The following is a 127,848-nucleotide window of genomic DNA, read 5'->3' on the forward strand; positions in this document are numbered from 1 at the left end:
AATTCGTTGAGTCATACAGCACAGAAAAAAACAGGCCTTTCATTCCATCAATTACTAACTATACTGAACCTATTTACCAGCACTGAGACTGTAGGCTTCTATGGCTAAGTAATTTAAAAGTACCTGCCTACTCCACCTATTCAAGCAGGGCATTCCTGATTCTAGCCATCCTCTGGGTGAAAAAGTTCTTCCTCAGGTCCACTCTAAGTCTCTTACCCTAAACCTGTGTCCTCTACTGTTAGATACCTCTATTGTGGGGATATGTTTCCTACTATCGACCCTATTTATGCCCCCTATAAGTTTGCGTTCCTCCCTCAGGACCCTCTCAGCCTCCTCAAGAGGAGGAAAACAAACCTAGCTTATCCAGTCTCTCCTCATCGCAGACAACATCCTGGTGAATCAGCTCTGCACCCTCTCCACTGCCATCCTATAAATGTGGTGACCAGAACGGTACACAGTATTCCAGCTTGGCCTCACCAATCTTTTATAGAATTGAAGCATAACCTCCCTATTCTGTGCCCCAGCTCATTAATCTGTGCTGCTACCTTCATAGATTCTTGAACTTGTGCACTGTTTCTCAGTACTCCCAAGGGCCCAGCCATTCATTGTGCATGTCCTACTTATGAGTCCTCCCAAAGTACATCGTCTCACACTTATCAGGATTAAATTCCATCTGTCAGATCTGCAGATCTTAACAAGGTCGAGAGGGTTGAGAGCTTCAAGTTCCTGGAAGTGAACATCACCAACAGCCTGTCCTGGTCAAATCACATAGATGCCACAGCCGAGAAAGCTCACCAGTGCCTCTACTTCCTCAGGAGGCTGAAGAAATTTGGATTGTCCCCTTTGACTCTCACCAACTTTTACTGATGCACCATAGAAAGCATCCTATCTGGATGTGTCACAGCTTGGTACGGCAACAGCTCTGCCCAGGACTGCAAGAAACTGCAGAGAGTTGAGGACACGGCCCAGTGCATCATGGACACCAGCCTCCCCTCCTTGGACTCTGTCTTTACCTCTCATTGTCTTGGTGAAGCAGCCAGCATAATCAAAGATGCCACCCGCCCAGGACATTCTCTCTTCTCTCTTCTTCCATCGGGTAGAAGATACAGGAAACTGAGGGCATGTACCACCAGACTTAAGGACAGCTTCTACCCCACTGTGATAAGACTATTGAATGGTTCCCTTGTACCATGAGATGGACTACGACTTCATGATCTACCTTGTTGTGACCTTGCACCATATTGAACTGCACTTTCTCTGTAGCTGTGACACTTTACTCTGTACTGTTATTGTTTTTACCTGTACTACATCAATGCACTCTGTACTAACTCAATGTAACGGCACTGTGTAATGAATTGACCTGTACAATTGATATGTAAGACGTTTTTCACTGTACCTTGGTACAAGTGACAATAATAAACCAATACCAATGCACTATCCTGTCGCCTACAACCATCCCTCTTCACTATAAACAACACTACCAATTTTTGTATCATCTGCAAACTTACTAATCATACCTCCTACATTCATATCCAAATTACCAATGTATATAACAAATAGTAAGGATCCCAGCATTGATCTCTGTTTTCACCACGAGTCACAGGCTTTCAGTCCCAGAAACAACCCTCCACTATTACTGTCTACCTTCTAATACCACCCAATTTTTGATCCAATTTGCCTGCTTGCCCTGGGTCCCATAGACTCTAAACTTTTTTTAGACCAGTTGTCCATGTGGAACCTTGTCAAGGGCCTTGCTGAACTCCATGTAGGCTACATCAACCACACTGCCCTCATCAACACATTTTGTTACTTCTTCAAAATATTTAATCAAATTGGTTCAACAGGATCTCACCCTGACAAAATCATACTACTATTGTTGATTAATTCCTGTCCCTCAGAATTACTTCCAAGAACTTCCCTACCATTGACATTAGGTTTACCTGGCTTATCCCCGCTGCTTCTCTCGAATTCATTTGCTGTCCTCTAATCATCTGACAACTCAACCCGTGACCAGCAAGGATTTAAAAATCTCTGTCAAGGTCCCAGCAGTCTCCTCCCTTGCTTCCCATATTAGCTTGGGATACATCTCATCAGACACTGGAGGTTTATCAGCCTTTGAGCCCACTAAGATATCTAAAACCTCCTTTGTAATCATAAGATGTTCTAGAGTTTTATGTTCCACCCCCACCCCCAAAATCTCCAACTACAATTTTCTTCTCCTTGGTGAACACAGATGAGTATCATTTAAGACCTCACGTGCATCCTCTGGCTCCATGCACAGATTGCCATTTTGCTCCCTCATGAGTCCTACTCATTCCCTGGTTACCCACTTGCGCTTAATACACTTATTAAATGCTTTGGGATTTTCTTTAATCTTATCCACCAGTGATATTTCATGCTTCTTCTTTGTCCTCTGAATTTCTTTTTTAAGTATGTCCCCCTACATTTTCTATACTCCTAAAGGTCTCCCTGTTTTCTATACCTTCCATATGCTTCCTTTTTTATTCCAGGCCTCAATATCCATTGTTTGATAAAATTCCTTTAACTGTTTCTTTTTAAAAGCCACTAATCCAAATTGTTATTTCTTATGATGTTGAGGTGGGGACCAGGCTGATAATTCAGATAAAAGCCAACAGAAACAGTGAAACGATGGCTAGAAAAGTTAATGTTCCACAGAATGGGAGCTGACCTGCAACACAAAACAGACCAATTGAACAGCAAAAAATATCATGCAACATGCAATTAAGTGATCCCACCATGGATATATCAGACTAAAACTCTGCACTCCTGCTCCATCTGGTTGTGAATAGTGGGGTGGATAATTAAACAGCCAACAGAATGAGGCAGCTTGAAGAAGGCCCAGTGAAAGACAAGGCTGAAGCATTTGTCCTTTTCAGCCAGAAGTGAGCAGTAAATGATCCATCTCAGCTTCTGCCTGAGATCCTTGCCATCACAGAAGCCAGTCTTCAGAACTCACCTATCACCCGTCTACATGTACTCTTCCCCCTTCCCCGACCTTCTTATTCTGGCTTTTGCCCTCTTCCTTTCCAGTCCTGATGAAGGGTCTCGACCCGAAAACATTGACTGTTTATTTCCCTCCATAGGTGTTGCCTGACCTGCTGAGTTCCTCCAGCATTTTGTGTGTGTTGCTCCAGATTCCAGCATCTGCAGAATCTCCTGTGTCTTCGGCCATTTTGATTCACTTCTTCTGACATAAAGCAATAGCTGACAGTACAGGATACCACAGAGGCTATGGGACAAGACAACATCTCAGCTGCAGTACGGTCGGATCCGGTTATTTTCGAATCCGTAGGTTCTTTCAGGAGTCCAAGAGCGAGTTGAAAACAATTTGGTGCTTCACAAGGTTTTATTGGAAAAATTTAAAACAAAGAAAGAGTCACAGAACAAATGGCACTAGCTTTACTACTAGGAGATGAGCCGAGGCAAAAGGAACTACAGATGAGCTAGGGCCGGGGGGTTGGGGGTGGTGGTGGAAGAGAGCAAGGGATTGATTAAAAATTGACACCTTTTATACCTGAGATAAGAGGTGCTCCTTAGCTAACAATAGTCCAATCAGGAAACCTTTTAGATACCTGTGGCAAAACCAACCAATGAGAAAACACATAGTCACCTGATGGACAAACCAATAAGCTAGGAAGCGGCCATTCCTTGTGCGGCCACTTGAGGTGTATTAAACACCAGAAGTGTTAAAAAAAAACTACTTATAGCAGTCGAATCCAACAGTACTAATGATGTGCACTGCAAATGTGACTGCATCTCTATCTAAGCTACAGAAAGCAACAATGTGGAAAAATGCCCAGGTTATGTTCGGTCCACAAAAACAAGGACAAATTCACTCTGGTTAATGACCTTCACTAAATCTATTCATAATCTTGAACAATGTGATGGAAAGTGTCATTGATGGTGCCAACTGATAGCACTCACTAATAGCCAGTTGACTGATGCTTAGTTTGGATTATGGAAGGACCACTCAGCTTCAAATATCTTTACAGCCTTGGCCCAAATGTAACGAAAGAGCTGAATTCCAGAGGTGAGCTGAGAATGTCAGTCCCTGATACACAACCGTTAAATTGTGCCGTCAAGCAGCCCAGGTTAAAATAAAGTTAGTGGCCATAAAGGAGATAATATTTCACCATTTGCAGTGATACATTGTACAAAAGAAAATGATCATGGTTATTAATCAGTTATCCCAAACCCAGGATTCAAGAAGGCAGCTCACCGCCACCTTCTCAAGGGTGATTGGGGACGGGCAACTAAATGCTGGCTTAGCCCGTGAAGCCCACAACCCTGGAATGAATAATAAAAACATACTGCAGGAATTCATGAGGACAGTGTCCTTGGCCCAACTATCTCCAGCTGTTTCATCAATGACCTTCCATCATAAGGTCAGAAGCAGATTCCTCACTAATGATCGTGCAATATTCAATTCCATTGGCCACTCTTCAGCAAGTGAATTAGTCCTTGTCTCCACACCCGGACAACATTCAGGCATGGGCTGTTAAGTATCAGAATCAGGTTTGTTTTCACCGACATATGTCGTGAAATTTGTTGTTTTGCAGCTGCAGTACAGTGTAAGACATAAAAATTGCTATAAGTAAATAGTGCAAAAGAGCAATGATGAGGGAGTGTTCATGGGCCGTTCAGAAATCTGATGGCGTAGAGGGAGAAGCTGTTCCTGAAACATTGAGTGTGGGTCTTCAGGCTCCTGTACCTCCTCCCCAATGGTAGTAATGTGAAGAAGGCATGTCCTGGGTCGTGAGGGTCCTTAATGATGGATGCCACCTTCTTGAGGCACCGCCTCTCAAAGATGTCCTCGATGGCGGGGAGGGTTGTGCCTATGATGGAGCTGGCTGAGTCTACAACCCTCTGCAGCCTCTTGAGATCCTGCATATTGCAGCCTCAATACCAGGCGGTGATGCAACCAGTCAGAATGCTCTTCCCCGTATATCTGTAGAAATCTGCAATAGTCTTTGGTGACAAATCAAATCTCCTTAAACTCCTAATAAGAAGACCCACTGGCACCTTCTTCATGATGGCATCAATGTGTTGGGCCCAAGATAGATCCTCTGAGATGATGACGCCCAGGAACTTGAAGCTGCTCACCCTTTCCACCATTGACCCCTCAATGAAGACTAGTATGTGTTCTGCCAACTTCCCCTTCCTGAAGTCCACAATCAATTCCTTGGTCTTGCTGATGTTGAGTGCAAGGTGTTGTTGCGACACCACTCAGCCAGCCTATCTATCTCACTCCTGTACGCCTCCTCGTCACCATCTGAGATTCTACCAACAACAGTGGTGTCATCATCAAATTTATAGATAGCGTTTGAGCTGTGCCTAGCCACACAGTCATGAGTGTAGAGAGAGCAGAGCAATGGGCTAAGCATGCTTCCTTGAGGTGCACCTGTGTTGGTTGTCAGCAAGGAGGAGATGTTACTACCAATCCGCACTGACTGTGGTCTCCTGATAAGGAAGTTGAGGATCCAGTTGCAGAGGCCCAGGCTTTGAAGCTTGTTGATTAGTACTGAGGGAGTTATGGTATTGAACACTGAGGTGTAATCGATAAACAGCAGCCTGGCGTATGTCTTGCTGTTGTCTACGTGCTCCAAAGCCAAGCAGAGAGTCAGTGAGATTGCGTCCGCTGGAGACCTGTTGTGGCAGGTAATATTTGCACTGCAAAAATGGCAGGCAGTCACCATCTCCAACAAAAGAGAGTCTAACCATTGATGCTCCATATTCAATGGCACTACCATTGTTGAAGACCTAACATCGAGATCCTGGAGATCACCATTGACCAGAAAGTTGACAAGACTAGTCACATAAATACTGTGGCCACTAAAACAGGTCAGAGTTTGAATATTTTGCAGAAAGTAACACACCTCCTGAAACACCAAAGCCTTTCCACTGTTTGCAAGGCACAAGTGAGTAATATGTGGGAATACCACTCAATTGCCTAAACGATTGCAGGTCAAATAACCCAAGTGAAGCTCAGATCCACACAGGACAAAGCAGCCTGCTTGATTAGAACCCCATCCACCACCCTGAAAATTTATTTCCTCTATTACTGGCACATTATGGTTACAGTATACATCACCTACAAAATGCATAAAAGGTTCTTACCTTGATTACTTCAACAGCACCTCCTCAATCCAGATCTTTAACAGGAGGAAGGATAAGGTGTCAGATACATGGGAACACCAGCATGTCCCTTTCCAACTTGCACACCAAATAGTCTTGGGAATGTTTCACGGTTCCATCCTGGATTGTTGGATCTGGAACTTGGCACTCCCTACACAACACTGTGGAAGTACCTTCACTGAAGCAGTTTAAGGTGATGGCTCACCACCACCATTTCAGTGGTTAAAAGCTGACCTTGCCAGTAATACCCACATCTCATCAATGATTTTTAAAAATGTCATCTGCATTACTATTTCCAATATCAGAAGATTTGTTTTAATGGGGTGCCCCCCAATTGGTTGGTTTTCCTCAACCCTTTTACCTCAATTGGTAGAGCTGGTGAGACCCCATTTCCCCATTGTTTACCCCAGTGAGCCCCTCTTTCCCCATTGGTTGCCCTGGTGAGACCCTCTTTCCCCATTGGTTGGCCTGGTGAGCCCAACCCCATCAGGGGTAAGTTTTTTTTTTACACAGAGTGGTGGGTGCGTGGAATGCTCTGCCAGCAGAGGTTGTGGGGGCAGATACATTAGGGACATTTAAGAGACTCTTAGACACATGAATGATAGAGAAATGGAGGGCTATGTGGGAGAGAAGGGTTAGATAGATCTTAGAGCAGGATAAAATGTCGGCATAACATTGTGGGCCAAAGAGCCTGTACTGTGTGTAGTGTTTTATGTTCTAAGGTTGTCCATGTAATGCTAAAGAAGTGGAAACCTAGTGTAGATCAAAACTGACCATAGTGAACTTTGAGGCAAGACAGATAACTGATAAAATAAATCTTTATCTCAGGCAGTCTCTCTAGATTGAGGATGACTTACTTCCATTTCAGTTCTACAGTGTCTGAGATCACTAATGAAGCCAATGTGGGAACTGCAGACTGAGCAGGTGGTGCCCAAAGGGGTGGGTAGTTTGTGAGAAGGTGCACTCTGCTGCCCTTTGAACTTTAAATCATTTGGCAATTCAAAGCAGATGCCGACAGATATCAGATCATAAAAACAATGGGTCAAATTGTCCTGGAAATATAATTTGACAATGAAGAACACTCATTTCCAGAACTCAGTCACTTTACAGCAGTGCTGTGATTTGCTTTCGAGAAAGGGCATCTCACTCAAAAGTAAATTATTTAAAGTATTTGTCCATCCTAATATCAACCCTGACTGACCTGCTCACCTATTTCAGAATGCATAAAGAGTTACTTACATTGTTGTAAGTCTGGAATCACATGCAGGACAGACCAGGTAAGGTTTGTAGATATTCTTCTCTTTGGTGAACTGGATGGGCTTTTTTATGAAAAATTTCAGTCACCATTATTGATATTTATTTATTCCAAACTTAATGATTCTCATTGTGAGAGTCACATTTAGTTACACCAGAGGGAAGCCTGCTGTGAAATCTATTTTAAAACCAGATAATTCTAGGAAATTTTATTTTGTAGGCTATTTATAAAACATGATAGAAAATGTAAAATGAAAGATGGATAAGAGTTTTAATTAAAACTGTAACGGCACCAGAGTGAGTTTTAATAAAAAAGTGGCCCAAACAGTATTGTTCTGGATAAATTTAAAACTTAACACAGCATCAACTGTATCACAAAGCACCAGTGAAGGAATAAATAACATGTGGACAAATTTGAGATGCTTCATTGCGTGGAATTAGAATAAGAAATGTTATCTTATTAAAAAAAAAACTAGGTTGGAGAAGTGAGGCAAGAAGAAAGTGATTGTATGCAGAATTCAGACCTGTTTCTCAAACAACATTTTACTTTTAAATTCTATGAAAACTGACCAAATTCTTTGGTAATGAACTGGCAATTGTCATGGTGCAAAGTAAATGACCAGTGTCAACATTATTTCAAGTTTAGTGGAAAACAAATCCATGAACAGTGAAACAACATTATGCTGATACAAGGACCTCTCATCAATAAAGTGGAAGTGTAAACTTGCAAAAGGAACTGCAGATATATAGTATGAAATATTTGAACAAGATTGAAAGGATGCAAATTGCATGTTCCAACAAAAAAATACATGGAAGGCCAAGGTGCCACGGACCAAATTTGAAATAGAAAAATTGCTTGCCAGTAGGATAAAGTTGGCAAATACATAAGGGAGGAAAACTGCAGAAAAAAGTGAGGAGAGTTGCATTTCACAGTGAAAATAAGATCTATAGAAGTAATTACAATTTAAAAATCAGCAATGAAAACAACAGGAAAGTAACAAGAATCTAGGTTTACCCAAGTGCAAGAAAGAAAAAAATTAAGATCCATTAGATGAAGGAAGCTTTCCAGAGGTATTAACAGTCTGACAACAGCCCTCCCTTGGCCAACAGAAAAGTAAGTTCTGGAAAAGTAGTAATATAAACACTTGGCTTTAGATATCACAACTGTCCTGGAGAGTGAAAAGGAAAAACAAAATAGTAACACTAAATCTGTTGAATCACTAGTGTACTGCCTACAGTTGTGGTTACTACACCACAGGAAGGATGTGAAAGTATGAGAGATGCAAAGGATATTACAAAGGTTGAAGAATGAGAGACTGATCATATGGGGATTATTTTCTTTGAAACATTTTGTTTGTAATACATATATGATTTGGATGAAAATGTAGATTGTCTAATTAGCAAGTTGCAAATGACGTGAAAATTGGTCGAATTGCAGGTTGTCAAAGGATTTAGCAGGATATGGACCAGTTGGAAATTTCAGTGGAGAATTGGCAGATGGTGTTTAACCTGGATAATTGTGAGGTGATGGAATTTGGGAGGTCAAATGCAAGAGGAAAGTACACAGTAAATGGCAGGACATCACGAGCATTGATGTACAGAGGGATCTTGGGGTGCAAGTCCATAGCTCCCTGAAAATGGAAATACAAATGGATAGGGTGATAAAGGTGGCATTCAGCACACTTGTCTCCATCAGTCAGGGCATAGAGTACAAAAGCTGGAAAGTCATGTCGCAGCTGTATAAACATTGAGTATTTTTGTGCAGGGCATTGCACTATGGGAAGGATGTGGAGGCTTAGGGGTGCAGAAGAGGTTCAGCAGGACATTGCCTGGATTGCCTGGTATTGGCTATGAGAGGTTGGCAAACTTGGAGGTTCTCTCTGGTGCACTAGAGCCTGAGGGGTGATCTGATAGTATGTAAAATTATGGAAAGTATAGCTAGGATAGATGTCAGGAGTCTTTTTCTCCACAATGGAAATGTCAAATAGAGGGCATAGGTTTAAGGTGTGAGGGGAATAGTTTAAAGGAGATGCATGAAGTTTTCCTTTTGAATACACACACAGTATGCCTGGAACACACTGCGAGGGGAAGTGGTAGAAGCAGATGTAATAGCAACATTTAAAAGGCACTTAGATACGTGAACAGGCAGGAAATAGAGGGATACAGACCATCTGCAGGTAGATGGGATTAGTTAGATTGGCATCATGGTTGGCATAGACATGGTGAGCCAAAGGGTCTGTTCCTGTGTTGCACTGTTCTATGTTCAAAGGAGCTTGAGGTGTATGAGAGGCTAAGACAGGGCGACTTATTTCCAGAGCTGGGCACTGAGACCAAGGGCTACCGTCAACACAAGCTGTACCTTCTTATGACATTCAAGGCAGCCATTCAGTTTGCTGAATCTATGCTGGCTCTCAGAGGAATTCCATTCACTATTTCCCAGTAACCCATTTTCTTACTCATGCCCATCAACTTCATCTTGATTCTCTTACCACCCACTTGCACAAGGGGTAATTTACAGTAAGCAATTAACCTCCTAACCAGCACATTTTGGGATGCGAGAAGAGATCAGTGCACCTGGGGAAAACCCAGGCCCACAGAGGGAGAACACGCAGACAGCACCAGGGGTCAGGTTCAAACCTCAGTTGCTGGACCTTGAAATATCAGCACTATCTGGTTTGCCACTATGCTGCCCATGGTAGTTTTTAAAAGCTGTGCTACAAATTTCTGATTCCTATGAAAGACCCCGTAACATCTCTAGACACTCGTGTCTCATTTTTGACTATAGTATAGCTACTTTTCTGAAAGATTTTTCTGTCACCAGCAGGTGAGTAGTATTCATTCATTTCTATCACCACGCAGAATTAACCTGCAGTAGTACAATGCTCAAAATTAAGTCCAGACTATCTGGCGATGAGTTACAGTGAACTTAAATAAAACTTTATGTAGACTGTTGTGGGATAAGGAAGTACAAATTAGACAGTTACATGACTATAGTTCAAAATAATTTTCCTTGGTCCTGTGCCAATAAGTGCACTCTGGGTGGTGTTAAATGCACTTGGATTTTTTTTGTCAGTTTGCTTAGTTAGTTTAATTCAAAATGGCTTATATCCAAGTAAATGTGAATACAAATCTTCTATAATACATATGCATTCATGTATATTTAAATGCCATAGACTAAGGAGCTGAAGATCTGTTCGGTAATTAGGTATCATGCATTTTGCATTTTCCAAACCAATTTGTTTTGAGAAAAAAAAGTGAAAAAAATGTTCTGCTCATCTTCAACAGAAACAGAATGAAAGACTTTGTTCTTTAAATTCCAGTCTCTGGCATCCAAATAAGGAAGTCTTTTGGGTCAGCTGGAGAGTTGCTGCATCATGTTGACCCAAAGCATCTGACCATACAAGGGAGACAATCTCTATTCAGCTTAAGGAAACTGGTTATTTGCAAGAGGCTCAAAATAGAGAGAAATGAAAATATTAGATATGCAAAACTGTTGACTGACCAGCTTCAACATTCAAAATTATACTTTAGACATGAGTATAATTTTGCACTTTCCTCTTAACAAATCTGCTTTAAACATGAAAAATCAAAACACTGAAACATTGGATGTTTAATCAAAATTTATTTGTATCCTTGGGGCCAGATGTTTTGATGTTAAACCATGTTCTCTAATGAGACAGGACATGTTTAGAAAGATTTACTATTGTAAATCAGTTCTAGTTGTTCAAAAATTGTGCTCACATCCTGCAGAAATATCTTTGGAGGGCAATGTTTCACAAATACTTGAAGATTCCAGCGCAACAGCTTCATATAATCTATACTTGCAGCATCATTTCAATATACATATGGCTAATCTGCATCAGCTTATGAATGTTTTAACCAGACTCATGCTATCTTAAGTGTTCATATATTTAGCATCTTCCGAAAGTGAATTCATGCTTTCATTTACAACCCAATTGTGATATGGATTGCACAGGAAGTTATTACTCTTAATACAATGACAGACTTGCAAAACAGCCAGTAAAGTAAATGCTTTCCATTGAGTTATGTTATGCAGCCTTCATATAAAAAAAATAATCCCTATGGGTATTTCTAATAAAACAAAAGTCGATTCCAGATACAATGATGGCTGTACATGTATCCTTAAGAAGTCTGTACTGTGTGAATGGAGATGGCTAAAACTGTATACAGCAACACTGAATGCAGACCTAAGTGTCCAGGGTAAAATGTAATCAGTATTACAACCAAGTTTCAGGCAAGGCGTAGATTGTTAACTTTCCCCAGCCAGTGACAAAACTTGCATTATATTCATCATGAAACTGAGGTGTCAAAGCTGTAAGTATTAAATGGACATTCAAATAATCCAGTTCTGCCAGTAACTCCACAGGAATTTAAAATATTGACTAATATTTGTACATTATGGCTAAATTCACATTAGTGACTTCAAATACAATATTTCTAGAGTCAGTAGCACAAGGTCACTCGGTTTAACATGCATTTGTAATGAGGAAAAGAATAGGCTAATTCATGGTAGTTTTTGCAATGTTTTAAAACAAGTTTTTTTTAAAAGGTATGGTCAGTTTATATTGGCTTTAGATTAGGTGTGCAACATTTACTAAATATCTATTTCAATACAGCCCAATAGAAAACATTGTAGCAAGGATGTTTTTGAAAATTGCACCAACTTCTTTCAGATACTATCTTCTAACATCCAAGCTTACAAAAGTGGAAAACTTGTTGCCCTGGAATCTAAAAGCCAACACACATTTCAAGGCAAGGGCTGAGGGTTAAAAATTGGTATGGAAAGAAAAGTTAGATGCTACAACTTTATTTGGTAAGCTTATATTAAGGACACATAAGCAAAGAACTTTTCTGCAGGATTATTTAGCCAATTTTAAATAAAGTCCCAATTTTAGTATCTGGATGTGTGGGGTTCACTGTTAGTGAAGATAAATCCAGTTTTTGTTTTTTTCAAGGTGAGGGGTGAAGAGTGGTTGCATCCAGTTTATATGTTAGCCTATCCTGATCATGGCAGCTCTTTAGCAGATAGCTTAAGTATGGAATTGGTTTTTGAGTGCTGTTCTACTACAAATATTAAATCAGCAATTTCATGGGATCAGCAGAAATATTCAAATTACATACCAGCATTCATATGCAAAACTCAATATTAAGTAAATAGTTAGACTAATACAATAACATTCCTCCACTGTACAAAATTATTTTTAGAACTGAACGGCCTAAGAGTTATGTACAAGGAACTGGCAAATCCCTCCAATGAAGTGCAGAGTTGCAATGCTAACTCCAAAACAGAAAATAGTTTTAATTAAAATTAACATGGCTAAAACATGTTTGAATGCATCTACTCTGTCAATTGTTGAAAATCAAATTGCCTGCAAAAATCTATAAACTAATGAAATGTGTATGTACATTATTCTCCCTGTAAGAACAACCCTTATCCAACAAATTAATTCTCCTTAAAATACATTCAGGGAGACAATCATATCCCAGGGCGGGCTGGAAGGGAGGAATACTTCTCAGATCTACAATTCTTTGCCAGGATTATGAATTGTGTACAACTATGCAAAGAAATCCTGCTGGCAAACACTACATTCTGCACTGTGTGTGTTTGCAGTGGTAGAGTGGGGGTGTTGGAGGGTGATGGTAGCATTTCACGTATCAATTTCTTCACCAATAAGTTCCCTGGTTTAAACGTGTTCCAGATGGGACACACTATTCACTAGGAAAGCACCAGGGAAATATCTGTGCCACAATGCTGTGAGCTGGATTTCCCTATGGCCATCATGCATAGCATTGCATCCCAAAAAGTTATTAATTAATTAAATTCTCTCCCCACCCCACATTAGGGTTGAGTTCACTTTAAATCATTTTGTGAGCAAATGCTATTAAATGACATCAGAAAACAGATCATAGAAAAATGTTCCCAACTAAATTAAATCACAAGTAATTCATCAAGTTCAAAAAGAAAAATCAACAGCATGGAGATCCAACACTTTAACCCTTATGACTGTGGCGTGGGTCCTTAACTGTTAGTACAGATCAAATCCATCACAAATTTACAGCACAGTTGCCAAATGGGATTAAAAACCAGGCACGCAACCTTGGTTTTACTGCTGTTAACCTTTATCAACCATTCTAATTTTCTAACTCTTTACATAAACTAAATTGCCCTTCACCAACGCTTAACCATAAGACAGTGCGTTTGTATTGTTTCAATGACAAAAAAAACTCCAGAGAAAGTCCATGTTGTGCTCTAATGCGCAGGAAAGCAGCAGCTAAATTTCATCTTTGACTTCAAAACAAAAAAACAAATAAACCGTTCACTGGACAGCAGATTAGCAGTAATCCTTAAGAATCGAATAAGGGTGCTTGATGTTCAATAATAGACAGCAGTTGCTTAAGTTCTGTTTCATAACATTGCTTTAAGATTCCTGGGGTGCCGGTCTCTTTAGATCTCTGATCTGTTTGACCAAGTAAGTCTTCTCGTCATTGAATTGTTCATCTTCGGTCCTGTCATTCTGGAACTTGCTGAGAAACTCGATGAGTTTAGTCTGGTTTTTCAGCAAGATATCCAGAATTGGCTGAGTCTTATTTGGATTGGCCACAAACACCTAAAGAGAACACATTAGATCTTTGGATTAACATTTTTCAAAGAAATTGCTGAACTTATTTATTTTCTATCCTTACTTCAATCAGATATTGACACATTGTAAATCTAATCTCAATTTTACTTTTAATTAGCAACCAACCAGCACTGATAACTGAACCAAATTCCTTATTCAATAACATTGGGCACACCTATAGACATTGCTGAGTTCAAGGGCTCAATCATTCCTTGCTAACATGGTAACTAATTAATCTAGAAGTTGATGATTGATACCAAACATCCAGTTAACGTGCAATTTTGTCTACCCTTAAACAAGAAAGTATAACGCATTGGCTCTTACATTATATGTACCTGTTGTGAAACAGTCGTAATTGGATACAATGCTGGTTTTGTGTAATACCAAATTTTACTATCCATTGCAGCTGACAGAGTACAATATTGGATGGAGAGTAACAAGGTGATTCACTTGATCCTATGGATTTTCCATTCACTATTGGGTTCAGTGGACAGATTGAAGTTGCCCTTCAATGGATTTTACTGTCATACAGCAAGGAATGAATGTTAGCCTCAAGCCAAGCTTAGCAGAATTCTTTGCTACACATGCTCTAAAAACTGACACTGCCAATAAGTAGTGCTCTTAACATTTTTTAATCCAGTAAACTGTCTTGAACTGTGGTAGTGATGAACCCTCAGCAAGAAATGCATTTAACTCCTAGTGAACAAGAAATGACCAAGTGTTAGCTTCTGTCCCCAACATGCCTTTGAAGTAGTAAATATCAGAAATGTCACCATTGTGAAACCCAACCATCCTTGCAGAATGCTGATAAACTCAAATTTTTCCTCCCCCAAAGCATCTTTGCTGCAATGATCAAATATTCAAACACATGGTCCTTAGCAAACAAAATGAAGATGGTATAATCAAAGGGGAGTATGCAACAAACAGTGACGGGTGTGTACTTTAAAGCGAGGAGGATGTAGGACAAATCTTGGCACCTTGCAGGTGGTGAGGGATGAGTTGATTGCCTGCACAGAGTCAAACAGTGGGCCATATTTAAAGTTAACAGCTTGTAAGGGAACTGCAGACAGGGTTGACAACACAGAGTCAGAGAGAGGTATGTGGTAGTATCCATCATAGGCTAAAGTCTTAAGCTGTGTAAAATAAAAAATGCGGAGGTTATAATAGTGTACAGCAGTTTGTAGTATTTTACATAGTACAATCTTCAATAATTTCACATAATGTGTCACTTTTTGTAGTTTGTATTCATCTTGCTTTTTTTCTATGTTTGCACCATTTTAATAAATTTTTCAAAATAGTTATGGGTCGTACTGTTCTGAGCCCTGACTAACATTACCTCATCTGGATAGGTTTAGACCAAGACACAACTAAACCACTGACACCATTCATTGGTTTTAATAAAAAAGCTACAAGATCCAGAGTGACTCAAAAGGGGCAGAGTAATTATATGCATTACATACATGCACATACCAAGAGATAAATTCAGTAAGGTTATATAATTGGCATCAAACAACTTAATGTTGAGCTACTCACTTTTAGTAGAAATCTAAAGATATGTTTTTGATTTAAACAAAAGAAATTGCAGAGAATTGGCTTTTTCCCCCAAATCCAGAGGGTTGACAAGCTGAAGTATTCCTATGTGTATTTTATTTATACAAAAAATGCTTATAACAAATTAATCTTGTCATTATCACCGAAATCCTTCAGAAAAGTTCTGTTGGCAATTGAATTAAATAAGACCTATGAACATGGAAACAACAGTAGGCAGTTTAGTCTCAAGCTTATTCTGTCACTGTGAGATCATGGATGATCTGTGGTAAACTTCATATATTCCTTTTTACCCAAGATGTCTTGACAGATTTTTGATAGCCATTTAAAACTAGCAATGGACAACACATGAAATTCAATTTGCAGAAAAGCCCACTTAAACAGGAGAAGTGTTTCCCAACTGCACTCTTAAAAGTCTGGCTCCAACATTTTGACAATATATTTCAGTTCTAAACCTCATGCAAAAATAATTCATTTACATCAGTTTTCCTTAAAGTGATAACTATTAAATGACACTTTTACATTCTAAATCCTACCCAGCTCCAATTTATGTAATCTTGCAATTCCAACCCTTAGCGTCTATGTAGTCATCTGGTAAAATTATGTTGTATTCCCTCTAAGATGAACAAAACCTTCATAAAGTATGGTACATAACTGCCACATGACACCTACCCTCTTATACCCTAGCCCCCTCCACAAAGAATTATTAGCCATTTTGACTGTTTTCTGCACGTCTCCATGATATTTTAATATTAAGTAAATGGACCTTCAAATATTTTGGACGTCCATTGGTGCTTGAACGTTCTATCCTTTCAGGTCCAAGGAGATTTCAATTAGCCAAAACAAATCCATTTTCCAGAGTTTTGCCCATGTGTTCAATCAATCCTTTGAAAACTTGGAGCACAAATGTATATATAAATGGTCAATACAAAAATCTATACTTCACAGGTAATACTGGCTAAAATCTCAATGCTGGATTTACTTTCTTACAAAAGGCATATAAATTCAAGTTGGTTTATTTGCTACTTACCCTTATGCTATCATACTATACCTCAAAGACAAACACCTCTCAAATTGCTACTGTAATGTTGATAGAAAGAGCACCCAATTTGTGCACAAGCAGCAGCAATTATGTAACCATATCTATTTTAGTACTGCAAATTGAAGAATAGTGTTTGATCAGGACACAGGTGAACATCCCTATTTGTTCTGTAGGAGTATTATGGCCTTCTAAGCACAGAGACAAATCCTTTGTTTACTATTTGCTCACCAGCAAATATTAATTCATTAAAGTGTCAGGTTACATTGTGCACAACTCCAACTGAGACTTTTGTTCATGACTTCTGACAGAGGCGAGATCCAAAACAATGCTGACCCTTAACCAAGACATAACTAGGTTTTGTGCTTTATAATTTCTTCAACTCTGAAGATAAATGACTGTATAATTTTACCTTAAACACATGGAAGGCCTCAAACTGAATGTTGCGGCTTTTGTCACGCAGAAGATTCATCATCAACTTCAAGTTCTCTGGTTTGCTGATATATTTTGTCATAATGGTGAAATTGTGTCTATCCAGTAAAAGTTCTCCAAGTAACTACATAAAAAGAAATAAATAGCCATTAAAAAAAACTGATTAAATTGACAAAGTGAAGCCACTTAAGACTTACATTAATGGCAGATAAATGAAACTTCAAATTATGCACTGCAAGTACTGAACACTATTACATATGTAATTATATTTAGTTTCTTAAATGGGAATTTCATGTGAAGAGAAAACAAGAATATTTGAACTGCACAAGTGGAGTCCTGATTGTTATTCTTCTATTATAATCATATTACAGTCACACCATTTTGTTTTATTAATCAGCTTCTCAACACTAGCAAGACCAGCATTTATTGCTCACTTAAAAGTGATGGTGAGGCATCTCTGGAACCACTGCAGTTATTTAGGAAAGTGGAAAGTGTTTTATCACAGTACAGACTTAATAAATGCAAAACGTCTTGGCGACTCGAGGCAAGTCACTCACCACTGGATAACCTTTGATCTGTTCAATGGTAATACTGGAGGATTTGATGAAAACAATGCCACTAAGTATCAAGTCCAACTCATGCTGGAGATGATAACTGTCTGCCACCTGCTGGTGCAAATGTACTTGCCTCTTTTCAATCCAGATCCAATTATTCTCCGGGTCTTAAGGGAAGATGGCTTCCTTTGAGTTATGAATCAGATACAGCACTGAACATCCTTATTTTGATCTTCTAACAGAGGGTAGGTCATTGAAGCTGAACATCATTGTGCCTAGGACACTACTATTCAGAACTTCTGCAGCTATAACTTGATGTGTTCAATTAAGAACAAACAGCATTCACTCAGAAGGGTTTTCCCACCATGTTTTTGACTTTGATTTCCATGGGATCCATTCTGCCACTTCATGATTCTTTTTGTGGCTCAAATTAAGAATCTACAGACTGAACTGTAATTAATTTAATTCATATTCAACTGCATTCAAATGGCATTAAAGATATTAAACCCAAGGATACAGCCATCCTGATGATAAATATGACAAGGTTTCTGGTTCATTTTTTTTTTGCATCATTTGAGTTTTGGAACAAGGAATTCAATATAACCCTGTGGTCAATGAAAATACTGGTCTTGAACTTCTGGTTTTCACATCATATGTGCATTACACAGTAGCTATCGCACATAAAGCAGTTACTTAAAACAAGTATTTTCAATGTCTGTATCCTTGCATTGTATGCAATTATGCCTCAAGTGCAAGATATCTGTAGTGATACTTGGGACAATGTTACTTTCCAGCCATCTTTAAATCAGCACATCTTAAATATATTTTGCTGAACTAAAATTATCAAACATTATATTCTGTTGTTCAAACTGCAGAATAACTTACCTTCAGTGACTGCCTTTTTGTGACATAGTTTTCTGAATGGAGCAATTTCTCATATTCGCTAAAGAACTGCAATAAATTAAAGATGATTAACCCTGTTCAGCATTAGGACTTCTAATGTTAAGCTAGTAAGTAAGTATTTGCTCCTATAGCAGCACATACCTACAGAAATACATATAAATGTACTCTAGACCAAATAGCAAGCCGATGGATTTTCATCACGCTCAGGTCCCGACTCCGCAAGGCAGATAGATAGATGCAAAGAATTATCACTAGAGGGCACTCCTGTACAAGTCACAACAGCATTCATGTATTTGAACTGTTTGAATCAACTTTCCCCTCATTACCACAATAGCCTTTTTTTAAAATAATCAGCCAGGTGATTGGTAGATAAATCTATCATTTGATTTTACATTAGCAAGCTCAACATTTGTCTTCAGTTTGATTTGCAAATTTTTTCAGCACTAATTTATCTTTCATAAGGGATAATTCCACATTGTTCTAATACTTATTCTTTGTCACAGTTCATTACTGCAGAATGTTATTTATGACAGATCAGTTGAGAATATTACTCTCAACTGATCTTTGTGTCTACTTTCAAATTTCAGCAGCATCAAATATGCAAACTACAAATCATGAAATATGATTGCATTCTCATGGATAATGTTTAAAAATAATTGGGTTACCTTTATGTCTGGGTATATAAATTGCATGTTAAATCTAGCATCCTCAGTTTGTCATATTATTTATTGGGCCTAATACAAACTTTCATAAAATTTTTGGAAAAAAATTAAACTGGAATTGAAGCACAATGTTCACAATGATTTATACTGAAACTTTTGCCACTCAAAATTTAACATGGTTAGGAGACGGCAGATAATATATTCACAGAATGATAACAATCTTTATAACATGACATTACACAAAAGACCAAGTCTGCCTTAAAAATCAAACATACCATTTTATGGCCTATTGCTGATAGTTTATAATGACTTGTATTAAAACTCTTACCTCCCACATGCAAATGAACAGATTATCAGGGTATATTCTTTTTCATTTCCTATCCACATTAGCCATACGCCAATGCCATGTGCTCTCTATATGCCAAGCTACACAGCAGCTAATTGTAACTTTTCATCACTTGACCCGATGACCTCCAAAAACCAAAGGCCCACTTCAAACCAATTGCAATGATTTTTGCGATCAAATTTGTATCTTTTTAGCATATCTAATTCGATCATTTCTTTGAAGGCCCGCAACAAGAAATCACTTTTCTGGCTCAACTGAAATTCCCTCTAATACAAGGCAAATTCTTTAACATGCAAACATAAGAAATGGGAACAGGCGTAAGCCAGTTGGCTCAAGCCCACGCTACCATTCAATAAGCTCAAGGCTGGTCCAAGCTTTGCCTCAACTCCACTTCCCCACACTCTTCCATACCCCTTTCAGACCCCAGGATGTTTCGCTCTCCCTGTAGCCCTTAGATAATTTTTTTTTAAACATCTCTTTTACTGTGAAGACCAATCCACAATAATTTAAGAATCTCTGCCTCCTTGTGTCCCACTAAGCCAACTATGTCCCCCTTTCCCAATATGTGCCTTCCACCTACAACCGTCTGCCTACTCAGTTAAACCCGTCCCCCTCCCGCTTGCCCACCCTCTCGTTCGCCCTCTCTCACCCGCCCACCCTCTCTCGCTCTCAATCGATGCATGCCTTCCTCCGTCCATTCATTTCAGCTCCACAGATGACATGCCACCCTCCCTCATGTGTTATAGTGCATTTCAAATTACAAAACATGGCAATTCCACTGTAATTTACTTTAATTTACATCGTCGGGAACATCAAAATTCAATTTTAATTGTATGCAAATTAGTTGATCCATTAAGTGATGAAGATCTATTTGAAGTCCATTTCATAGTTGCAAATTAAAATTTAAAGGTACTGCAAAATGCAAATCCCCTATTGCATACCAAGCATTGGATAATGGAAGACTATGATCTCTCAATCTCTTTCTACTCTTCTCTCCCACATGCTCAATGTTTCAAAGATCAACCACTCGTAGCTTTTCTAAAACAAGAATGTACCTTAAATGTCATTTTTAAAATCAAAATAATAAACGAGTAAAAACGTAATCACCATACTCCCTCAACCAAAAGCAGAATACTTCTACTTACTCGATCATAATACTGTTCCAAGAATTCTGCACTCAGTAGTTTGTGTCGTGTAAGTAAATCCTGAAAATGAATCAGACACAATATAACTGAAGTATTCAATTTCAAGAATAAACACAACAGGACAAAATTGGAACGACTATATAGGATCATTTAAAAAAATTACTGGATGTTTTACAATATTTGGAGAATGCCAAACTTGTACCAAATTCTTTGCACTTGTGTGAAACAGTTGTAGTATCTCAGCATTTTAATGTTCTCCATTAAGTGCTTGACATGGCTTGTCAGTGCAAAAATACATAACCCAAAAAGTTGTCTTGGAAAGGATTTTATTTTTTATCTACCTTGAATGTAGCAAATGCATCTGAAGCAATATCAAATGTTGACATTTCCACATATCTGAAGAAGTCATAAAATGGCTCAGTCCACAGTATAATTTTTGCCAATGGTTCATGTCGAATACATTCCCGCAGCATGATGCCACAATTAAGAGCGATTTCTGGTGATTCGTACCTACAAGAATACAATAAAAGCTTTTTTTTATTGAAGTAACACAAAGGATCATTTTTTTCCCGACAAAATGCATTACAACATTTTATTTTACATATCCAAACACTGCTTTTCCCATCTGTACTCATTTGGTATAATTCACTGCATCAAGGCAGTGGATTTTGCAAATAACAACAAACATTTCATGCAACTTCTCACCAGTAATATGGATAACTAATCTGTGCTATAGGAAAACACGAGTAACTTTCAATTTCCTTTCAACTCAGGGCTCCAGAGTAGCTGTTACAATAGAGTAGGAGTCAGAGTCCTAACATTAAAGGTATTCTACTGCATCTTCAGAATGGCAATAAATTCAAAACCGACCAAAGCTATAGAATTTATTCTGAAACAGCTAACGTAATAGCTAAAGCAACACCAAACATGTCCTTCACACATTGATTTTAAATGAAGAGGGACAAAATCAACATGATTACTGACACTCTGGATATATCACCTTTTGAATTTTCATACTATTGGGAAATTAGCAATAAATAATATTTGCTTTCACCAGGACACTTAGCAGGAAATATTGACCAGTCTGTTTTTTGAGCAACAGTATACTGATGGATTTTTTAAAAAGTGAAATAAATAGCAGGATCAAAATATTTTCAATTACAGCAAGTACGTTTCTCAGGTCGTTGGTTCAAGAAAACCATGCTACTATTTGTGACTAACAAGACCAATTACACTCTGCTGCAATCAAAACTGCAATCCTACAATGTCTTTTAGAACCACTATGGAAACGTGTATATTTATCTATTTTTTGCATTTGATTTGAAGGAGTCTGAAATATACAATGATATATCGGCACTTGCTCAGCAGTTTAAAAAGTCAACGGTAAGTTAAGCTTTATAAATTAAATATGCAATACATCATCTTTGCCTAAACTAGAAAAAAAGAACTTAGCTTATGCAATATCCAAGTCCTTTTTCTACCTGAGCAGTAATTAGGCAAACATCATGGTCCACAAATTTGCCAATGCCATTCTCATGCCTGCCAAGCCTTTGGGTTATATTTCAGAATCCATGCTAGTCATTGAGGTGATGATTGGTCCAGAAAAGAATGTGATTAATAGATTTGCCTGTTTTAATAGCCTGTTTGCAGCTTAATCCTTGCCAACGCTTATCTGGAATGAGGACATCTTACAAGGAAATTATTCAAAATATCTACAGCAGATCCGTTGCGTTACACAAAAAAACATAATCCACACACCCTTTGAGTAACATAAACAAAATATTTTGCTGAGTACAGATGTATTCCACTGTGGGCGTGCGTGTTCCGATCTGTCTTCTCAGAATATTGTTAAAAATCTGAGCCACATCTTTCTTGCCCTGTGAAGAGGAAGAAAAAATAAATTAAATAAAGGCCCTGAACTCGTGGAGAAATCAAGACTGCAGACATACCATTGTTTCTCCAGTGATACTGGACCATCATCAGTCTGGGCACCAAGTTTAGGAGGAGGGACATTATGGTGCAGTTATACAAGTCGTTGGTGAGGCCACACTTGGAGTGTTGTGTACAGTTTTGGTCAACCTGTTATAGGAAAGACATTGTCAAGCTGGAGAGTGTGCAGAGAGATTTTGGAGAGTGTGCAGAGGAGATTTATGAGGATGCTGCCTGAAGTAGAGGGCCTGAGTAACAGGGAGAGGTTGGCCACGCTGGGTCTTTATTCCTCGGAGTGTAGGAGAACAAGGGGTGACCTCATAGAAGTTTAGAAAATCATGAGGGGTATGGATAAGGTGGACGGTCATAGTCTTTTCCCTAGGGTTGGGGAGTCCAAAACTAGAGGGCACAGGTACAAAGTAAGAGGGGAGAGATTTAAGGGAGATCTGAGAAGTAACTTCTTTACACAGAGGGTAGTGAGTACCTGGAATGAGCTGCCAGAGGAAGTGGTCAAGGCAGGTACAATTGCAACATTTAAGCATTTGGGTAGGTACATGGACGTGAAGGCCTTGGAGGGTTATGGGCCAAATGTGGGCAACTGGGGATGAGCAAGGAGGATGCTGTGGTTGGCATGGACCAGTTGGGCTGAAGGGCCTGTTTCTGTGCTGTATTACTATGACTACGTTAGCACTCATTGTTTTGTATTCTGGTAGACAACCAAAAGGCAGCATAGGTAAAGTGACATTAATTTAGTAGCACTACACAAAGAATAAGTACTCTCTTGTCACAAAAAAAACTATTAACTTCATCACATAGTGATTTGCAATTTATTAAACTGCATGCAAAACCACCTACACTTTTAGGTACCCAGGTCTCACTTTCATTTCAGAAAGAATATTCATCAACAACCTACAGTTTTTCAATCCAGGGATGATAGAAACATCAGAGCAAAAGATAACCTGGGAACAGCAGTGTAGCACAACCAGTGAATGTAATTTGTGTGGCAGATTTGTTTTTCCACTAACTTGTCTTAATGGGGAAAGTAAAGAAACCCCACTTAGTATCAGATTCATTCATCAAATCTAGAATATTTAGTGATTAAAAACAGACCTGGATACATGTAAATTAGCAGTGGCTAAATTATGTTTTAAATTTCCCATCATTTCAACCGTCTACAATTACCAATTTCCTCAGCACTTTCTTAGTCACTCCTATGTTATCTAACACTTTCCATCCAAGACCATTTGCCAGATCTCGCACCTCACCTCAATCCTACACCCAATATGCCATCTGCCTAATCCCTCTGCCGCCATGGTGATCAGCTGTCCAATGTACCCTTCAGTGATCATCTCTCCAAAGAGCAAGAAGGCTCACCATGAATTCTTGGAAAGCAGGGTGACAGACCGATAATGATAACCCCAGCCCTAGAGGGTTAGAAAGTATTAGTAATTCTGTAAATACAGAATCACTAAGTATATATAGCACAAAAACTGGACAATCGCACCAACAGATTCAAGCCTGGGGACATAAAACATAGAACAGTACAGCACAGAAAAGGCCCTTCAGCCCACAATGTTGTGCCAACATAGCTATTCCCTCCTACCAACAGAATGCCCATATTCCTCCATTTTCCTGTCATTCATGTGCCCATCCAAGCCACTCTTAAAAGCCCCCAATAAATTTGCCTCCACCACCCCATCAGGCAATGCATTCCAGGCATCCACCATGCTCTCAGTAAAAAAAAACGTCCCCCTCACGTCTGTTCTGAACCTACCCCTCTCTCACCTTAAAATGCACGCCCTCTGGTATTGGATCGCACAATAATGGGGAAAGATATTGCTAGTCCACCCTATCTAAACCCCTCATAATTTTATACACTGCTTAACATAGAACACTACAGCAGAGTACAGGCCCTTCGGCCCACAATGTTGTGTCAATATTGTATCCTGCTCTAAGATCTATCTAACCCTTCCCTCCCACATCACCCCCCCATTTCTCCATCATTCGTATACTCCATGCAAGCCATTGTTCCAATCTTTTGCATTCAATCCCATCATACTATCTTGCTATTTTCTTCATTGTGCTTCACTAAGTTCCCCTCAACTACCACACCAAATCTTCCACTCAGTAAAGTGGCTTCTCTTGAACCGTCCATTGGATGTATTAATTTGTGTCTGTAACATCATATTTATGCTCCCCTATTTCATTTGGATCTTGCTAATCTCCCACCAAAATATATTACATTATATCAATGCTAAAGGTCACATCAATTACATAGCATATTTTATTACTTACAAGATGCTGTTTTTGACTGCCATCCTCCCCAAATTAATCATCCTGCCAATTCCATGCCATCTATAAGTTTTGAAACTATTACTCTGATTTTGAATCAAATTGTTTATGCAAACAGCAAACAACTTTGGACCCTGACTCAATCCCCAAAGGACACCACTGCCAACAAATAGTCAATCTAACTAACTACCGTTAACACCTACCTTTTATTCTATTTTGTAGATGCTTTCTATTTGTTCCAGTATTCAACTCAACTTAGAGCTCTGATCTTAATCACAAATCTACAACACTCTAATTTATGAAAAATATTGGAAATTCAAACAATGACCATTTTGTTGACTCTCCAGAGAATTCAAGTTTAGTCAACACAACCTCAATTAGAATTCATGTTAACTATTACATATTCAGTTTAACATGCACTTGAGTACGCTTCCATCGCCTTTCCCACTATCACTGTTAAGCAATAATAAAAACAGAAAATTCAGTAAATGTTTAGCAGGTCAGGCAACTTTTAAAGGGAGAAAATTAACATTTCAGATTCAAAACCTTTTATTAAAACAATTCCTTTCAGTAGAGTTCATTATTGCAGGTTTGTTTTTGAACAAAAAGCTACTTCATTAAAGCCATTTGATTAAACATTTTCATTGAATACATCACTACAATAGTCCCCAACTTTAAATATCTGCAGATGTGTCATCCACGTCAAATGTTTTAAACTCTCCAGTTTAATCAGTTATCTTCCCCTATTCTATCCAAAACATTTTATTGTTTATCTCTTCCAATAACATATTCACCATGTTAACTTCTCCAGCAAATACAGGGCCATTATTTCCGCGCTCTTATTGTCCTCACGAGCCATTTTATTCATGTGTTCCTATCCTATGCTGATGTGTCAGTAAATTACGATTAAAATTTTTATATTCCTTGATGTCCCTTTACCTTCACAAATGTTTATCTTTATTTCCAGAAGGCATTCGATAAAGTGCCACATAAAAGATAAGGATGAGATAAGAATGCATGGAGTTGGGAGTAATGCAGTAGCATGGATAAAGGCTTGGTTAACCAAAAGAAGGCAGAGATTTGGGATAAATGGGTGTTTCTCTGGTTGGCAGTGGTGAGCAGTGTGCCGCAGGGGTCAGTGCTGGGACCACAACTGTTCATGATATACATTAATGATTTGGAAGAGGGGACCGAGTGTAACATATCTAAGTTTGCTGATGACACTACATTGAGTGGAAAAGTAAATTGTGCAGAGGATCTACAGAGAAATATAGATAGATTGAGTGGGCAAGGGTTTGGCAGCTGGAGTACGATGTTGGTAAACGTGAGTCATCCACTTTGGAAGGAAAAATAGAAGATCCGATAAGTTAAATGGTGAAAGATTGCAGCATGCTGTTGTGCAGAGGGACTTGTGAGTGCTTGTACATGAATCACAAAAGGTTAGTTTGCAGGTGCAACAGTTTCACAAGATCACAAGACAAGGGAGCAGAAGTAGGCCATTTGGCCCATTGAGACTGCTCCAAAGAAAAGAAAGGGAAAAAGGAAAAAGAAATGAGAAATGGGGGAATGTCCATGAGAGAGAAAAAACTATTCCTTTCTAGCCCCAATTTCCGGCCTTACCCCCATATCCTTTGATACCTTGACTAATTAGATAACTATCTATCTCCCCCTTAAACTCCTCCAATAATCAGGCCCACTGCTGTATGTGGCAAAGAATTCCATAAATTCACTACCCTCTGGCTAAAGAAATTTCTCCTTAACTCTGTTTTAAACCTGTACCCTCTAATTCTAAGATTGTGCCCTCTGGTCCTGGACTCGCCCACCAAGGGAAACAGCTTGGCTACATCTACTCTGTCCATTCCTTCCAACATTCTAAATGTTTCTGAGGTCCCCTCTCATTCTTCTGTACTCCAGTGAGTACAGTCCAAGAGCCGACAAACGCTCATCAGAAATAAGCCCTTTCATTCCGGGAATCATCCTCGTAAATCTCCTCTGAACCCTCTCCAACATCAGTACATCCTTCCTGAGATAAGGGGTCCAAAACTGCACACAGTATTCCAAATGAGGCCTCACGAGTGCCCCATAGAGCCTCATCAACACTTTCTTACTCTTATACATTATACCTCTCGAAATGAATGCCAACATAGCATTCGCTTTCCTTACTGCTGATCCGACCTGGTGGTTAACCTTTAGGGTTGCCTGCATGAGAACTCCCAAGTCCCTTTGTACTTCTGTATTTTGGATTTTCTCCCCTTCTAGATAATAATCTGTCTGTTTATTTCTGTTTCCAAAGTGTACAATGGCACATTTCTCAACATTGAATCTCATCTGCCATTTCCTTGCCCATTCTCCTAAACTATCTAGGTCTCTCTGCAACCTTCCTGTCTCCTCAATGCTCCCTACTCCTCCACCTATCTTGGTGTCATCTGCAAACTTAGCCACAAAACCGTTTACTCCATCATCCAAATCGTTAGTGTACAAAGTAAAAAGAAGTGGCCCCAACACCGACCCTTGCAGAACACCACTAGTACCCAACTAGAACAGGATCCTTTTATTCCCACCCTTTGCTTTCTGCCTACCAGCCAATGCTCCACCCATTCCAATATCCTACCTGTTATTCCATGACCTCTCATCTTATTAATCAGCCTCTTGAGCGGCACTTTGTCGAAGGCCTTTTGAAAGTCTAAATACACAACATCCACAGCTTCTCCCTTATCCACCCTACCTGAGATTTCCTCAAAAAACTCCAATATGTTGGTCAGGCAGGATCTTCCCTTCATGAAACCATGCTGGCTTGGACCTATCTTGCCTTGCACCTCTAGGTATTCCATAACCTCATCCTTGAGGGTTGATTCTAATAACTTTCCCAACACCGATATCAGACTAATAAGTCTGTAATTTCCTTTATGCTGCCTCCCACCTTTCTTATACAGCGGAACTACATTTGCGACCCTCCAGTCCTCTGGAACCATGCCGGAGTCCATCGATCCCTGGAAAATTATCACCAGTGCTCCCGCAATCTCTGAAGCCACCTCCTTCAGAACCCGGGGATGCACCTCATCCGGTCCTGGAGACTTATCTGTCTTTAGTCCATTTAGCTTTCCTAGCACCTTCTCTCTGGTAATGTTAACTGAACTCAATTCCATTCCTTGAGACCTCTGACTATCCAGTATATTGCTGATGTCCTCCACAGTGAAGACTGATGCAAAACACTCATTTCCTCTGCCATCTCTTTATCATCCATTATAATCGCTCTCGCACCGTTATCAATTGGTCCTATATCGACCCGTCTCTCTTTTACTCTTCACATATTTAAAAAAAAACTCAGTATCCTTTCGAATGTTAACTGCCAACTTCCTTTCATAATTCATCTTTTCTTTCCTAATGACCTTCTTAGTTTCTTTCTGCAGGTTTTTAAAAAGTTTCCCAGTCTTCCGTTTTCCCACTAATTCTTGCTTCCTTGTATGCCCTCCCTTTTGCTCTTATTTTAGCCTTAACCTCTCTCGTTATCCACATTTGTGCCTTTTTTCCATTCAAAACCTTTTTTCTTGGAATATATCTATCCTGCACTTTCCTTATTTCTTGTAGAAATCCTATCCATTTCTGTTCTGCCGTCCCTCCAGCTGGCTTACTTTTCCAATCAATTTGGGCCAGCTCCTCTCTCACGCCACTGTAATTTCCTTTGTTCCACTGAAATATCAATACACCAGTTATCAGCTTCTCCTTTTCAAATTTGAAACTGAACTCAATCATATTGTGATCGCTAGTTCCTAATGGTTCCTTTACCTTTAGTTCCCTAATCACCTCCAGATCGTTACACAGCACCCAATCCAAAACAGCCGATCCCCTGGTGGGCTCATCAAGTTCCTCCAAAAAGTCGTCCCGCAGACATTCTACAAACTCAGTCTCCTGAGATCCACTGCCTTGCTGGATTTCCCAGTCCACCTTCATGTTAAAATCCCCCATAATTATCTTCACGTTGTCACTCTGGCACGCTTTTTCTATTTCTAACTGCAACTTATAGTCCACATCCTGACTGCTATTAGGGGGCCTATATATAACTGCTACCATTGTCCTTTTACCCTTGCTATTTCTTAGCTCCACCCATAAGGATTCCACTTCTTCTGACCCAATGTCCTTCCTTTCTATTATTTTATATCATTACTAACCATCATGGCCACACCACCCCCTCTGCCTACCCACCTATCTTTCCTATACACTGTGTACCCCTGGACATTTAGTTCCCAATCACATCAGTCATAAAGCTATGACTCAGTGATTGCCACAGTGTCGTATTTATTAATCTGTAGTTGTGCCACTAGGTCATCCACTTTATTCCTAATGCTACGTGCATTTAAATATAGTACATTTAGGCTGGTATCTGCTACTGATTTTGCTGTACTTCTATTGTTCAGCAAATTCTCCTGACTTTTCACCTGCCTGTCCTTCTTACCATCCTCACTGCACACTATCATGGACTTGTTTCTATAAACCTCCTCCTCTACCCTAACATCTTGGTTTCCATCCCCCTGCCAGATTAGTTTAATCCCTCCCCAACAGCTAAATTAAATATTCCCACCAGGATATTGGACCCCTTGGAGTTTAGGTGTAACCCATCCTTAGTGAATAGGTCATGTCTCCCCCAAAAAAGGTCCCAATGATCCAGAAATTTGAAGCCCTGCCCCCTACACCAGTCACTCAGCCACGCATTCATCTGCCAGATCTTTCTATTCTTACTTCCATTAGCACGTGGCACAGGTGGTAATCCTGAAATTACCACCTTCGAGGTTCTACTTCTCAACTTTCTTCCTAACTCCTTGTATTCCTCCTTCAGGACCTCTTCTTTTTCTACCTATCAAGAAGGCAAATGGAATGCTGGCCTTTGATTGCTATAGGGATTGAATTTAAGAGCAGGGAAGTTATGCTATAACTGTACAGGGTACCGGTAAGGCCACACCTGAAGTACTGCATGCAGTTCTGGTCTCCCTACTTGAGAAAAGAAATACTGACTTTGGAGGCAGTGCAGAGGAGGTTCACCAGGTTGATTCCGGAGATGAGTGGGTTAGACGATGAGGAGAAATTGACTCGCTTAAATTCAGAAGAGTGAGAGGGGATCTTATAGAAAATTATGAAAGGGATAGATAAGACAGAGGGCAGGAAGGTTATTTCCACTGGTAGGTGAGACTATAACTAGGGGACATAGCCTCAAGATTCAAGGGAATAGATTTAGGACAGAGATGAAGAGAAACTGCTTTTCCCAGAGAGCAGTGAATCTGTGGAATTCTCTGCCCAGGGAAGCAGTGGAGGCTACTCATTATTTAAGACACAGTTAGATAGATTTTTGCATAGTAGGGGAATTAAGGGTTATGGGGAAAAAGCAGACAGGTGGATCTGAGTCCATGGACAGATCAGCCATGATCTTATTGAATGGCGGAGCAGGCTCGATGGGCCAGATGGCCTACACCTGCTCCTATTTCTTAAGTCCTTATGTAACTATTAGTCAAGCATGTATTGCCATCAACTAGAAACATCACAATTAAGATTAGTTAGAGATGAAGCACACAAAAACAGAAAATGCTGGAAATAGTCAGCAGCTCAGGCAGTTTTGACAATGGGTCCCAGACCTGAAACAATAACTGTTTCTCTTTCCACAGGTGCTGCCTGACCTGCTGAGTGTTTCCAGCATTTTGTTTTTATTTCAGGATTTCTAGTATTTGCAGTTTTTGATTTTCATTTATTGTAAAACCACAATGCTGAAAGGAACTGATTTTAAAGTGTTTCAACTGCATAGTACTAAAGGCAATACAATTCTGTCAATCATGTTGAACATTTACCTTGAAGGAAGTGGTTAAAGATAAAGGATCATGTGTGCGCTTTACAAAACCACTGCCATTTTTGTCAATGTTTACTCCTACATTAAATCCATTTCCTCCGGATTAATTAAAAGCTTGAGTTAATTCATGGGAACAGCAAAATTAACAAGATACAACCAACTATTTGGAGAATGCAGGCTACAGATACTTGTATCCATGCTCAAGTGCTATAGATTTTCAGACAACGGAGGAAGTGAAAAGATTTTGGGAACAGGTGGGAAAGTCATCAACCTGAAATGTTTCTCTCCATTCAAAATGTGCCTGATCTGCTAAGTATTTTCAGCATTATTTCAGATTTTCAAATTCATACAACTTTTCTTTTCAAATTACAAAATAAACTAGACTATTCAGCAAAGTAAATGACTTCACATTTCCCCAAAATATCCTCAACTATCTCCTTGGTTACAACTTGGCTTAGCAGTTTACTCAGGTTACTTTTCCACTTAACTTTTTGTGGTGTCAGTCAGCTTTGATACATTGCCCTCAAGCTTTTCTTCTATATCATTAATGTAGGTTGTAAAATTACCCTGGTCCCAATACTGATCCTTGCTGCACCTTACTCATAACAGCATCACAAACTGAAAATGGTGCTTGTTTTCTGTCCATTACTCAGTGAATCCTAATTTTGCAGACCACCTCTTATATTATTTGATATGTAGGACATCCACTGTTTTCCATTCATCTACTGTTTGCAACATCCTCCAAAAACAGATGCATCAATTTCCTTTTGTAAATCCAGGTTGCCTCTACCCAGTGATTTTTTAAGGGTCCTCTGCCACTTCCTTAATAATAGATTCCAACATTTCCCCAAGAGCTGAAATCAGGATAACTGGTCTGTAGTCATGATTTTTTCCTCTTTTCTTGGAAAAATTGTGTTTCATTTGCTTGATTCCAAACCACTGGGGACTGTTCCTGAAAGTAGGGAATGTACAAATCCACCCACTATTTCTGCATCCACCTCTTTCAGAACTCTGGAATAGAAGCCATCAAACCCCAGGAACTAGTTAAATTTAGTCCAATTTCTCCAGTTCCTACTTTTCATTACAAGTAAATCACGTGCTCCCCAGCCTCATAAGACCTCATTTCCCCACTACTTCTTGAAAATGTGCATCATCTTTAAGACAGATACAAAATATTTGTTCTGACGAAGGGTCTTCGATCTGAAAAGTTAACTGTTTCTCTTCCCACAGATGTGACCTGACCTGAGTATATCCAGCATTTTGTTTTATTTCAGATTTCCAGCAACTGCAGTTTTTTTTTGATTTTTATAAAATGTTTACTATCAAAGCCATTTCATTATTCACTATTATAATTTCTCCTGTCATTGTCTCGAAGGAACCAATGATAAAGTCGTCGGAGTTTCAACACACAAGGAACGTGGGGCAAAATTTTCTTGCTACTTTATCTGTATTCCATTTGTCCCCTTCATCAACATCTTCATTTGCTTGTTCTAAAGCCATCCCAAATCTCATACTTTTTGGCATTTTTATAAGCCTCCTTTAATCCAATGATGACTCAATAATATGTAGCCATTGACAATTATGAAATGTTCCATTAAGTACTTATTTTCTAATATACTTAATCCAAATTGGCAATTGAATACAACCAACCTCTTTCAAGCTTGAAGCCAATTAAATTGGTAAAACTATCTCAAACTCAAGTATGTTTTGAACTCAGGTTAAAAGTCTACCATTTGAGAATCCTTTACCATAAGATTGTTTAATTGCCAGATGTCTAAAATAGTCAATTCCATAGCAAAATGGTGCAAGAAACTGTCCAAAGGCATTCCACACAAGTCTATGAACTTCTTTCGTCAATTTGTCTTGTGTACTGTACAAGACTTAAGACCCCTTGACTACTGTACATTGGTACCTCACTTAGCACCCAGGATGTGTCACCAGGTACTAGAGTGCTAATGGAATCAGCACTAAAAGGAATCAATATAGCATTATAGTTATCAAGGTGCATTACTGACAGAGTTGCTGCATCGGGAACCTGGCATAAACTCTTGCCCTCCATTAAGACTCAGCCCTGTTCTGGTGCTCTCTCAGCAATGAAATGAAATGGTTGTAGTGATCTCATCAGTGCATGACCCTGTGCCACTTTGTGCATGGGTCAAATATTATTACCACTGCCTTTCCGTGATTTAATTTCAAACTAAACTTTCAAACTCTCTCAGCATAAACTTATTAAGTCCTATCTATATAGCTTCTGAAACGATTGCAGCACATGAATCCTCAATGTCAATTCTTTTCCACCCGAGATACTTTTAACCTGGGACCAAGCAGGCAAAGCCTTGGCTGCAACTTTAAGTGACAATATTATCAACTATACTGTCACCTATGTATCTTTTCACTCTCCCAACTGAATAGCCTTCTGTACCACAATGTCAGCTAAGACCGTTGATGCCTATTTTGAACTTGCTTTTGCATGTCAGAAAGCAAATTTAATGTCTCACAGAAAATAAAACATTTCAGAAAAAGGTGCTCTCCAGCTTGTGCTTCATTTGTCAAATTTGTCAGAGAAAAATTAATATGTAGTTGTACGTCTTAAAGTAAACTATTTTGCTCTTGAATGCCATTTCTCTCCTCACCTCAAAGTCAATGAGCTGTAAATCTGCTATCAAAGTACTAAGGAGGCCGCTGTTGTACAGCTCCTGAGCAAGCTGTGCCACTGTTTCAGTCTGGGGTTCTTTCTCATTTGTTCCGTACAAGATCTCCTTCATGGCCACGAGATTCTTTGACACTTCTTCTGTTGCCTAATCAGAAAACAAAAGACAAATGATTCTCTGATCAGCAAACAAATATTTTTTTAAAACTTATAAATACCCAAGGCAACGGTACATATATTAATGTCCCTAAACCAAAAGTGCCTTTTACCATTCCCAAAACTTCCCCACACAAATGAACTTGGTAGTCTTAAGTGGGAACATGAGAGATTCTGCAGATGCTGGAATCTGGAGCAATACACACAAAACGATGGATGAACTCAGCAGGTCAGGCAGCATCTATGGAGGGAAATACAGTCAAATAAACTCACCTATCACCTGCCAGCTTGTGCTCCTCCCCCTTCCCCCACCTTTTTTATTCTGGCATCTGGCCTCTTCCTTTCCAGTCCCAATGAAGGGTCTCGACCCAAAACATCAACTGTATATTTCCCCCCATAGATGCTGCCTGACCTGCTGAGTTCCTCCAGCATTGTGCATTGGTAGTTTTAAAGTCTGTCAAAGAGGTTTGTCCTATTTACTGTTTTTGAATCATCCAAAACCAGTTGCACCTACTCTGCACGTCTCATCCTTATCATTTAAATGTCGTAAAAATGATTCCTTTACCTGCCAAGCCATTAAGAAGATGAACAAAACTGCTTGGAGGAGGTAAATAGGAATGGCAGCCAAGTTATTCTTTATTTAAAACAGAATTTGGTGGCAATACTTAGGTCATGCAATATCTGTGGATGGCACAGATACAACCCTACCCCCCAATTCCCAACTGTCCTAATATTTCCAGCAACAAGAGTTCAATTCTGATATCCAGTACAATCTGTGTGGAGTTTGCACATTCTACTTGCGGCCACGTGGGTTTCCTCTGGTTTCCTTCTACATTCCAAAGGCTGATCAACCACTGTACGTGTAGCTAAGTGGTAGATCTGGAATAATTGATGGGAGTGTGGGGCGAATATACTCAGATTAATGTAGATACATGTTGGATGATGTGCATGGATTCACCAGGCTGAAGGGCCTGTATCTGTGCTATTTGACAGTATAACTCTAAAGAGCCAGAATTTCAGGTCATTGACCTTTCATCAGATGAAAGAACATTAACCTGAATCATTAACTTTGTTTCTGTTTCCAAAGATGTTGCCCAACCTGACTGTTTCCAGTATTTGCTGTCTTTATTTTAGACTTCCAGCATCTGCAGTATCTTGCTTTTAAATTAAGATTAAGTTGACAGAGTCATGATTTTGGATTCAAAAACCACCAAATACAAGGTTTTTGTTTAAAAAAAGTCTCAGGTTAAAAACGATACCATTGGTATTTAAATATATAATTGCCTTCATTTGGACTTAACAGTAACAAGTAACAAAAACTCAATCATATAATTTTACATTATGTACTGTCATTCTAGGGAGGGAGAACAGGCTTCAAAGAATTTTTGTAGAGCCATAACTCCTTTTCCCTTCCAAACCACAAGTACTACTGAATAATGGAAATATCACAATGAATTTAGATATCTAAGACAACAGGACTCATTTCTTTTGCTGTACAATTTAAGACAGTACATCACAAACATTCTGCCTTCTCAGAAATTAGTCACACCAATCATGCTATTATTTGATTTTCTGTGAGCTAGATTTCTCTGCAGTAAGCAGTGAAAGAGCATTGTAACAAAGTTATTCAGCAATCTAAATATAGTTCCTAGAAATCTTAGTGTGCACAATGTTCTTTTTGTGCATTAGCCTATAGTTATGAACAGAACTGTGTGTACACAGACTAATAGCTTTCATTTCCTATTTTCACTGAATTAAAAATTGTTACTAAAAAATGAATAACTTTAAGAGTACATTTGAAAATAGTTATTTGACACAATGTGTAATGCACTAGCAGGGAAAGCCAAAAACTGGGCTTTCTAAAAAAAATCCAACAACTAATAAAACAACAGTCATATTCATCTTCACCTTCCCCAGTGCAAGAGTGCCACTTTGGCCATAGTATTTCTTCACATCCAAAGAAGATGGAACAGAACAGCACAGGAACAGAACAGCATGGGAATAGACCCTTTAACCCACAATGTCTGTCCTAACCACGATGCCAATTTAAACTGCATATCTACCACAATTCCTGCTTGTTCACATATCTAAATGCCTCAAACACTGCTGTCATATCTGCTTCCACCACCTTCCCTGCCAGTGTATTCCAGGCACCTACCACTCTCTGCAAAAAAAAACTTGCCTCAAATCTCATTTAAACTTTCCCCTCTCACCTTAAAGATATGACCTCTCGTATTTGACATTTCCACCCTACAAAATAGACTATCTACACTATCATTCCTATAGCTTTATATACTTCTATCAGGTCACCCCTCAGCCTCTAACACTCCAGAGAAAAAAACCCAAGTTTGCCCAACCTCTCCCTACAGCTAATACTCTTTAATCTAGGCAACATACTGGCAAACCTCTTTTGTACCTTCTCCAAAGCCTCCACATCCTTCCTGTAATGTGTTCAAGTCTTATCGCCACAATAGTCCAAATGTGGCCTAACACAAAGTTTTATACAGTTTGACTTCCTGAATTTTATATTCAACATTCTGACTGATGAAGGCAAGCATGTCATGTGCCTACTTTACCACCTTATCCATTTGTGTTGCCACCTTCAGGGAGGTACAGACTTGCACCACAAGATCCCTCTGTATATTAATGTTCCAAAGGGTCCTGCCATTTACTGCATACCGTCCTCTTACATTTGACCTCCCAAAGTGCAATGCTTCACACTTGTCCAGATTAAACACTATCTACCATTTCTCTGCCCACATTTCCAACTTGTTTATATCCTGATGAATCCTTTGAAAACCTTCCTTACTATCCACAACTCCACCAACTTTTGTGTCGTCTGCAAACTTAATTATCAGCCCACCTGCATTCCCATCCAAGTTATTTATATACATCATAAACAAAAAGGTCCCAGCACTAATCCTTGCAGAACATCACTGGTCACTGACCTTCAGTCAGAATAACACCTCTCCACCACTACGCTCTGTCTTCTATGGCCAAGCCAATTTTGAATCCAAGCCTCTATGGATCCCATGTGCCATCATCTTCTGGATCAGTCTGCTGTGGAGGGAACTTGTTGAAATCTTTACTCAAGTCCTTGCATACAACATCCACTGCCCTACCCTCATCGATCATCTTCATCACCTCCTCAAAAAAAACTCAGTCAAGTAAAATATGACCTCCTCTGCACAAAGCCTTGCTGACTATCCATAATTAGTCTATGCTTTTCCCAGAGGTTTTGTCTCCAAGTTGCAATTCATCTGCAAAGTAGTAGGTTAAGGGGCTTGCTTCTTGCGGAAGATTGGCTTAAAGCTGGAGGATTCAGAATACAATGCAACCCTTTCTCTGTCAGCCAACAAGAAGGTTATGAGCCAGCAGTTCAGAAAGGCAAGCAGCAAAACAAGCAGGAAAAATGCAACCATATTCATATCAACCATATCATACATTAAATCTATACAAGTTTTCTCATCAGCACTGAAATGCAAATTGTACCATTAATTTCACTTCATACTTCAGTCGTGACAAAACGTACAGAGATCATAAAGTATTGCACCTAGTTGGAGATAAAATTATACAGAGCTGTTGGTTATCAATTTAAAAGTAAAGGATTGTGAACTCATGAATATATTTTGCCAAGGCTATTTTTTTTAATGTATGCAGCATATTTAAATAAATTGGTTTTAAAAGATGGTGTTCTGGAGACGAAGGTTTCCTCTTAGTCACTTTCCAATACCTTGGGAGGGTTAATTGCCCTACGAGATTGCACTCTGCCATTTGAAATGCATTACTTCAGACTATCCTCATGTCTGACAACACTAAAACAGTTAATCAAGGAGTGACATCCAACTCTTGCTCAGCAATGGAGCATAATTGCATTTTTCTGCTGGTCCGGTGCATATACTGAAAGGAAGGCCTAATTTAAATTGAAAAGGAGAGCTTTTTAAATCAACAAGTACATCTACTTCTCTTACTTGCATACAGGAAGCTACATATTTAGAAAACTTGGTTCCAAATATAGTTATTTTCCAATAACTGATGAGCTATGCATCACATACCCATTTTTGTTTTTAGATTTCTACTTAGCTTGTCAATTTTCTATCAGTTCCTCAAAGTTGAAAGCAACTCTTCCTAACGATTTATTTTGCTGCAGAAAGAAAAATGATTCCTTCCAACTCCTCATCTGTGTTGCCTCATTAGTGGTTACATCATGGTGGAATCTCTCCAGCTTTTCCTACTATATGGAATATAACATTCAGATTGTGATAAAATGTGATCTTTTCTTCAAAGAATTTGGATGGTTAATCCTTCCATAAAGATTTTAAAAGTACAAACAACCACAACAAGGGAAGTCAAAGTGTAAAATACAAGCTTCAAACTATGCTCTTCCTTTCCCACCCTCTCCACCCCCACATCTCTGACGACATGATTAGGAAGGAATAATCTTGACACGGCTAATTTCATATAAGAAACTAAATTCTCCATGCTGAACGTTTCAGAATGTTAGATCTGAGAAGTAATCCCACATGCTACTTAAATACATGCAATTAAAAATAAATTGCTTTAGATTGAAAATGAAGTGCCTCAAATTTATATCCAGAATTGTTTTTAAAGCATCTAATTTCTATTTTTACCGTCAGAAACATCTTCTACCGAGTCACATATCCTTAAGTGCTCTTGAACTGAGTGGCCTGATAGGCTATTTCAGTCACATACTGGTTGGATCAGGCAAGGATGGAAAAATTATACTGAATGATATCAGTAAACCAGTTGGGTTTTACTAACAATCTAGGTTTGAAGTAAGGGTTCTGGATTATTAGTTCAGGCCTCTGGATTACTGCTCTGGTAACAATCACTGGATCACCATTATATCTATACTCAAAAGGTACAGTGTTGAGAAATATTTTGTTGAACAGCATTTTTATATTGAAAATGGGGTCTGGCATTGCAGAAATAAATTGCATTTCAACCCCTAACTCATCCTTTTTCTGAAGAGTTCAGCAATTTCAGTTTACAATTTAATTCTAAATGTCACGATTTATACATCAAAATGTTATAATTGTCTTGTATTAAGAAATTCCCTGTCCCACTCAGATCTTGTAATTAAAATAAGAAACATCCATTTCTCTGATTTTTGGAAAGAAATATCTTTCATAAGTTCAAGCCAATTCAAAAGCACTTTACAGCCAATTAAGCACGAAGTACCCCACTACTGTCATTTAATGCAGACAATAAACAATACAGACAACATGCTGCCAAACTGTATGTGGCAAACTACACAAACCACAATTAAATAGCTGTTTTTTTAATATTTTGGTTAAGAGATAAATATTAGTCAGGATAACAGAATTTCCCTCCACTTCACTGAAAAATGCCACAGGATTCTGAGTCCCCACGTGAGACACACAGTCAGGCATACAACAGATACAGGCTATTTGGTTTACTGTTCCTCTGCTGAATATCATGTACCTAACTATACTAATTCCACTTCCCAGGATATGGCTTGTAGCCTCCTTTGCCCTGGTGTTTCAAGTGCTCATCTAATGTTCTGAGGGCACTCACGTCTTCCAACCCTTTAAGACAGTGGTTTCCCTCTGGGCGAAAAGTTTCTTTAAGTTCTCTCTAAATCTCCTTCCTCTTGCCATAAATCTATGACCTTAAAGGATACATTTCTCCCTACTCACCCCATCTATGCCTCTCATAAATTTTGCAGTCTTCAATCAGGTCAACCCTCAACCTTCTCCACTCCAAAAGAAAGCTTGCTTATCTAGTCTCTCCTCGTAACTGAAATGCTCCATCCCAGGCAACATCTTGGTGAATCTTCTCTGCACCTGTATCCTTTTAATCAATCTCTGCTGTACACCATTGGTCACAGGACTCCAATCAGCAAAATAACCGTCAACCATCACCCTCTGCCTCCTATCACCAAATTTGTCAAAACACCAAGAATCCCATAGGGTCGTCATACTTTGCACCAGTGTCTACATATGGGAATTTATCCAAAGACCTTACTGAAGTCCATGTAAATAATAACCGTGCTACCCTCATTGACATACCTAATCATCCCCTTGAAAAATTCAATTAAACTAATGAGGTAAGAGCCAAGAGCTCAACTTTGTTTCTGAAAAGAAGCACTTCCAACAATTAAAATCTTCTTTAGTGCCTCATAGCTCCAACAATCTAGGTTTTCTGGCCTCTGGTGCTAAGTGGAGTTTGCACGTTCACCCTGTGGCTGTATCATTTCTCTCAGGTGCTCTGTTTTCCCAGCACATCGAAGCTTAAATGGCTATACCATATTACCCCTAATATATCTGGGTGATAGGAGAATTGGGATTTTAGATGCACAAGAATAGGTTATAGGAAAATAAGCAGAGGAATGGGAATGCTCCGAGAGCCAGCACAGACACGAGGGCTAAATAACCTCCCTCTGTGTAATTAGGAACTGTGCATATTTTTATATCATATCTTAGGATCAAGAGCCTGAATCCACAATGCCTAGCTCAGGCAACTGTGCTATCAATGAGCCATGACAGAAGCCAGTTTGATGGAAAATTACTTCCATTCCAAAATAATCATCCTTGCTTACTAACCTAAACTAGTGAAGCTCTCAGTCACAATCACGAAAATTTAAGTTGCGATTTAATAAAATATGCAAACTGCCATTAATAGGCCTCATTTCGGTATTTTGTTATGAGAGTTCTAAATGTCAAGAAAGTGGAACTGAGTGTTGCAATACTGTTTTCCTTTTACACTTAAAGGTCTTTTCAAATTGCAGAACCAAAGGTCTCCCGAGTAATAAACATTTCTCTCCCCATCACTATTACAAACTGAGGTTCCAATCTCATCTTGATTTTGTGCCATGTTCTTATGTAAGCAGCTCAGCTGTATGAAAAGGTGTACTAGGAATGATTAGAGAAGGACACATGCAATTTCATTCAGACCCAGTGAGAAATATACTGCAAATTCCATCAACTGATTGCGCTGGAAGTAATGAATAAAAGCAGTTTTAGTATGAAGGTAGAAAATCTAATACCATTTGATCAGATATACAAAAAACCTTAAAGTAGCGATATTGTTTTGCGAGAGCTAAAGACTAAAAAGAGGCTTGAGTTAGGGCTAGAAAGGACGAAAAAGTCAAAAAGCTGGAGATCCCTTAATAAATTGTATTGTTGTTTAAAAAAAGCTTTAGACTCGTGTTATCAATACATGTTATGATTCATGGAATGTCTCAAGCCCTCATCTTCAGTTGGTGCACCTTAGGTTCGGATGTTTGGAAATAGCTCATTGCACTATGTTTACGAGATTGTAATGCATTCTTTGAGTCATTTAATTCAATTCCATTTGATACAATTCCAGGAGGGGAAAGACAAGTTTTAATTTGTTGCTTTGGCTTGAGTGGACGTTTCTTAAACTGCAGGTCAGTTACTGCACTGAAGCAATTCAGGCTTTAGATTTAAATCCCACTTATACTGGGCACATGAAAGCCAGAAGGCATCTTTGATGCAAAACAAATGAAAATGTGTGAAGATGTACTGATGTATCAACCAATTGATTTTATCTCAAAATTGTCAACAGAACCCCATATTTTTGAAACGTTTACAGCTCATACATGCAAACAAGCTATATACATAATGCTTCTTAAATTAAACTGCACAAAGCAAGATCCATAATCTGTTGAAGAAGCGTGTGCAGTCAAAGAATAATTATCCTAACTTTAAATATGGATTAAAAATATTTGGGTGAGGATTGTTCTGGTGACCTGTTGAACTAAATGCTCAATGATATAAAATTTCAGTACAGAGGTGTAAAATTCAATATTATTTAAGTCAGCTCAAATGCCTGTTAGAGGTAACAAACTAGCAGTTAAGACCTCAATGGAATCCCAGCATCTCATCAGAAGCAACTACTTAAGCCATGATCAGTAAGTGCACTCAGTGGAGGTGCAGTAATCTGGGTACAACATTAATTTTGCATATTTTCCTTAAGCAATTGTTCAAATTGATGTCAAAAACCTGCCAAAATCACATCATATCCACCACAGCCTTAAGCTGGTCACCTCCATCAATACAATCTTTAATTTTAGAAATGATTTAGTGTTTACTTATACTGGCATATAAACAATCCTACCACCTTTATCCACAACCAAGCCTCCACCTTTTACAAATAAAACAGAACAACCCATTAATGTTATCACTATGTAAACTTTGATTTTTAATTGGGTTTACTTAATTTAAACTTAATAATTCACTGTCTCCAGACCAATACCATGCATGAAAATGCTGTGAATCAGAAATAAAGTTGAAAGATCAATTATAGATGCTGCTGCAAGTAAGCTTTTCATTGCACCTGTGCATACTTGTACATATGACAATAAACTCTGACTAATCAGACTGTTTTTAGTACTAGTACTCAAAAGGTTATAGACCTTGTGCTAAACTCTTCAGACAAAAACAAATTCACACAACACCTATTTAAACTGTCAAGGCATGAATGATCTAATAAGGTTGACCAAAAATAATCAATCTGCCATGACATTTTGAAGGTATCAACTAATTAATACATCATGGAACAACCAATTTATCACAAAATCACAATGAACTAGTCATGAAATTTTATGCAGTGTTTCACATTAAGCAACTGTTAATGGGATAGCTTCACACAAGCATCACACTTCATCCAATGGCTCTGCATTTCAAGGGCAAGTAATTTCAAACTGCTTTGATTATTAGATACACGAAGTGAGCTTTCAAAATTATTAGACCATGTGTATAGCAAGAAAGAAAGAGGACAGATGCACTAGCATCTGACTTCCTACTTGCCCTCAACTTTGGTGTTGCAAAGCGCAGGCATTGGAAATCAGAGACAAGGACTCATGAGCAGGATGTTGCCAGCTGTTCTCCAAGGAGGTGATCGCCATGAGTCCAATGAGTAATTAGCCAATGGATTTTCACTTAAGAATAGTTAATGCCATATTAGAAGTCATTTTGGACTTTTTTCTGATTGTCGAAGTCCAAATGAAACTTGTATAACCATTCAATTTGCTTTGAATGATGATTAACTGAGTTTAAGAATAATTTAAACAGCAAAATCTGTTCCAACATTTCAGTGACCCAGAAGTACCCTGAACAACTGTCTTCCAACCCATCACCCCAAACGTTAATCCACCACTGCAGGACTGAAGCTTTAGTATGCACCATCTGCAAAATGTATTGCAGTTATTTGTCAAGCCTCCTTCAAAAGCATCTCCCAGTCCTGCAGTCTTTACCCATTAAAAGCACAAAGACTGCAGATGCATTCCAACACCACCATCAAGAGACTTTATTCCAAGTTGCATACTACTCTGACCATTAAAACAGAATATAAATTCTGGATTTCTCTACTCAAGCACAATGGAAGAAGTCTTTTTTCATTATTGTTGCTATGTCAGCCAGTCAAATCCAGTGAACTAGAAAAAAAGCATGCATGAAAAACCTGCAGAGTCACCAAATTTGTGAAAAAGATAGTTTTGTTACATGTTCTATAGTTTGATCAGGGTTATCATGCTCACAATCAAAACCTCTAGATTACTATTTGTACTGCAATGATCACGGCCAGTTCAAATTCAAATTAGAACATTCCACATTATTTTATGGAAGATCAAAAACCAACTGTCTTTACTGTTGGATTGGAGTCAGATGTTTATTCCAAATGGTGGTTTCTTTCCACTTTTCTCCAAGTTACTGTACTGCATTATACAGATGTTTGTTCACTTGTCCACTTAAGTTTCCAGGAAATCAAACAACATGTTGGGATTAGGGAGGTCCTTTAAATGTATGAATGCCAGGGGTAGCATGGATGTGCATGAGAAGCCTTGTGTGGCACCTCAGGAAATTCACATATGCCATTGACCTGGAATTAACTACACAAGCAAAGACCCTCAGAGAAATTGAAGAAATGTTATTGTCAGACTTCTCATAAATACAACATTTTTGCATGTCAAATCTGTGATCAAATCCATCGAAGTGGTTCATCACTCCCAACAAGCACAAATTACGTCTCAATGTTTCTTACTGAGAAAGATTACATGATTCAACTGTTACTTAAATATAATGCTCAAGTACACTTTAATTTTTCACAACCATCTTTGAAAAATGCTAGTGAACAGAATCCCATAGCTAGTCGGAAGTGAAATGCCATCATACAAGTATTCTCCATTTCTGCTACAAGAGGTGTTTGCAATGACCAAGGACCACCATCTTCTAGCATTTTCACCAAATGCATAGATGCACAGTATGCAATGCAGAATTTCACTATTAATGGAAGGCTGAAATTCATACCAATTCTATACTAGTACTGACTAATATTGCTCCTCTGGACAAAGCTACAAACAGTCCAATTTGGATTGAATACTTTCACCAGGAGTGCAGTGGTTGTAAAGACACTTAACCTTTTCTTCAATAAATAAGGTTTGGGCAACAAATGCTCATCTTCTCAAATACCACAAAATTAATTTAGTCAAGGAGTGAGAATTTTAAAATCATGGTACAATTTAACTAATAACTAATCTAAGTGAGTAAGCACATGAGAGATGCATCAGTACTTTGGATGACCTTGTCTTTACACAGAAGCTGGCCAGGTGAACAATGGAATAGTTCCTAAATAACAAACACAGATAAAGGCTGCATCAGCAGATGCTCTGAGGTGCAAAGTCAATGACTCAAGCGTCAGTACAAAACACTCAAATAAAAAGGTAGGTACTGGAATGAGCAACGAGTCACAATGATTATGTATGAAAGCCTACCAACAAGCTTTCAAGATTAGGAAGACTCAATATTATCTGCTTCCCCTCCCCTCTAGACCAGCCTTTAATAAAGGATTAAAAACAAGTGCACATTCCTAAAAAATGAAGACTTAATACCATTTTTTAAAGCAGTTTGCCAAAGACAGTAATCAGTTATATTTGGAATGCTGAGATTACTTAAGTGTCACATATGCCTCTGACTTGAGCAATATCACTAAATGAGTCAGAAACTGGTGGTGGGGGGGGGGGGTTGGTGGTGGTGGTGTGGAAATGTGATGCTATGCATTCAATTTTGACACCCATCATCAATCTTTCAAGTTATGAATAAACAAAACAGATGCAAGATCCACATAAGCAAAATACCATGGACATTGGAAATATGAAATACAAACAGGCAGCATCTGTGATGAGGGGAACAAGTTAATGTTTCAGGTCAATGGCCCTTTATCTTTCTCATAAGTGAGTGAAATACTATTACCCTCTACCTCCCACAGATGCTGCCTGAACTGATATGTAGATGCAAAATGTGCCCTTTTTATAATGGGAGTATTGTTTACAACTGTAATACTGCTACCGAGGACAATTACATAACAAATATACTGTACTTCTGACTGCCAAGTAATCAACCTTGAAGAACAAACTTGATAGTGATGTCAAATAAAACTGGTGTGAAAACAACACATGAAGATCTGTAGCCAAACTCAAACATTTGCAGTTATGTTCACAGCTTTAGAATGAAGAACTGCAAACTGTGGTCACAGAGTATGACTCAATTGTTTTTAGGAGTTCCTCATCAACCCTTTCCCTGGATGTAGGGATAAAGATAGATAACAAGTGACAACTCAAAAGACCATTTACAAGAAATTAAATCTTCCAGTATTTCTGAGATTTATGAGATGCAATGGCAATGAATAATTGCAAGGAGGAGGAATTTTAACCCTGCAACTAAAGAATCACATTTTTAAGTCAGGATGGTGTACTACTTAGAAATAGTGACATCTCCACGCAACACTGCTCTTTACAGGCTAGGTGGCAGAAATTGTGAATTATGAGTAGCTGCCAAAGTAGTCTTTGCAAGCTGATGCAATGCATTTTGGCAGACACTACACTATAGACAGGTGGTAATACAGTTGAAGACGGCCATTGGCTGGCACTTGCGTAGAAAACAAAATCCACGACACAAGTCCATGCCCCATTGTTGTCCAGATCTTGCTGCATATCTGTAATATGTCTCAAATTATCTGAGAAGTTGCAAATGGAACTGAACACCAACAGCAGATATCAGGACCTCTGCAAATGGAGTGGAGATTATTGATGACGCAGCTGAAATTGGTTAGGCATGTGACATAGTGACGAAGTCCTGCAGCAATGTCCCAGAGGTCAGGCACTTGCCCTCTAGCAACCATTACCATCTCCTTTCCTTAAAGGTTTGTCTCTGGCCAGTCAAGAGATTGTTCCCAACCATCATCAAGCTAAATTTCAATGTCTCTCCTTGGTCATCCACTTAGTCAACAGTGTCTTGTCACTCACACTTTGCCTTTTTCTTTTGTCCAGGCTTAAAGTTATGATCCAGTAGAATTCAGACTAAGGATTAGTGTGAAATTTATAGTGACCAAGTGCTGTTTGAAAGCATTTCCATTGCTTTGCTGATGATTCAGAGTTGGGGCTCATTGAATTCCACTATGCCATAGTGCACTTTTGCTAGGACATTATCTGAAAGACATGAATATGTGCCTGATTAACTATGCTGGGCTGCTGCTGAATTTGTCTGTGGGAGAACACTCCCATTTTAAAAATAAGATCCCAAATCTTGGTATGTAGTACTTTGAGGGATGACTTTCTTGGGATTGCTACTGTCACATACAAATCCAGCCTTATTATCTTACGTTGGCTGTACCCATCCATAAAAATGAAGGCTTGTGAATTAAAAATCAACCACATAAAATGACATTTCAATTAATTAAATTCAAATTCTCAAGTGGGATTTGAACTCATCTCCAGATTAATAGTCCAGGTCTCAAAATTATAAATCCACTAACTACTAGTTTACTGCCCATGTGAGTTTTATTGTAAAATAGAAAAATGTGAAAGATGAGGAAATCAAATCATAAGTATTAATGAAGGATGGCAATATCATAAATTCTGCTGCTCCCATAAACAATACAAACAAATAACTATTGACAACCTAAATGATGAAATAAATATACTAGTTTTCCTATCTGGTCTCCAGGAAACTCTAACCCACATTTTTCTCCATGCCAATACAAATTCATCCTTCACTATCCAGGAAAAGTTCTGTTTTTATCCAGTATGGATCACCCATTCAACATCACTGGCTATACCAGCAGAACATGGACAAAACTGCACGTTCCTTTCACAATTATACAGAAGTTAGAGATAATAAATTAGAGATGGTGAAAATGAGAACTGCAAGGAGTTCAACCTGCATTAATTGATGATCTACAGTACAAAAGCTCAAAAAGCACAGTTGCTGAGTTTCGTGGCTTCAAAGATGAATAAGATAAACTATTTAACCCGCTGTACTTGCCAAAGTTAGCCCAGTTAGATGAGGTTTTATACCAATGGTTTGCTTTGTAATGTATAGAAAGTGTGTCGACTTCTGAACCCACGCTGATTATAAAGGCCGAGGACTTTTGAAAAGCTGGAGATGGAACCCTGCTAGTTTGCAGATAGTTCGTTGCCAAGCTGCAAACAACTTTGGGTGGCAGATGGAATTTAATGCAGACAAGTGTGAGGTGTTGCATTTTGGAAGGACAAATCAAGGGAGGACATACACAGTAAATGGTAGGGCACTGAGGAGTGCAGAGGAACAAAGGGATCTCGGAGTTCAGATACATAATTCCCTGAAAGTAGAGTCACAGGTAGACAGGGTTGTAAAAAAAAAGGCTTTTGGCATCCTGGCATTTATAAATCAAAGTATGGAGTATAGGAGTTAGAATGTTTTGGTGAGGTTGTATAAGTCATTGGTGAGACCAAATTTAGAATATTGTGTGCAGTTCCGGTCGCTGAACTACAGGAAGGATGTCAGTAAGATTGAAAGCGTGCAGAGGAGATTTACAAGAACGTTGCCGGGTCTTCAGGAGTTGAGTTACAGGGAAAGAGCGAGCATGTTAGGACTTTATTCCTTGGAGCAGAGAAGAATGAGGGGAGATATGATAGAGGTTTACAAAATGATGAGGGGCATAGACCAAGTTAATGCAAGTAGGCTCTTTCCACCTAGATTAGGAGAGATAAGTACGAGAGGACATGGCTTTAGGGTGAAAGGGGAAAGGTTTAGGGGGAACATTAAAGGGAACTTCTTCACTTAAAGAGTGGTGGGAGTGTGGAATGGGCTGCCATCTGATGTGGTAAATGCGGGCTCGCTCTTAAGAGTAAATTGGATAGATACATGGACGAGAGGTCTGGAGGGGTATGGGCTGGGGGCAGGTAGATGGGGCTAGCAGAATAATGTTTTGGCACAGACTAGAAGGGGCGAATGGCCTGTTTTCTGTACTGTAGTTTTCTATGGTTCTGTGGCATCCAATGGCTTAATACTTCCATGGGGGGATAAAAATCTGATCAAGAGTATTGAAAAATATAGTGAGTTCTTCCAGAAATCCATAGTGTCAATGAAACTATTGCATGGTGTCATTGTCTTCCTGATTTTACAGGAGAAAAGAGCATTCGACTTTAAGCACAATGGAGGTTTGTCTTACCTTGTACATGCCTATTGCACTGGCCAAGTTGTTGGCTGCTGGGAAATACAACAAGCCAAAAGTCTTCAAGGGCATCATACATCTACCAGTGGAATATAAAGCACAACTCAATGCCTAGATAGACAGAGAAATCCTTTTGTATTAGTTCCATCATGCTTTTGTGCCAGGAGTAAAGGAACACTTGAAGAAAACAGGAAAGACAGAAGGTATTAAAGGCGATTCTTTCTCTTGATACCTTTCAGAGTTAGTATTTTCGCATATTGCCTGCCAGTGTGATATCCCACATGTAGCAGATACATCAAAAAACATGAAAATGCTCTACAGCAAGGATTTCATGCAAAAATTGGTTATCTAGGAAGGTGGTATTTTAGAAATTCAATCCTAGTACACCAAAGAGACAGAATATATAATATAGCATGTGCAAGAAATTCACTGAAGAGTCAAAGAGAGTGGAGTTAACTTTTACTGTCCATTAAGTTCAAGAGTGATTCCTCTCTTGAAGAGGAGTCTTAATGCTTTAAGGGAAGAGGAACCAATTATGAAAGGAGACACAGTTACTGCAGATGCTCAGATCTGGAGTGAAGAAAATATGCTGGTAGAACTCAGCATGTCCAGCAGGATGGTTAAAGTTTCGGGTCAAGACCCTGAGAGTGCAGAGCTAAGTTGGCCAGTATATAGAGTTGACGCAAAGGCTGGTAGGTAATGGATGGAACCAGATAAGGGAGGGATCATGGGTAGATGGAACCAGATCGGGTCGGGGATAGGAAAGGTGAACCAAGGCAGAAGAAAGCCAGGTAGGTAGGCGTGTGGGTAATGGGCACATGGAATCCATCTGCAGATGGCGAGGAAGAGGAGTCTAGGTAATGGGGGGCGGGGGGGGGGGAGAAAAGGGGAGGGAAGAGGGATGGTACACAGGGGGAAATTGGAAAATTCAAATGTTCCTTCCATTGAGCTATAGGCTACGAATATGTATGGAATGTGAAGTACTGTTCTTCTAGTTTGCATTTGACCTCACTACGGCAGTGAAGGCAGCCAAGGACAGACGGTTTGGTATGGGGATGGAAAGGGGTGCTGAAATGACATGCAACATGAAGCTCAGGAAGGATGTCGTGGACTGAGCTCAGGTGCATGTGTCTTCTACATTTGGTCTCGCCAATACAGAGGAGACTACACTAAGAGCACCAAATGCAATTGTCAAGGTTGGAGGAGGTACGTGGGAATCTCTACCTCACCTAGAAGAGGTGTTTAGGTCCTCCTTGGATGCTTGGATGATGGTGAGGGAGGTGATGAAAGGGACAAATGTTGCATCTCCTATGGTTGGGGAAAGTACCAGGGGATGGGGAGGAGTGGATGGAAAGTGATGAGCGGATCAGGGAATCATGGAGAGTGGTCCCTGTGGAAACAAGTTGGGGGGGGGGGGGGTGGAAGGGTGGTGAAGTAGTCCTGGGGTGGAAACCCTTACCTTTTTACCTTGAGAACAGGTGCTGTGGAGACAAACTGGGAGAAGGGGGGTGGCGCCCTTGCAGAAGGTGGAAGAAGGCAAAGTCAAAGCAGCTGTGGAATCCATAGACCTCCTGGGATGGAGACTGGAGACAGAGATCCGGAAATGTCAAAAATAGTTCAGGTGAATTCGATGACAGGGTGGAAGTTGGTGGCAAATGTGATAACATTGAGGAGTTCCACTCAGATGCAGGAAATAGCACCACTGCAGTCATCAATGTCATGGACAAAGTGTTGAGAAGTGCCAGAGTATGTCTGGAATAAGGACTATTCCACATAGCCAACGAAAAGACAGGCATAGCTAGGGCCCACGAGTGCCCACAGCTATACCTTTGATCTGTAGACAGTGGGAGGAATTTTAAGAGAAATAGTCGAGATAAGAACAAGATCCGCCAGGTGGATTAGAATGTTGTTGGAGGCAAACCAGTGGGATCTTTTTCGAGAAATCAGAGGGCCCTAAAACCTTCCTCATGGGGTGGAGATATACAGAGACTAGACATTCATGGTAAAGTTGAAGCAAATGGGACCAGGAAATTGTAAGTTGTCACAATGATGGGAGTGCATCAGAGGTGTTCCAAATGTACGTGGGAAAAGACTGAACGGGGAGACAGGATAGCATCAAAGTATGAAGAGAAGTTCAGTGGGGTAAGAGCAGGCAGAAACAAAAGATCTACCTGGGCAATCTGTATATATTAGGCAAGAAATAGAAGTGGGCAGTGCAGGGTTGGGGCACCATCAGTTTGGAGGTTTTATAGGGGAGATCTCCTGATACGATTAGATCAGTAATGGTCTGCCTGTACATTTATAGTACATATTAGTAGACAGTTTGTCTCCCGAGATGGAGATAGATCCAGAAAAAGGAAGAACACACACAAGATGCTGGAGGAACTCAGCAGGTCAGGCAGCATCTATGGAGGGAAAGGAACAGCTGGTTTTTCGGGGCGAGACCCTTCATCAGGACTCGTGTCCATAAAACGAAGAGAATTGTGGGAAAAATTGCAGGTGAATTTGTCAATTTGTGAAATCCTGGATGTCCTAAGTCAAATCTTCAAACTCTCTCACTGAACTTAGAACAAGAAATCGAAGAATGGATGAATACGGACGCTTCTGTTGAAATCACTTCAAATAACATTGTTGACCTTGAGCAAGCCACTACATCAAGAGGAAGACAATGACCAATCCAATCAGCTGAAAATATCTTGGACAAATGTTGAAAAAATTCTGTAATCATTCAAGTTTTGAGAGTAGCATTCCAGTTCTTTGGCGAGTGATGCAATGGCAAGTCCTCAAGAATTTTCTGAAGATGGCTTAATTTTGGGCAGACATTAACTTGCTGCATAATGCTTCTGCAGCTTGTATGTGAAACCTTCAAGCTCTACTTCATAAACACCAGTGTAGATTCCTCTCCTGAGTCAGAAGAGTTTTAATGCAATGCAGAGACTTTAAATTACAGTATATAATACTGTATTAATGTAAAAATGCATGCAGTACTGCAGTGATAAGATACAGTATAGTGTATTTGTACTGTATTGCATAATATCTCACTGCTGCACTATAACAAATGGATTACAATTCTTTGTCAGGTACTGTAGAATACTGTATTTCATTTCCTTTTACCCATAACCTTTAGTATGTGAAAACATTTAGTTCCTGATTAAGATATGTTTGACTAATTGAAACCTCCAATTCTTCATGGATGTCTGACGGAAGAGCTTATACCATGAAGATTTAATTCAGCTCAAAATGGCTGAATGCTCCTTAAAGAATTCATGTAAATTCTGGTGCACATTTGTCTAAAATACCTTAGACAGGTGCAGGAGCTTGACCACTCCTCTAGAATTTTATATGTAACTATTGTAATTATAGAACTGTAAGATAAAGCATGAAAGTGACCAGGGATTATTTTTGTTATAATACTAAATGACTTCTACAACTTCAGGTTTCAACCTTCAGAGCTCAAAGTTGTATGCATTTGGAGAGCTGCAGAATCTCCTTGGAAAAAATAAGGAACAATTTATTAAAATTCTCATTCTGTATTTTTAAAAAATTATGAATTTATTTCACTTTTAATGGTATTGTACCTTTTCTGCCTTTTTGTCAGAAATATCTTGTTTTTCTAATACTGCCATGCTTTCCTTCAGATTTTTCACAATGTCTGCTGGAGACTTATGCGACTTGCCAAATGGAAATGGCATTGTTGTCAACTGAACCCGACTATTCCACCTGTGAATGAAACAGAAAACAATTTTAGAAAATTAACATTTCAGATTACATACTACCCATGTGTGGAGACTTTTCATAGATATTAACAACATTTCACTTTTAAAATAGGAATTAGCCAACCACTTCATTTAATATAGAACCATTTGAAAAGAATAAAAATGCTGTCATTGCAAATTAATTCTGGATGTTCAATATTTCTGGAGTAGCAAGACAAGTCAACAAACACATGATTTGGTGCAATATATTTACTGATCCATATAACGTTTCAGGGATCCAAGAACTGTACACCTTAGTGAAACCTCCATGAACTGATATTTTGTTGTTAACTGAGCTGATCTTCACAAAACACCAAGACATTTCCTGTGAGATACAGGCAACGCCTTTGCTTTACTGGAGGGGGTGGTTTGCGTTCCTAGTAAACGGACTGCATCGCAATTTTCTGTAATACGAAGCCACATCATCTATACATGCACAAAGAAATGAGAGTTGAGAAATGAATTATATTTACTTTTTTTTCACAAATTCTCTGAAAGTAAATTTTGTTCTGTAGCTCAAATTTTTGGGTAGCAATTTGTGAATTCTGTAATGGTAACTGTTACCAGAACATCTGTAATGCAGAGGTCACCTGTATAGTATAACATAATTCTTACAGCTTTTGGATTTTTTCCAAACGTTGTGAACTGATTTATTTTTTTAAATGTCCTACCCTGTTCCAGTTCAAAAAGTTGTAAACATTCATTAACTTCCGATGCTTTTTCAAACTATTCTGCTGCAACATCTGAAGTGTGATGAACACAAAACTTTTTAGTATACATTAGTTCTTTGGAAATGCACGTACAATTAGTTGTGCAATTTACATTACATTCAAAGTAACAAAGTTGCCCAAAAATCCTGCTAAATTAACAGATAACAGCATTTAGATTTATAAGTGTTAGCTTCATGTAGCTAATTGAGAATCCAATATGGCTAGCTATAAATGATGAATAAAAACCAAGCATTATGCAGTTGTTGGGCCTGCAGAGTCCTGTTACAGAGTACAAATCAGCGTAATGAACGCATACAACCTAATCAGTGTATTACTGTGATAGTCATGTCTGGATGTGATAAAGATGGTGAATATGTAACTAGAGAAAGAAAACCAATTTTGACAGTTTAAAAGGATATTCCAAAAGATATTCAGTGCTCCAACTAGCTAATGTTTTAATTAGACCAGTATCTAGTTCAGAAATGCACGTGAATTCAGATGATTTTCTACAACTGCCTCACCCCAGATTTAGTGACTAGATTTAGTGAAACTCAAAAGGTCAAACTTATTTATCATATGTTTAGGATTTGTGATTGAAGTCATAGGCCTCCTCCCAATGATGAGAGATCATTTATAGTAAATTTAATTACAGTCACCCCAATGTTTTCCAGGAGCTCAGTAACTTCATACATTGTGATTTTTTAAAATCATAGCCTTTTCCCAATGATGAAGAATGTCACTTTCATCATCCCCTGCCTTTGCTGCTAGTGTTAGGTCTTTCATATGTTAATTAGTACATTGTCCATGCCACTTGGTTTACACCCATGTGTAATTGTGCAACACTGCATCATTAATTATCAAGTTACCTGGAGACACATGAGACTGCAGATACTACGGTTCCACAAGATACCTTCAGTAAGGTAGATCCATTGTTTTAGCTTGCTCTTATTCCTGAACTTTTCCCTTATTTTCCCTATTCTTTCTCCCCTTGACCAGCACCTTCCCATTACACCTTTGACTCCCCTAACACCCTCACATTTCAACAGTTTCCAGGTCACAAACAACTCATCTTCACCATGGACATCCAATCCCTTTGCAATTCCATATTTACCGGAATGGTCCAAGGGCACATGGACAAAGGCACGACAGGTTCACCTCCACAACTACATTCGTCACCTAGCTGAAATCTTTCTTAAACGGAATAACTGCTCCTTAATTCTACTGACCCCCCAAGTCAAAGGTATAGATAATGGGAACTCATGAGCTCTAGCTCTGCCCATCTTTGTAGGACATGAGGAACCACCCTCATTTCAGTTCTACTCAGATGCAGTCCCCTCAACTCTTCTTCCAATATATGGATGATTGTATCTGCACTGTATCCTGCACTTGCACAGATCTTCAAATTTTCACTACTTTTGCTGCTAATTACCACCTAATCTCACTTTCACATGACTCTTCCCTTCCTTTTGCTTTTTCTATCTCCATCTCATAGCTATCTCATCTGTACTTCCTTCCACTCTGCTCCTAAGGACTCTAATCCATACCCCCGGTTCTTGTGTTGCTGTCATATCTGCTTGGATGGTGAGGCTTTCCATATCAGTGCTTTTGAGATGTCTTCCTTTTCACTAACAGTACCTTTCCCTCCATTGTAGTTGACAGGGCTCTCAACCACATCTCCTCTATCTCCCACACTTCTGCTCTCATCCACCTCTTAGACAGACCAAGGATAGGATTGCCCTTGCCCTTATCTTCCGCCTAACAAGCCTCTACATTCAACGGACCATCCTGTATTTTGCACATCACCAGACACATCTTCCCCTCCTCTTTCAGCATCCTGATTAAAGTACAAAGGGCTAGAAGGAATGCCACAGGTATATAGTGCCTTTTTTGGGAAAGACTTGGAGGTATGTGCAGTAATGGGCATCACATTTTAGGAAGAATATATTGATCCTGAAACGCAAATTTAGAAGAAAGCCTGAACAATGAAAGCTAATTGTGAAAAGAAATACCAATTTGGATCAGATTTCCCAGGATTTAGAAGGTTAAGGAGTGATTTGATCTAAGTTTTCAAGACACTAAGGAGGAACAGATGTGTAAACAAAACTATTTCTTATATTTGACCAGTTCAATGCCCAAAAGTTAGAACCAAGCTTTCAAAAGTGAAATTAGATACAGTTGTACTTGCAGGGTGGCATAAGTTTGAAAAGCTCTTCCATAAGTCACAATTGATAAGAGGTCAATTTTTAATTTTAGCTGAGCTTGATAGGTTTTGTAAAATGCTATTATGGGGCAAAGACAGATACATTAAGTCACAAACCAACTCAATAGAGGAACAGCCTCCCAATCCTCATTTTAATACCCTTAATCATCAGATGTGAACCTTAATTGCACACATCTTACAAAAAGTAATTAAGATGAAAAACAGAATATGGCAGTGATTTTACGAGTATCGGCTTGTTACTGAGTGGTGGTGGATGCCTGTTAAGTAAACATTAAGTGCTTGAGTCATTTGCATTCTGCGTACATGCAACCAATTTTCATCTAGAATGAGAGCATGCAGCTAAAGAATGCCATCACAACCACACTGGTAGCTAGTTGGTACTTCTTATTTGACAACCCTAAATTATAATAAAACTTAGAGCTAGAAGATTACAGATTCAATTTCAACTAGCACAGTACTAGCCACAATACAACTTGCCTTGGAGTTTCCAAGTTAGGATAACCAATGATTTCCTGCTCCTGATTTTCCACAAAGGTTTCTGGATAATGTGCATGTATGCCAATAAAATGAGCTCTAATTGGCTGTGATTCCCAAAACAAAGAATGGGGCTTGCTCATATTTCAAAATGAAGTAATCTGGAAATAGTTGCTGTTCTCAAGGGAGAAGAGAAAAAAACTTCAATCATTGCCTCATTGAATTTTCATTCATGTTCTGGCTGAGCACTCAAATTATTAATTTACAGTGTAGGCAATAAAGAGATTCAAAACAGAATTTAGGGGAGTAGAGAACAAAAGATCCAACACTATAATTATCACAAAATTCTTTAACTAAATTACATTAAAATGTATAGAATCTATCAAAATCTGAATGGTAAATAGTAAATCAAGTTAATTTCAGTATCCAAGCTAGAGCATCAATAGTAAAAACAGGCAAATTGTTCAAAGCTCCACCCTTCACAATCAATGATAACTCTGATGCTCCTTACATCATTGACCTATTTTTTCACCCCATTTTCAAACAGATAGAATTTAAGTTCACACCCTTCTTAATCTCCTTCAGCCCAGTCACCTCTGATGTTCTTCTATACTGGTGGTTTTCTCCCTCCCCCAGCTTCCTCTGCTCCATTTTCACAAGCACAGTATTTAGAAACTACAGCTTCAGGAACTTCCTGCCCGAAGTACAAGAACTTCCACTGTATGACTACCTTTTTAGAACAGATTTCTTAGAGCAAGTTCTTAACATTATCTCCTCTTCTGCAAAGCATATTTAACATGAAGAAATCCAGGAACATATGCTTTTTTCCCTTAAACTAAAAAACAGATTTTAAAATGACTAATAATCAGAAAGCCATTTAAATACCCAACTGCTGTAATTTTAGAAGCAGATTAAAACACTTCAAAATAACGTTGTGTATTCAGACTTTCAAAAGGCCTTCGACAAGGTGCCGCACAAGAGGCTGATTAATAAGATGAGAGCTCATGGAATTACAGGTAGGATATTAGAATGGGTGGAGCATTGGCTGGTAGGCAGAAAGCAAAGGGTGGGAATAAAAGGATCCTGTTCTGGTTGGCTACCGGTTACTAGTGGTGTTCCACGGGTCAGTGTTGGGACCGCTTCTTTTTACTTTGTACGTTAACAATTTGGATGATGGAGTAAATGGTTTTGTGGCTAAGTTTGCAGATGACACCAAGATAGGTGGAGGAGTAGGAAGTATTGAGGAGACAGGAAGGTTGCAGAGAGACCTAGATAGTTTAGGAGAATGGGCAAGGAAATGGCAGATGAGATTCAATGTTGAGAAATGTGCCATTGTACACTTTGGAAAAAGAAATAAATGGGCAGATTATCATCTAGATGGGGGGGGGGGGGGAATTCAAAGTACAGAAGTACAAAGGGACTTGGGGGTACTCGTGCAGGATACCCTAAAGGTTAACCACCAGGTCAGATTGGTGGTTTAAAAAAAAAGCGAATGCTATGTTGGCATTCATTTCGAGAGGTATAATGTATAAGAGTAAGAGAGTGTTGATGAGGCTCTATGGGGCACTCGTGAGGCCTCATTTGGAATACTGTGTGCAGTTTTGGACCCCTTATCTCAGGAAGGATGTACTGATGTTGGAGAGGGTTCAGAAAAGATTTACAAGGATGATTCCCGGAATGAAAGGGCTTATTTCTGATGAGCGTTTGTCGGCTCTTGGACTGTACTCACTGGAGTACAGAAGAATGAGAGGGGACCTCAGAAACATTTAGAATGTTGAAAGGACTGGACAGAGTAGATGTGGTTAAGCTGTTTCCCTTGGTGGGCGAGTCCAGGACTAGAGGGCACAATCTTAGAATTTGAGGGTACCGGTTTAAAAGAGAAATGAGGAGAAATCTCTTTAGCCAGAGGGCAGTGAAATTACAGAATTCTTTGCCACGTACAGCTGTGGAGGCCCAATCATTGGGGGGCGTTTAAGGAGATTGATAGGTATCTAATTAGTCAAGGTGTCAAGGGATATGGGGATAAGGCCAGAAATCGGGGCTAGATAGGAATAGTTTAGCTCATGGAGCAGACTCGATGGGCCGAATGGCCTACTTCTGCTCCTTTGTCTTGTGAAGTTATAATTTAACTTTTGTCCTAATCTGCAGGTTGGAAATTCTCATTTGAATGAATTGGGATTCCAATCTTGCACCAGGTATGGCCAGCAGAAGACAAAAGAGGCAGATTTCCTGGCATAATGCTGGGGAATCCCACCACTATCAAGCTCTGCAGTTGAACATTAAGTCCAGCAAGTGACAGACGCACAGCCATCTCAATACTTCCAGAACTTAGAAGTCCATATAAGTCTGGGAATTTACAAGCCCAGAAGTTGATGAATGCAAGTGGTTCCCTTCAGAATTACCAGTATCTATAATATTTCTCATAAAACATTGACATAAATGTGTATTTACCAATTTAGCAGAAAAACTATTGTTAATGCATTTGAATGAAGAAATACATGCCACTTGGATGTGTAAGGCAATTTTCAGAAAACACAAAATAACTAAAGTCTTACAAGAAAAAGATCAGATCATGTTACATATAATAGTCATCCAGAGTAACGTCAATTATTCAGCTAGATTCACACCATCTTAAGAGCATCCAATTGAATGGAATTTCCCATCATGCTTTCATCTAAACTAATGACAATAATAAAGCAAATACAAAGCTTCTTCCAGATTAGTGATTACACTTCAAAACTAGTTAATATATAATTGCACCACTTCCCTCTTAAAACAACTGGATTCTTCCTGCCCCTCCCTTGAAATTATATTGTTCTCTTGCTTCTTCTCTTCCAAGCCCTCTCCAAAAACAACCATTCCCTCAATTTTGCATCTATTTAACCTCCAACACTCGTTCCCTTCCTTGCTCCCACATTGTGCATTCAGTGAGACTGTGGCTGATCTTTGCCCTATATTGTTTAATCTCTCATTGTAATTTAACACTCAAAGCCCAGGTATCATTCCATAAAATCTATACCATGGCCCTTCAAATGGCTAATAACATTCCTAAAGTGTGGTGTCAGAACTGCTCGCTGTATTCCAAGTGCAGCCCAGTCAGTATTTGTGCCAGTAGCTTAATTTTTCCTGTGTCCTAATCCAATTACCTTTGGTTATTTTGATAATCTCTATAAAAGTTTCTTTGGGCCTCTACAGTTTCTAGATCGAGCATTTTAAACAGAATACTTTATCATTTAGGTCCAAAGTGAATGACCTCACTTTTGACTACATCAAAATTTATTTCCCACAGCTTTGCCCACTTACTTAATCACTTACATCTGTGTAACCATTTGTTTCCACTTAGACAGCTTAATGCATCCACAAACTCAGTGCATGGCTTTCTAGGTCATTTATAAATACAATGGGTTTTGGCTTAATGCATCATTGCAGGACATTAATTATATCCAGCCAATATTGCGTACCTCCCTGTTATTCCTGCACCCCCTTCATCTGCTCAGCCAATTTCCTAATCAAGTCATAACATGGCTTCATTTTGAGCTTTAATTTTAAACAAAAAATTTGGTAAAGTTAACTTAACATCTTCAAAGAATTAAGATTCCACCACTCTACTTTTGACCAATTTAGTTCTCTCCAAACAAATTCAATATTCAAGTAGGACTTGACCTCCATATTGGCTCTATGATCAGCTGAAAAATTTTAAATTTAGCCACTGTCCTTATTTACAAAGCAAACAAATAGTTCCCAAATCAAGAGGACTTGGAAGAACATCCAAGGTTGAGGGTGGCAAAATTAAGTGAGCTGCTGGATTGCTGTTCTGGTGAGACAACAGCTCTCACTGGACCTTTGGTGCTGTCTGTAAAGAATTTTCATGTTCTTCTCATCATTGCGTTGAGTGCGAGTTTGTCAGTTAATTGGCCACTGTAAGTTGCCCCTAGTGCGTAAGTGAGTGGTAAAGTGTAGGGGAGGGAATTAGTGGTAGTGTGGAGAAAATAGATTGGGGTACGATTAATGTAGAAATGGGTGACTGATGGTCAGCACAGACTCAGTGGGCCAAAGGGCCTATTTCAATGTTTATGACTCCACTACTAATATAGATGAGGGTTCTTCACAATGTTGAGTCCTTTAAAATTCAGCAAAGTATTCTAATCCTAGGGGTTTGTCATTGTAATGCCATTTACATCAATGAAACTACTTGTCTGGTTCTTATCTATTCCAGATGTTTCTCTTCCTGTTTCCATTCTTTTACCACTGGTGTTCTCAAAGGATCTGTGCCTAGATCTCCCATATTTATTATTTGCATGCTACGCCTTAGCAACATCAATTGCTATTATGCTAAAACCTTCAACATATCTTTAACATCATCTGACTATTACAAACTCCTGTATAACTGGACTTCCCTTCTTATTCTATACTTCATAAGTTAGAAGCCATCCAAAACCTACTGCACATTGTAATTTAAATGACTGCCCACTCATCATTTAAAGTGTGCAAAAATTCCAGAAAACTGTTTAGTCACAATTTAAAGCACACTTAATCTGGACTCTAATGTGCAAAGGCTTCATATATACAAGCCTTCCACCTGAAATATGAACAAAACTAGCTCTGAATACAATATAATCTGTATTTAACTAAATCCAGCCAATGCAATAGGAAAAACAAAAGGGGTTTAACCAAATGATTATCCATGCACATCAATCTGAATTGCCCTTTGAATTATAGTTATCTTTTCTATCCATTCTGTCAATGCATCCACTAACTACAAGTCAAATTAGTGTTAAAGTCTGAATAATAAAGAAATGTTTAAGTTTCATTTCAAATGCAACAAAGTCCCCATAATCAATGTACAGATCACTTGGAAAGATTTAAATGCTACACAACCTTCATATTGACTGTGGATCCCACTTTGAATTTCAGCAGATTCAGAACATCTGATATTACAAATAGAGACAATCATATCAAATATTATGAATTTGCTTAGGATAGTTTTGTTTCAAAACCCAGTAGTTTTCAACTTCTGTGAATAGATCAACTACAAGCTAACAAAATCACTCCAAAATGTTAGAATAAGCCAAATGCACTAATAGTGTCCTCATCAAATAACAAATGTAGTTTTAATTGTTGGGTAGAAGAACAAAGCATCAAGACAAACAATAACTACACACAACCTTATAAAAATTGTTGGCAGGTCAATATCTAGTTATTTCCAAATAGTATTTGTGGCCATCAAAAATTAAGGGCAAAAAAAGACTCCTAAACAGATAATGAATTAAAAATGAAATATGATTGGACAATTGCCAATTAAATACCTGAAGTTCTAGATCCCCAATGTAAAACTACAATTTGTACCAAATCACATGCCACCCAATTTTAAGCGGGATTAAAGTCAACCAGATGCAATGTCATTCACCTTTTTCAAAGGAGGGCTCGCCAAATCTCTTTTCCCACTTGCCTGCACACCCCCCACCCTAAAGCTCTACGTCTTTTCCCACTTCACCACCCCCCCCCCCCCCCACCCACCCCAGTACATGTGCAGATCCCTTTTGTACACCATGCTTGAGTCTGTCTGCTGGTACCCATTAGGACATTCCAGATTCTAACCCTCATCCTTGCAATCATTTCCGTAATTCTTCTTCACATCCTTAAGTGTGGTACCCAGAAATGGACACAATAATACTGTTGTGATCAAACTAGTTTTATGAAAGGTTTATTATGACTTTCTTCTCATACAATACATCTTTTTGCAAAGCCCAAGATCACAGGATTTACTTAAATCGCCCTCATCCTGCACTATTTCCATTAATTCATGCATATTTATCCCCAAATGTGTTTTTGTACCACTTTTACAATCATACCCTCTAATTTATATTACATTCATTCTTCCTGCTGAAGTGCAACACTTCAAATTTTACTGCATTAAATTTCATTGACCTTCATCCTACCCCACTGATCCATCTGGGCACCAATCTCCCTGAAGCCTCCATTTAAAACTCCCTTTTCATATATGGATTCCATCTGGATTTTAGCACTTCCCATCTCCAATTTTCAACACAACAATAGTGTTCTCCTGCACACTGTGCTTCCCTCCCCACCCCCCGCCCACCCACTTCTGGCAGCTGTGCTTTTATATATTGAGATGGTAAATGCTTCTAACTTTCCCCCTTCCTTAGGAGGTCTTATTGAACAATTTTTAGCCACCTTCACATTCCTGTATTATTTTCTTCAGTTCATCGATCACTTATCTGTTTACTCCAATATTTGTGTTAAAGGTAGATGTACATAACTATACTTGTGGCATCATCAATTCACTGGGCCACAGCTTACACGGTGTCATTAGTTCACATCTATGTGTATAGGTGAGGTACCACAATGACAGTCAGCATACAATGTGTTAGCTAATAGGTTTTTCCTCCATTTTCTCTAAATATTTTATAATTATAGACATCAAGTCAACGCAGCTGCAGTTCTGGGCAAATCCAAAAATCTTGTCAATATGTATATGTACATTCTCAAAAAGTCTCCAGTTATTTTCAACATTAGAACATAAATAGCAGAGTAGGTATTTGTCCCCCCTTGGCTGTTCAATCTTTCACTAAGATAATGTCAGTTCTTCCTCCTGCACCAGCCTCATATCTGCTGATTCCCTTAGTATCGAAAAGTCTACCAATCTCTTCCTGGCAAATACAAAAATAAATCTCTACCCCCTCACTGGGTAGAAAATCCCAAAGATTCACAACCCTCGAGGTGAAGTGATTTCTTCTCATCCAAGTCCTGAATGGCTGACTCCTTATCCCATTTGAGAGAGATCACATTCAATCTTCTGTATTCTAGAGTAAAGGCCCAGTCTCTCCTCAAACAACAAACTCCCCATTCTAGGAATCAATCTGTTAAGTCTTCATTGCACTACCACTGTTCAAAGTATATCCTTCTTTTGGTTGGGAAAAGAAATCTATACATCATATTCAAGATAATACCTCACCAGACCCTATATAATTGAAACAAGGCATTTCTACTTTTGTGCTCAAATTCTCTTGCAAAAGAAAATGCCAATCAATGTCCTAACTGCTTGCTATTAACTTTCAGTAATTTACATACAGAGACGCTGGTCCCTCTGAACCTTTCAATCCCTGACCAGTTGAAAAAAATCTATTTGTTTTCTGCCAAGTGGATGAGCTCACATTTTTCTGCATTATATTCCACATACATCTTCACCCATTTACTGAGACCATCTTTATTCCTGATTCCCCTATGCATCTGCCTCATAGACCACACTGCCATTTATCTTTACAGCATCAGCAAGCTTGAAAACATTGTATTCGAACCCCACATCCAATTACTGACACAAACTGAACAGCTGGGGTTCCAGCAGCAATCCCTTTGGCACTCCATTACTCTTAGCCTCCCAGCTGGAAAATGGGCTGTTTCTTCTTACCATTTTCTGTCTACTGCCAATTTTCAATTCATGGCAGGATAATATCCCACACCATGTACTTTAATGCAGCACTTTATAAAAGGCCAAATACACCACATCCACTAATTTGCTCTTATCTTCATTAATTTCAACATAAAAAGACCTAGATTTGCTAAATATTTCCCTTTCATAAATCCATGCTGAATCTCTTCAGTCCTATTATTTGCTGTGGGCACTATTAACATTTCATTAATAATACACTCCAGCATTTTCCCCATTCCAGACTCGTTGACCAAAAGTGCCCCAGTTTCTCTCTCTCTCCATTATTTGCTACTGTCCGATATTTGAGAATCATTCCACAGTCTATGGAAATCTGATGGATGACAACCCAGTGCATCCTGCATCCCCATAGTCACCTCCTTCAAAATCCTATAGTACAAGTTATCAGATCCTGGAGATTAGCTCAGTTCAATTAATTACTCTAAAGCTAATTTTTTTTTATGTTACTAATGCTAACCTTTTTATTAGCGCTAATTAGAATTCTTTACTCACTGTAAAGTCTTAGCTCTCCACTACTACTGGGAGGTTTTGTTTTCTTGCAATGAAAATAGAGCTGACTGTCTCTTTAATTTCCCTGGGATTTCCTTATTCTCCAAAATAATTTCTCCTATTCCAATCTATAAAAGGTCTACATTTTCTTTAGTCTTTTCCATTTATCATCTCTGGAAGCTCTTACAGTCTGTGTTTATGTTTCTTGCTGGACTATGAGTCCTCTCCGTTAATCAATGCTTTGTCCCTCCTCTGAAGAATTATGAAATTTTAACAATCCTCAAACTTGCCACTTTCCTTGGCACATAACACATTTTCTTAGATCTAATACTGTTTTTAACTTTTTGATAGCAGTGGGCAGACCAGACTTCCATTTTAAACATTTTGTAAATTGTGTATTCCTTTTTTAAGTATTTGCCACAGATTGTTTCTTTTAATTGAATATCTAAGTACACCATAACCAACTCACAATTCGTCTTCATTATTTCTTTTATTCAGATCTGAGAACTTAGTTCTAGAGGGAGCTACATCACTTCTAATTTTAGTGAAAGAAATATCAACTAAGATCACTAATCCCTAAAAAGACCCTTGCCTACTCGATCGTAAATTAATCCTTTCTCATTATACAACATTAAATCTAAAAATAGCCTGTTTCCTCATTGTTTTCACAACATACTGATCTGGCAAGCCATCTCCTCTACACACTAACATTTCGTCCTCTGCACTACTAGTGCTTGTTTGGTTTGCCCAGTGAAGTAAGAGGTCACAGCTTGCAGAAACGTTCGATGACACAGCCAACAGGCGAAACACATTTAGGAAACTATTGGAAATACATGTCTGACATCCTAGCTTCTTGTAACTAAATCTCAATAGCTAATTCACAAAAAGCAGCTTAAGTAAGAGACCCAGAAGTAGTTCAGTGACTCAAGGCAGTTATTTGAGACAAAGCACAAGTACAAAATATTAAGAGTACTGTAACAAATTTACAAACGTTCCAAACATTGCTAAAAACAAACTATTTTGTTAAATGGTTTATTTTATTTTAGGTTTCCAAAGGCTTCCACAAATCATGAATTATCATGGAATTATAGTAATTAGATTTAAAAATCCCAGGTTGAACAGCAGATAAATTCACAACCTTAAGTTCCACTAATGGACTAAGTTTCATTAACCTTTAAACTTACGCTGCACTCCTTGCTATGCTGCGCCAAAGATGAGAAAGCTATTGCCCTCCAGGGAATACACTAAAGAATCACATGGGATTCAGAGACCAAGATATAAATATAGATATATTCCTTAGAAACTATTTTCATGGATTGGGGAGACAAGCGTCACTTTAATTTTCAGAATTTCAGAACTGAAATTAGGAAATGCTTTGATGAACTCATGGTAATGAAAGTTTAGAACTCCCACAAACTGGCAATTGACACCAATTAAATTGGTAAATTTTAACCCCAAGGTTAATTAATTGAAATCAAAAATGGGGCAAAGGGACATGAAGCCAATGTACAGTTAAATAACAAGTGGGAATTAACCACTCAGGACCTTACTTAATGGGAAATCACCATTAAATGGGCTAATGACCCACATTTTTCCCCTTGTTATTTGAATATAGAAATCAAGGTAGGAAGTAGAAACAATTTTTTTATTGGCTTTTTTTTCTTAAACAATAATTTTAATTCACAGATTGCATTCTAGTAGTTATTCTTTAATATTATGAGCAATTCAAAACTAAAGAATGTTCTATTCAAGCTTGCCAACATTACATGAGCAGATAGTGTAAAATCAAGTTTTGACTCACAGCAAAACTCCTTAATAGCAGCATGCCTTTGCAATGAAAGTAAGAAATTTCACAGCCCAGAGTAGCATTGGGTTGGTCACATAGTTGTGTATGAAGTGCTATATTTTTAGTTTGAATCTGGCCAAGTTGAGATTAAATAACAGAATAAATTTGGATGCTTATTCAGCCTAATTTTAGGGAGCAGATGCCAATCAGCGTATTCTTGGCTTCAGAGTTGGAACATTACAAACAGGCTACAGTGTATTGAGTACCATAAACAGTTTTATTAGGAAAAACAATTCAAAGCTTGAATAATTTGGACTTCTAAACTCCAACAAATAAACTGGAAAATCAAATGCACTTCAAAATAATGCAGATTGCATAATTTGTGCAAAAATGTTTACCTCTGTGGCAAAGTAACATGAGGAAGTCGTCCAACCATTGAGACATTGCCTAGGTTCCTGTTTGTCCCTTTTAAACTCTTACAATTCTGTTGATTAAGCTTGTATTTCAGCTAAGAGTCAGTAAACAGTGTAATTATTTTCCTAAAACACATGGAACTGAACCTTTTGTAGGAAACTTACGACTTCAATGACAAACTTGAAATAAGTCAAACACCCTGTTAATGTATTAAAGGCCACTTCCCATTTCAGGGCATTTTCATTCCAACCTGTTAACTAGTTTCACTATGTCATGCACAATATAACCAAGACAGTACATTACTGCACCCCAGATCAGCATGAAATCTTCTGTCAAAAAGTCTGTCACTCACTTTAGAGTTCAGCACTACATGCTGACCAGGGAACCCAAAGGAGAAATAGCCACTTTAGGATTACAAGGAAACCAGAATTACAAGAAGTTCAGTCACTAACACTACAAAAACTTAAAACACAATTCATTGTTTGATAGAGAGATTTCTTATGTATCACATGCATAGAAACATACACAATTTTGACCAAGGATTAATAGCATCTTGCAGTAAATGGCTGGTCCGAAAATTAGGTGATCATGTACGCAGATGCTTTATCAATAGAATAAATACTTATTGCTTGTGTGTACAAACAGAAGGCACTTAAATAAATTAGCACGGGTGACAAGGAAATGAGGCCTGCTGTGATTCAATACCTTAAGCATAACAGTTATCAAAAGCAAAAACACATTGCTCCTCAGCTGCCTTGTCCATCCAGAATGGAATGACTTCCAGAAGGTTTCACTGCCAGACTTTTAATAGATTGGATCTATTTTCACTACTGGCACTTACTTGCCTTGACTCAAGATTACTTTTAAAGATTGGAATACCAAGAGCACATGACACTAAAAGGACACACTACAAAAAAGGGAACTACTTTAGAGAGTACTTCCTCCAAATACTTACTTCCCCTATTTTGTTCTCTATAAGAAAAACCTAATCTGTGGAATATCAAAAATCCATCCAAGAAAAATGCTTTAAAACCTCCAAAGTTCAAAACTTAACCAAAACTATTTTTCTCCAGTTACTGTAATTGTATTTTTGGATCTATATTTAAAAAAACTTTATACTGCCAGTAAGCCACTGTCTAATACAAATGTTATTCAGTATAGCGGGTGATAGCAAATTCGGCAGTTCTTAGACATTGCTAACAGTCAATGAAGAGTATTAAAAAACACTAGGAAGTACCTATCACGGTTACATGACCTCTTGCATCCAGAAGTGCCATGTGGATGATCCACTTTAGCCTCTCTTTATGACCCCCACCATCACATGGCAGTCTTCAGCTAATTTGATTTCTTCTAACATATATCAATGCACAGTTGCAAGAGCTGATGCAAATATCATGAATCTGCAGCCATGTTGCTACACTGCAGCTACAACATTGTCATCCTGTGGACAAAGTGAGAAGTCTACCAGGTATAGCACATGCATGCAAAGCAGCAAAGATCCAGTCTGGTCCATCTCCATCCCAGTCTATTCTGAATCAACACTAGTCCACAGTGCTACCAAGTGACATGGACTAATCAACAGCCTGTTTACTAATGATGGCAAATTTTGACACCAGTCCCTGCTCCAACTCCAGTTCAAAAGGAAACAGAAGAGCTGAATTTAAAAGGCAAGTTGAGTGTGATTGTTCTCAATACCAGGTCAGTATTTAACTCAGAATAGCACCAAGGAGCCTCAATCAAACTATAGTCAATAGGAATCAAGGGAAGGCTCCCCTATGACTGTGATATAGCAACCATAAATGGCTGCTGCAAGCTAATTATCATGGTCCCAAGATAAACCACACACACTTTTCAGGTCGATGTCTTAGGTCAATTGCTTCATAGATGATGTCTTTCCAACATCATAAGTGAGGATTTTTGTTAATAATTGCCGCATTCACTTCCATATGCAATTTGACCGTAATGAAACCACTATCAGCACCATCAAGACATGGTCAAACTCCAAGCTCTAACTAATCAATGGAAAATAAAATTCATGCCATTCATCATCTACAACATGAGAGTCAAACCATCTCCTCGTCATTTAATGATATGTTCATAGAATCCTCTATGAACACCGAGAGTACCACAATGAGGCACCAACACAAATATAATGGCTACATCGAGTTCAAAGATTGGGAATATCTGTTTCCAAATTCAAATAAAGCTTTCCATCACCCATAAGGCACATGTAGAATATTAAGATACTCTCCACCCACCTGCTCAGAGAAGTTGCAAAACAAGCATTAAGCATGGCACAATCCAGAACAGAATAGTACTCAACATCCAATCCACAACCTTAAATATTCACTCCCACCACTCTCTGAACAGCTGGACAACAACATTTATTTGCAAGAGTTCCCTCTGCACAAATTGATTGCTGTGTTTATTGCCTTGCAGATTCTATACTTCAAAAGTACAGTATATTGTTGTAAATGCAATTCCACCTTTCTTTCATACATTGGTATAACATGGCTACATTATTTAGTACCTGCAAGATGCAATTCAACTCAGTAAGACTTTGACATTTCCCAAATATGCAACATTCTCCATCTACAAGGACAAGGGTCGCAGGCAGATGGAGCAACACTACTTCCATACTCTCCTCCAAGCAAAAGACTGGGAATTCCTTCTCTAACAGCATTATGCAAGTACCTACTATAGCAGTTCAAAATAATTGTGCATTATCACCTCTTCAAAGTCACTTGGGATCTACAACTACAATTCACTTGCTACTGACACCCAGATTATGTGAAAATAAAAAAAAAATCAAGAGGCTATGAAAATTTACTGATTCCCGTTGTGTATCCTTTCAGGAAGAGGATCCATACTTCAAACACATAAATTTAGTACATCACATTAAAACTTTATTCTTCTTTAATTAGTTTGGCTGATTTCCTTGCCACTATCTGCAACTCCTGTTGAAGTTATTTTTAAAAGTGGTCTTACTTTCAAAGCGTTTTGCTAATCTTTGCACAGTTGCTTCTTCATCTTGTTGCTTTGCACCTCCAAACCCAAAAGTCCCAAGTCCCTTGAGGACTAGCGCAACAGGTATATAGGAACATTAAACCCACAAGTTCCCCTCCAAGTTATAGCCGATCCTGAATATTAGCTACGTTATTCCTTCAATGTTCAATGCAAATCCTCCAATTCCCTGCATAAAAGATCTAAAAGTAGTATTACTGCAAGAACTGTAGCAATTCACCATCACCTTCAGAAAGGCAGTTTGGGAAGGCCATTTGAAATGTTGGTCTTGCCATGAACGATTATTTTGTGTATGAATAAAAAGCTTACATACTGTGGCTCATATTTACTACACAAAGTAAACTACAGTCTTAACATCTTAGCAAGTTAAATTTTGCAGCATGCACAATTTGAAGAGTCAAATCCATAATGAGGTGCAGATGTTAATTTTGTCATGTTAAGAATGAGTAAATGTTTGCTCAATATATTCTTTTGACAATTTAAAGTCTCTTTTCTTCCTGCTAGATGTTGATGTGCCTACAAGGAGTGGTGTAGCCCCAAAGGTAATGACTTGAGTATGGATTGCTGTTTTGAAAAACGTACTGTAAACAACAATGAATTCAATCTTAATGCCAGTTCACTAATTTACTTCAGGAAAGGAAATCACCTCTACCAAACCTATCATTCCAGTCACCTCTTATGCAATTGGTTTCACAAATTCACTTGTAAACTACTACAAAGCAACCAACAAGATAAATATTGGATGGGCCTCCATATTAACAAACACTCAAGCACATCAAAACAAATTTGATTCTTTGTGGCATATTCACCCTTGCACATTTCTTACCACTAGAAGTTAAAGTCTCCTACTCCCAAATTTCAACAAAAAATCTCTACAGCTGTCAGAAAAGACCGAGAGGCCACACCGATGCAAGCGATGTAGCCATTACACTGGAAGTCTGCAACATGGGTGGATTCACGTAGCAAAGATCACATGCCCTGACAATATCTGCAAGTATGGTGTTAAAAACCAGAACTAGACACCTTGCAATTTCGTTATTCCAATATCTGAAAATTGGCCAAATCAGGTGAAGAAGACAATCTATCATAATCCTCCCTTAAGTAATGAGAGAAGCTACTGGCTATTAAGTGATACCTACTTACCGTTAACTTGCCTAATGACATTCAGTTTAGCTTCTTCCAGCTACCAAACTCTAAATCTCAAACCCTTGATATAGACATGAACTCAAAGTCTATATGCAAGAGAAGCACAATCAAATTCAATTCTTACAGAGTTTGGCATCAAGGAGCCTTGGCAAAGTAAACTTCAATGGGAATATCTCCAGTAAGGTAGCCTTATTTGACACACAAGACACTGGTTTCCCAAGCAAGACACCATATTTCTAGAGCACCCTCAGCCCCATCATTTCCAGTTGCTTCTTTGAGAGGGGTTTCTTGATCCAGATCACCAAGAGTACAACTTCATGGAACACCATGAGCTTCCACAGTCCAAGTTCTAGAGTTGACTTGAATACTTGCAAATTTCCTTTCATGGTCATCTGATCAAAATCCTGCAATTACAGAAGCCAGTCTCCAGCCAAGTTGATTTAGAACATAGAACAGTACAGCACAGGAACAGGTCCTCCGACCCACAATGTGCCGAACCAATTACATTAGTAATAAAATGCCCAACTAAGCTAATCCCTTTTGCCTACACAATGTCCATATCCTACCATTTCCCTCACATTCATGTCCCTCAGAGCTTCTTGAACGCCCCTATCGTATTTGCCTCCACCACCACCCCAGGCAGCGCATTCCAGGCACCCACCACTGTGTAAAAAAAAACTTGCCCCGCACATCTCCTTTGAACTTGCCCCTTATCACCTAAAATGCATGCCCTCTGGTATTAGACATTTCAACCCTGGGGAAAAGATACTGGCTGTCTACTCTATGCCTCTCATCATCTTATAAACCTCCATCAGATCTCCTCTCAGCCTTCGCCACTCCAGAGAGAACAACCCAAGTTTGTCCAACCTATCCTCATAGCACATGCCCTCTAATTCAGGCAGCATCTTGATAAAGTTCTTCTGCATCCTCTCCAAAGCCTCGACATCCTTCTTCTCATGGGGTGACCAGAACTGAATGCAATACTCCAGATGCAGCCTAACGGAAGTTTTATAAAGCTGCAGCATAACTTCCCGACTCTTGCACTCAATGCCTCGAATAATGAAGGCAAGCATGCCATATGCCTTCTTTACCACCCTATCAACCTGCATAGCCACTTTCAGGGAGCTATGAACTTGGACCCCAAGATCCCTCTGCTCACCAACACTGTTAAGGGTCTTGCCATACTCATGTCCCTATACTCACTGCACAGGACCTCTTTCCCCCTTTCTACCCATGTCATTGGTGCCAACATGCACCACAACCTCTGACTGCTCACCCTCCCCCTTGAGAATATTCTGCAGCCGCTCTTGACCCAAGCACCTGGGAGGCAACACACCATCCTGGTGTCTCTTTTGCAGCCACAGAACCTCCCGTCTATCCCCCTAACGATTGAGTCTCCTATCACTATTGCTCTGCTTGACTTTACCCTTCCCTGTTGAGCTGCAAAGCTGGCCACAGTGCCGATAGGTCATCCCTCCCAGCAGTATCCAAAGGGGTATATTTGTTGCTGAGGGGTGTGGCCACAGGGGAACCCTGCCCTGACTGCTTACTCCCCTTATTTCTCCTGATGGTCACCCACCTATCTGAAGCCTGTACCCTGGGTGTGACCACCTCAGTAAAAGTCTCATCTATGAGGTTTTCAGCTTCCCGGATGGTCCTGAGTACATCCAACTCCAGCTCCTTTTCCTTGACCCAGTCAGTCAGGAGCTGCAGCTGGGTGCACTTCCTACAAATGTAGTCATCAGGGAGACCGAGGTTCCCTGACATCCCACATCTTACAGGAGGAGCATTCCACTGCCCCAACTGCCATCCTGCCTACACTGAATCAGGGACTATTTACAGACAACAAAATAAAGACCTTACCCATTCTTACCTGTGCCTTCTCACTGTAACCTTTTTTTTTAAAAAGAGCTGTTCGTACTCTCCTCACCTAAGTCACTTACTCAGCCTCTTCTCGCCAAAGCCTCAGTCCCCCACTTTAACACTGAACCCCTCCAACAACAGCCACCTCCAAAATGGCCACTCTGCTTAACCCCAGCTTCTTTTTATCAGCCAATTATTACTAACAATATGCAAGTGTGCCTCTTTAAAAGGTCCTGCTCACTGTAAAAGAACACCAAGAATAGAGACTCACTTCTTTTGAAAATTCCTGCCTCTCGTTCCAAGTCCTAGCTCCCACTCGATATGATATTAAGAACACTTGAAATAGCTAAGTCTTGGGGTCTAGATAACATCAAGCTGTCACACTTAAGACCTGTGCTCCAGAGCAACTGTGCCATTAGCGCAGACTGACATCGATCTGACACTGAAGTCTAAATATTGCTTGCTTACCATAAGAAGAATTCCAATCCAATTAATGACCACCCAGTATACTCTCAATTGTCAGCAAAGTGATGAAACATGGCATCAATGTTATCAAGTAGCACTAACTCACCAATGCCCACTTTAGGTTTCACCAGGATAGCGCAGCTCCAACTCTCATCACAGCCTTGGCCCAAATAGCTGAATATCAGAGATGGTGAGTGACTGCCCTTGACATCAAGGCATCCTGAAGTCAATGGGCATCAAAAGGAAAGGTTGAAGGCATACATTACACAAACAAAGATGGCTGGGGTTGTCAAAAGTTAATTGCCCCAGTTCATCACTGCAGGAGTTTCTCCGGACAGCATCCTAGGCCAAACCATCATCTGCTGCTTCATCCAGACATTCCTTACATCATGCAGTCAGAAGTGGGGATGTTGGCTGATGACTGCACAATGTTCAATTTACAACTCTTCAGCATGACTGGCCCATGCCTGGATGCAGCAAGACAGATAACATTCAGGGAATGGATGATAAACAGCAAGTTACCTTTTCACCAGAAAATTGTCAGGCAATGACCATCTCCAACAAGACAGAGTCTAACCATTGCCACGCAGTGAATAGCATTTACCATTGCCAAGTCAGCCACCATCAACATCATGAGGGTCACCATTGACCAGAAATTCAACTCAACCATTACTACAAGAGCAGTTTCGAAGCTAGATATGTTATAGCAAATAAACATCTTCCAGATACCCAACTGCCTTTCCACTATCTCAAAAGCACAATTCAGGAGCATGATGGAACACCAAACGAGTGCAGCGTCAACAACTCTTTAAGAAGCTCAACTCCATTCTGGACAAATAGCCTGCTTGGTTGGCACCAAAACATTCATTTCTTCCACCACCAAAACACAGTGGCTACAGTACATACCATGCAAAAAATGCAGTACAATTACTCACCCAGACTTCTCAGACAACACCTACATAATTCGTGATTTCTACCACTGAGGACAAGGACTCAAGGTTCATGGGAACACCATAACCTGTAGATTCCCTCCCTGGTCATATATCATTCTGATGTGAAAATACATTGCCAGTTGTTCATCATTGCTGGATCTAAATCCTGGAACTACAGCAATTGAAGCCAGTGACACACTCATAATTGCTCAAGGTCATGGCGATATTCAATAAATAATAACTTTGCTCATAACACCCAAATATCAAATAAAAAAATTATAATTAAATTCCAAGTAAACTAAAATACACTTGGCAAATTACTGAAGAATTGTCTATGACCATGGAACTGTTCATTCAGCAAGAGGGGAAATAGAGGTTCAGCACAAGAGTGGAGAAGGTAAACAGAACATAAAAACTGCCAAAATTTGACTATTCTAAAGATTTCCTCAGATATAGGCATTTTGGTATTTTTATATTTATAAAAGATTCTAATTTTCTGTAAGCAACTCAAAATGCACAAGTTAACCATTCCAGGCTGTGACATTTTGATAATCTTTTCATTAAAAGAATTAAGCTGTTAGAGATAATAACCATTTTTTTTTACTTAGTTCAACAGAAGGCTTAATTCCAAGTCATCTTTATACTTCTAGTAATTTATTCAATGAGGTCAATTAAACTTTACCTCAATTTCACTTGTAATTAAACCATATTGAGAAAAGGAAATCACATTGCATTGACGAACAAGAGTCAGAGTCCAGAAACAGGCCCTTCGGCCCAATTTGTCAATGCTGGCCAATACATCTAGACCTAAAGTCTGAAGTCAGCTAAATTCCAGTAAGAATGCTTCATTAATTGCATGACTTTTAGAAACAAAAGAACTTTCTCCATAAGTTGGAAAATTGCATTTGACCATTGTTATTTATCAGCTTTCAGAACTGAAAAACAAGCTTGCAACTAGTACCAATTACCATCATTTTTGAGTTGTATTCTGCAGCTTCATGCAGAAAAATGATAAAATATAAATAATGAGGAACTGATTTGGTATATATCCAAGTTTCAATAATATCACTGCTCCACTCCAAATTGTTTAGCCAAGAGGCATTATCAATGGTGTGCTTTGCTTTTCTTTTACAAAAGTTAAATAATTCCACTACAACAAAAAAGTTAATTTCACAAATACCCAAAATACAAATTAATGTTCTCTTTTCATGGCAGGAAAGCAAATTTCAAACTGGTGGGTGTGTTAAAGTGTAATAGCCTTCTTCCCTAGAGACAAACTCACTCCAGTGTACAATGCCACAGAAAACAGAAGGTTGGCATCTTGCCCTTGGTAATTTTTCATTGTATCCTGGCTGGGTGTTGAACACAGGACTGCGCACCACAGCTTCTCTTCTGCTGATTACACATATGAAATTTCCAGGAGGTGCGATGGCATCAATGCCAAATTCCACAACCCTCACTACCCCATCCCCGGACTCCAGAATCACAAACACCATGAAAAATTGTGATAGCCACGCTTACTACCATGAATCAGGTCAATTAGACGTAGATGAGGAACTGAATCTGGGCCTGTTTTCTACTCGATGCCCAGACTGCTGCCACTTTTACACATGGAATCATTCCTTCTGCAATCTAAAATTATGGAGTAATTTCAATGATTGAATATTGCCATTTATCACTCTACAAATGATGTATGAAAAATGAAAAATGTTGGAAAATAAATGAAAGTCAAAGTAAATTGAAGCAATTGTAGTCATGAAGCTCACTAAAGAATTATTAAAGCATAATATCTTATGTGCATAATTTCTTAGTTTGCAATCACTGCTGTTATAGAGTAAAACTGATGATCAGGTATCCGAGGCTTTGGTGCCAGATAAGTACTTTTTCAGACTGACAAATATTACTCCTTTTAATAACCCAGCATACTTTTGTTTCCTTCCTAAACAACAAAGATGTTACACAATAATAAGTTTTTTTTCAGTGAATGCCGTGAATTTAAAGGGAGCAGGAAACTGAGCCCCAAAGAATTTAAAGGGAGCAGGAAGTAGAACTCAATAGATTTCAGCTTTTAAATTTCAGTAAAAGTTTTCCCAGCCTGTCAAAACAAGCATTCCCTGACTCCAGCTCAGACTCCAGACTAATGAGTGAGCTAAATGCCAAACCATCAGGATTTCTTAACAATCAGATACTGGTTCATCAGATTTGCACTTCAGTATCATTTAAAACAATGCAGCAATTTATTCTTTAAAATGTAAGAACTGGGTACAAAGTCATGTCGATCAGCTTTACTTTCAGTTGAGGCAATGGGATAAAAACACATTAGTGAAATTACACATGTACAAAATAAAAACACAACTTTAAACTTGAAATAAGGTTTCAATTGCATTAACGCCCACCTAATATCAATATACCTTGCTACTCTGGAAATCAAAACCTTGACTTTAAAGTATCAAACTGATGAGAAGTTGTCTCTAATAGTGAGTACAACTTAATAGATTGGCACTAGAATCATTAATTGACAAAAGAAATCTGGATCCAGAATTCTCAGGTAACTAGGCTTGAGAACAAAGCTTTCCTGAAAAACTGCAAGATGGGTCACCTGCAAGAGTCTCAATACACCAACTGGCAGGGACCCAAAATAGGTTGCCTTTATTCTCTTTCCAGTACAACACATGATATTATGTACCATAGGAAACAACTAACTATGTGCCCTTTAAATGATCTATGGGACAATACAAGGCCTTGCACTTGCACACAACCAAGTTACAAAGTTAAACAATGTTTCTGTTTTTGACTATTTTTGTGCCAGTCACTTGTCAACAGTACAGAGCCCTAACCAACTGCATGCCAGTCTTGCAAATATTAAATATATGATTCAAACATGAGTGAAAACACTACACCCACATTCTGCATGTTAACAGAATCAGTGACTTGATATTAGTAGATCATGCAATTCAGATGACAACTTTAAAATGACTGAGTACAAAATCATAAACATCATTGGGTAGATGGAAATACAAATCAGAAAATTGGCAAAAGGGCAGGGCAGGCAAAAGGGGTTGGCGAAAGGGCAATGGTACAGGGTGTAGGCAAAATGTCAGGGAGCAGGCAAAAGGGTAGTGTGTGGACAGGCAGGCAAAAGGGCAGGGGTTGAGGGAAAGGGCAGGGGGATGGGGTGGGGGAAGGGCAGGGGGATGGGGGCATGGAAAAGGGCAGGACAGGGGGACGAGGGTGTCATGGGAAAGGGCAGAGGGATGGAGGGGGGGGGGGGGGGGGGGAAAGGACAGGGCCAGGAATGAGGTTGGGGGGGGGGGGGGGGGAGAGAGAATGACAGGGCCAGGAATGGGGGGGGGGGGGGGAGAGAGAGAATGACAGGGCCAGGAATGGGGGGGGGGGGGGGGAGAGAGAGAATGACAGGGCCAGGAATGGGGGGGGGGGGGGAGAGAGAGAATGACAGGGCCAGGAATGGGGGGGGGGGGGGGAGAGAGAGAATGACAGGGCCAGGAATGGGGGGGGGGGGAGAGAGAGAATGACAGGGCCAGGAATGGGGGGGGGGGGGAAGAGAATGACAGGGCCAGGAATGGGGGGGGGGGGGGGGGGGGGGAGAGAGAATGACAGGGCCAGGAATGGGGGGGGGGGGGAAGAGAATGACAGGGCCAGGAATGGGGGGGGGGGGGAAGAGAATGACAGGGCCAGGAATGGGGGGGGGGGGAGAGAGAGAATGACAGGGCCAGGAATGTGGTGGTGGGGGGGGGGGGGGAAGAGAATGACAGGGCCAGGAATGTGGTGGGGGGGGGAGAGAATGACAGAGCCAGGAATGGGTTGGGGGGGGGGCAGGACAGGGCCAGGAAAGGGTTGGGGGGGGGCAGGACAGGGCCAGGACAGGGTTGGGGGGGGGGCAGGACAGGGCCAGGAAAGGGGTGGGGGGGGGGGGGCAGGACAGGGCCAGGAAAGGGTTGGGGGGGGGGGCAGGACAGGGCCAGGAAGGGGTGGGGGGGGGGCAGGACAGGGCCAGGAAAGGGTTGGGGGGGGGGGCAGGACAGGGCCAGGAAAGGGTTGGGGGGGGGGCAGGACAGGACAGGGCCAGGAATGGGTTGGGGGGGGGCAGGACAGGACAGGGCCAGGAATGGGTTGGGGGGGGGACAGGACAGGGCAGGGCCAGGAATTACGGGTCGAGGGGGATGGGAAAAGGGTTCTTCAGGGTAAATGGGATTGGGCAGGTGGCGGCCTATGAAATCGGGCAACACTTCACACCCTCCAGGCTGGGCCCAACTTGCTGGCAGCGCTCTGCTGCACTCAGCTGGCGGGAGCTGGCGCGGTGTGGGCCGGGGTTGGGGTTGGGGTTGGGGGTGGGGGGGTTGGTAGTGCAGTGTGTTGGGTGGTGGAGCAGAGGGCGGGGTTGCCGAGTGGCCCACGGGTTGGGGGGGGGGGGGAAGGAGGGAGGAGTGTGTGGAGCCGGGGCTGCGGCATTCCCCTCGGCTGGCATCTCACCTGGTTTCTGGGTAAGCTCCCTCGGCCTCGTTGCCGGCTCCGGCCTCCCCCTCTACGCGCGGCCTACGAGTGTGGTGGTGTCGCGACGCTGCCTCCCGTCCTGCGCTCTCCGCCCTCTCTCACTCTCCCCACCCCGGCTCCGCTCGCCGCAGCTTCCTTCTCCGCACGCACGGCGTGCTGCGTCCTGCGTCCTGCGTCCTCACGCTGCGTACTGCGTCATCGGGCGGCCGCTTCCGCAGAGAGGGAGCGAGGGGGGGGCGGAGCCTCAGCCTGGGACTTCATGGGTTGTGAGCAGTTACCTGCACCTTTACCACGTTACTTAAAATAACCGCTGAAGTTTTGCAGAAGTGAAAGTAACTTAGGTGTATGTGGTCTTTCTGCAAGTTTAAAACTCTCCCTCCAGCTCTGGAGACTTGCAGTTGTTGAGACTGGAGTGGACCTGGGTCTTTCCCAACACAATGAGCGACCTCAACTTCAGTGGCAGCCTTACGTTAGAACATGGGAAATAGCAGAGGGGGAGGGTTTTTAGTTCTTCAAACCTGTTCCACCATTCAGCATTGTGGCTGACTTTCTACCTCTTTTCCTGCATCATCCCAACATCGTTAACAGCCAAAATCGATGATTGAGCCACCACAGTCCTCTGGGATGGAGAATTCCAAAGATACAACACCCTTTGTGTGAAGCAATTTCTCCTTGGTTCTGTCCTAAATAGCCGACCCCTGATTTTAAGACCATGGTCCCCAGTTCAGAAGCTTCAGTCAGGGGAAATATCTACACTATTGAGTCCTCTGAGGTCACCTCTTATTCTTGTGAAATGTGAACAGAGACCAGGAACCAGTCCAGTGAATCTTTGCTGCACTTCCACTATAGCAAGTATATCCTTTTGTTTAGGTAAGAAGACCAAAACTGTACACATCACTCCGATGTGGTTTCACCAAGGCCTGCTAATTGTAGTAAGGCATCTTAACCCTTGGACTCAAATCCCTAGCAATGAAAACCATCATAACATCTTCCTTTCTAGTTGCCTGCTGCACCTGCCGACAGCTTTCACTGACTTGAGTATGAGGACACATAGGTCCCTTTCAATGCAAAAACATTTCCCAATTGCTCACAATTTAAAAACTACTCCAACTTTCTGTTTTTTCTACAAAAGTGGATGACCTCACATTTTTCCATATTGTATTCCACCTGCCATGTTGTTGTTCACTCACTCCGTTTATTTATATCCCTATGAACCCTCTTTGTATCCACATCACTATTCATATTCCCATTCAGTTTCACATTCATTCACTCCCCTCAGACAAATTGCCAACATAGATTGTGAATAGCTATGGCCCAAACATCAATCCCTGCAGTACCCCATAAGAAACACCGTGAAACTGAGAGGGGCCTGATTATTCCTACCCTTTGTTTTCTTTTTGCTAATTAACTCACAATCCATGCTAATATATTATCCCCAATTCTTTATGCTTAAACCTTGTTCACCAATCTCCGGTGAAGGATCCTTTCAAAAGTCTTCCAAGAATTTTAATAAATTGAATTGGTTCCCACTCATCTATATTCTTGATTTATCCTCAAAGAATTCCAATTAGTCAAACATAATTCCTCTTTCATAAATCAATGTTGACTCCATGTAGTATTATGATTATTTTCTAGGTGTCTTGATCCTTTATCGTGCAGTCCAGCATTTTTCCTGCTATCAATGTCAGGCAAGCAGGTCTGTAGTTCTTATTTTCTCTCTCCTTTCTTTCTAAAATAGTGAATTCATATTTGCTACTCTCCCAATTGCTGGAACCACTCCAGAACTTATAGACTTTTAGAAGATGGTGATCTCTTTAGCTACCTCTTTCAAATTCTGGGATGTAAATCATCAGGTTCTTGGTATTTAGCAGTTTTCAGGCTCACCAATTTCTCAAGTAATATTGCTTTACTAATATTTATTTCTTTTATTTCCTCATTTGCATTGGACTCTCAGTTCTCCAGCATTTCTGGGAGTTTTTTTAGTGCCTTCTTCAGTAAAAACAAATGCAAAATATCTGCTTAATTCCTCTGCCACCTCCTTATTTCCAATAATAAATTCCCCAGTCTTTTTCTGTGAAGGACCCATATTTGCCCTTGCATCTTTTCCTTCTTATATACCAATAGAAGCTAGTTTCCTCACTTTTTTTTATTTTCCCTTTCTTTTTCAATTTCTTGGTCATCCATTGCTGAGTTCTGAAACTCTGCCACTCCTCAGGTTTACTACTTTTTCTGGAAACTTTATGAGCCTTTTCAGGTTTAATACTACCTTTAATCTCTCTGTAATCAGTGGTTGGACCACTTTTTCTTTTGTGTTTTGGTTCCATAAGGAATGTATATTTGTTGTAAATCATATATTATTACTTTAAGTGCTAGTTATTGCCTGCCCACTTTAATACAGTTTCCCAATCTACCCCAGCCAATCTGCCCCTCAGACCTTCATATTTTCCTTAATGGGTGTTCTTGCAGTTTTAAGTCACCAAGGGTAGCTGCTGAGAGATGTCATATGTAGTTGCATTAGATAGAGCCCACCAGCAGCATGCAAACAAGGCTGCCTATGGTTGTAAAATCACTGATGCTTGGAATTTCTCTGTTTCAAACTAATTCCAAGCTGGCAAAAAAGAAATATCTGCAGTTCAGCTCCATAATAAACCAGTCAGATGTGTTGTGGATCCATCTATCTTATCAATGGAAGAAGTTAAACAACAGCAATGAGTTCTGAATTGCCAGCTTCCAAAACAGTACATTTTATTTATGTTGTGGATCTGATACAAAATGTCCCTTCTGCTACTTCACAATCATTCACTGATGATTATACAATGTTGAATTCCAGTCACAACTTGGTAGCAAGTGAAATTGTGCATACCCTGCATGCCACAAGACATAGACAACATTAGGGCATAGTTTGAAAAATTGAACTAATATCCACGTCACAGAAGTGCCAGACAATGACTATATCCAAGAAAATAGGACTTATCAACCAACCAATCACCTATCAACGGCATTAAAAATACCAAATAACTCCACTGTTAACACCCTAGGAGTCTCCACTGATCAGAAACACAATCAAAGTAGGCATATAAATTCTGTGGCAACAAGACCAAGTAAGAGGCTGGGTATTCTGTAGCGAGGGACTCACTTCCTAACACCCCTGAGCCTTCCTGCTACCCATAGGTCACACTTCAGGAGAATGATGGCACAATCTCCACTTACCATCCAGGACAAAGCAGCTTAGTTGATATGCATCCAATTCATACTCTAAACAATCACTCACTCCACCACTGGCACACATTGGCTACAGTGTGTCACATCTACAAAATGAGCTCTAGCTAATCACCTGGGTTAGTCCAAAAGCACCTACCAAACCTGTCACCTCTACCACCAAGGAGGAGAAGAACAATAAGTTAACCACGATCACCTGCAGTTCCCCTCTAAAACTCTGCCACTCCTCAAGCTTACTACCATTCTGACCTGAGAATACAATGCTGGTCCTTCTTCAACGGTGGGTCTAAATTCTGGAGCTCCCTCTCACATGGTTCAAAGAGCACCATCTTCTCAAGGGCAATTAGAGGTGGCAATAAACGCAGACCTGGTCAGCCACACTCACCTTAAAAAAAAATGAATAAATAAAAAATTTTATCAAGCAAAATCTGATGCTAAGCTACTTATGTCTTTAGGAGCAAATGATTAAAATATATATCTTGAGGTGTGTTTAAAGAAGGAAAGACAGAGAAATGTAAAGAAAGAATTCCAGAAGTCAGTGCTTTGCAGTTGATGGTACAGCTGCCAATGGTCCAGGGGATCACTAACTGCAGATATATTTCCCTGCATGGTCCATAAGAAGACCCTCATACAACGGTCAATTGGAAAGACTTCTCTTTTTGAATGTGCAGTTCCTGCATGTAAAAAGGCATTTTATCAGTCAAATCTGTGCCTGATTTCCTGAAAGAGGAGATGATAACTTTGCCTTGCTGAAATCCACAATCCTCCTGCTACATCCAGAAGGTTAGATGTCAGTCTGGCTGTTTGGAGATTAAGGATATTTGCTGACCAGCTGGGTCTTGACTCCTGTCAGAAATCCAAACCTCAGCCAGGAGACAGAATCAGGATGCTAATAATGTGTTGCTTCAGAGCTTCTGCCATCAGAAGAAGTCTTGGGGAATCTTCATTGCTGCCCTGAGAGAATCTGCAGAATGTTCATTTTCCTCTGCATTGTCCACTCTTTGGCCTGGTATATCAGGAAGCTGAGGTAAAAGAGTACATTGCTGAGAAAGGAAAAGGAACAAGCACCCGCAATCCTGCCTGTTGCCAGAGTTCTGTGGAAAAAAATATCAATTGATAATTCCACTGCATGCTCCCCATAACCAATGAAACTAATAATCACTCCCAACATAACTTTGCAACCCTTTGTATTCTCTTTCAGCCGTTGAGGTTCATATTGGATAATAGGGTACAATGAGAGAATGCTGAATGCAAATACATTTCAGTTTTCCAATTCACATGACATATCATCAAACACTAAGCGTTCCAGTGTGCATTTGGTGGCAAATATGTCAGAGGTCATTCATGGTTCTTTGAGTCATCCTGAAGCTTCCCATTGATTTGACTTCCAGCCATTCAGAATGTGAATCGATCAAGACCTTAAAAAAACTGTTGCCTACCTTTCTGGGAATTATCAATACGTATTTGTGAAAATGATCTGGCTGGCCATTTCATGGATTGGAGCTGTGTCTTTGAGGGTGTAAGAGTTCATTCTGGCACACAGTGTACTCTGCCAATAGCTCTTCCATGTCACGGTCTACAGAAGGTCAGAAAACCTCTGGCTGTGCCTTTCATGTTCACAATTCCAGCTGAGTGCAGTAAAGTTCAACCATTTCATAATGGTGGGGTTAACAGCTCAATGCCCCAGGTCAAACAACTGGAGACACTGAGAAGTTAAATTGCCTGTTGAAAAATGGTTGTAGTTCTGTTTGAGGACAGTGTTCATTCATTATCCAGCTACACACTGAGTTCTATCACAACAAATTATTGATAGATATCCTAATCAATGTATTCTTTTACCTTCCCTTCCTGATGTACAGTTCCAAGGGTTGCTCCCTGAACCAGATAAATCATGGACAATGCAGTGGAGAATGAATGTTCTGCTGATGCTTTCACAGGGCAGCAATGAAGGACCCCTAAACTTCCTCTCACAGCAGAAGCTCTGAACAAACAAATTACTAACATTCTGAAGCAAAAAAACAAATGGCTGGAGGAACTCAGAGGATCAATCAGCACCTGTGGAGGGAAATGGATAGTTGACGTTTCAGGTTGAGACCCTTCATCTGGACTGAAAGTGGGGGGAGACAGCCAGGATAAAGGGGTGAGGGGAGGTGCAAGTGATAAGTGGAGGTGTGACAGGCAGACGGATGAAGGAAGAGTGGAAATAGTGACAAGAGGCTGGGAGGTGAAGGCAACAAAGGGCTGCAGGCGATGGAATCTGATAGGAAAGGAAGGTGGAGCATGGAACCAAATAATGGAGGTGGGATGGGCAATTGGGAAAGGGAGGGGACTCAATGGGAGGAGTATGTGGGTGATGGGCAAATGGAGTGGGTGGAGGAGGGGAAAGAAACAGGATGATTGGGTGCTGGGAGAGTAGGGCGTGTAGGAGGAACTGGGTAGATCAGGAGGAGAGAGAAAAGGACACGGGGAGTAGGTTACCTAAAACTGAAGAATTCAGTGTTCATGCCTTTGGGTTGTAGACTACCCAGGCAGGATACAAGGTGCTGTTCCTCTAGTTAGTGCTTAGCCTCACCTTGGCAGTGGAGAAGGCCAAGGACAGAAAGGCTGGTGTGGGAATGGGGAGAGGAATTAAAATAGCTTGCAACCGGGAGCTCCAGTTGGCCATGGCACATGGAGTGCAGGTGCTTGGCAAAGTGGTTGCCTTGCCTGTGCTTGGTCTCACTGATATAGCAGAGGCCCCATTGAGAACACCAAATTCAATAAACAAAGTTGGAGGAGGTGCATGTGAATCTCTGCCTCACCTGGAAGGCCTGATTAGGTCCCTACATGGTGGTGAGTGGGGAGTTGTAGGAACACGAGTTACACCTCCTGTGGTCGCAGGGAAAGTGCCTGGAGAGAGGGATGAGTGAACTGGGGAGAGTGGTCCCTGCAGCAAACAGAAAGGCATGGGGAGGGGAAGATGTGGTTGGTGGTGGGATCACATTGTAGCTGATGGAAGTGTCAAAGAATGAGGTGCTGAGTGCAGTAAAGTAAAAGGTAAGGACCGAGGGAACTCTATCCCTGTTCTGTCTGGGGGGAGGTGAGATAGGAGCAGAAGTGTGGGAAATAGAAAAGATACAGGTGAGGGCTCCATCAACCACAGTGAGAGCAGCCCTGCTTTCTGAAAAGGGAGGACATCTCGGATGCCCTGGAGTGGAAGGCCTCATCTCGAGAACAGATGCGGTGGAGTCGGAGAAACTGGGAGAAAGGGATGACATCCTTACTGGAGACAGAGTAGGAGGAGGTGGAGTCTGTGGGAGCTATGGGAGTCTGTGGGTTTGTAGTAGATGTTAGTGTATCATCTATCTCCTGAAATGGAGACAGAAGGATCAAGAAAGGGGAGAGAGGTGTCAGAAAAGGACCAGGTGAATTTGAGGGTAGGGAGGAAGTTGGTAGCGAAGTTGATGAAATTGATGAGTTCCACATGGGTACAGGAGGCAGCACCAATATAGTCATCAATGTGAGCGGAGAAGAAGTCGGAGAGTGGTGCCAGAGTAGGTTTGGAACATGGACTGCTCCACATAGCCAATGAAAAAGCAGGTGTAGCTGGGGCCCATGTGAGTGTCCATTGCTATATCATTGATTTGTAGAAAGTAGGATGAATCAAAGGAGAAGTTGTTCAGGGTAAGCACAAGTTCTGTCAGGTGGAGGAGAGTTTTACTAGAGGGGAACTCGTTGGATCTATGTTCTAGAAGGAAATGGAGAGCCCAAAGACCTTCCTGATGGAGGATAGAACAAGATAGGGACTGGACGTCCATGGTGAAGATCAGGTGATGGGGACCAGGGAATTGAAAGTTGTAAAAATGGTGATGAGCATGTGAGATGTCACAGATATAGGTGGGAAGGGACTAGACAAGACAGAGTCGAGGTATGAGGAGATAAAGTCAGTGGGGCAAGAGCAGGCAGAAACAATGGGCTTTTCAGGACAGTCCTGATTGTGAATCTTGGGTAGGAGATAGAAATAGGTAGTATGGGGTTGGGGAACTATCAGGTTGGAGGCTGTGGAGAGGAAAATCTGTCTGAATCTGTCTTCTGAATTTGTCTTCTGGCTAAGGCTTCTGTTTGTACTTGAGTTACCTACATTTGTACACTGTCTGCAAGGACAATATCTGTTGCTATAACTGTAAAATTTTTATCAATGAGGTTAAACTTGAATACTGAGCAATCAAAGCATTTGTCAGATCCCACATTTAGCAAGTGTGATGAAGCATTTGCTGTGAGTGTTGTTGATAGGACCTTAACTCAATGGTAAAGTCATTATAGGGCAATAAAATTGTCCATTGATGTTGTGGGCTCATCTGGGACCTGAGATGGCTAAAGGTGGCAGTTTCTCTGTGATGATGATGAGTATTCTGCCCAGAGGGAAAATGAATTTCTTGACCACAAAGATTATGGCCAGTACCTTGTTTTCAATCTAGCCATACAGGCCGTTCCTGGGTAATGAATGCATACCCTTTATACAAATGTCTGTAAGTCAATTTTGTCCATAGATCAGAAAATACACATAAATCACTCGATATGGTAACTATACCTACACAGTATTGTAATGAATGGCATCAAGAGCACATAAAACTTATACAAAAGAACAATTACTCAATGTGGAGAGAGAGAGAGGAAACTAGTTCTGCCACTCATGGGAACGAATATGTTTTAGAAACTTAATTTCCCTTCATTACGATAAATTTCCAACTCCATCACCACATTTAACTGGCAGGTATACCTATGGGCAGGTCCTCAGGATAACATGAAAGATCTCAATTTTAATGTTGTCTACATTGAGAATAAAAACAAGCAGAAAATTATTCTTCAACCTCAGTTTCTGCTGGGCGGGTAAGATTCAAAGGAATGTGTTTTTCCAGTTTAGAATCCCAACTATTCAGCCTCAAAAGCAGAATGGATTTTGCAAGTTCTTGTACAAGCCACTAGATGGAGAACCACACAATGACAGACCATTCCATCTAGGTTTATTGGAAAAATGGAACTTTGCATGATCTACAAAAGTCGTTGTCCTTGATTAATACAATAATTGGAAAGTTACTGCTGTATGCTGCTGCAACATGGATTTTCAAAATGTGTTATGTCTGGTGGCTGTCTTTAACTTTCATTTGACCAATTTCCTATCTTCTATGCCACTAAAGACACACCTGGATCAGTTCCATTCAGCATCATCCTTAATGACATGTAAGGAAATATTGGACATTTTTGTCTCATTTCAATAGGAACAATTATCTTATTTTTGTTTAATTTTATCCAGGGAAAAAACATGTTGAACTGGGTGAGGTTTGGTGAATACTGGCTTGAAAACCATGAAAATACCAGCAATGCAAGATGATCTTGCTCTGACAACTTTGTGAAATTGGTGGCTGAATATCTGTGATTTACAAATCACCAAGGTCTCAGATTTAACCATCAAATAGCTAGCCTCAGAGCAAAGATTAGGTGCTGTGCTCACTCTGTGTCCTGCACTAGAGAGGGCAAAGTGCACTGACGCTCTTGCTCCTGGTCACTAACCTGTGATCAAAGCTGGGAGTATATGTTTGAACATCAGATACCAGAATTTTTTAAGCCACGATCAGACCATTAAATAGTTTATCAATGCTCCTGTGATCAATAATTGAAGGATGAATCCTTGCATAATATATCAAAGAGCAAGTAACTGCCATGAGGTTATATCTTCAGGAGCTGACTGGAGAGGAAAAAGTTGATGAAGAAAATTTAAACTAAATACTCCTGAGCAAAACAAGAATTAAGAAAAGATTGTATTTGAACCAACACAGACAAAGAGATTGAGAAAGTTGATGAAAGTAAAATATTTAGAAGTGCACTAGCATTATTCTACCTGTAGAGGACATAATAGTGCAAACAAATTAAGATCATTTTCTAACACAAAGCATCAAAGAGTAATCACAAACTAGATTCGACATTTAGTACTCAGCTTGATATCAAGCGTTCATGTGGAAGAAAACTCAGAAAACAACAATTTTAATTAACAGACCCAAAAATAATGAAAATCTATAATTACTCCAGATTTTTGAAAAAATACCTTTAGTGTAGTGATGAAGGATTGGGAACAGCTTCATTAGTCGACATTGCCATCTGTAGGAGAAATTACTACTAATGTGAATAGATAAAATAAAACATAGAATCCACAAATATTCCAAAAAGATCAGGAGGTAGTGAATGTTTACATACAAACACATATAAGGGGACTTCTGTTCTCTCCATAAGCAAGTATGCTTGCCAGGTATGTAAATGCTCTGTCCACAAAGAAGGAAATAGATTCAATATTAAAAACAACAGCTGACCATGACATACTGCCTTAAACCAACATCAACAGCTAATATATACCCATTGGAATAGCACCTTGAGTCACTTAGAGAATTGAAGCCAGTAAAGCAGAGAGCAAGCAGCAGACATTAGAGGACACCAGATATACCCTACACGCCAGAATAAAAATGCCTGAGGTTGCACAAGAGCTCCTTCAGTGCAAGAGTCAGAGAATATCATCCTCGGAGCACCCAAGAGGAGATGAGGGCAGGTGTAACTTGGAGAATTTTGAGTGGGTCAACATGAAGATTTGGGTGACTTAGCAACCTCCTGCAGGGACAAAGCAGGGAAGTACCACCTGAACCCTAACCTTTTGTATCCAAGTAGGCAGGTCATGGGATAACTTGGCAAACTGGGGATATTCTATTAGACCTGTAACTGAGACAGAGCAATAATACTTTTTGGTCTGCCGACTGGTCAAGGATGACTCCTGCGAGGTGAAGATCGTATTGCTGTGCATGCTGAGATGTGCTTATCACTGTAAGGAACCTGATGGATGGTCACAAAAAGAAGCAAACATGTTTTTATAAAATTACATAATTCAATAAAGACATTCAATGAACAGATAAAGCAAACTAAGAGCAGTATTACATGGGAAATGTGAATGAAGACAGTAGACCTCCGTGCTACTATGGTTGCTAACGGTGGTTTAATATATTTCTGCAGCTTTAATTATGTGACATTTGATCACATAGCATTGGTCATATGACAATGACATATGACATATGACATATGGATATTTGCCTACCATTTGAAAATGATACTTCAGTGATCTTAATGTTATCAAGCTTTGAAAAATATATTTGATGTTTTATTTTCATCAGCAAAATTAATTTTACAACATTTAAATTAAGTTTTTAAAAACTCCTGTAATGTTTCTACAATTTTGACCACAATGAGAAATTTCAATATTATTAACTTCTAACTCATGATTTTCTATTTTTTAAATAGCAGGTTGTGAAACAATAAAATTAAAATGAGATTTAATGGAATTCAGACTCCCACATCTCGTGGCCACTGTCCAGCTTCACAGGTAGGATGGGGGAGGGGTCAATGTGGTGAAGAAAGAAGCAACAGAACTGCCTGATACATATGGAACTTCACACTCCCTAGAGGTTATATTATTCTTTCTCTGCTGGTAATGTTGCTTTTTTTCTCTCTCGTTTCCCCAGTTTGTGTTGCTCTCTTCTTTCAGTTAATGCCTCTCTCTTCCTCCCCATTTCCAATTTGATTCTCTCTCCCTCCTCCTTTCCTTAGCTCTAATTCACTCTCTGTGAGTTTATGTACCTCTCTCTCTCTTTCTCCTTCTCTTTCAGCCAATTATTGGTGTTCATTTTTCTCCCTCCCACTGTTTGTATTGCTCTATTTCTTCACTCTAAGAATTAATAGCTTTCTCTTATTCACTCATTAAGATAACGGCCGATAGCCTATTTGAGCTAACAAGCAGAGGTACTATATTTCTGAGAAAATTTACATTGTGCATCTCTCTACTATGTATTTACTACTACATAGGCAGCCCCTCTCCAGAACTTAAATAGATTATCAGGAATATTCTCCTCTAACCGCTGCTGCAATATTTTGGAAGCAATTAGTCACATGCTACAATTTTTACAGTGCTACCAACCAATATTACATAAGTCACATATGATACACCTTTCAATAACGGATAACAAAAAGAAATAAAAACAAAGAACCCAAATGACTGTCCAATCTCTGTATACTTTTCCTGAGCATAAAATCCTACCCTCCTTGCAGATCTGGTCTTTCTTGATTGTAGTTCTCCCAGGGCTTGTTGATGAGCTGTGGTGTTCCCTCTCCTTAAAGGGAATGGTGCACCTTTCAGTGTCTCCACACCCGTTTCCATCCAGCAATTCCCTCTAGCAGTCTTCCTGAGACAGTGCCAGTCTATCCATCTAATATGGGATGCCCTCGTTAATCATGCTTTGTATGATTTGTCGTGCATGAGTGTCAAGTAACCACTGCCTCTTGTCATGCCTGGGATTTATCTAATATAGAGTTCATCCTCACCACTTATCCCAACCCTCAGTGGTGGTAGTTCTTTGGCACCTCTTTTTTACCATTGTGCTTGTTTTCTTTTGACTGTCTCCATTATCTTGCACTTCTGCTTTCCTGTCCTGTGAACAACATCTGCATATTCACCTGTGAGATTCTGCAACTGAAGTAGTTGCTTACATTGAAATAATCTTCATCATCCTGTCACGGCGTAGCTTAAGATATAGGAGTCACATGTTAGCATAGCGGTTAGCGCGACGCTATTACAGTGCCAGAGATCGGGGTTCAATTCCCGTCGCTGTCTGTAAGGAGTTTGTACATTCTCCCGTGTCTGCGTGGGTTTCCTCCGGGTGCTCCAGATTCCTCCCACATTGCAAAGACGTACGGGTAGGTTAACTGGGTTTAAAAAATGGGTGGCACGGACTCGTTGGGCTGGAAGGGCCTGTTACCACACTGTAACTAAAAAAAATCAACGAACTCCACATCATGGTTTTCTGGATTCCTGTTGTTCACCACCTTTAGGGAAGCTCTCCTGACAGCTTTAGTGCAGTCTTCTTGTACATTGATAGAAGATGACTGGCTGGTTTTACCCTTGTGATTCATAGCTTGCTGTGGGAGGACATTACACATTTCTCCTAAAGCAAGTTGATGTGTCCTGGCATCAACAACATCTTGTCAATGTTTGTTCCAGGTACATTGTGTATAATTGGTACTCTGAATATTCAGACTCTTCTGATGTCCTCTTTTTTCAGCACCATTGCAAAAATGATTTGCCAATCCACATCATACACAATCATTCCCGTAGTCAGGACACTTCAGTTTCAGCCATTCACATTGCCCTTCACCAACCCTTTGCAATGTCTATGCCACCTTGGCTGCACTTGTCTTGTTCAGCCTTTTGCCTTGCTCTTCATTACCTGTACTTCCTTCTATTAGCTATGCAAGTCTGGATCACTCTGCAACTTTGCATGTTTGCATGCACTTTTCTAAAGTTAATTCTTTCTCACTCAGCAGTCATTTCCTCAGGCTGGACTCTTGGATTCCATAAATAACCTGACTGATAAGTGAGTCCTTCCAATCTGTGAAACTGCTGTTACCTGCTAATAATCTCAGCTCTGTTACATAAACAATTCTCACTGCTTCTGGTTGTAAGTAAATAATTGCCAACTGTGGGTTGCAACATGTTTGTAATGCATCTAGTGCATTCTCCAGGGCTTAATTTAAGGGCGTTATGGTTTGGTACCATTCTCTCTTATAACCAATGACAGACAATAACATGTTAAATTTTGTCTATTCTGGTTTACCTACCATATAGCCAGCTCAATATATAGTGTAAAGTTTTCTTTCCACTGTTGCTGATGGGTCACTTGCTGGAAATCCAGGGACTCTGACATCTTGATATACGTATATCAACAACTACTATCTCAGTTGAATCACATTGCTGGCTGTCTTTTTGCACATGTCCACATAGAAGGGATTGTATCTGACATTTGGTATTCTGATTCAGGCACAGAGTTAAGACTTAATAGTTTCATCTACCTGCAATTCTGACATCATATCTCAGTATCCTCACCAATATGTTAGAGGATAGATAGTTGTTTGAATTAATAGAAGGTACTTTATTTGTGAAAGAAATTACATTATGCAGAGCAACATTTCTCCCGTCTCTCTGTTGCAGCCCACTTCCCCAGATAGGCAGGCAGAGAGTCTTTTGAAATATGCTTCCCTAAACAGTAATGCAATACACAGAGAAGGCAGTTGATATCATAGTATAATACTTAAAGTAGTCCCAATCAATATTACATATGCCATATGTGTTACACCACCTCTCTCCTCCAAACTTTCCCAAACAATCTTCCCAAATACCAAACTGCCCATCAGCCCTGCGACCCCATTGCACCTCACCACACCACTTGCTCTTCCAGGTGAATTCCAAAGACTCTGAAGCAGTTCTACATGCATTTGGGCAGACCACCAAGACTTCAACAACATTGTTTGAATAAAAACAAAACACATAAGCAAAGGTAGTGCGTGTGCACAATAAACATTTCTTCATGATGTCAGCAGCAGCCATTTTTGGGAACCAGTCATCAATTCCAGATGATTGCTGCTGGAAAAAGGATTGAAAACAATTTGTGATAGTAATAGGAAAGACCTTGCTGTTGAGATGACCAGTGAAAATTATATTAGGCCACTGAAGCATGTTAAAGGACTCCTAGCATATATAGGAGAAAACAAATATAGGAGGATATATACATGAAAAAATATTGGCCTAGAATTTCCAGTCTACTTAATGGTATGCTCTAAAATGGTGCTGCATAGAGGGACTTGGCATTTCTTTGTATGACCATTAGCTTAGAAATTTCCTCACACGATATCCCATTGAAACACAAATCCCAGGTATACTGTGTGAATATTTATAGTAACCAACATGCCATTTCAAAAGTCTTAGGAAATCCCCAACTTAAAGGCACACTCTCTCACCATGCTGGGATCTGTTAAGGGGGCAGTTCTCAATGAGAACCATCACTTCAACTCATGGGGCTTTCTTTTTGAGTGCCAGATCAAAGATAGGGTAGGCATAATGTATCTCCAAGGGACAAAGGGGCATCATGGTGTCAGACGTGAGAATCTGGAGGAGTCATTGGTCAGGGCTCTTCCCAAAGAAAGCAAAAGATGTCACATATCAAAAACATCTTGTTTATCACAAAAAGCTTCATGGTCTTCTTCAGGTACAGACTCCTGAGAGTGACTCAGTTAAGGAGAGGTCCTGTAATTTACACTTGACTATCCTCCTTTCATAAAGGCCAGGTTTTCCATTTGAAACCAACTTGAAATGCTAACACATGTTTAAATGTTGCTGTGGACACAGCAAATACCTGATGTATGCCAATTAATGTCATTGCTGCATGCCACTGGACTCTGTATCAACTGCATCTTGGGCATGGAGAACAGTGTACAATTTCGCATTGCAAACGATGCACACACAGAAGTGGCAATCACATTTAATAGTCAAAGTTAAACTTCAAATATATTGTGCAGAGCATAATAATATTGGCTACAAGATAGAATTTCTAGCCCATTGTTTTTGTTCTTGTACAAGACTTCCCTTTTATGCCAATTGTTGATTCTCCACTTTGTGAAACGCGAATGAGGTAGTGATGAGAAATGTGGAGAGTGGAGGTGGTAAGGAAAGGTGATATTGCTAACATATGAACAGGAAAATGCTACTCACACCCAACAGTCTGTTCCTCCTTTGTATGAGAGAACAGGTCAAGGGATGACAATGATGGTGATGCATCATGGCTACTATGAAAAAAAATCAAACTGCTTATAACTGAATATTGCAGGATTCTGATGGGGAACATGGAAGGCAATGCATGTGTAAACATTGACATCTTATATCCTTGAAAGCCTGTCATGTGGAAAAAGCTTTGTGCTCTCTCCTGTTTCTAGCAGGGAAAGTGGTACAGATGCTTGTCACGGCAGTGTGTGGATTGGAGAACTCTGATATATTGAAGCACTGTGAATGGCAAATATTGTTAATATCACCTGTCAGATCCTGAAGTGAGCTTGTGAAATGAAAGTCAGGGCAAATGGCAAACTTGACAGCCATAGGCAGTGATGATTATGCCTTAGTTTGGGGACATCATTGTTCCTGCTAGCAACTAGCATCGCTCAACAATAACCTGCTTGCTCAAGGATAAGCATTGCATATATTTCTTCTCAGTGCTGTTCATCCTTTCATCCCTCTGTGGATATGACTGCCTATTGGGTGACCTCTTCCTTGCCTTTCTAGGAGCTTGTAGTTTCTTTCTTCATACTCCCAGATATACTACTGCCAGAACAGTCATTTTAGAGACAGATCACTTTTGAAGGAAAGATCAACAGCAGTTCAAGAGTAGCTAGAACACTTCTCTACAAACAAGCTAAACTTTGAACAATGGCTGAGCTGGGAAAAAAAATACCCTGAGCAACATTGTCAAGAACTCTCCATGCCAGTCAATGACACATTCCACTGAATGAATCGGCACATGTCCAATTCACTATGGATTACTAAAACAGCAATTACACTTTGCAGGCAGTATTATACATTTATCCAGCTGACTTTCTCCATCATTTGCATATTGTTAACACTTCCCTGCCCGTGCACCTTCAGTAGAATGTTTTACATGCCTGTTTAGGATCTTGAGTGGCACATAGATGCAATTTTCATACAGTGTTTGGTCCAATTTATAGAACAAACTCCCATGAAAAATTGTAATGGTAGTATCTCTAAAAACTTAAAACATCCTTCTGAATAGGGCAATCAGGCTCCTGTCATGGTGTTAGTTTATAACATAACAGCAACCATTTCTAGGAATCCATTCCATATGTTCTTTAAAGGATGGAAATCATGAGGAAATTCATTTCTTAACCTCTAATTAAGCTTCACATCAATGATTCTGTACTTGTGCTTGCTTACGCTCGAATTAAATAACTTTCTTCTTTCAAGTACACTTCTCACTTTTTAAAGTTTGTATCATCTCTCCACTTAGGACTACAAAATTAAGAGTACCCCATTCATCCTCTGAGAATGTTCTTCCATTCAATACTATCACTACTGATCTGCCTTGGATCTGTAAACGTTACCACTTGGGACATTTCAATTCTTCTTCTTAGGTAGTTGCTATAGGACAGGGGTGATTTGCTTCCACTCCATGTCTGTGGACTCCGAAGTGGCTGAGAATCATATGTAGGAGCCACATACTCTGCCATAGATGAACAAATGGTACTGGCAAGGCAGATAGGTGGGTAGTTTGGGACAGTTTGCACTCCTTGCACTTGACCTTCATGCACTCCCATTGCAGAGATGGAAAGTGCTCAGTGTCTCCCCGAACGCCTCTCCATTTTGACTGGTCAGGGGCCAGGAATTCTAATGAGTCAGTAAGGATGCTACATTTTCTCAAGGAGACTTTGAGAATGTCCATGAATCATTTCTCTGGCCTCCTGGATATATCATCCCATAGTGGCACATAGGGTGGAGGAGATTTGTTTCAGAAGTAGCCTCAATGCTAGGCACATTGGTCTGGGAGAGGATGCTGATATTGGTTGACCAATCCTACCAAATAATTCAAAGGATTTTGGGAATACAGCATTGATGGTATTTATCCAATGATTTCGGGTACCCACTGTAGGTATTCCAATAGTCCAAAGTGCCCAGAAGAGCAGGAATCACTGCTGTTCAATAGACCATGAGCTTGGCACCAGATTTAAGGTTTTGGTCCTTGAACACCCTCCTAATTAGTCGGCTGAAAGTTGTGCCGACACATAGGAGGAGGTAGTGGATTCTGTCATCAATATCTGTCTGGGCAGAGATGGATGTTTTCCAGCTTTCCTACTGGACTTTTATTGTCAGCGAGTGTGTTTCACAGTGAGGCAGATTTGTTGAGGATTTTTACCTTCTGTATACTTATTGCAATGTCCAATCGTCTGCATGTTTTATTGAAGGAGTCAACAAAAACTTGGAGCTCAGTGCCTGAGTACACATATAAACATACACCGTTAGCTGTATTTCAATAAGACCAAGTGATTTTGGTTATAGAATTGAAGTAACAAAGCTTAAAGAGGTTCCCACTCATCCTATATATTAACTCCACTCCATCCAGAATGTTGCAGTGAGAAAGATTAAGAAGTGCATTGAAGATATGACATAGCCTTGCTTAATCTCTATTTGCACAGGGGTTGGATCATAGTGAATCCAATGGTTAGGATCACAGCTAGGTTAATTTTAATTAACATCACTTCCATAGTTTTTAGAATTTTCACAATTCTCCCTGCAAAGAAATGCTTCCCAGCATTACTCCTAAATGTCACTGCACTAATTTTAATTTATGTCTCCACTGCATTTCCTTTAAGAAGTCTTCGTATCATTTTATACTGCTGAAAAAGATCACCACTTTATCCACATATTCACAGAAAAAAGAGACAAAGTAATGCAATCTGTCCTCATAATTTGTTCTTCTATTGCTCTAATGGAACAATGCCAGGTCTCAGCCCAAGGTAAATATATCATTCCTAAGGTGTGATATCCAGAATTGAATGTAATATCCTAAAAGTGGCCTTTCATATACAGTAACTAACGCAAAGCATTACTCTTGAGGTACCTAACATTCTAATATTTTTTTCACTTTTTTATTTCTGCTAATTTGTTATGATCTCTAATGATTTGGCCGCAATATTAATCATTCCAAGCATTACTTTGCTCCAATTTCCCATTTTCTTCTGCCCACTTCTGATCCCTGAATTCTTGCTGGGATACGTTTATACCGTCATCAATGGTTGCCTGCTGTACCTCTTAAAAGATTGTAATCCATACATAAGTTTAAGAGTCAATGTTCACAGCTTACTAAACTATGGAGGATATTGCCACCAAATCTGACCCCATCCTCACCCTATACTAATGAGAGCGTTAGTTAGTATATTGATCATATAGTAGAAAATGTATGTTGAAGACAAAATATGCTGTTAATATTTTAATTGACCTGGATTTGTGCAACATTTATTCTGTTTTTAAATGGATTTTTTTTAAAAAGGCATGGATAACTTTCAGTTGAGTTTTGCAATCAATTCCAGATGGTGAGATAAAGTGAGTTTAAGTTTGTAATCTAAATTCACCTCAATTAGGAGTAGAGTCGGAGAGAGAGGGGGATGAATGGCTTGTTTATCAAAGGCCTATTGTCTAGGGATGTTTCCCACGCTCCAGCTGATGCAATTGAGTCGCGTGTCCAGATGGTTCAACGGTACTTAAAAACATCAAATAGAAGAGCCAGACAAAGTTTGCCAACCAAGTAGCCTAGTGTAATATTTAACCATGTGAATTTCAATCAGTTTCTGTTAAATTTTAATAAGTATAAAATTCTTCCTAATGGACACTGATGCTGAGTTAAAACAAACATATCTCTTCTGCTCAAGATTTACAGGTTATAGGTTTTCTTTGACACGTTGTGAAGTTGATTAGTACTTTAGCAGAACAACTTTTTGCTGGACATGGAAAAAATGGCTGGGTTTTCTCCTTAGTTCTTAATAAGCTTGGGGAATTCCTATAAACACTGTTGATCATCTTTACATTAATAATGTTACTCACGACATCCAAATCTGTTTATTTTGAAGTTACTTTGGAATTCAAAATGACGTGTCACAGATCTAGAGATTCATTGGTGCAGCACCTAAGCCTCGAATATGGCAAGTAAGAAGAACGTGTTCACAACCCAAGAGTACATTGACAATGTTGGCACTCGTTTTGTAAAGTAAGGATTAGGGTATTTATTTATGCTAATGAGTCCTGATGGTCCCTTCGAACTTTTAGGAAGCAGTTTCCAATTCTGATGAGGAATGGCCAATCTACATGGATCCTAACTATAGTTCCTGTATAGAGGTTGCAGCCAACAAGTGACTTATTACAATTTACTTAACTGAATTGGAACCAAGAAGTGGGAGTGCTCCTTTTGACCTCAAATGAAATTAATACAAGCTGTTGCCCGCCAACAATCTCCAGTGACTCCACCAGCCCATTGACCCTGGCCTCTGCTTCCCTGATCCTGACCACTGTTTTATCCTCACAAATCACCCTCCGCACCCCTATCAACTTTCCTCTGACTTCTTCATCTTATTAGGCAGTCCCTTGGGATGAAGGATGACTTGCTTCCATTCCAATTCTGTAGGTTCTGAGGTTACTGATGAGGTTAATGTGGCAACCACAGATTCTTCCACAGACGAGACAGAAGATAGGTGAGTAGTTTGTTGTAAGATTGTTCTTTCTGATGCTTACGCAGGATTTTTGTGTGATCCGATTCATGGACTTCTCAAATGCTCCTTCTCTACTTTTAGTGGTCATGGGCCATGGATTCCCAAGAGTCATGGGGATTTTACATTTTTCAAAAAGATTTTGAACATATCAGTAAATCTTTTGCTCTAACTGCCTGGTAATCTCTTCTCATGACAGAGCTCATAATAGAATGTCTGTCTTGGGAGTTTGGTGTTGGGTATTTCATTTAAATGACGTGGTTCACCCAATGGAACTAAATGAATGTAAGTGGAGTGGGGGCAGTAGCCTGGCAGGAGTACATTAATGTTGATGTTGATTCACTTAGCCTTACAGAACATTTGGAGAGTTTGTGGAGACAGTGTTTCTAGTACCTTTCAAGTGTCTTGAGGTGCCTGCTGTAGGTCGTCCAGATCTCAGAAACATACAAGAGGGCAAGGATCACTACTGCCCAATAGACCAAATTTTGTGCCGGGTCTGAGGTCTTGATCTTCAAACGTCCTTTTCATCAATCGATCAGTCAAATGTTGTGCTGGAAATTGAAGGTGAAATGTTATCACTGAAGTCTGCCTTATCCAAGAGGGGTTTCCAAGATATGGGAAGTGGTCCACTTTTTCCCCATGAACATTTATTGTCAGAGGGCAGTACTGCATAATTCAGCTTGATGATAAAGTTTGGGGTGGAGGCCTTATAGGTTGAGTGGTTTCCATTGGTCTGGTCCATTTCCTCCATTCTACAGAAACTCCTCAAGTGTGACTGTACTTGACTCCATTCCACCCTAAACTCTTGCTGCCACCCCAAACCAACACCAAGTTAGAAAGGCCATATGCCAACCGAGAAACAAAAAAGCCCCAGGAACAGATGGTATCCCTGCATCCATGTTCTAAACCTTAGCAGAAAGGAACTTCAGTCACAAATTCACCACCATAGTTCCTACGATTGGGAAGAGGAAGACATGCCAGGGGACCTCAGAGATGCTGCATGCCTACTTTCAAGAAAAGAGACAACTCCATTTGTGGTAACTACAGGTGGGTCTCTTTGCTTCTGCCATGGGGAAAGACATCACTAGAGTTCTCCTCAACCGATGTCTCTTGGTGGCCAATGAGCTGCTCCCTGAATCCTAGTGTGGGTACTGTTCATCTAGTAGCACTTTGGACATGATCTTCATAACATGAAAACTACATACTGCAGCATCAACCACTATATGTGACTTTTTATGACCTCTGTCAATCAAGAAGAACTGTGAAGTACCCTTCTCAAAATTAACTCCACAGTAATTTCTCTACCTTATGCCTGCTATCTGACAGCATGCAAGCCATAACCTTAATCAACAGATTCAGTCTCAATACAAACTGTTATCAAGCAACAGAGGTGAAAGGAAGCATGCTGATAAGAAAGTGGCCAGTGCAATCAGTACAAATGGGTTAACTCAGCAATATTAGCAGTATGATTGTAATGGTAAGAAATTTAACTTACTTTTACCCCTGCAAGTAAGACTGCATCATCTCCAAGATTTTTTTCACTGCAATGCTGCATACACCCCATCTCCCAAAAGAATTCAGTTGCAACAGAGTGTCCTTTAATATCACAAGTAGCTGGAAGAACAGAACTTTGGATTTCAAAAGGTATCAAAAATATTGTGAAAACAAGTTGGGCGAGTGGGTCCAAGAAAAAGTACTGGTTTTAAAAAAAAGTGCACAGTTTACTGTGAAAACACATTGGTGAACAAAAAACATGAACTTCTTTGTGTAAAGAGTTTGCAGAAACATACTGGATAGTTTACATTGTGATGTAATCATGGCATACTGGTGATAAACTCACACACACAATAAAACACTGTAATGAATGGCATAATTTGATGGAGCTCCACTGTGGGGTGTTACTGACTGATAAGATCAGGTTATGTATTTTAATTCACCACTTGGCAGTTTCGCATCCTAGATGTGAGGAAATGCTGAGGGCAAGTTTGATGTTTCCAGTGGGAAAGTAAAGAAGTCTGTGAGTTCACTGTGGTGAGCAAGACAAACATGATGGTGGTAAAGCTTATAAATGCTATAAATCAGATACATTAAATGTGTTTATGGCAATAATTCAATCTTGGGGTTTCCAAGTATGGTTTGTTGCAGTTTATGTCATATTTAATTGAAGATTGTTCCTTTATTTTTATAAAAATGCAAGAAACATTATCTTGTGAACAGAACTGACAAAATGTTGATGCTGCTCTGTTACACAAATCATTATACACACTTAAACCTGTTTACACAAATCTCACAGTATTAAGCTTCCATTTAATTTCAGAAGTGTTAAATGTGAAGCAATATTTAAATTATAATTCTATGGCTATGATTCAAATCCAAAAGATAACCGTTGCATTCTTTGTTTACATCAGATTATTTTGTACAGCCCCAGGTATACTATACCGCATGTGCTGCTCTGATCAACAGTTTATACTGACTCCAGTTTCACCACAACTCTTGTTCCTCCAACCTCCAAGGATAACCAAGCTACACAGAGTCCCACCCACCAGCATTAAACTTGAAGAAGTTTGTCTGCTAGCATTTAAATACCAGATGTATTTAGAAATGTTCTCAGATGATTTGGGAACAGTTAGCACAGGTTTGTAATTGTAGGAGTAGACCACCCAGGTGTTAAATTTCCACCTGAAGATAAGTTAATATCACTTAGCTGAATGCACCTTCAGTAATTTCAAACTGAAACTGCTTCACATGGACAAAGACTACATAATGAAACCAGCAGATTAAACAACACAATTTCCACAGGGATTCCCCACCGGAACATCAACAAACTCACCCTCTCCTCACCCTGGGTGATGGTATAATGGCTAAAAATAGCTGCCAATGTCACTCCAAGATTTCCTCTGATGTTACATTGGAGATTGGAGGAATCCCATGAGCACAATACTTCTGTATAATTTCCACCTTTGTGAGGATTTCCCAAAATTGTCATATCAATGTCTTGATGTGTAGAGTTAAGTTATATGTAACAACTAGTATTTTAAGAAGTATAATTTGCCATATAAATTAGATCTTATTTTGGTTATTAAAATTTAACGTGAACATATGAATTAATTAACATCAGGTTCAGAAAGTAATCGGAAAATAAAAACATCTGTGTAAAATTGCAGTTTTGAAATCACTCCCTATCATTAATATATTCTGTGTAACTTTGTTAATTTTATACAACGTTTAAGATTGTGTTTTAATTGTAGACACATATATACTTATGTTTGTAGCTTTTCCACACTAACTTAAGATCAGTCTGTTCCAATTAGAATGAAAAATTATAGTTATATAATCTAAAATGATGTTGGGGTGGATACATGTTTAAAATTTTATCGTTTAAGTTTCTGTACAAAAATGACGTAAAGAATAATTATGAAAATGCCAACAAAACTGTAATTTTACAATTCACCCATTGTAATCAGATGTAAACATTTGTTCACTTCCGCCTTCATTCCATTTGTTTCTGTCTGCTACTATATTTTGCATCAGCTGATGCAGGAATATCTTTCCAACTTGTTGTAAACTTGGTGATGAGGATTTCCCGTTGTCGAAGATCTGAAAATTTTCATTTCTATTGAAATCAGATTTATTTGAATTTCAAGTATTCACAATTACAGAATTAAGTCACCTTAATGGCGCAGGAAACGCGGCAGGGAATTCTTGCACAGCAAGCTGTCAAAAAGGGCCCTTTGCTGATGGCAAGATAATCTGTAAATTGATGTTTATTGAGGAATAGATATTGGCCTTGACACCAAGAATAACCCCTGTCTTCCTCCAAAACATTGCACGAAATAGTGGGGTCTTTTATCCTCCACTGGGAAGGAGACATGGCCTCAGTTGGGAATCTCATCCAACATGTCTTTGTTATTTGCGTTTACATATTTTAATGTGTTTTTGAACCAAACAAAAAGTATTACAAATTAATTTAAGGGAGGGGGCGAATGAAGTATCCGGGCACGTGCGGAACAGCCCTGGTCAGGTGGAACGAACGAATCCATCATAAAGGCGACAGAGTTCTCTCTCTAATCGTGATGTTCAGTCTTGTGCCGGCCGTTATGGTAACTAAATGAGTTCCAATTCATTGAAAATGAGCGTTAACCCGTTTGGAAAGGACCTGCAGTGTACCCTTCAGTTTCCGGGCGTGGGAAGGATTTTGAACAATGCCAGGTCATGAGATGTGGTATAACACAATCCCGCCGCCTAAATAGGGTGTTGGTGTATGTTCCCTGTACTGGCTTTTAAAGCACATCGCACATTCTATGTGGGAATGGCTGAAACCTCCTGCAACAGATGGGAAGGGGGCGGATTGCTTCAATGCAGTGGGTCAGAATGAACCCAAGGTATCCTGACCATGTTGAATTCAGAGGACATTTGATCTCTTTTAGCAGATGCATTAAATGCGTTGGAGCTCCTGAATAACAAAATCAACATATGGTCAGAGACGTCTTAAATAGTGAATCTGCCATTTAAGAGGGAAATCAGGCGGCATTCGTACATCCAAATAACAACAATAATCCTACTTGTGTTACAAGGGCTGGTATAAAACTGGAGTTCCCTCTTTCCTCAAAAGGATATAAATGCTAAGATAGTTGGAATTTTCAAGAATGTTATTTGTCGGATAAGTGTGTCAGGGGACATGGGGCTAGGGTGTGCAATATGAGTTGAGGTACAAATCTGTCATGAGGTAATTGACAGGGGAGCAGGCTCAATGGGCCGAACGGACCACTTCTGTCCCCCCAGTCCCACTTCAGTCGATACTGGACAAAATGATGTGACTTCACTTTTTCTTTAAGAAAGCGGTGACCCTAGACACAAGGGGGGGGGGGGTATTGCCGATATCCCGTGAATTAAGAAACAAAAATCATCGAATAAAATATTTAGAATTAAATAAGTGGATTATCTGAGTAAATTCAAAAAGTAGTTGTCTGGACCTGGAGTGGTGCATGTGTGTCCCGGTTGTCATAGTGATTAAACTGATGTCACGCCATCTGAAAGGATTCACCTTATGGTCTACATCCACTCTCTGCACAGCTCTGCCTCCGCAGTTAATCTGGAAGGTTGTTAGGAAATATCGTGAAAGGGGGTTATTGTTCGGAAGAATTTCCCACGTTCGTTTCTGCGCCTGGCAGTCGCGTGTCTTAAGGCAAACAGAGCTGCTGCGGTGAATTCGTAAAAAAAAGGAGAAACGTTGCCGTGAATGAATGGACATCTGCTTCAGGATCTTGTTTTTTTTAAAAAAAAGAGTTCGCGTTTTAAAAACATAGGCGAGAGAGATTTACAATCCTGTGAATCATCAGGCCAACATTCTGTTCTTAGGAGCTGCACCTGTTAAAGGAAACCACGAATATGGAAATAGCATTTGATCCTAACTATTTTAGATCACGTTGCAGATTTGTGATTTAAATCTAAATATTGGTTTGATATCCAGAAGGTTCAAAATATTTTCGAACAACGTAAAGATTTGAAGATGCGTCGTACACAGTTCAGTTCTTACACAGTTACTCCTTATAATCGAGTTACATGAATTAGGAAAGGACAAGTCCTAACCTCTCCTCGCCCTCCCCATCTCACACACACACACACACACAAACACACCTACAAAATGTTGCGTTATTGATCCGATGAAAATATTGAAAAAATATAGTGCGCTGTATTGGATCATTTTCTGTATTTGCATCAAACCAAGGCGATTGTTGGAGTAACTGCAAATTGGATCCTGTCACAAGATAAATATCACAGATCCATTTTGTGTCTTTTAACGCCAGGATGCAGATAAAAATACAAGGCGAACTATGCGGAATATGGCCGCGTGTGATTTTATCAATCGGCAATTAAAGCAGGTTATCATTAATTTTACGCTGCTTTTTTATGGGAGCTTGCTGTGCGTAAATTGACTGCCGCCTTTCCTACATTTCAATATTTAACACTACACTTCCCGAAGCACTTCATGGGTGTAAAGTGCTTTGAGGTATCCCGAGGTCGTTCAAGGTGCTACGTTTTATCAGCATTCTGCGACAATAGGGCGGCGGTTATTTAATATACGGTATAATTATTCTTGTTGTTACAAATCCTTTTCCTCTGGAGCGTCATTTTCCCACAAGGATACAAAACTTAACAGTTCTTGTCAAAGAAAAAAGTATTTTAAAATAAAAACATAAATTGGAGAATATAATTGAGAGTCACACATTGTTTTGTTTCCATCTCACTACCGCCCAGTTTAAAGAGCTTGCTCTCAGAATCGCAGAACTACCAATGAAAGAGTTCCGAGGGAACAAGTCTATAAGACGCGACCTCTTGGTCCAGAACAATATGCAAAACCAGTCCCTAACATAAACGCAACGCACACAAAGTGCTGGAGGAACTCAGCAGGTCAGGCAGCATCCATGGAGGGAAATAAACAGTCGACGTTTCGGGTCGAGACCCTTCATCGGGTGTTGATGGCCTGACCTGCTGAGTGACCTCCGGCATTTTGTGTGTGTTGCTCCAGATTCCAGCATCTGCAGAATCTGCGTCTCTCTAACGTAAACGGGCGTCAACTGCAGGACAATAAAAGACACACCTTAACCGGAGCGCTCGCTGTTTGTCAATACGATGCACTCTACACAAAAAGTGAGAAAATTAACTGGACGCAAAATGTGAAAAAGACTAATTTCTGGCGATAAATTGTTAAATCGAAAATTGAAAAAACAGTATTTTCACATCAGCACTGATACCCAGCTGAAGTGTGCCCTGTACCTGAGTCTATCTCATTCGCTAGTTCAATGAGTAATTAATGATAATTAGATGTGGCACTCAGAGTCATTCAAAATGTGAAAGTATTTATTTTCAAGAACGAGTTATACGAAATTGGGTCACGCGTTAGAAGCAAATCAATGGTCCTCAGTCTTCCTGCAAGAAGCCAAAACATTTACCTGTTGTGAACTAACAATAGATAATACATTAATTGTTACAAATGTGAAAGGTGTGATTTTCAAAATGGATCTCTCACTGTTAAAAGGAAATGCATAAACTATTTCAAAAGCATGATACAGTAACGTTCAAGAAAATGCAAATAATACGGCAGTGTATTCCGTTTCATAATGAACAGAAAGAACCCTGACAATGTAACGAGGAAAATGATCCAAGCCTCAAAAAGAACTCAACCCAACAGCTGTGAATGGGACTAGGCGGATTCATTTCGTGTTTTTGCGGTTGCAAAATTGACACCATTCATCGCAATGAAAAGGGACGGAGTTCCCAGGTGTAACTGGAGTAACACCATGTCTTTTCTCACCACTAACCAAATCCATGGGAATGTAGAGAGGGGCGGTTTGAAGAGCCATGCGAACTGCTTGGAGTGCTGAGGGAAAGATAAGATTCGGCTGGAAGAGATTCCTGGCCCCGGCCATCTGTCGCTCTTTGGGCGGTCAGCCTGGCCATTGAGTGAGAGCACTGAGCTGTCACTGTTGATTGATGGACACTCGCCTCTGGCCGCGACCCCAAGTGTGGGAAAGTGGCTGAGCGCAGGAACTCACGCATTCACATGCTAATTCGTGGATATAAATAGAAGTTCGGCAGAGAGCAAGAAGACATCACAGCCTCAGTCTGAAACCAGCGAGCATCTTGCAGCAATTCTCTCTTCCAGATCGGTGGAAACATGACTGCCACAACCTTCAGCAACAACGTGGAAAAACTCTCAAATGCCAAAGAGGAGCGCAAGGTAAGAAAAATAATGTTGTCAGCGATGTTGGGTTTTGGAAGCGCGCAAATAAAACTTAACTGAAGTTTCCACAGTGGCACGTGCTTACCCTGTGTACTTCTGTCCTGCAGTTAAGAAAACCTCTTATCGAAAGAAAACGCCGAGAGCGGATCAACAACTGTCTCGACCAACTGAAAGAAACAGTGGTCAGCGCCTTTCGCCTCGATGTAAGTGGAGTACCCGCGCTCTGCTCTTGCGTTTTGCCCTAAATACATGCACTCTGCTGATTTTTATCGAAACTGATTGGGAGCCGAGCATGACAACAGCTTTTCATTATTTTCTAGCAATCAAAACTGGAAAAAGCAGATATCCTCGAGATGACAGTGAAACATCTTCAGAATGTTCAAAACAGCAGGATGATGGGTGAGTTTCAGTTCAGTGGTATTAGGAGCAATAACGTATAACAACGACACCAAGACAATTTTATGAATCTATGTCAAACCTCAACGTATTCAATTTAATCTAAGTAACTTTGTAGGAATTGTTAGTTTTTTTAAAAATTTATTTTAATGCTTGAAATTCGATTGCTTGTAAACATGCACGACTATAATTAGGAAATTGAAAGAGGCAGTTCATTTTCTTATTAGTTATGCCTATTCCTTGTTTTGTTTTAGCTGATACTAAAATTGGACTCGAGGCTCAGCAGAGATACAGTGCTGGCTACATCCAGTGTATGCATGAAGTGCACAACCTGCTATTGACATGTGATTGGATGGACAAAACTGTAGGGGCGCGCTTGTTGAACCACTTACTCAAGTCGCTGCCTCGATCCAGCGAAGATTCGCGCCAGTCCAGCCTGAAGACACCAGCCGTTAACCCCCAAACCTCAAAGACTCAGCTCCCTTCGGTGACCCAGGGGAATATTCCTGCAGTTCACGCCGCTTCCTCGGGAGCTGTGGATCCATCTCCTCGCTCATCTCCTGACCGACACTGCAATCCTGGGTTTAAAGTGTGCGGGAAAAATATCGACCCATTTCCAAATCCTCCTGCAAACATGCACCTACCCTCCAGCTCTCCCACCCAACAGCTCCAAGAAGACTTGGCCTTAATGCATAATTCGCCTGTTGCATCTTCAGGCGTGTGGAGACCCTGGTGAAGAGATTGTGTGGCTTTACTAAAGATTAGACTGTCCTTATGTATCTCATAGATATGCTTCTCGAAACACTGCTGGGCAAAAAAAAATGTCCCTTATGTGTGCTAAAATCAGGGTACTTCACGCTGAAGGGTGCTTATCCGTAGCCTATATTGTAGAAGGCGTTTACAATGTTGTATTCAATGAAATACATCTAATTTATTTGATAGAATGCTTGCGGGCTTTTAATTCCTCATATGTTATGTTTATATTTCAATTAACGACTTATTAATAAACATTGAAAATCACTGTGTCTCATTCTGCTAGTCTATTGATGCGTTAGATTTTCATGGTAATGTGACCTATTAAGTATCGTAAGTAAACTTTGCTTTCCGTATTGCTGTCACTTTAACAACACTTAAAAATAATAGAAAAGTTATAATGCTATTTTACAAAATGTTTACTCCTATGCATCACTGAGTTAACTTAAGCGTTCTGATATGAAAGTTTAAGTTCACCGTACTTGAATTTACAAATACTTCAGCACAAAGGCAGTGAGGATGTTCCTCATATCTGCATTATTCATTTCCAAAGGGATCTTATCGTCCATTTCAATCGAAGATAAAAATCAACCAATTATTTCAGAACCCGTCCGAAATAAAACGATTAACGAAAGGTGATAGGGATAGTTAAGCTAGTCTGTGTCCGGAAATTTAACAATAATAATCTCTTTGAAAGAAAGGATGAGGCGCGAAACAGCTTAGTTCAAACACGGAGCTGGTTTAGTAACTCGTAAAATGGAAGGGAATGAAAAGGAACCGATTGTCATTCATAAAGCAAACATCACTCAAGTGCTAATGAAGACTTCAGAAGTTTTTCCAATCCTCTGTGCAAATCGTTGTGTTTTCTGTGATCTCTGGAGAGTGAAAGCTGTCGCTTTTAACACCAGAGTCCAGCCAAGCTTTGCTTTCATCTGGAAACGCGAAGTTTCCCACGGTCTTCAGGAGGCTAACAATCGGGCCATAAAACAAATCATTTGTGAATGTATTTAAGATTGCGAGCCCTGTTTTGCATTCGATCACAGTAGGACTCTTTCATGCAGCAAGCCCGACATGGAATTAGCCTAAATCAACACTTCACAAAAACAAATCCTAACTTTCGGTGCCCACCCTACCCGGTGCCATGAACATGAGCAGCGGGCAGCGGCAGAGACTACGTGGCATGGTGTGCCATGATCAACATCATCAGCAGAGTGTTCCTCGGAGCGGAGCTCGACTCCTAATAACCAACTTAAAAGATCAGGGAGAACAGTGCGAGGTGAGAGCATTCGCCTCGTGGTGCACATGAAAGAAGCGTTTTCCTGGCGATGTTTAATAATTCAGGTTATTGTGTATAGCAATCTGAGAAATTCAGCGAAATTATTTTATCCCCTAGATGCAGGGCATTTCCTTAAAGGCTATAAACCACTGTTATTGTACCCTGTAGTTTCGAAGTTCAACATTTTCAAGGGGTTGCAAGTATTTTCTCACTACATATGCAATCTACAAAGACACTAAATAAAATGTGACACATCTGCATTTAAATAAACTATACTGAGCATCTTAATGTTGGAACTCTGATTATTGAAATGATATCCGTCAGCTGAGCTTGAAACCAGGCAGTTAAATTAAGACTTGGGGGTGCTGCGGAGTGGTGGTGGGGGGGTGGGGGGATGGGGAACGCTTTTGCAGGAGAAGACTTACTCTTATGCCAAAGGATCAAAATCAAGCTTAACTTGGCAACACTTGCCTTGTTCTTCTGAGATTTATACACCACTGCAGATCGGTGCAGGAAATTTCTAGACTGTAAAGCTCCTACTCTGTCACCATCTAATTAAAACAATGAGCAACAGCAAAACAATTCCAGTTGCTTCATTACTTCACACAAACTTCAATGAAAGCCCTTGACGGAGGGTTACACCGAATAATATAATCACTTTCTTAGAAGTTGAAAGCTGAATGATTACATGGGTGGCAAGTACAAACAAATATGAAACATTTCTTGGTAAAATATAGTACAAATATTTGTATTTATATAGTGCCCCTGATAAAGTTACAATGTCTCAAACCAATTAAGTATACTGTTGTAAAATAGGAAACAGCAGCTAATTTAGCACACCAATCTTTCATGAATTACATCGTGTAGGCTGAGCTGGATTCAGCTTGCCACCTTAGGTTGCTGCCCACCACAATCTCTGCCCTTCTGCATGTACCTAGCCCAGATATGGAGGACTGATCTTGCTATCCCTCTGCATCCTCAAGGCCAGTGAGGTCTCAGCAATGACCAGGCCATGGGCAGCATAGTTCCCAGAACACCCCTTGACTGATTTACCAGAGGGCAAAACTGGAGCAGAGCTTTAGCTTCTGTCAAAGCCGGCAACAGATTTAAAGAGTTTTTGAATGACAATTTAGTGACATTTGAAACATTAAAAGTAACATTTTTAAATAAATAAGTCAGTTAAACAACCTGAAAAAGAAATAATGAAGCAGATTAAACTAAGTAAAATACTGCTTACAAAACTTATTTTCCTCTTTGTCTCCTGATTCTGATCTGACTGGTGTAGGACTGGAAGGGCAATTCTCCAATGTAACACCAGGGAATCTCACCCAAACTGCACTCCACCACCAGATTCCACGTGGAGTCCAGTGATGGAGCATGGTGACATATACGGTGCCATCCATCTTGAATTTAGTGGATCAATGCAATTCTGGATCTTATTTTTATTGGAATTTCTTCATCTCAGCAGTTCTCTTCAAAACTTGCCACAGCTAGGAAGTTTCTCCCCAGTGATGTTGATAGCCAATTGTAGTGATGTTGATTGGAGTCATGGATGAGGCATATGTCTGATGTATTTGCCTTTCAAATGAGAATGATGAAGAAAACTCCATAAGTTTTCAGTTCCAATAGAAGAGGATAACTTCCACTCAAGGACATTTGATTTTTGAAATTAATCTGACCAATGCTTTAATGCAAATAATAAACAATCATGTTTCATTTTCTTAATCAAAAATGGAGGTAGCATAATTTTAAAGCAGAATAGTAAATTAAATGTTCCAAACAATTAGAAAAATCATGTAAATAACAAGATTACCTTTCATTTCTCATTTATAATTAGGTCTGGAAGAATGTAATATTTATCTTCTAATATTCAAATCAATAAAAATAAAACAATGCCTAAAATAATAATAATATCAATTATTCTAAGCATTTATTTTAATTTTTAATATTTTGAATTTTAGGGGTGTGGTGACATAAAATATACCATGAAAAGTTTGACATAACCAGCTTCAAAATATAAAACTCAAATATGCATGGATCAACAAAATAAATCTTAACCTACTTTACCCAATGTGTTTATTTGGCAGTTAGGTTACAAGCACCAGGAAAAATACAGATGTGACCATTTGGGGCTGTCATTGCAGTTCAAGAGATTTGTCTTCTGGTTTAATTAGTAATGAATTCTGATGAGTATTCATGGAAATATTTTTTCATTGATCTACAGGGGTGAGGCGAAATCAATAGTAACTAACAAAAATATCACATCATACTAATCCTACTTAGAATATCGGAGCATATAGAGAAACTATTATAGTCCCTGAAATGACTAAGCATGAATTGTCCTGGTTTGCATGTTGTGTGGTGATCTACCATGCCGATTTCAGAGAAGAACCTGCAATGGCTTCTCTCCCTTCACATGCAACACTATCTCTATCACAGAATCAAAATAATTGCTGTGCAAAAGGAGGCTATTTGGCCTTTTGTGACCATGGCAGCCAAACTGCAACTATTTTGCTTACTCTCTTTTGCCATTTCTTGCTCTTTAGCCCTGTAGGTTATTGAAGTGCTCATCCAGGAACCTTTTAAATATGATGAACGTTTCTGTCTCCAGTACACTTTCCCATAGTGAGTTCCAGACCTCCACTGGGATGTTTTTAGAAAATCCAGGGGGAATATGGAGGGAGTAGTATAATATAATCTCTATTACTAGAGAAAAAGGGCCATGCAAACTAATGGGACTATAGGTGGACCTTAGCCTGAATAGATAGTGGGTGCTTTGGAAGTGATCTTTCAAATTTCCCTCAATTCTGCAAAAATCCCAGCAGATTGGAAAATGGAAAAGGTAATGCCCTTGTTCAAGAAAAGAGGGAGACAGAAAACAGAAAGGTATAGGCTAGTTTGTCTGACAACTGTCACTGGGAATATCCTGGAATCTAATTTCAAGGAAACAGCAGTTGGACATGTAGTAATTGTAATATAATCAAATCATGCTACTATGAAAGGGAAACTAGCAAATTTATTCGGCCTTTGAGGATATAACTAGCACAATTGATGAAGAAGAAACAGTATATTTCCAAAATGCACTTGATGAGGTGCCAAATAAAAGGTTACTGCACAAGATAAGATCACAAAGCATTGAGGGCAAGATACCGGGAATTAGTTAACCAACAAGAAACGGAGAGTTAGGGTAAAAGGGACATCTTCAGAATTGAAAAGCTTTAACTAGAAGGGTTCCACAGGAATCAGTGCTGGGGCCTTAGCTATTTGCAACTTATAATGGTGACTTGGATGAAGGGCCAGATTTACTCAGGATAAAAATAAAGGTGTGAAACAAAATTTGAGGAAGACACAAGGGGGCTGCAAAGGAATATGGATAGGTTAAGTGGGTAGACAAAAATGGCAGATGGAGTATAATGTGGAAAATTGTGAGGTTATCCACATTGGCAGAAGAAGAGAAAAGCAGAAGGATCTGAATGAACATGAAATATAAAACATTGACATGGAGATCCAGCAAGAAATTAGGAAGGCCAATGGAATGTTGGCCTTTGTTGCAAAGGGAATGGAGTATAAAAGTAGGGATGTCTTGCTATAGGTGTACAGGGTGCAGCTGGATTACTACATACAGTTCTTGTCTTCTTATTTAGTAAGGGTTATATTTGCTTTGGAGGACATTCAAAGGTGGTTAACTAGATTGATTCTTCATTTGAAGAAGTTATTTCACGTGGATAGGTCAAGCAGGCAGGGCTTATACTCATTGGAGTTTAGTAGAATGTGAGGTTACCTTATTAAAACCTGTAAAACTCTCGACAGGATAGATGCTGAGAAAATATTTCTCCTTGAGTACCAGTTAGCAAAGCTTCAGAACTAGGCATTGTCCCACTAAGGTGAAGAGAAATTTCTTAGGGGGGATGTGAATCTTTGGAATTCTTTATCACAGAGACGACTATTTCTCCTATTTCTTATGTTCCAAGTGCTATGTCCAGTTAACCAGACTATTGATAATTCCCTGCATCTTAGAACTTCCTAGTATACATTGGTAAAGTTGGTATCACTGGCAAACACTCTTTATCTGGCCCCTACATTAAAGCCCACATCATTATGTATCACAAAGAACAAGGGACCTAGTATGTGACCCTACCAAACCCACTAAAACTCTCATTGACTTTCACCCCTTGTTTTTAAACACTGAGCAAATTTTTAACCAACTTGTTATTGTTTTTCCTTGCATCCCAATCTGCCACGAGTCTTGGTGGAATGCTTTCCTGAAATCCATGTAGATTACATCGAATATATTTCCCTCACGGGTCCTTCTTGTCAGCTCTTCAAAAAAATTCAATCCAGTTAGTCAGAGACAACCTCCCCTTAACAAATCCATGCTATCTCCCTTTGATTAATCTGCACTTCTCTAGATATGGTTTATGCCATCCTTCCATTCTCCCTATTACTTTTCTCCACCGATTTTAGTCTCCCTTTTCATTAATTGGAGGTGATCCAAGCTACAATCTTTCTCCTTTTCCTTCTCAGGCAAAGCTACCACAGAAGTCAATAGCCCTCCCGTACCAAACCAAAGTGAATTGGAAAATTATATCCAAAGCCTGAGCTTTTTTTAACGTTGCCTCTGGGAGCCTGGAATACGTTTTTATCCCGTTCTGGCGATTACCCATTGCCTGGCGGGCATATTAATATGTGCTCTGAATCCTTCAGCCCAACAGCAGGAGCCCTCTCAGAAATATTACGTGCGAGCACAACATCAGTGATGAGTGAGAACATGCATGAGACTTTAAATCTGACGACTATGGGCGCACTGTATCTTTACATTTAAGCCTTTGGAGATGATTTTTGACGGGTGGGGAGGAGGGAGTATGCTCTTGTTTACTCTTACAATGCACATACACACACAGACGTAAGGCAATTAAAATTATTCAAAATAATTTTATTAAATCAAATAAAAAGCTCTCCCCTCCTTTCCCCCAGCAGTCGATTTCTCACTTCATTCTAATAGGGCCGCTGTACCCCCCCCCCCCCACCCGACAGCAGAGTAATCTGCGGAAGTTGGCGCTGCTCCTTTGGACTTCATGAGGAATCCCTGGTTGATGCAGTCCGGGTGTCATTGTCAGCCCCTGGTCGGGAATAGCCCAGTTGCAGCTGTAATTGCTGGCAAATCCAGGTGGAGCTTGGCAGAAGATATGCCCATTTCCTTCGGTCCCCATCACAAACTTGTCACTAACCTTACGCTCGTCCTTGACATTTGTCTGAAAATGAAGCAGACTGTTGGTAAACAATATTTGATCAGGTGCTGAGGTTGGGACGACTTTCTCATGTTTCCTCTTACTTCCACGTCAGTAACTTCAGCCGGCTCCACTCCGTCTGAGCTCATCTTTATTAATGTCTTTGCCACCTCTTGGCATGACTATTCTAATATATGACTCCCTTGTTATAAACGTCAGGTCACACAAACCTGCTGCCCATGTCAAAACTTGCACTGTATCCTGTTCACCCAACACCTCTGTGCTGAACCTGATTAGACGTGCCCCAATTTTAAAATTCCCACCGTTGCTTTCCAATCCCTTCATGGCCTTCCAACTCTCTACCACGGTAAACACTTTAACCCCTTTAATTCCCCGGCCCTCAAATTCTGGCCTCTTAACTACTCCTGAATATGATTAATTTCCTGTTGACAACGACCCTTCAGCGGCCCGGGCACCAAATTTTGGAAATTATGCCACAATATTCTCTCTCCATCCCGTTACCTCTCCTTCCTCCTTTAAGCGATTCCTTGTAACCTGCATCTTTGAAGAACATTTTGGCCACCTGCTCCTCTCGCCTCTCCTGTCGCTCGAGATCAAATCTTGTTTCATAACCTTCAGGTGAAGAGCTCTGCGATGTTTTGCTATGCTGGAAGTGCAGTACATATACAAGTTGCTCTCGTCCTCTTAAAGTTTGGAATCACTCTGAAACTCATGCAAACCACGGCTTTTCACTGAACGAAGCTATTCTCGTATTCTCAATTCTTTTGCACCGAATGAGATACGTTGGATATTCCAGAACTGCACTAAATTATACACTGCACTTCAGATCTCATTTATCTAGTACGGTTTTATTTTCTTGAAGCGATATTGTGGTGCCCGCGGATTAAAAAGAATGAGAGCGAAATCCAGATAAATGGGCCAAATCTTTTGGTATATTTAGCCCATAATGACTGCACACACTACGTGTGTGAATGAGAACTAGACAGGCAGTCAATGGCCTTGGACTTGCCCCGCCCTTCCCGTTATACGAAGCTATTGTTCCTTACTCATTGTGCATAGCAGTGGTTGGAGAATAACAATTGCTTGCTCGACGTTGCGATCCTTTGTCACTGTTGTCAGACTGGTCTTATCAAAATAACCTATCTAACACACGGTACTGCAACTGAAGCTACTCCTATGCATCATTTATATTTTAAGCCAGTGCTTCCACATCACAAATATCTTGGGTATTTAGTTCAAGATTTATCCATAAACTCTCATTGTTATTTTGCAACAAAATAAATCTGTTGCAAGTGTATGGGCATTTGGGGTTTCTTTTACCCATTCGATTGAATTTTTTCAGCGACTGTCCGGTACCTCCCCACATACCACCCCAACACAATTTAAAAATTCACACAATTCCCAAAAGAAACTCAGGGACTAAAACATCAGGAATCATTCCGTTATGATCCCCCTACCATCTCTGCCAAGTGTTTGAAAATCATTTAGAGGCACAAATTCGCAGATGCATTTAGCAAGCCACCCCCGAAACGTATTCGGTGGGAGGCACACAGTCCCCTCTATTATCAGAATTATTTTCCAAGCCAACCATTCTTGAATACTGATGAAATATATTGAAAACGAGAATCGGGTACGCCTGCTCGACCTAAACAAAAGATTTCAACGACAGCTGCAAGATCCGCTGACCAGGTTGCATAATGACTGAGCCCAATTACGTTCATGGCAAGGAGCCAACCTTTCCAAAGAGAGAGAGAGAGAGAAAATTAAAGCTCTGAATTGTAATCTTCGTGTCGGTTGTGGAATTTATCTCATCACCAACTGCCTGAATTATCAACTGAAAGTGCATAAAATTGCTTACCACTCCAAGCATTTTATAGTTTCTCTCCAAGCAATGCCTAAATATGAACTAATTCACTTTTTGTTATCTGAGAATAATATTTACATGAGAAACGTCTCACGTTAATCTTTCTGATTTGAGATGTGTGTTAATGTTCATTTATCGGGGACCTATGCGTGTGAAACATATATTCGCGTACTAACCTTTTATTGTGTGTTTGTTTTTATACACACCGTGGTTAAGAAACGGACAAAGACTTTCACTACAGCATTCAACGTGCAAAATGAACACACACTTAAACCGTACACAGCAGGAAGACATCATGCGGTGCCTTCCCAGTATATATATTAAAATGGAACTGAAACTATACTCGATTGGTATAGCAAGCCTTTAAATCTCACCAACACTAGCCACGACGTAAACCGCAGTTAAAAGAGGCTGCACGGTGAACGTGCAGCAGAATCTGAGCGAATGTAAAGACATTTCTATTGTATTCCAGTAGCACATTTCCAAACAACTTGCAGAGTCGCTTTTGAGGTCCCTTCCAAAGTATGCAAAACACTTTTTTCTTTGCTTTCAGGCATGTTCTTTAGAGTGGGAATGCTGGACAATATTGCGTGTTTACTGTTCCAATAAAACTGGATAAGTGGTAGTTAAAAAGGACCGATTTACATAATTGATCTGACAAGAGTGTAATCTTTAAAATAGGGGGTAAATGACTTATGCTGATTTTGTATCCAGCAAATCACTTTTGCAGAAATCAGTGCAGGAAGAGGGTTGGATGGATGTAGTTTGGATATAATAAATATGACAGATACATGGTACTGGAAGTAAAAGACGAAAACAAATGAAACAAGAGCTAACACCTGTCGCTTGCTCCTTAGAGATAGGCTAATGCTCTTATTTGTTTCATTCTGGCGAAAGACTGCAGCTGCTAACTATCAGCATCATGTTACATGTCACCTACATACCCAGAAATAGATTCTTCTCCGAATGCAGAGGAATTAACTATTTTTTTGTTTTCCTTAATTTTCACAGTCTGTCTCGTCTTTTCTGAATAAGTTATTAAAATTAACCCTCTCAAATCAACATACACAATTTAGTTTAATTTTTATTCACTTATACCTATTCAGCTGGAGAAATGCAGTTATGCCTTGGTATTTAAAGTGGTTTCATTTCCCGAGACTTCATTGAAGTGTAAAAGCATAATAAACAATTCCTGTCCGAAGTTCCACCATCTTATCCCGTAAACAGTGAAGCCAATTGTTTCCTAATTGTGGCTGTAAGGAACTGGCCTGCAATTGATAGCTAACGTTTTGGAATGCGAGGACAGGATGGTGTAATGTTTGGTTCAAAAAAAATGTACAGTTCTGTTGTGTCGAATTGCATAACAAATAACTTTAAAAGTCCCATTTACTCACGTGGCTCGCCAGAGCCTGACAGCAGGCAGAGCGCAGTATTGAGCCCCACACAAAGCATTGCACTCCCATTGGATAAGCTAATAACCTTTAGGCGTCCTCGGGACGCGCCGCTCCCCGGCTATTCAAATGCAAACGAGCGGGTATAAATAGAGAGATTGCCAACGGCAGGGTACAGTGAATAAAAAGGAGATTGTACGCGTACCAGCTGCTAGCGAAACGTGCTTTTGGTGGGAGGATTTTTTTTGAGTTTTAAAGAAATATTTGGGAAGGTTGTTGGAATCCTAAACAATATGGCTCCAGCCTGCAAACCAGGATCTGTCAGGGATGAAGGAGACTTTTATGCAGTGAAAGAAGATCGGAAGGTAAGATTGCACATTTAAAAGGGCAACTCTGAGTCGGGGGCTGTGCATGCAAAATGTCATTCTAACTCCGGGCGTTTCTTTATGTGATTGCAGACTCGCAAGCCACTGATTGAGAAGAAGAGACGAGCCCGCATTAACGAAAGCTTGCAAGAACTAAGACTGATCTTGGCGGATACGGAAGTGAGTTTTAAGTTGTACTGATGGGAAAAAAAGTCCTTCAGATTTCAGTTATGATTTTTTAAAAAATCTAAAATGTGCTAAATATTCTCAGCTGCAGTCGAAAATGGAGAATGCGGAGGTGCTGGAGATGACGGTGAAACGTGTCCAAAACATACTTTGCAACAGAAATGTTGGTGAGTAGTTTATAAGGCAGAAATAAAAGATTGTAAGTCATAGGATTTGGAAATCCACTGCAAATATCATTGCATCGCATAACCTTTGTAGAAAGTGAGCAGTAAATTTTAATGGCAATTGTTGCAATAGGAAGCTGTTTCTTTTAAGGAAAAATTCTCCCTTCTCTCCCTGTTGGCAGAAAAGGACAGGTTTAACGAGGAAGCGAATGAGAGGTTTGCAGCTGGCTACATCCAGTGCATGCACGAGGTCCACACTTTCGTTTCAAACTGTCCAGGGATCGACTCTGGAGTAGCCGCCGATTTACTGAATCATCTACTGGAGTCTATGCCACTGAGCGAAGATCACTTTCAGGATTTACTGGGTGAATTAATGGCTGAAACGAGCCCCAGTATGTGGCCTGGGCCTGACGATGTGTGCCTTGTATTGGCGTCCCCCACAGGTAGAGACCAACTCAGCTCCTCGGCACTGTCTCCTGTATCCACTGCCTCCAGCGATGATGTGTACTCCGATCTCGATGACGTGGATTCATCTACTGCAGGGCAGAGCCCCTTGTTGCAAGAGAAAGTAGATAACTGTAGGACAGAAAACACCTCCCCTGCAATGTACTCAAAGTCGGTCTGGAGGCCGTGGTAATCGAATGGACCAGGACCGAAGAGAAGTAACAAAGCTGCCTTGTTTGGGGGTGGACATTGGTTCTCCGTTTCGGAGCCAGTAGCATGTCATCACTGCCTTCAATGAACAATATTGACTCAACAGCAAATGCAGTAATATGATTTGAATGAGGAGATATGCTTAAAGAAACTGAACAAAATAGCACTGGGAGTAATACAATACAATTGGCCAATACCCTATTTTAAAGCTTAGCTGTGTTAGATACTATCATGAATTTCTAATTGCGTCTCTGGATATAGAGGTATTCGGGTTTCTCTTAGTAACAGAAAAGTGAAACAAAGCGCTTCTACAAAGCACAACATTTAACCTTTTTTTTACATTATTGAGGGGAAATAAAATCGTGCACACATGATTAAACATGTAAACACTCTAATTCTAGTGGTTTAAAAATGTTATAATCCCTTAAAGGGATTGTTTTGAAGTTAGTTTTTACTGGTAACAGGGTCCACAGTATCTACCTTCAGTGAAGGAAGACTGAATTAGAATTGTGCAGGAAAACAAGGTTAGATGTATATGTACTTATTGATCCTAGGAGAATGTCTTTTGGAAACTTGTGTACTGATTCCCCCATGCTTCTGTTCACAGTTACATTTGAAATGTTCTGCTAGCACATTAATGTGTTTTTTTTTAATTGTGTGTGTATATTTGTCAGTGATGTAAGTTTGACTATTGTTTTGTCATTTTTTTTGAATAAAAACTTTTACCACTTTTAAATGACTGTCTACTAAATTATACACTATGCCACCTTCCTGCACCATTAAATGTTATAGAGGTCCAGTACTATTTCAGTTTATGGCAATAGAGCACCTTTTTAACATTAAATGGTACTTCACAATTTGTATTACTAGAGCACCTTTTTAACATTAAAAAAGATTCCAAGGTGTTTCACAGCAACATTAGCAAACAATGTTTGACACTAGCCTCCGAAGGAAATATTAAGGCTAATGACTGAAAATCTTGGCCAGAGAAGTAAGTTTTAATAAACATCTTAAGGGATATGGTGAAGTTAGAGAGGGAATTCTAGGGTTGACTTTGCTAAATTAGTGGAAGCTATACCTTGTGTATTCTTCACGGCATGTATTGTACAAAATACATCATGAGAGAAGACTTGAATTTCTCATGGTTCTCAAGCCAGGTTGCCACACCAGAACCATTGTATGATACCATGATGGAATTAGTTCCCTATATGTTTTAACAAGATAATCCATTCATCTTTTACTGGATGTAACATGAGTAAAAGTAATACAGGGCCTAAATATATGGGTAACCAAACTACTAGGTCCTAAGATCTACTGTAACATTTCCCAAATAAGTCCTTCAAGAACTGTGATGCTTATTCAAAGGAAGCCAGAGTTAGAAATGGGAAAATGATCGAAGTATAATGTCATTCATACTAGTAAGTTGTAAAAACCTATTGTCAGAATTAGCTGTGATTCATGTGACATTATTTGGAAGAAAGAACACTGCAATTTATTAGTGTGTGGGTGTACACTGTTACAGCATGCAATAGAATTGTTACTTTTGCCTCCATTTTTAAAGGTTTGCTTATGCATTGTCACAAAATTTGTGTCAACTCTAAAATCAGGCCCTAATCTCACAAATGTATTCAGTAAAATCAACCAGTGTAAGACTTTTTCCCAGAGATTATTTGATATTAGTTTAAAAGAGTAAGAACTTAAAAGCAAAGCTGTATATCAAAGGTTTTGGGAAGTTTTGTTTTGACTAAACTTCAAACTTACTTCATTGGCTGTAAAGCACTTGGGAAGACCAAAGGCTATGATTGGCATTATATGAATGCAAGTCCATTTCCTGGATTAATCATGCAATTTGTATCAGTGTTTTGTATGTTTGAATGTTCAGTAAAAATAAAGAGTCATACCTGCTCTCTTTGTTGTCCATGAGTATAGCTCTGACAAAAGTTGTTCCTGGATATTTTTCCGAGTATCCTTGGTGTGATTTGCAGTTGGCAGTACAAGTAGAATCTGTTGTTTGCACATTACACTTAATGAGTAGTTGGTAACTGGAGTACCACCATGGCCTTAAGGAGGTAAATAGGTTTGGTAGGGTAGAATGCAAAGCTTCAGTGCAATACATATTTGTTCTGCACCAGAAAGTACTTTCGTTAAATTGTATGCATGTTTTTACATTTTGAAACTTGCATCTGATTTTATTGCAATTTGGCATATAAACATAATTCCAAGCATATATGAATAACAATGATTTCAAGGGTAGCAATTGGAGATTGGTAGAGAAAACCCTGCATTATAACTCTGGCCAGGAAGAAATGTTATTCTCATTGACACTCAAACACTGGTTAAATTTTGACAAAATATGATGTACATGGCAGTTAATTCTCTGTTAAATTTAAATGGATTAAGAATTTAAAAAAAACTTTTTTATTTACAATGGCAACATCTCTAATGTGAAGCCAAAAAAAGTTCTTAAGGTTGTTCATTTCAATTGCTGAAGTTTGAATCTAATGGCTTTATGACTGAATTACACCCATTGCATAAATGCGCAGCCAGAGTCACATACTGTACATAAGTACAACTGGTCTTGAAAAATGTGACATATATTTAGTCTTTGATTTTTAGAATTTATTTTAATAGAGGGCTGACAAAAACGATTAATACAGCTGGCCAGATATTTTTGGAGTTCTTGTCCTCTGGGATAGGGATGCACTTTACAGAATTTCTACTATGGAGGCCACAGAGCAGAATGAGCTTGGGTGTGATAAGATGATGTGTTTTCTTCCTCACATTCCAACTTCGTACACATTTTAGCAAATTAAATACATAAATTAATATACTAAAAGCTTATGCATATTTGGTCAGCATTTATAACAGGAGGGTGTAGCTGCAGTATAATAAGGGTACTATTACAGTTGTACAGATTTAGATTATAGATGTCAACATATGAATCTAAAAGAATCCAAAGTGAACAATATGTATGACTTCAAAATAGCAACTAAGTTATGTCTGCCTGTACTGATTCATTTATCCCTTAGCCATTAGTTTGTTGTGGAATACCACAGGAGATTGACAATGTAGTAGACAATTGTGATAAATAATCTAAAATGCTGAGGAATGAGATCTTTGGAGTTTCTATTCCTAATGACCAGCATTTGAAATTTTCATATTGACTCAACTAGCTGTTATGCATAAATTTCTAAAGGACCTCAATAAACACAGATTTTGTAAGAGAAATAGTGAGGGCTCAGTAACAAAGATAGCTAAATTAACACCATGACTTAGTCAATGCAGTTTAAAAAAAATTTGTGTTGCAAAATGCTGAAAAAGGATTGTGAAAAATACAAATTTTGCAAGAGAAATAGTGAGGGCTGAATAACTAAGATAGCTAAATTAACATGGTGATTTAGTTAATGGAGATTTAAAAATTCCGTGCTGCAAATCTTGACCCAGTTTTGTACGAACATCAACTTAGAAAATATCAACATATAATGTTCTTGTTCATATCCCTTTATCCCAGAAAAAAAAGCATCTGACTGGCTTGCATCAGAATCTCTATTTTTTCAGCTACTTTTGCCCAACCTTGAAATATATGACCTCCCTATAAATAGGGGTTTTAGTTCATTTTAAAGAGAAACTTACATTTTATAAACATGTAAAACTGTGATATTTAATAAGTAGAACTTATTTCAATCAAGCCTTTGAAAGGTTTTCAATAGATTTGGCCAATATTTAATACTCCAGACACCACAATAAATTATACTTACATACTTAATAAAATATCCCCATGGTCTCCACATTAGCATTCTGAATTAATATTTGATATTTAATTACTGAAGGAGGTATTATTGTAGGTGAATAAAAAGCTTGGTCAGAAAGATAGGTTTTGATAACTAAGAGTAGAAGAGGCTGAGAGACAAGGAGGCTTAAGGTAGAACTTGAGAGCTTATGATGTAGGCAACTGAAGCCATAGCCACCGATGACAGAATGATGAAAATAGGGAAGAACTGGTTGAGCTCAGAGGAGTGGAGAAAGTTATAGAGGAAGATGGGGATATGTTTAATTTTTTTTAAATCAAGGTATTATCAAACAGGAAGCCAGTGTAAGTTTGTAAGCACCAGGATAGTGGGTAACAGAACTTGATGACAGGAATCCCTTCCTGTGAGATCACCACAAGCCTGTTTTAATGATTGCTTTTTACAGCAGTCTGAAATAAATAGAATGGATTTTGACTGTTGACTGCTTTAAGAGTAATAGCCAGTTTCCAAACTTTTATATTTCATCAAATTCTGATGCATTCCTTCTGACGTGCTTCACATTGCCTCTTCTTCCTTTTGTCCTCAAAGGCACCGTTTTATTCAAGACTCTATTCCTTGAGATGACTTACCCAACATCGTCATTCCTATGATGATGTTGGGTAAGTAAATTTGAGATTGCTTTTATGGCACCAAAAGAACACGTTCAGTTTTTTCTTGCCGGTGATAGAGGTCTCAGCTTGGAGAGGAGAGGAGCAGTCAAAGTAGGCTTAGCTAGCTGGTGGAGTGCATCCTACACATTGATGCAGTGCAGCTTGGTGGCAGAGGAGGCTGTTGAGTTGAGTGGCAGGGCTGCGGATGAAGCAAGATTCTTTTATCATGGATGGTGGCTGAAGCTGTGTTGTGAATACTCCATAAGATTACTACTGTTTGGTGCAAGATGGAGATACAAAAGGATGGTGCACAACACATAGACTGCCTATCTTCACAGTGTTGATAAGGGCTGGTGGAGTTACATTTTCAAATTGTAATGACCACTTTATAAAATATTTCAAATCCAAATTGTTTTAAGATTTTGTCACAAATTCTTACTCCTTCATTGGTAACAACACTTTTACTTTACACTGTAATATTAATATTGATAATAACTGCAACTATTGTATGCTCAGAAAATATATATAATTGTAATACTAGAATGCCATTTTTAAAATTACCTTTGAATTATATTGTTTAAAATTCTTCCCTATTTGAGTCATAGAGTCATAGAGCAAGACCTTCAGCCCATTGTATCTGTGCCAGCCATCAAGCAGCCACCCATCTAAACCAGTGCCACTTAACCTACCAACCTACACATCTTTGACATGTGGGAAGAAACCAGAGCACCCAGGGGAAATCCATGCTGTCACAGGGAGAATATGCAAAGTCCACAAAGACTGCGCCCAAGGTCCAGATCAAAACTTGGGCTCCAGAGCCGTGAGGCAACACTGTTAACTGCAATGCCATTGTGGGAGTCAACAGTTTGAATTCATATTTAGATATTGCTTAATACTCATTATTTGTAATTTAACAATTAATCATTGTTCAAATTAAATGTTCCTTTATAAAAGTAAGCAAGAGAATAACTAAATGCATAAAGAAATACAAGATCACAAGGCAAATACAGAGATTGACACTCTCAAGAATGCACATACAGAATCAGAATCAGGTTTATTATCACTGACATATCTTGTGAAATTTCTTGTTTTGCGGCAGCAGTACAGTGCAAGACATTAAAAATTACTATAAGTTCCCAAAAAATAAATTGTTTTAAGACTTTGTCACAAGTTCTTCATTAAAGTGGAATAATGAGGTATAACTCATGGATTCATGGACTGTTCAGAAATCTGATGGCGGAGGGGAAGAAGCTGTTCTTAAAACACTGAATGTGGGTCTTCAGGCTCCTGTTCCTCCTCCCTGATGGTAGTAATGAGAAGAGGGTATGTCCCAGATGGTGAGGGTCTTTATTATTTATTCTAAGGTTTGATTTCTTTGCTCATTCTTTATGACAGTTGAGACAATCTGAGCAGAACATCATAGAAGCATTAAATAATTGTGTAATTTCTACAAAGTTCTGTAACAGTGCCAAGGAAAGTTTCTAATGGCCAAAATAAATGCTATGTCCTGAGAAATTACCTTGAAATCAGCCATTTAAAGTTGAATGCAAATACAGAGAAAGATGAGTATGATCTGTGAAAGGTCAGCTCTCTATTTAGATGAATTGTTGTTTTTACATCAAAGCTCCTACTCCAATTCATTGCATAAAAGAACCTCTTCACCCTGTCCTTTGTAAAGCTATCACCTTATCTTGTCCTTGAAACAACGTGCCAATATTGACACCGATTCAGAAACAACAACTGTTAAGAGACAGCAGAGAAAGGATAGATTATCCTGCCAGGATTCTGTTGAGTAGACAAGGGCCTTATATGTGGTATAGGTTCTCTATTTCATCAGCAGGAAATAATCCCTTACATATTTAAAGAAAAGGGCTTTCCTGTATCCAACTCAATTTTCCTGAGGAAAAAAAAGAGACACAAATCATTGTTCCCACTTCTGTTTTCTGGACATTTGGCTGAAACCTGGAGTAGGGGGAAGATTTTTATTCAATGAATTGGAGGAAGGCATTTTGAGCTGGGTTCACAAGAGGAGAAGTAGATGACATCCCCTCCCCCTCCCCATTTCTGTGGCCATTTATAAAAAGAGTGAAATTCTGTTATTTTTATTCCACCCATTCCCTTCAAAGTCATTTCAATCTGACTGCAGTAAACAGATGTCCCTTTTGTGTTAGTTGCACCATAAATTTCTAAGAATTGATGAAAAAAGGGCTCTTCGGCTTTCCAATGCAATACTTTGCCACTGTTATATATTAAAACAATCTCTCCCTGCTGTCTGACTTGCTGCAGTTTCAGCTTAGTATGATTTTACAAACTAACCATTTTTAATGATTGCTATAAAGGAACTCTTGGGCTAGATTGTTCTTGCTTATCCAGAAAAGTCAGACCTGTTACTGAAACTGTGGCAACTTGGAATTCCTGACAGTAAGATTCTGATAACCTTTAATGAAAGTACAGTAGCCAATTAGACCAAATATAGCAGCCAGTTATAACCATTAATTATTTCTTCTCCAGCAGTTAAGACACCACTTAACTCATCCAATTATTGAAAATATCAGCAGGCCAGCTGTGAAGATAATTTTAAGAAAAAGCAAGCTATACAAAATTCAGGAGAGTTGATTTACTGATGAGATTCTGCCTATGTTGGTATTGTTAGTTATAGACCAATAACCGATGCATTTAGTACTTGGGGACATTTCTTAAATTTGCCAATGGAACAAGGAAAATATGGTATCACCAGTAGCACATTCATTGCCACAATCTCAGAAGTATTGGAGTAGGTCTGACTTTACTGACTATGATACGCATAAGAACACAAAGGTTGCATGCAAAATATAACTGCAACGTCTGTACCTGGTACATACTAGTTGTTTGGCACACTGCATATTGCAACAATAGAAAGAAATGTCAGAATGTATCCAGTAAGAAAGAAGTGTAACAGCAGGATTATAGAACTTATATTAGAAGTTCCATGATGAGAAAATAAATATTTTGCAGAAAATTATTTCCTTTGGTTAAACTATTCTGTTACAGTTCTCTTAGCTGTTACTTTTAATGGTAACATTAACATGTAGCAGTGTGGAAGAATTGACTGATCAGCACTGGAAACCCAAACCAATTTCTGTCACCCTTACCTAAGTTTCACAAAATTGCATCCTTTCCACTGTCAAAGACCTTGGGGTCTTGTGTTACCTGTAAAACCACTTAGAAAAATGGGGTAGCTGATGGTTAAATATGTTCCTATCAAAATATTTATTGGCATAGAAAATAATCAACTAATGTAATTCGATTAAAGTACTTCACAACTGTTATATTACTTATTGTAACATATTTCTAGCTTTCCACACCTCTGTGACGTCATAAGCATTCACAGTCCTAATATACTATCTTCCCACCACTTTGATTCCCAATTCTTGCTTTTGGCATTTTCTCTTCTCCCTTAATCACAACATAAACAGATGAGACTTTAGTCACTCCCGCCCTAAGGCCTTCTATCTCTACTTTTTCCTCCTTTAAAAATCTTGACCTGAACACAGCCCTTCAGCCATTTGCTATCTTTCCCCAATTTCCCTTTATGCTTGATATCTATTGCTTTACTTTATTTTCCATTCCCCTCATTTTTGAATATTTTGTATGTTAAAGATACAAGATCAGTGCAAGTTGTTTAACACATGCATTCACTTCTACTGGGCTCCTGAGAATGACCCATGATGATTTATCTATAAAACATCCTTGGAAGTGAATACCGATATTATTGATAAAGTTTGAAAAAAGTAGGTTAGATCAGTTGTCTGCTATTATCTCTTTCAATTTGCTAGCCAGACAAATCTGACAATTGAGTGAAGAAAACCTCTAAAAATTAACAGTGAAAGTCATGAAATGCACAAGCAGAACAAAAATAGTATAACATTTCCACCCATCACTGAGATGAAATCAGGGGATTCATCCTGATTCACCATTTGTTCAGTGTCCATCTTAATTGGGTATTTAAATTTATCTACCTGCTGCAATGGCTGTATAAGCACTTACTGTCAGAGCCCTCAATTTTCTCGGGGTTTTGCTATTTGGAAGAGATGAAATCATTATTGTAGAATTATCAAGAAATGCTTTACATGTAGGAGTACCAAGAAATTGCAAATTGGCTTAAAGCTGGCTGTCACTGAGGGATGAAGTAGTGAATTGAGCTCATTGAATTAAAGCGAAGTACAACAAGACTTCAATAATCTGACATCTGATTGTTTGGAAATCCTGATCATTGGGTACCTGGTGCACTCACTGATGTGTAGTGTGAGCTGGGGGTCTGGGGTGTGTCTGGAGCCGGGGTTGGGGTTGTGGGCTGGGTGTGCAACCTGAACCTGGTTTGGGGTCTGGGAACACAAGGACTCAAGGTAGGTTTGTGGCCAGAGAGCCAGGATTTGGAATACTTGTATATTCCCTGCTCCCTTGAAACTCACTGGGCTCACTGGAAAATTTATTAACCTACTGTGTAACATGTAAACAAAAGTGAAATAAAAGTGTGTTTGGGGATTAATAGGAGTAACATCAATTAGTCTGGAACATCTTCTGGTCCAGAAATACCCCAAATTGCCAGATTATTGGAGCTTTACTGTACTGCAAATACTGAAACCTGAAATAACAACACTTACTGCTCAAGTTCTGAAACCAGACAGCACTTTTGAGAGAAAAACAGAGTTACTGTTTATGATCAATAATCTTCCATCAGAATCAACCTCATGGCTTTGCTGATCTGAATTTTGGAAAGGACAGTCTAGGCAGTTTATAATAATTAATTAAAAGGATACCAAAATGCTGATGTTTAATACTATGACTCCAACAATGGCTTGGTAAATTTATGCAATGAGGCACTGAGCTTTGGTGAACAAGCTCCAGGTACAATTCCAACTTTGTTCTGTGTTATGAGAGGTCGAACCTGGATACAGCAGAGGATCTGTAATTAATGTCAATACATACATTTAGAGGATCAACCAAGTTACTGATTACTTCTGAGCAACTGTGGCTGAAAAATACACATGGGAGTACATCGGGTGAGGAAACAATTACATTTAACCTGTGATGTGGTTATGGACACATACTTTTTCAAGAATATAGAGTATGTTGTGGACTTGTTTTCAGTAACATTTCAGCACACTTTGTTCAAGAAAGGCTCTAAGAATAAGCAGGCAAATTATAAGCCAGTGATCCTCACATCAGTTGTGGGTAAATTATTGGAAGGTATTCTAAGGGACAGGATATATAAGTATTTGGATAGACAGGGCCCAATAAGGGATAGTCAACATGGCTTTGTGCATGGTAGGTCATGTCTAACCAATCTTATAGAGTTCTTCGAGGAGGTTACCAAGAAGGTCGATGAGGGAAAGGCCGTGGATGTGGTCTACATGGACTTTAGCAAGATCTTTGTCAAAGTCCCATATGGGAGGCTGCTCTGGAAGGGTAAGTCACTTGACATTCAGGATGAAGTAGCCAATTGGATTCAACATTGGCTTAGTGGGAGAAGCCAGAGAGTGGTAGTAAATGGTTGGATCTCTGACTGGAGACCTGTGACTAGTGGTGTGCCGCAGGAATCGGGGCTGGGTCCGTTGTTGTATATCATCTATATTAATGATTTAGATGATAATCTGGAAACTGGATCAGCAAAGTTGTGGATGACACCAGGATTGGGGGTGTAGTGGACAGTGAGGAAGGCTATCAAAGCTTGTGGCGTGATCTTGACCAGCTAGGAAAATGGGCTGAAAAATGGCAGGTCAAATTTAATGCAGACAAGTGTGAGGTGTTGCACTTTGGGAGGACAAACCAGGGTAAGACTTACACAGTGAAATGGTAGGGCTCTGAAATGTGCAGTAGAACAAAGGGACCTGGGAATACAGGTCCATAGTTCCTTGAAAGTAGTGTCACAGGTAGATAGGGTTGTAAAGAGACCTTTTGGCACTTTGGCCTTCATAAATCAGGACACCGAGTATACTAGTTGGGATGTTATGTTGAAGTTGTACAAGACATTGGTGAGGCTGAATTTGGAGTATTGTGTGCATTCTGGTCACATAACTACAGGAAAGATATAAATAAACTTGAAAGAGTGCAGAGAAAATATACAAGGATGTTGCCAGGACTTGAGGACCTGAGTTAAAGGGAAAGGTTGAGTAGGTTAGGACTTTATTCCCTGGAGCACAGGAGAATGAGAGGAGATCTTATAGAGGTATACAAAATTATGAGGGGTATAGATTGGGTGAATGTATGCAGGCTTTTTCCCCTAAGGTTGGGTGAGTCTAGAACTGGAGGTCATAGATTTCAGGTGAAAGGTGAAATATATAAGGGGAATCTGAAGGGGAACTTCTTCACTCAGAGGGTGGTGCGAGTGTGGAACGAGCTGCCAGTGGAAGTGGTAGATATAGGTTCAATTGTAATATTTAAGAGAGGTTTGGATAGGTACATGGTGGGAGGGGTTGGGAGGGAAATGGTCTGGGTGCAAGTAGATGAGATGAGGCAGAAGATCATCAGCATGGATTAGATGGGCCGAAGGGCCTGTTTCTATGCTGTAGTACTCTACGACTCTACAATGATCAACAATATTTAAAATTTTTATACTTCTGCTACTTATTCAACTAATTTTAAGTGAATATTTTTAACATTTATATAAGCTTTTAGCTGGAAGATATATAACTGGAAAACTGATGTATGAGACAAGTACATTGAAATTCAGAGTAAAAGAGAGAATTC

The 127,848-nt window shown here is 39.6% G+C and overlaps 3 protein-coding genes across 3 annotated transcripts; 2 read left to right on the forward strand and 1 right to left on the reverse strand.

Moving 5' to 3' along the window:
- Positions 1 to 11,018: 11,018 nt before the first annotated feature.
- cab39 (calcium binding protein 39) lies at positions 11,019 to 77,460 on the reverse strand. The gene is made up of 9 exons (XM_052018559.1): positions 77,275 to 77,460; positions 51,615 to 51,756; positions 33,368 to 33,532; positions 22,439 to 22,557; positions 21,022 to 21,190; positions 20,681 to 20,740; positions 18,510 to 18,575; positions 17,051 to 17,194; positions 11,019 to 14,039 (listed from the first exon to the last, which is right to left on the reverse strand). The coding sequence occupies exons 2-9, from the start codon at positions 51,726 to 51,728 to the stop codon at positions 13,851 to 13,853; spliced, it is 1,026 nt and encodes a 341-aa protein (XP_051874519.1). The 5' UTR covers positions 51,729 to 51,756; positions 77,275 to 77,460; the 3' UTR covers positions 11,019 to 13,850.
- Positions 77,461 to 104,298: 26,838 nt separating this feature from the next.
- Positions 104,299 to 105,807, forward strand: her8.2 (hairy-related 8.2). The gene is made up of 4 exons (XM_052018406.1): positions 104,299 to 104,419; positions 104,530 to 104,625; positions 104,743 to 104,821; positions 105,073 to 105,807. The coding sequence occupies exons 1-4, from the start codon at positions 104,357 to 104,359 to the stop codon at positions 105,552 to 105,554; spliced, it is 720 nt and encodes a 239-aa protein (XP_051874366.1). The 5' UTR covers positions 104,299 to 104,356; the 3' UTR covers positions 105,555 to 105,807.
- Positions 105,808 to 115,465: 9,658 nt separating this feature from the next.
- her13 (hairy-related 13) lies at positions 115,466 to 118,625 on the forward strand. The gene is made up of 4 exons (XM_052018164.1): positions 115,466 to 115,716; positions 115,810 to 115,896; positions 115,988 to 116,069; positions 116,249 to 118,625. The coding sequence occupies exons 1-4, from the start codon at positions 115,645 to 115,647 to the stop codon at positions 116,701 to 116,703; spliced, it is 696 nt and encodes a 231-aa protein (XP_051874124.1). The 5' UTR covers positions 115,466 to 115,644; the 3' UTR covers positions 116,704 to 118,625.
- Positions 118,626 to 127,848: the final 9,223 nt, after the last annotated feature.

Source organism: Pristis pectinata, chromosome 6 (genome assembly GCF_009764475.1).
Source record: "Pristis pectinata isolate sPriPec2 chromosome 6, sPriPec2.1.pri, whole genome shotgun sequence".
NCBI classification, from domain to species: Eukaryota; Metazoa; Chordata; class Chondrichthyes; order Rhinopristiformes; family Pristidae; genus Pristis; species Pristis pectinata.

Excerpts from the sequence above, each read along its gene's own strand:
- cab39 (XM_052018559.1), bottom strand. The coding sequence starts at position 51,728 with ATGCCATTTCCATTTGGCAAGTCGCATAAGTCTCCAGCAGACATTGTG. Across the intron at positions 21,191-22,438 it reads TTGTTTATGTTACTCAAAGG|GTACGAATCACCAGAAATCG; the intron begins GTGTGTGGATTA and ends GTATTCTTGTAG. Across the intron at positions 14,040-17,050 it reads AGGCCTTCCATGTGTTTAAG|GTGTTTGTGGCCAATCCAAA; the intron begins GTAAAATTATAC and ends TGTTCTCTTTAG.
- her8.2 (XM_052018406.1), top strand. The coding sequence starts at position 104,357 with ATGACTGCCACAACCTTCAGCAACAACGTGGAAAAACTCTCAAATGCC. Across the intron at positions 104,626-104,742 it reads TCAGCGCCTTTCGCCTCGAT|CAATCAAAACTGGAAAAAGC; the intron begins GTAAGTGGAGTA and ends ATTATTTTCTAG. Across the intron at positions 104,822-105,072 it reads TCAAAACAGCAGGATGATGG|CTGATACTAAAATTGGACTC; the intron begins GTGAGTTTCAGT and ends GTTTTGTTTTAG.
- her13 (XM_052018164.1), top strand. The coding sequence starts at position 115,645 with ATGGCTCCAGCCTGCAAACCAGGATCTGTCAGGGATGAAGGAGACTTT. Across the intron at positions 115,717-115,809 it reads CAGTGAAAGAAGATCGGAAG|ACTCGCAAGCCACTGATTGA; the intron begins GTAAGATTGCAC and ends ATGTGATTGCAG. Across the intron at positions 116,070-116,248 it reads ACTTTGCAACAGAAATGTTG|AAAAGGACAGGTTTAACGAG; the intron begins GTGAGTAGTTTA and ends CCCTGTTGGCAG.